At 37.4% G+C, this 144,179-nt stretch overlaps 2 protein-coding genes across 2 annotated transcripts; one reads left to right on the forward strand and one right to left on the reverse strand.

The window, feature by feature from the left end:
• Nucleotides 1–334: 334 nt before the first annotated feature.
• MED13 (mediator complex subunit 13) lies at nucleotides 335–101,385 on the reverse strand. The gene is made up of 30 exons (XM_069482327.1): nucleotides 101,222–101,385; nucleotides 99,128–99,362; nucleotides 91,091–91,259; nucleotides 75,594–75,739; nucleotides 74,583–74,780; nucleotides 72,968–73,162; nucleotides 71,273–71,435; nucleotides 70,984–71,094; nucleotides 60,023–60,709; nucleotides 48,844–49,057; nucleotides 47,479–47,560; nucleotides 43,747–43,868; nucleotides 41,409–41,499; nucleotides 41,059–41,273; nucleotides 40,573–40,769; nucleotides 38,963–39,870; nucleotides 32,666–32,827; nucleotides 28,701–28,924; nucleotides 27,004–27,193; nucleotides 25,296–25,746; nucleotides 23,731–23,950; nucleotides 22,534–22,725; nucleotides 22,129–22,352; nucleotides 20,176–20,318; nucleotides 19,207–19,365; nucleotides 18,906–19,091; nucleotides 16,356–16,504; nucleotides 7,751–7,924; nucleotides 4,651–4,751; nucleotides 335–4,333 (listed from the first exon to the last, which is right to left on the reverse strand). Exons 1-30 carry the CDS (start codon nucleotides 101,285–101,287, stop codon nucleotides 4,201–4,203), a joined length of 6,507 nt encoding a protein of 2,168 aa, XP_069338428.1. The 5' UTR covers nucleotides 101,288–101,385; the 3' UTR covers nucleotides 335–4,200.
• On the forward strand, nucleotides 88,741–89,866 carry LOC138391959 (putative uncharacterized protein encoded by LINC00269; the record flags this gene model as incomplete). The annotated part of the gene is made up of 2 exons (XM_069482136.1): nucleotides 88,741–88,842; nucleotides 89,687–89,866. Coding segments are annotated over 2 exons (282 nt in total), but the record flags the coding sequence as incomplete, so codon positions are not given.
• Nucleotides 101,386–144,179: the final 42,794 nt, after the last annotated feature.

The following is a 144,179-nucleotide window of genomic DNA, read 5'->3' on the forward strand; positions in this document are numbered from 1 at the left end:
TTCAAACACATTTACATGATCAAATAGAAATAGGATAGAGCTAAGCTTTAAATATTTAAAGGTAGCTTGCTTGGACTAAAAAATAAATAAGAAAATGATCAGCCTACAAGGAATTGGTATATATGTAAATATACAATTATCCTGTGCTGTATATACTGTATACTGATACATGATTAAAATTCTTTTTGAAAATAAAATACTTCACAGAAATTAAAAGACCATTAATCAGTTTCTAGGTTGCCCCTTTCCATTATAAATGACACAAAAATAATATTGCTACTATTTTTCACACAAATTTAAGATGAAAATTTTTCAACAGAATGAGACACCACAATGAAGGCTTCATGAATAATTTATTCCATTTGAAGTTTTGTTTTTTGTTTTTTGTTTTTTTAAAAAGTATAAACCTTTTCATTTCCTCAATCACAATTTGTACAACTCAGTGTTATGGCATTCGGCAGCAATAGTGTTTGTTCCTTATTCTTTTTTGTCACCTTAAAAAGAAAAGTAATTGGACCATATTAAATGTCACTGCTAAACAACAACTTTAAAACGCCCCTTCATAAAGTGACCAAGCAATTTTGAGAAGGTTGATGCTGACATGTCCAGTAATGACGTTACAATTTGTAGTTTAAACTCAGTAACTTTAAGGTCCACAAATCCAGTTTACTTCGAAAACTAAAGCTATTTTAAAACTTCATGAATACATCAACCTGAGGAGTATTTTAGGTCCCAAATCCAGTTTTAAAATTTATACTCCACAAAAAAGAAAATACATATAAAAAAAATTTAAACCACAGTTCTGGGCCCATTAAAACACCAAGAAAAACCAAAAGGTTAAGATTTCCAGCTGATTTTTTGGGAGGTGGGACAAAATAAAAATGTATGTTAAAAACGTCTTTCCTTAATTTAAACAAACTAAAATCTTAAGAGGAAACCCAGATCAAAATATCACTCATGCAACATTAAATGTATTAATAGATTGATATGCAATGCCATAGTGGATGAGTAGCAAATTATATGATGCAATAGCATTTAAAAACTTCCTTTTAATCTATTCAATTTGAACATTTTAAATAATGCGACATAGTATTTTGATATTACAGTATTAACATAGTGCTTGATTAAAGATCTGCAAATCTTTGTAGTAACACATTAAGTTAAAAAATTACCTCAGAAGGTAAATATGAAGATGAAAGGAAAATATTTTAATACAGTAATCTGTGCCATACTGACGATTGAGTACGAATACAGCTGAGGATAGTTGACTAAGTAGTAAGAGCTTAATTTTAGTGGTTTAAGAAAAGTTTAGAAATATTTAAAAATTACAGCTACTTTAAAATTTAAGGATTACATATAAGTACACTTGGTGGCCTTCTGGCCAAACAATAAGGTGTACAGAAATTTATTCATACAGTGTTAATTCACAGTCCTGATAACTGAATGGCTTGCATAAGAAAGGTATGGCTAGATGTTTCTCACTGGCTGGAAGCAGACATTATATAATTAATCTTTTTAAATGCCAAAATCCTGAACTTCCACCCTGTTTTATAATGGATAACTGCACAAAAAACAGACATTAGCACTGTAACAAAGAAGTCAAGGTGTTGGTAGTCCACTGCTATAAAGTATAATATTTTGCTTAACTATTTAAATAAAACAAAACTACCTATACTCGTCTGTGACAGTATATTAGTAAGTCAGATCCATCATCCTGCACAAAACGCTTAATTTCTTTTCTGAAATAAGTCTAATGACCTTTTCTAATGGCTATTTAATAACTTTCTATTTGAGTGTTGAACTAATATATGAAGGGAAGAAAAAAAACTCTTATCAGTAAATCCTGTATTTGGGAACTATTCCCTGATTCCCAGAAAAAAGGAATTATATACTGGGTTCCCTCCTTATGGCTCCATATAAAAGAAACTATCAGGGAATGATTTTTTTTAAATCTATTTTCAAACTGAGGTGTGGTTACCATAGGTTAGTGATTTTAAACAACTGAGAATATAGCTTTCATTTTTTTTAAGTCACTATTGAGCTAAGTATATAAAAAAGGATATTTTTATAGAAATTCCAAATAAGAATCTTTTTCCTCAAATCTCAAATAAGTTTTCTTTTTAAGAAAGTACAGGACAAAACATACCAACATAATCTGTGGTGTGTTAGTATAATTTAGAAACAAATGCAGAGATGTGATCTTTAAATTTAATATCAAAATATGCTGACCATTGGGATTGCATTATAATTTTGAAGAAATGATTGAAAACTTTTGTCACCAATTGTGTTTTCTGGATAGAAAAAAACAAAACTTGCTAATGTTTTTATATACATAATTTGAAGAAGTTATATTCATAAGAAAGTGATATTTAACCTAAGTATATAGTATTTACAAAACAAGTTTCAGTTTAAAAAAAAAAAAACCTAATTAGAGTTTTGTAAATACAATTGATTTTGTCCTTGTAGATAATTAGTGAACATACAAATAGGAATTTTGCAAGACTGCTTCCAAGAAATATAGGTAGACTTGGCGACTGTGAATTCAAGTCAGCAATGTGAGTAAGAAGCTAACTTGGGCTCTCTTGTGAGCAGCACTGTAGAAAGTATTTTTCAAAAGGGTAAAGACTGCATAAACGCAGTTATCTTGGCATGTGCAAACAAGAAGGGGGAAAGTTGTATTGAAGGAAGGGGTGAATTAAAGTCCCTAAAATTCAAGTCCCTTCTTTAGGGAGGTGAGAACCTCCTTGGCATATGCCCTACCTTAATCTGAGCTGTGTAATAGAAAAGTACAGACTCTGGTGTTTGGGACTGCCATCTCCAAACCAAGAAAATTAAATAAATAAAAAAGGCAAAGGGAAACAGGTTAAGTTTAAAAAATGGTTCTTTCACTAGTGGAATAGAGTCTGAATACCAGAATTCACTGAGAATCTATTTACACCACAGTTTGATTGCACACACACACCCATACATATGCATTCTCTCACACACATTCCCAATCTTTAATTTAAAAAAAAAAGGTCAAACAATCAAGAGTGATTGTTCTTAAAATAATTTTTAAAATGCCTAGAGCTGGGCTAAATTTCAACCTTATAGGAGATCCTGAAGATAAATTTCATAATTAATAATATTCCCATGCCTAAATGTGCCACTGCTAAAACTGAAAAAAATTTAAGCATGTAACATTAAACACCAAAATTAGTTTAAGCATTCAGTAGCAAATGTCTTTCTTGTAAAACTAAGTTTCTTTCACTGGAAATGGCCTGAAATATTGTCATAGCCCTAAACCATAGTACAAAATATAACTGAAGAATTCTCATTTTATTCTAAGTTAAACCACCTAACAATATCACTTGTATATTGCCATCATGTTATTCTGTAAAGGTGTGATATATAAAATGCTGTAAGATCTGGTACCTTTTCAATTTATAAACACAGTGAACTTCATTACTGTACATGTACTCTGCAACTACAGCTTAGCTGTAAATCCTCCACACACAATGGTATGGACATTATTCCCCCTCTATCCCCATTAAACTGTACATCGAGACAATACAAATTTACTGTCCCACCCACCCCCTTACAAAAAAATAATACTCTAAAAGCAACCCTACTGCAACTTTTTAATTAAGACGATTACATATATTTTAGACCAATTGCTTTAAAGCAAGAAGGCAGTATAAACCTTCTAGGAAAATTTTTATAAAAGAGGTTAAGAAATATAAGACAATTTATACATTTAAAAACTTACAATAAATAAGAGATGCAGGCATGTTTGAATACTAGATACTATAATCCAATACAAGAACATCTTGATGTTCTGAAGCCGTATGTTGAAATTCATTGTTCCTCATGTTTCCTCTCCATGCTTTTAATATTCATTTAATATGACTGGGTACTATGGCTCATTACTTTTCACAAATACTGTGACTGGAAAAAAAAAGGTTAATTTTTGCTACGAAAATGTTATAATACGTTTTGCATGATCAGTCATCATTCTAAAGAGTTCAGTATAGTCAATGAAAAATAGCAGGGTTATAGCCCCTCCCCACAAGTCAAAACAATATTTGTTGAAGTAATAAGAATTAGACCCCATCACAAATGACTTTCACTGAGAAGATAATTGTAACATAATCCTGCAGCGAAATATCCTTTTTTTCCTTTTTTTCATGTCCTTTCTTGCACAGTTCTGTCACATGAAGATCACAGCATATTCATGATAAAGTTATATAACTGATTCAGCACCACAAAATGAATTGGGAGACACGAGCGTCTGTCCTGGATTGCAGGGTCACAGGTTAGCCAGGAGAGTGCATTGTACTGTTCCAAAACAAACCTGAAAAGCAAATAAATTATATGAGTCATGCATTTATTTCCAATGTAGATTATGGAAGCAGTTTTCAATTATGGCATCTAAGATTCAAAATCGCCTTAAAAAAAGAGTGGAAGGTATGGAATAGAGAGTTCTTGGGGAGAAAGATAACTAATTTTCATAAAAATTATTCTCAAAAGTAGATTACTTATGCTGAATGATACAACTTATCTAGAAATCTGATGGTACACAACTGCCAAATATGAGAAAAATATACAAGGATCAACATTACATTCTTTTAAAGTTGCAGTGGCAAACCCTTAATGGTAAAAGAACTATACCTGAGGACATCTGAAGTCTGATTTGAGTCAAGTGGGTGGGAGTGTTTACTGTGAAGCAGCTCGTCAGATTGCACTGAAGGCACGTGGAGGTGCAAAGAGGCCTAAAAAGGAAACAGGTAATCGGTCAGCCAAAAGGAAAAAAGTCTGTTGTTTAGTTTTCCCTTATTCTCCCAATGTATCTTCATTGATGAAACAAATTTTAGTCCTATGTTATGAATGAGTGCCACTAATAAAAATGCCTGTTCTCTTTGCTTAATTCACTCATTACAGAAGTAATTAAGGGCAAAATTTTATTGAATCTTCCTATTTCCTTTTCTATAGCTTTATTGTTTTTGACACCAAAGAATCCTTTCAAAACAGGATAAACTGAGAAACTTGAGTATAATATGTTCCTAGCTTACACAAAACTTAAGACTATGCAGACATACCTAAGCACTGAAAAAGTAACAGGAATAAGCATAAGTAAACATTTTACTTACAACACTATTACTCTTAAAGCTACATTTGACTGAATTGTGAACACTCTAAATAATACAGTGCACAGAGGCTTTCTTTTTGCCCATTCAATTTCATAATAGAAGCTTGGTAACAACTGGCACACCTATTTAGGGAATGGCAATGAATAGTGAGAGAAAGGAATGTGCTACTCTACATGTCAATCAAATAAAATGAACCATTTTGTTTATAAGTCAATATGTATAATAGTGTTAGAAAGCTGTGACAAGACAAGGGTGATGTTCACTACAGAAACTCTTGGTACATTTCATTCTATACACTGTAAAAGGTACTATTTTATATTTAGGTGTTCTCTTACAATTGTAATATATGTATAGAGTCTTGTTTCATACATTCAGGAATATAACCAAAAATATGTATATTTGAGGTATCTATAAATGCTTGATTTATGAGTTATAAACAGAAGCCTCACATTGCAGATCACTACAAATTTAAATACAATATAATTAGTACCAGTTCTCTAATTGCTTTGATAAAAAGATTTTTAACCATCTAGGTTACAATCCACTATTTTTCTAAGCAAAGCAAAACACACAAGTCGTTTATTGCCTATAGAACGGAAATAAAATGGGATATATGAAGAAAAAAAAAAAAGGTGAACGGAATTATGGTAAGTTATGCCTTACCTGGTAATTCAGAACCAGAAGTCCTAATCTTGTTACACTGTATCTGAGGGTGAATGCCCACTTTACACTATCCTCTCTGCAAATAAATATTGAGTAGAAAAGAATCTGGATAGTCCCTTGGACTTTTTGTAAAGTAGTGTTTCCTTAAAAAATGTGCCCTGAAATACTAAGGTAATAAACTATTAATAGGTGTTACACAATCCTTTTCTTGTGTATTAAAATAAGTTTAAGAAATGCTAGGTAAACAATCTTATTTATTGCTGTTTTTCAAGCCGTTAGTGTGCATACATGTATTGTGACTACAAAATGGGACAGATAGTATGTGCTGCACTTCCCAAGGGACCAAAGAACCCTTTGTATTTTTGGAGGTTCCAAGGACTACTATTCTGCAGAAAATCCCTTGAAAATATGTTCTTGTAATGAGATCTGTATAGACCACTGCACATATACTGGAAGGGGAAGAAAAGTTATATGACAAAACTAATTATTACCTTGGCTGACACTCTTTAAATATATTATCTCATTAACAGTCAATTCAGATCGCCAACTGTTGTATTCTTTATGAATGTGCTATAGAAGTCCATTGTTTAACTTCAAATGTCATTAACTCAATGGGATGTGGTCCAAGGATATCAAGATTTAATAGCAACAGGCTTAAAAGATAGCAAGAAACCTATTTATCTTGTACCCACTAAAATATAACCCTAAGAAACTAAAGCATACTATCCAACTTTTACCCTAACAAATAAAAATTGGTTAGCAAACATTTAAATTAGCATGACTTATGGAATAAAAACTTGACTTCTGGTGCGTTTACATAAGAATAAGTGAGTCAGATCTGAATTTGTTACTTTGGAACAGTAATAGCAGCAGCAGCAGCAGCAATAAACTCTGTATAGGGCTTTCACATCTCATTTTATCACTTTATGATATATCTTGACTTCAGTTATATCACTTACTAATGAATTTGTTTTAATAAATCACTATAGATCTAAGAATCTCATTACTGTACTTAAAAACCACTCAATTTTAACACAGCAATTTACACACAGCTAGAAAGCTTTTTTTTTTAAGAAGGTAGTAAATGAAACTAAAAACAAGTACTATTACTAAAATTATCAATCTTTTCTTGAGGCCAGGAGTTCGAGACCAGCCTGAATAACAGAGTGAGATTCCTATGCTACAAAAAATAAGAAACTTAGCCAGGCGTGCTAGTGTATGCCTGTAGTCTCATCTACTCAGGAGGCTGAGGTGGGAAGATTGCTTGAGCCCAGGATTTTGAGGTTACAGTGAGCTACTATGATTGCACCACTGTATTTTGCCCTGGGCAACAGAGCAAAACCCTGTCTCAAAAATAAAAGAATAACTTTTTTTAACCCAAACTTTTAATCTGAAAAATAATGCAGCATAATGGCAGTAGCAGTGCAGTATGATATAATTCAAAAAATAACATAATAATCATTAAAAGATCCAGGTTTTATTCTTGAGTCTACTACCAATTTATGACTTTAGACAGGTGTTTTTCTGAACTTAAATATGCTCACCTAAAAAATGAAAAGATTATACGAGAGGTAATATTTAAGGTTTCTCTCAGCTCTAAACTTTCATATGTGCAGTTGAAAATACAGATTGAGCATTCCAAATTAAAAAAAAATCCAAAATCTGACACACTTTTGGTCCAAGCATTTCAGATAAGAATACTCAACCAACACTAAGAGCAAGGGCCCCAAGAGTTTGACTTAAGAATAATTAAGTGCAACCTTAATAAAATTTAAAAATTACAGTTTTTTTTATAAATAGATAATTCTCTTTGTGATGTTGTCTAGAGTCGCAAGTGTTAACGCATTTAAGAACAAGGAACTTAGACAAGCTGTCAGACTTCAAAAAGCCACATATACTTCTCAGGATTTAAGTCCTCGATTAGGCTTATTTAAGAACTAGCACAGAAGTAGCAATACCTTAAGAAAAAGGGGACACTGATATTGTGCTTGAGGACATGCTGACCAGAACCAGTCAGGTAATGGACCCGCTTTGGCAGTTGATACAAAGTAACCAAGGGCCAATGGTTGCTGAAGAATATTAGTTACTTCATCATGAGATTCTGTTGAAAGTAGTCGATCAGTACCCTGACCCTTAAAAAGACAAAATTAAAAGTATATTAGTTCATTTGGTATAGCTATGCACCTGATATAAATACAGAATGGTTATAGCAAACAGTCTCATTACCTTATGATAGCAATTTAACAAAATACTGACAGATACTGAAAAAAATCAGTTGCTATGTACTTAAGAGTATTATAATTAGTAATAGCATTAAAAGAAAGAGTTTTAAGAGTTGCATGAGGAAATGAATATGCCAGCTGTTTAACAAGTTTGTATTATGCCAAGCCCATAGGGTGTGTGTATGCGTGTGTGTGTTTGTGTAAACCTTTGCAGCTGAGTGAAAAACACAGTATGTTCAATGAAATTTCTAACTTTTTTAATATTCCCTCAACTAATTCCTAAAAACCATACTGCAATCTAAAAGGTGAATTCAATTTAGCTCTGTTCATCTATCACTATCTATTAACATAAAGTTAATAGTGTTTGGAAAGCATTATGGCAACAAAAAGGAACGATTACTAGGCGATGTTCACTTCCTTTGGATTAATGTATTTCTTGGTATTTATTTTAATGAAATAGATAAAATATTTATTACATCATTACCTATAACAAAAAATATTTAAATGTTCAATATTTTGGGAATGATATACCAAATTATGGTATGGCAAAAATGTAACATTAAAATCTGATTATACTTATTGTAAGTTGTAATACAAACATGTGGAAGGAAGGTAATTTGCTAAAACAGTAATGGTTTTATTAGAGAGGTGGGATTATTGGTGCTTTTCCATATGTATATATACACACACACACATATATTTATTTATTTCAATAATCTCATTTGTTTGCAGCACTTAAAAGGGGAAGGAAGAGATGCAAGGTAAGATTGGACAAAGATTCTTTCCTACTAGATTTTTTTTCATTTATATTTTATTTGTATTTTTTCATGGAGTACAAGTAGAATTTTGCTACCTTGATATACTGCATTGTGGTAGTCAGGGCCTTCAGCACATCTTTCACTGCAGCAACACACATTGTACCTACCAAGCAACCTCCCATCATCCCACCCCACCCCACCCCTCCGAGTCGCCACTGTCCATCATTCTAAACTCTGCTTCCAAGTGTACACATTATTTAGCTCTCCCTTGTGAGTGAAAACATGCAATAGTTGTGTCTGAGTTGTTTCACTTAAGATAATGGTCTCTAGTTCCATCAATGTTGCTGTACAAGACATGATTTCATTCTTTTTTTTTTTTTTTTTTTACAGCTGAATAGTATTCCATTGTGTATATATACCACATTTTCTTTATCCAGTCTTCCTTTGATAGACACTTAGGTTAATTCCCTATCTTTGCTACTGTGAATAGTGCTGCAATAAGCATGAGTACAGGTATCTTTTTGATATATATTTCTTTTCCTTTGGGTAGATACCCAGTACTAGGACTGCTGGATTGTACGATAGTTCTATTTTTAGTTCTTTGAGAAATCTCCATACTGTTTTCAATAGAGGTTGCACTAATTTACATTCCCACCAGTGTATAAGAGTTCCCTTTTCTCTGCATCCTCACCAACATGTGTTATTTTTTGTTTTTTTCATAGCCATTGTGATTGGTGTAAGATTATATCTCATTGTGGTTTTAATTTGCATTTCTCTGATGATTAGTGATGTTGAACATGTTTTCAAATGCTTCTTGCTCATTTGTCTTCTTTTGTAAAATGTCTATTCATGCCCTTAGCCCACTTTTTTTTTTTTGACAAGAGAAGAGGAGTTTGTTAATTTGCCGGCAAATAAGGAGGTTGGCAGACTCCCGTCTCAAAGTACCAATGTCTTATTTCTGAGCGGTACAGAGTTTTTAAAAGGTTCTGATTAATCCCATAATTCCATCTTCGGCTAAGACAACCTCATGACCTCCACCCAGACAATCTCCTTGAGCCATCTCCTCTGGGACAAAGAACAAAGGACACGCTCTTGCTCCTCCCAACCACTGACCTGAGGCAGGGATGTAGGTTTTAGTTCTCAAAAAAGGTGAGGGGGTTTTGAAGACAGAAAACATTTTTACCCCTTTTCAGGCCATTCTCTCTGTTACATATTCCCCACTGTCAATTTTACTCTTCCATATCTATGGGAGGAAGGGCAACGTAGTTGTCAAGCTACTTCCTGCTGAGTTGGGGCAATGTTTTAGATGGAAGGTACAGATTATTAGGCTAAAAAGGGCATATGCAATCACTACAACTGTGAAGACTGACAAGGTGAAATGGACTGTTGCCTTGCACACAATGTCCAATACAGGGCTGGGTTAGAAAAGAAACACGGGACCTCTAAGTGCAGAGCTATTATTAATAGTTGCACCCTGTAAGTCATCCAAGAGATCAGCTTCTGCAGATTCAGAAATCACGTACAGAAATACTTGTACCAAAAGGTTTAGGATAACACACCCAGTAGCAAGACAGATCAACAGAAGAGGTGATAGCCCAGGGAAATCCTCACTATGGAGTTTTCTCTCTATCCTATAGACAGAATCAAAAACTATTAGTAAAAATATAAACATTTTCATTTTTTTTTTTCTTTTTCTTAAGCAGATACTTTAGATCACCTAAGGCTAGACCCTCCACTGGGGGCTGTATCTCTTTACTTTGGTATGATGGATCCAAGATTTCATTTCTGACAATTTCAATGAGGTGTGAGTTGTTAGAGGCACTTTGTAGGGTCCCTTACACTTTAGAGGGACCTGAAAGGGGCAAACTCATACACAGTGGTTAGCACCTGACCCACTCATTTGACATATTGCTTTACTCTTATTTTCTTTTACTGATGATTATGTTACCATACTTACCTCGGGGTGCTAGGAAGGGTGTCTCATAAAGTATTTCTGAGGGGCTTAACTTAAGCCTGATTCTAAAGGGCTACCCTTACCCAGTGAAGGGCAAGTGGCAATACCTTATCCCACTTTAGGCAGGTTCCATGTAATTTCCATTCTAGAAATAGGGCTTTGTTTACTTGCTGGGTTGCCTCCACTACAAAGGAGGTTCATTATCGCTCTGTATGGAAGAAAGGAGCCTACGAACATTTTGATGATCTGTGGGATCACTGAGTCTACTGCATCCAGCTTTTTAGGGAAACAGTTCATGAGGTTCCCACTGTGGGTCCACTCAAAGAAGTTTATGGGTGACCATAGGACACTGTGTAGTAGATCAAAGTGTAGACAGTGGGAAGTAAAGATTCCCCCAATGGACACTGCAGTGGAGTAGCCAAACACAGTGATACCTTGAGCTGTCGAGCTGTTTCTGTAGCTGTCTGTCCACAACCTCCATGGCCAGCATGTTATTCTCCATTTGCTTGGCCTCTTTCCCTGGACTGTTGATACCCATCATCCCATCGTCCTCTGAGGCCTGTTCCTGTACACATGCAAAGAACTTGGCGAAGGCCCTGTCTCCTGGTAGGAGCCTATCTTGGAGTCAGTTCTTCCAGAAGGATTCTAGCAACCTCAGATGCTCCTTTCTTACTGCTGGGTAGGACAAGCCTCTTATCCAGCCTGAAAGGTATCTACCAATACAAATGTAGGCATCTGAGTGGAACTGCCAATCATCGAAAGGGTGGACCCCCACATGTTGGGGCTCCTTGTGTAGAGGGTCGCCTTTCTGTCCCTGCACCACCCCGAGCATATAAAATGTTGCAAACGGAGTCCTCTCAAATAAGGTCCCACCATATCCATCAAGGCATCACGCTCGCAATGTGTGTATTCATGCAGATGCCTCATAAGAGGCCGAACCAAAGCTTTGGGTAGGAGATGAGTCTATGAGAATTCTGTCTCCATTTAGCTGTGTCATCCCAAATATCAGAGCCCCGGTCTTCAGTTTTTAAGGGGGTCTAAAGCTAGCCAGGGTATCAAGGCCCCAAAGAATAGATCACCTACAGTGACCTCCTTAACTATTCTGCCAGTGTCCTGATTTCCTCTGGCAATCAGCTCAACTTTCTGGGCTGAAGTCCCAAGTGGCAGTGCCACTGCCATGATCATTGCATATCCAAACAGCCTCCAGAACCTCTAAACAGTCATGCTATAAAGGCTCATTTTCTTTGGCTGGCAAAAAGGGAGACAGGGTTGAGAATAAACATGGTCTTTAATAACTTCTCACAAGTAGCTGTACTGCCCAGAGGCAAAGAGGCCATCCTCTCACAATGTTGTTCAGTGGCTTTGAGAAGTATGTCACTGTCCATGGCATGTCTCACCAGTATCTATACTAAGACTCCAAGGCTCATTCTTCGTTTTTCGTATTATTTAAATTTTTTCTGTGAGTCAGGCAACCCTAAAGCAGGGACAATGATAAGACTGTTTTAGTTTTCCAAAGGCATTTTGACAGTTCATGATCCAGATCAGGGGCTCAACATCTGTCCCTTTAAAGGCCCCATATAAGGGCTTTGCCATCTGTCCGAAGTCTGGGATTCAGATACAACAACATCCTGCCATTCTTAGGGGACCTTAGATAAGTAACCTGTTGTTTGTAAATCTGTCCAACTGCAGGTTTCACAAGTCCCCCACTAAGCTCTCATCAAGCAGGGTAAGACAGTCCTTTTAAAGCCCCTAACACAGTCCAGCAGCACTGCAAGGCCACCCCAGTCCCAGGATCCTGTCACTCAAATGCAACTGAGTACAGTATCTTTAGTGGCATATAGATCCTGCACGTATCTATACTCACTGGTATGGAGAATTTAAATTCTCTCTGTATGTCCTGGGGTCCTGTCAGCCGACATAGCCTTACTCACTTTGGTAGCTTTCTTCTTGCCAATGCTGTAACAATCTGGAGGTCTGCTGAGGCCAGAACTTTAAAATGAGCAGTCTCCTGCATGTTTCACTAGGCCCTAGTATTCATCTAGCAGGAGCTTAGCAGTGCCCTCAGAGATGAGTTGCTGTTGCTTTTGGAACAAACAGCTCATGATGCTCCTGCTGCTTGCCTAGGTCTGCCCCCAGGGGCTGCGACAGGGAGTTCTCAGTTACTGCCTGCCAACAGGTACCTCACCACTACCTGATTTGTAGAGTGCCATGCACAGCTGATGCCAGAGGCTAGGCCACGGCAGAAAAGTGGGAGTCCACTTCTGCCCATGCAGCTTAGCACCAATCAAATCCCCACTATAAATTTACATCTAGGGCTTTCGTGGGGAGGCATGGAGCCCTGGACCCCCTCATTTGTAAAAGTCTGCTAATCAGGTCCCCACTGTCAATTTGCACCCAGGGCTTCTATGGGGATATTTGGGTTGGGGCAAATAGTGAGGCAGGGGGCCCCTAGGCTCCCTCCTCCATCGTCTGAGTCATGGACTTGAAGGAACCATTTGCTTTCCTGAGGTTTCTTGTTACCTAGAGCCCTTTGTAATTTGGGGCAGGGTTCTTTTCAATGTCCTTCCTTTTTCCAAAAGCACACCGATCATACCATGCCCTAGGATGGCCTTTGCTTTCAACTGTCTCAAAGGATCCCTGGCTGGTGTAGCTAGCAGAACGCGCACAGTTTTTAGTTTAAAGGACATATTAACCAGTTGTGAAGGATGTGTGCTATTTGCCTTGCCCCAGCTATGGATGCCCTCTGGCCAAATTGAGCTCCCTGCTGAGTAAAGAGATACTAATTCCAATCCTGAGTTATAACCTAATGGGCATGGGACTGAAGAATTTGTTCAGGAGGTAGCCTCACCAGACCTTCCCATGGTGCCAAGATGGTGGTGGCAGGCGTTTTTTTGCCCTTGCTGCGTGCTGCTCTACGGTGGGCAGAATGCACTGGTCTTCCCTCCCACGAGGTCTGCTCCCGGGCTGTGGCCCGTCCCAGTGCCTTGCCCTGCCAGCTGTGGGGTTCTAGCGAGTACAGGAGGATCTCATTTATCAAAAATCTTACAAACACAGATCATTTTGGATACCATAAGCAATGAGTTTCTTTCTCTTAAGCAGAGAGCTTGAGACTCAACATTTTAACTCTATAGTGGCAGGTCAACCATTTGAACTCTGAATTTTCCTTGATTTAATTTGCCTTTTAGTAAAAACTTGTGCACAAAATTGGCCATCCTAGAAAACCTGGCATGCCTTTGAACCTTCCCATTTATACAAATACTTGTAAGTAGAGGTGCCACAAACCAACTGGGGTGCCTGAAGGAGGTCGTTTTCCTTGTCTTTCTTTATTTTTAAAGGATTTATTTTCCATTCTTCTTTGAAAGCTCATTTATCTACAAATGAGACAGTTTAGTTTCCTCTTTCACAAAAGCACAGAAAGGCCAACTGAGATTAATTTTGGGAGGAAAAGCCAATAGAGGAGACCCTTTAGAATGCACCTCCAAATAAAAATTAGGATCCAAACAACAAATTCCTGGTAAAAGACCCAACAGCTCAGAATAAACCAAGGACCATCAACCACCACTTCCTCACACTCCCTACAAGTGGTATCACAATAATCTTTAGACACAGGTACAAAAACCCACCAAACAAAAGCTCACAATCAAACACAAACAATATAGGGAATTCCCAACACAAAAAATCTAAAATGCCACAGCCTATCAATGAAATGGGAATTTTCATTTAACAGCCACTTCCCCTCATACTCCAGCACATACACTGGATTACAGTAATACCACCCACTTCACACATAGGTTCGTAGCTATATGTTAACCATTCATCCAAAGTTTTTCCCAAGGGACTTTAAGATGGAGCTTCCTTGTGTTGCAACAAAACTCACAAATAACAGACAATACAGAGCATACAAAAATGCCAGGACCTATCAAACAAATGGAAATCCAAAGGGGACAAAGGCCACTCCAAATGGCACCTCAGAGAGTGCTCTTACCCACAAAGACCCATGGCTTTGACCTGGGGATGCTCCCTGCCTTTTTCAGCAGTTGTGGGGTACCATTCCATTGGGGCACCGATGGGCCCACCCAGGGACACCAAATTCTGTTACTGAAAGTTCAACACTTGTCCCTGAGGCCACATCAGAACAACAAGGACAAGTGGTTTTAGAAGGAAAGAGGAGTTTTTTATTAATTTGCCAGCAAATGAGGAGACTGGCAGACTTCTCTCTCAAAGTACCAATGTCCTCTTTAGCCCACTTTTTAATGGGGTTGTTTGGGGGGTTTTTTTGTTCAGCTATTCTGAGTTCCTTGGAAATTCTGGCTATTAGTCCCCTGTGGTTGTAAATATTTTCTCCCATTCCACAGGTTGTCTGTTTACCCTGTTGATTATTTCTTGTGCTGCACAGAAGCTTTGCAGTTTAATTAAGTCCCATTTGTCTATTTTTGTTTTTGTTGCCTGTGCTTTTGAGGTCTTAGTCATGAATTTGTTGCCTACACCAATGTCCAGAATAGTTTTCCCTAGGTTTTTCTTCTAGTCTGTTTATAGCTTGAGGTCCTAATTCAAGTCTTTAACCCATCTTGAGTTGATTTTTGTACATGGTGAGAGATAGGGGTTCCAGTTTGATTCTTCTGCAAATGGCAATTCAATTTTCACAGCATCATGTGTTAAAAAGAGTGTCCTTTCCCCAGTGTATGTTCTTGTACACTTTGTCAAAGATCAGCTAACTGTATGTGGCTTTGTTTCTTTCTTCCCTACTTTAAAAAGGTAAATTCTAAACATATACATACTATATTCATCAAATAATCACTATACATAATTTCACTCAAATAAAAATGTGTTATTCAATGAAACCCAATTAGTTGTGTTTTGTTTGATTGATTGTCTGTTTTTGAGACAGGGTCTTGCTCTGCTGCCCAGGATAGAGTGTAATGTTATCGTCATAGCTCACTGCAACCTCAAACTTCTGGTCTCAAGCAATTCTCCTGCCTCAGCCTCCCCAGAAGCTGGGACTACAGGCGCGTGCCACAACGTCCGGCTAATTTTTCTATTTTTTGTGGAGACAGGGTCTCGCTCTTGCTCAGGCTGGTCTTGAACTCCTGGCCTTAAGCAATCCTCCCACCTTGGCCTCCCAAAGTGCTAGGATTACAGGCATTAGCCACCATGCCCAGCCCCAATTAGTTTTTATTTCAAATAGAAGGACAAGACAGCCTGCTTTCATAACTGCTAAAAATAAAAAGGGGAAGTGGGTAGTCAGTGTTTTATATGTGCTTATGAGAAAATTAATATTTCTATTATGTTCCTTGTCACAGCCCTGATGAGAATGACAGCTCTTAGAGCCATATGATTCTGAAAGATACTATAATCCTTTACCTGAGTAAAAGCTATTGTGAAGTGACACAAAAACGACAAAGGGAGGACTAATGCCAAGTAGTCTAGCAAATGTGGATTTGGGGAAAGCAGAGCCTTACAGACTCTCTTAAGAATATATACTTCAAAATATCTGTGAGGCATAAGTAAGTGCATGAATCTACTATTCCTGCTAATTTCTAAGGAAAAAATATTGTTCTATTTCATATATTAATCCATTACTAAGTTAATGAATGACTTTAGAAAAACTGAACTTTCGTAACAGGGTTACCTTGCCAGCATCACCTCCATGGGGGTAATGAGATCCTGGAGAATGTACAGGAGACCCAGTTGGAGATGCAGGAAGGATATTAATGATATCAGGGTCAAGATCATCTCCTGTGTCTAACAAATCAAAGATAACCATTCCATCTGGTCCATCTAAACCAGGAGAAAGAAAAGAAATTAAATATTCCATTTTCCATACCCTATGGTCATTTATCAAAAAAGGTTAAAATAAACGAATAAATTTAACAAAAATGGGTTAATTTAACCAACATTTACTGAGTGTCTACCATGTGCAAGTATTGTGTTAAAGGCCATATAAATAATCATGCATAAACAAGCATGTGGTAGTCTAAATAATGGCCCCCCCGCAAAGATGTCCACATCCTAATCACAGGAATCTATGAATATGTTACCATAAAGGACTTTGCAGATATGATCAAGCTAAGGATCCTGAGATGGGGAGATTATTCTGGATTATCCAGATGGTTCCAGTGTAATCACAGGGGTCCTAATAAGAGGGAGGCAGTAGGGTTAGTCAATGAAGGAAATGTGACAATACTATAATGCTGGCATTCAAGATGGAGGAAGCAGCCTGAGCCAAAGAATCCAGGTGGCCTCTAAAAGCTGGCAAAGGCAAAAAAACATTTTCCCTTAGAGCCTTCAGAAGGGTTTGTTAACCTTGTTAACACCTTGACTTTATCCCAGGGAGACTGATTTTCGACTTCTGACTTTCAGAACTGTAAGATAATAAATGTATGTTGTTTTAAGCCACTAAATGTGTAATCCTTTGTTACAGCAGCAATAGAAAACTCATACAAAGCAAACATGGTATGAATGAAATGCAAATCTGTTTAAAATGGGACTATAGTAGTTTCCCCTTTATCTACAGGTGATTCCCCCACCCCGTAGATACCTGAAACTGTGGGTAGTACCAAACTGCATAAATACTGTATTTTTTCCTAATCATAAATACCTATAATAAAGTTTAATTTATAAATTATGCAGAGTAACAGATTAAAAACAATAAAAAATAGACAATTATAACAATGTACTGTAATAAAAGTTATGTGGATGTGGTCTCTTTCTCTCTCTCATAATATCTTATTATTCTGAATCATGGGTAATTGAAACCATGGAAAGCAAAATTACAGACAAGGAAGGATTACTGTATTCACAATTAATACCCTATCCTTTATTTATTAAATAAAATACTCAAGTTGTATAACACACCAAAAGAAGAGAGAATAATATCAAGACTCGTAATTTTAGAGGTGTGACATTTTCTAAGGTAGCTCAGAGTAACAAGAGAATATCATTTATTTTTTCTTTTACGAAAGAGAAATCTGTAAGTTCACCCAGAAAAGTTATATCCCTACTCTGGCAGTTTATATAAATTATATTATTTTGGCGAGTCAAGATTTTTTTTAATTTAATTTATTTTATTTTTGGAGACAGGGTCTCACTCTGTCACCCAGGCTTAAGTGTGGTGGTACAATCATAGCTCAATGCAGCCTCAAACTCCTGGGCTCAAGGGATCCTTCTGCCTCAGCCTCCCAAGTAGCTGGGACTACAGGTATGCACCACCACACCCAGTTAATTTTTTCTTTTTTGTAAAGATAGAGTCTTGTTAAGCTATGTTGCCCAGGCTGGTCTCAAACTCCTGGCCTCAAGCAATCTTCCCGCCTTGGCCTCCCACAGTGCTGGGATTAAAAGCTTGAGCCACTGAGCCTGGCTGCAAATCAAGACATAGAGAGATTTAAAATGAGTTTATATACAGGTATCTCAAAAGAAAAGCATAAACCTGTACGAATGTTTTATGGTCAACTATTACCTTTTAAAATGAGTAAAGATTTGGCCTGGCACAGTGGCTCCTGCCTGTTGATCGAGATCCTATCTCAAATAAAAACAAAATAAAATAAAATAAAAAATAATTAAGATTTATGGGATAATTCATAGCAACCAGTTCTATTACCAATAAAGTAGAAGAATGGTTGTATTAGTTTCCAGTTGCTGCTTTAGCAAATTACCATAAACTGTTGGCTTAAAACAACATACATTTATTCTCTTACAGTGCTGGAGGCCAGAAGTCTGAGGTCAGTTTCATTGGGCTGAAGTTAAGGTGTTGGCAAGGCTCTACACCTTAAAGGCTCTAAGGGAATATCTGTTTCCTTGTCCTTTCCAGCATGGAGAACTGTATTCCTTGGCTCATGGCCCCCTCCTCCATCTTCAAAGTCAGCAGCATAGCATCTTCTTCTGACCTGGCTTTCCTCTGATTCCATCACATGGCCTTCTCTTCGTCCTTGTAAAGTCAAACCTCCCTCTGCCTCCCTCCTATAAGGATACATGTTATTGTATTTAGGGGCCATCAGCACAATCCAAAATAATCTCTTCATCTCAAGATCCTTAACTTAATCACATCTGTAAAGTCCACTTTTTGTAATATAAGGTAACATTCACAGGTTTCAGGCATAGGACATGAATATGTTTTGGGGGCCATTAATCAGCCTACCAAAATGGCCAATACTTGAAAACCTTTTAGGAACAATTCACCTACCGTTGTTGGGATTAAAAGCTAAATCCAAATTTTCAGTGGTATAAGTAGCTGAAGCTACTTGCACAGAAGCAGAAGTAGGGAACACAAGTATATGAGTACATGATGTATCCTGTGGGGTATTTAACTGAGATGTCTGCATGTTTAGAGTAGTGCTTCTTCCAAATACAGAACCAGTTGACACAGAATCTGAAGAGAGAATGAAAGGCATTTTCTTTTAACAAATGAAGAATAAAATTTATATAGTACTCAAAAACTTAAGTGCATGAAGAATTAAATCTGATATAAACTAAAGATAGCTAACCTGGCATAATAACAAAAGAGCCTTGAGGTTCCATTGCTACCAAGCAAGCACTCAAAATGCTGGGGGAGTCTGCAGCAGATATACCACACATTCTACACATGTCTTTGAGCCTTTTACTTAGAGACTGTAAATTTCGACGACTCAGCAAACAGCTCCAATCTGTGGATATCAATAGTTAAAAAAACAAACAAACAAAAAACCCATTCAGACTAACAGCATTGTTAATACCCCGTAGAACCAAAGTTAAGATATAAAAGATATAGTACACTTCCCCCCACCAGACAGAGTCTTGCTCTGTCACCTGGGCTAGAGTGCCATGGGATCAGCCGAGCTCACAGCAACCTCAAACTCCTGGGCTCAAGCAATCCTCCCACCTCAGCCTCCCAAGTAGCTGGGACTACAGGTGCGCACACCACGCCTGGCTAAGTTTTTCTGCTTTTAGGAGAGATGGGGTCTTGCTCTTGTTCAGGCTGGTCTCGAACTCCTGACCTCAAGCAATCTTCCTGCCTCAGCATCCCAGAGTGCTAGGATTACAGGTGTGAGTCACCATACCTGGCTAGATTTTTAAATTAATATATTCCTCAAATAGATATCATTATCAAGGCAAAATTTTACTACTGACACTACTCAACATCCTTTATCCCCCTAACTTCAGTGTACACCACATTCAAATTAGTATCTGCTGAACAGAGGATGAGCTGAATAAAATGAAAGTGGAAAAAATGGCAGACAACAAAGAAGAACAGTGGTAGTTAAAACTGACATTAAAATTAAAAAATAGTAAAATGTCCTTTTAAATTTTGAATTAAGCCATTTGTGGCCTAGACATATGTGGTTTCCCTTTAAAAACAAGACAAAATAAAAGTTTTACTGATAACCTTTGCATTTATACCTAGATGTGGCCTGAACAGCATATGAATTAAGATAAAACAGAAATATAAATGCTAAATAATAAATGCACAATTTTACCTTTCAATTCTCCATGACCAATCCTTCCTAGACGACCAATTACAACTCTCCATGGTAATGAACTCATTTGTACAAGTCCTAAGCACCACTCCCAAAGTTTCTGTAGACCAAATCTTCTAGCAGAACCTTTTTTCCGACGAGCCCTATTGTATGGAATAAAGAGATAGTCATAAATATTTCTAAAATTTGTATGACATTTCAAAAGAGTTCAAAATGTGAAAAACTGATCCCTTAACTTTAATGCTTCACACATTCACACAAGTCCTAAGCAAGAATATATATAAAATCATAGGTCTGGTATGCAAGTTTATGTCTTCTCAATACACATTACAATATATACTTTAAAAAATTTAAAGTGTCCATAAACCACCTCAATTCATTAGAAAACACTGTACACTAGCGAACATTTTTTTAAAGAGCTAATATTTTAAGCTTCATAGGCCAACAAGATTCTGTTATAATAATTCAACTCTGCTGCTGCAGCACGAAAGCAGCTATAGAGGATACCTAACAAACAGGAGGGACCAGATTTGGCCCATGCGTTGTAGTAGGCCAATCCCTGCTCTATACTGTAAATTGAAGAATGCCCAACAATATACCACACTTCTCAGACCAAACAACACTGTTGTATGTTTTCTGCATACATGTTCTATATTAGGCAAGTATGTAACATGAGCGCTCTGTGGCTGAGCAACAGTAGCTACCAGGTATGGAGTACTTACTATGTACCAAAGGATTGTGCCCAATCAATTTACATGTAATAACTCATTTCATACTAACAATCCTATGAGGTAAATAAAATTATCCTCCAGATTTCACAGATAAGTAAGCTATAGCTCAGTTGGCTAATGTAATTTTCCCTAGATCACATGGGCAGGGCTGAGATTTGAACCCAGGTCTCTCTGACTCCATCACTGTACCTCTTAACCAATTAACTCACTTCTACTTTATCAAGATAGTTAAATGACAATACTATTTTTTTCTACTCTCTTCCTCATCCTTTACAGATAAGGATACTCTTTTTCAAAAGCTCACTCAGTATAAATATCATACAGAAAAATCAAAATTGTTTCAAGGGAGTAGAGTAGGAAGCACTATTCTAAGATTTATAATATAGTCAATAAATCTTTACAACCAATAATATAAAATTAATGTTTCTATATAGTTTCCCCAGCACCACTAAGACCTAATAATCATTAAATATTTCTGCATATAACCTATTTCTAAACTTAAGTAATAGAACCTTTATATTATAATGAAGAAACTAAAGGACAGAACCCAAATCTTAAAACTGAATAACACTGCATGGATTTGCTTTTCAGGTTCTTTTGAGTAGTGTTCACTAGCCTTGAAACATGTTATTAGTAAGGATTGTTAAATAAAACTCAATATGAGGCTTACCTGTCATGACCTATCCACTCCATCCTTCATAAATAACTGTCTATGATATAACTGCCAAAGAGAATTCTAAGAAGACCATCATTTTCAGAAGCTACCTTAACATTTAAACAGTAAAAATTTCAGTCAACAGTTTTAGTAAAGTAAGTTAACTCATTCAGTTAAGTAGGTGCTATATCTTACACGGTACAGGAGAAAAGTTTAAACGTTCCATAGAAGCTTTACTAGATTGTTTTTTAATTGTAGACGGGCCTTCTAGTTCCATGTTTCAAAAATTTTCAGAATTTTCATCTAAAATCACTGCTTCAACCTTTATAACATAGGACTTAGAGATCTTAATGTTTTTTGGCCGTGTAACAGAGATTAATCAAAATTATTTTTAATTATCCTAATTGTACAATGTACCTATTCACTACAGAAGATACCCACAATCCCAAGTCTTAATATTTTAATGTATATAACCTTCCAAATGGTTTTCTATTCATTAAAAATTAAAATGTGTACAAATATATGAATTTTTAAAGATGAGATAATACATTTAAGGAAAATAAGTACCTATTTGGAACATCGATGTTAATGATACAAGTTTCTAAAAGTTCTCCATATAGATCTGTACAAGATGCAAGAATCCACCTTTGATCATGTGATAAACAGTAGCCCACAAAAAGAACATTATATTTCTGTCCAGCTTCTCCAAACGTTTCTCCTAGCTCTGTCTGTTTGTCCTTCACTGGAGCCAGAATAAAAGGAGGCGTATAAAGTCGAATACACTCTGGTCTCTGTAAAATAGAAAAATTAAGGTATTATACAATTTTAGAAAAATGTTTTACAGAAAATGTGGTATATTATCTACCCAATTATGGAAAATGAGAGCTAAAGAAAGAACTGCACTTAGTTTTGCATAAAAATCATAAAATGTACAGTCATTCAATAAACTTTGGTCATGAAAAACATACTTACATCAGGACTCCTAAGAGCAGTTTCCATGGCTAAACCTGGACCAAAGCCAGTCAATGTTTTCACGTTGGTTGATGTTGGTAGTGGTCTCCGACACTGGGTAAAGGCCGAAAAAGCCAGGGATTTTAAATGCTGGGTATAGATTTGTCTATCTTCGTGCTTCACAGGTTGCAACAAGTACTGACAAGGAATAATCTAAGAAGTACAGGCAAATATTACAAATGTTAACTTTCTAACACAGAATAAAAGCAACTGTGGGTCTAAAACTCTAAAAACTCCTTATTGGAAAAATTAAAACCTAATTTAAATAATAATTTAAAGAACTATGTTTTTTTATCTATTACATAACTTTTTTTTTTTTTTTTTTTTTGAGACAGAGTCTCGCTTTGTTGCCCGGGCTAGAGTGAGTGCCGTGGCATCAGCCTAGCTCACAGCAACCTCAAACTCCTGGGCTTAAGCGATCCTACTGCCTCAGCCTCCCGAGTAGCTGGGACTACAGGCATGCGCCACCATGCCCGGCTAATTTTTTCTATATATATTTTAGTTGGCCATATAATTTCTTTCTATTTTTAGTAAAGACGGGGTCTCACTCTTGCTCAGGCTGGTCTTGAACTCCTGACCTTGAGCGATCCACCCGCCTCGGCCTCCCAGAGTGCTAGGATTACAGGCGTGAGCCACCGCGCTCGGCCTTATTACATAACTTTTTAATAGTCAATTTTAACAATGGCTCATGAAACTAAAGGACTATCTAAAAATCTTTAAAATTTTCTAAACAGCAATTATACTGCCATTAACTAGTCCTGTGATAGTCTATAAAATAAAGAATTCAAAATATCTTCAAACAATTTAATATGGTTAATTTCTTTCTCCTTTTATTTGCAACCTGTCTTATTTAGGTCCATGCTGTATTTTTCTATTCAGGCATATCAATTTAAAAGCTGGCTTATGAAAGTAACACAGGAGAAATGTTTAATGTATTTAATGCAATATTTTTATTCCTCATTATTTCTGGGGTATGACTAACATTTACCTTTAATAGGCTCTCTTAATATTTCTATTAGAATATCACTTAAAGTAAAATCAATATAATATAACCTGGCTTTTAGAAAACCAATCTGAATACAGAAAAATATTATTTGAAACTTCTGACACATCAAACTGTTATATATATATTTAACTCATAACATTTATCACTCTTACCTGTACAGAAACAGTACTCTTGATATGAGGAGGAAGAGTCTGGACCATTTCTAGAAAGCATCGAAGTAGCCCCAAAGTCCACACATTAGAAGAGTTAGTGCTCTCATCTTTATTTTCATATGTAAAAGGATCAATTATATAAACAACAATTGCAGGTGGATAGGTGATTGCATGTGAATCACCATCTGTGGGGATTCCCACTTTATCCCGATCCATCGTGCTAAAATGTGAGGTAGAAATAAGAAAAAAGTTGCACTGTATTGCTTGGGGTAGCATCAAAGCAGGTTCTTGAAACCCCTTTCCCCCTTTTTTGGTGGGAGGTGTCAGAGAGTCTCTCTGAAAATAGAGGACATTTCCTTCTCCCAAAGTGAACCATAAACATTGTACATATAATTCACAGTGTACAAAGATCCTTGCATTAAGAGATCTTGCCTTAAAAAAACAAAATTCTTAAAACCATAGAGTATCAGAAACAAAAGACTGCTTAGCGCTTAAGGATAAAACTGAGACAAAGACAGTTCTCTTGTTTGAGACCTATCCCAACAGCTGCCCAAAATCACAAAACTGGCTAGAAGCAGAGCTAGACTAGAAAGAAATGAAGTTTCCAGACCAGTTAATAGAACATTCTAGACTATACACATTTATTTCATACTTCATAATTTTAATGGTGAATAAGATTCATTCTTTGATGAATGATTTGATTTTTTATTTTTTTAGACTAGTCAAGTGCAGTAGTGAAGAGGGGGGAAAGTAGTAGAATAAGGAGTTCAATATGTAACTGACTATGAACAATCAAGTGAGATAACTCATTACCTTTGGACCACCTGATTTTTTTTTTTTAAGTTCAAATCTATTTTGATGTTCAAGAGGGGTGGATCAATCTGGGTAATAGTTTGTTTTTAGCCACATATATGGGTATAACTTTGGGTACAACTGCATCCTGGGTAGCTGACAGATAATAACTAAGCTCAGGCTAGCCTAACCTATAAATCAAAAGGGAAGCTCATTTAACACCTTCACCATAAAAGGAATGAGAGCTGTTATCATCATTGTTGTCATCATAAATAACTTGGAATCACTGTATAAAGCACTTAATGTACATTATTATCATATTATTCCCATTTTACAGATAAGGAAACATGCTCAGAAAGTTAGAATGTTCCCAAAGTCACAAAGCTGGTAAATGGCAGAGCTGAGATTCAAACCTTGGTAAGACTCCAAGGCCTCTGAATATGTTGGCTCAGTAGTGACTTCTCAGTCACTGGAGTAATTTGCACAGGTCAACTACTTGACAGTTATGTCACAGAACAGACTCAAATATCATATGGATATTGGGACTAAATGGTCTTCATGGTCTTAAATTCCCATCCTGAGATTCTAAGATTCTATGATAAAGATTTTATGAACAGTCTTCATTATACTTTTATACAAAGTAACATTATAAAAACCAAAATTTTAAGAATAAGATAAAAATGCTTTATGTTCATTCATAATGGCTGTCTTATTTAGGGAAAAAAGCATCATAATTTTTACGTTTCTGCAAAGATCAATATTTTTAAAGGTACCTTTCAGACACATCAGAATGTGGCTGAGTGGGAAGCGAAGACTCTCCAGAAATCCCAGCTGTCTGTAGAGCTGATGACTGTTGTCCTCCTAGCTGACCATTCTGAACTGTACTTGCTTGTGTGGACATGGATGCTGCAGCATTACTGCCAAAGGGTGGAAATGAAGGTAGTTTATTTGATGATACTCCACTATTCAAGTTGGAAGCAGATGAAGATGAAGCTGAAGCTGTGGTCAAAGTTGAATTAGCTGTGGCAACTGAAGTAGATATGGCAACACCTGAAGTCACTGTCATAGTGCTGCTCACTGCAGGTGCTAAGGTGGCAGATGGAGTATTAGCATTTCCAGTATTTGTCATCTGAGGTGGAGTAATCAAAGACTGACTCGTAGGGGCAACTAAATTTGGCTGGGAAAGTAGAGAGCTGTCCAATGGCTGGGAAGCAAGATAAGGACCTGAAAAATAAAAACAGGTAGGATATTTAATTATTTCACTGATTGGTTCTTTTTTATTCTATCATATAAATAAAATAATCTAGTTGATGCTTTCTTGGTAATTATCATCACTCAACTGCTTACTAACAATGTAACATATACTAGCTTTCTATTTTCCCCTAGAAACTGAAGAAACAAATTTAAAATGTAATTGAAAAAGCCAGAATTTTCATTCAAAATTAAAGAAATGACTACTATGAAAGTGTGATAAAATTCTATTTCCTAGGCACAACTGATTAAATGTAAAAATAGCATTTGGCCAAATTTTCATCACACCATTCAAGGGCTGCCTAGGCAGGGCGAGGTGGCTCATATCTGTAATCCTAGCACTCTGGGAGGCCGAGGCAAGAGGATCACTTGAGCTCAGAAGTTCAAGACTAGCCTGAGCAAAAGCGAGAGCCTGCCTCTACTAAAAATACAAAAATTAGCCAGGCGTGATAGCACACGCCTGTAGTCCCAGCCACATGGGAGGCTAAGGCAAGAGGATCGCTTGATCTAAGGTATTTGAGTTTGCAGTGAGCTATCATGACGCCACTACACTTTACCCAGGGTGACAGAGCGAGACTCTGTCTCAAAAAAAAAGGGGGGAGAGGGCTGCTTAAATCAAAAGTTGAATAAATATTGACTATATCAAGAGCTAACTAAAATATAAAGTGGTAGAATGTTATCATGGGATTCAAATTATAGGAATATGTAATGAGATTCAATATTTTTGGTTCTGCATCTCTTTGGATTAAGTCTAAAGGAAATCCATTGATATTTAATTCAAGAGTATTACATGAAAGTCTTAAATAGCTGTCATTTTCTTAGCTACAACAAAGAATTATTTCTTGGTATTACACTGAGGTTAACTATAAATTATTTTGTCTCTCAACTATTAACAAATCAAGAATCTTAATGCTAATAAAAGTTAAAACATCAGACCCTAAAGAAGCAACAGAAAATGGTTTATAGCCCACAATTTCCTCCTACCTGATGGGATCCCTTACACCAGGCATCAACAAACTTTTTCTTTAAAGGATCAGATAGTAAATATTTTTGGCTTTGCAGCCACATGGCCTCAGTCACAGCTACTCAGCTCTGTCTTTATAGCACAAAAGCAGCCAGAGATAATATGTAAATAAATGAGGATGGCTGTGTTCCAATAAAATTTTATTTACAAAAACAGCTGGTGGACCAGGCCATACTTTGCTAACACAATAAACATAAATTCAATACCTAGGTCGTATCTGCAGACTTGTGCATAAAGCTTGAGTTTAGAAAATGCTTCATTGTTACCATCAGCTGCCTGAGAAAACCATTCCGCTACCAACTTTTCTGACAGTTTCTTTGATGCAGTAGATCCAACTCTCATGATCCCATCCGTTAAGAGTCGACAAATAGGTCTATGTTGACCTAATCGACAAGACTACAAATATACACACAGAAAGCAGAATTAGTAAATTTACTATAGTATTTAGGTACACATGCTAAAAGAAAGCATTTAAGCTATTTAAAATAAGCTTAATTATTTGTAATTTGTAATTAATCATTTGAGATAAAAATACAAGGGTGAAAAAGAGCCACAGATCTTTTTCACTTTTAAATTAGAAATTCATTAAATTTCTTTCAAAATTAAAACATCTCTAATGAAAAACATCTAAATAATAACAATAACGCTGGAACCATTTGGTCTGAATAATGAAAGCTTACAGAATGCAAAATTAAGTGAGCAGAAAAATACAGTAATTTTAGGTACACATCTACCCCAATTTACACATTATAAATACATATATTCCTAAGTCAAAGCAAAATAAAAATTAGAATATAAATACACTATATATTTCCCAGCTCTCCCTCCAGTTCTGTGGGCCACTGATTTTTGTTAGAAGCAGCCCAGTGTCAAATAAATTTACATTAGATTAAGAAAATGTAGAAGACTTTTTACTGCGAGAATTTCAAAGTCTTTACCTAATATGCACTGTGAGTTTCTAAAGGGTAATACAATACCCAACATTTCTCCAAACCTATTTAACCTATGGAACTTTTTTTCTGGGAGTATTTTCAAATGTTCCAGTAACGCCCATTGGGAAATGTTTATTTATAAAAAACACACTACACATACCTTGTGATTATGTGGAAAATTTACAAGGGAGCTAAACCAGCCAGACTAACAATTCAGATTGTAAAAAAAAATTAAAATGTAGGTCAGGTGTGGTGGCTCACACCTGTAATCCCAGCACTTTGGAAGGAGAAGGTGGGAGGATAGCTTGAGCCCAGGAGTTCAAGGTTGCAGTGAGCACTCACTGCACTCAAGCCCAGGCATTAGAGCAAGACCCTGTCCCCATCCCCAAAAAAAGATGAAAAAAAGAAGAAAAATTCAAAGACTGAATTTCCAAGCATTTGCGGGGAAAAGTAGGTATAATGAAGTAAGACTTTATGTCCCATAGCATTTATAACTTGAAATCATTTCACCTAGTGATTACTACAACATGAAAATTATAAACTAAAAGAACAGTCAGGCATCTCAGAGAGGAAATGGATCTTAAAGATATATAGCATAATTTCACATGTCAGCAAAGTAAGGCCTAGTGTTATTACCTGAGATCCCAGAGAATCAAGACTAGAATTTTTATAATGTAATTTCTTCCCTATTTAACAATGCTTCTCCTTCCTCTTAGAAAAACTTACTTTAAATGAAACAGATATGCCCTCAATGTTTTATCCCCCAGTATGGCAACATCCACTGTGACTCAAGGCACACACATCTAACAGAAAGACCAGGTCAAACTCACAAAGACTGTAACTGGCTAAACATCTATTCTGACATCATCATCACTCTGTCCCAATCAACTGAACTGCCCAGTATAATTTATACATAAACATACAAATCATAAGGTAGTTTTAAAAATGCCACTTCTTTTTAAAATACCTACCTCATATATTGCAGTAAGATCTCTAAAAAAGCTTTTGGCTCCATTTAACAAGGCTTCGTTCTCTGGACATAGTACAACATAGGCTATATCTCTTTGAGATCCATAGGGTTCCAGCATAAGTCTCTCCCAATAAGGAAGAGCAAATGGAGAAAGCACCAGAAAATCATAATCATAACCCAACAAAAACGTGGGGATTGGCAGTGGTTCTGGGGATTCATCAGTTCCTAAATAAGAAAGATGTATTTTAAGAAAACACTTAAAAGCAACAGATCTTTTTATTTAAATGTCAAAAGTTAATGAAGTCATTATTAGTAAAATTATTTGATTAAAGACAAAAATACTTAAAGCCAGTGATTGAGATATTTCAGGAGAGGCGAGGGGGAAAAAAAAAAAATGAGATATTTCAACAGTTGGGAATTCATAAACAGGCTTTATAAAACATATTTGACTACCTTAATTTAATTGTGAAAAAATGTGGATGGAAAAAACCTTAGAAGCATGATAAAAAAAACATAAGAGTTTTATAATTTAAAAAAATTTTTTTAGAGATGGGGGGGTCTCGTGATGTTGCTCAGGCTGGACTTGAACTCCTGGCCTCAAGTGATACTCCCCACTCAGTCTCTGGATTAGCTGGGACCACAGGTGCATGTCATTGCACCCAGCTGGAGAGAGTTTTACTTTATTCTGAATAAATTTGGGCTAAGGAAAGTCTTTCTAATACTAACATAAAATCTATCCATTTAAAAGCTGATTAATCTTGCCAGGGGCCAATGGTTCATGCCTGTAATCCCAGGAGTTTGGGAGGTCAAGGTGGCAGGACTGCTTGAGGCCAATCTGGGCTACAGAGCAAGACCCTGCCTCTACAAAAAAATAAAATTAGCCAGGCATGGTGGCACACAGCTGTAGTCCCAGCTACTCAGAAGGCTAAGGGAGGAGGATCATTTGAGCTCAGGACTTTGAGGCTGCCGTGAGCTGTGATCACACCACTGCACTCCAGCCAGGGTGTCAGGGTAAGACCTCGTATCTTAAAAAAAAAAAAAAAGATTAATCTGACTATATAAATTTAACTTTTTGCCATGAGTAAACACACTATAAACAAAGCCAAATGATTAAAAACAAACTGGAAAAGATACTTGCAATGCATAAAAGGTTAATTTCCTTATCATATAAATGGTACCTATAAATCCACAAGAAAATAGCCAAGAAGATCTGCTGTATAATGTTGTACATGAGTCCACAATACTGTACCGCTAACTTAAAAATTTGTTAAGAGGATATATCTCATGTTAAGTATTCTTTACCACAATATCTTTTTTAACGCATTGACTGCCACATTAAAAAAATTTTTTTTTCCCTTGGGACCACAGTGTTTTATTACAAAAACAGAATAAAAACTTCAAAAACAAAACAATCTTTTCTAATTTAATGAAAAATTTATTATTTTTTGTTGTTTTCTCTGTGCGAGTTATATTGCAACTTGAAAAATAGTTCTCTGGCTCCCAAAGTGAAGAGCCGTGAGATATATAATGCTTCATGAGGCCTCGGGCTTAAAACCAGTGAGTTAAATACAACACACATGGCAGTTAATGTGTTAAAAAAAGAAAATGACCAACAACCTAATAGAAAAATGGGTAAGGAACATGAACAAAGTTTACAAAAACAGAAAGGCCTCTTATACATAAAAAGATGCTCAATCTCAAAAGAAAAAACAATTTAATAGCAAACAATTATGTTTACTATGTGCTAGATATTGTTCAAAGTACTTTGCATTTATTACTTCATTTAATCCCCACAAAAACCATATAAGGCAAGTACATTATTAACCTCATTTTAGAGATGAGAAACAAGAATGAAGAAGTTAAGCAACTTCTCCAGTATCACAGAAGTGATAGAGCAGATGTTTGAACCCAAGAAATCTATTCTCACAGTTTGTACCATTCATTCTCCCATACTACAATGAAATAACCATTTTTCACCCACCTACTCAGCACCTTACTGGCAAGGGTTTGGAGAAATAGGCATTTAACTAGTAGGAGTATAAACTGATATTACAGAGAGTAATTTAGCCAATTAATAAATAAACACACAAGCTTTAAAGCCAGGGATGTGTGCATTACTGAAAAATACTTGTAATGATAATGATAGAAACAATCTGTATGTCCATAAACAGTACACTAGTAAAATACATTTTCATATGTAAAGTAAACAATGGAATATATACGGCCACTTAAAAAAAGAAAGAAGCTTGGGCAACATAGCAAGACCATCTCTACAAAATTTTTTTTAAAAAAACTAGCCAGGCACAGTAGTATGTGCCTATAGTTGAGAAGCTGAGGTGAGAGGATCGCTTAAGACCAGGAATTTGAGGTTACAGTAAGCTGTAAGTATACCACTGCTCTCCAGCCTGGGCAACAGAACAAGACTCTGTATCTAAAAAAGAAAGATAAATAAAAATGTTTAAAAAATAAAAAAAGAAAGATAGCTCTGTACTGATAGAAATGATGTCCAAAATCAGTAAAGTGCATAAATAAATAAATATTTACTATGTTTTTAAAAGAATGTAAAAATTTATACTATGAAACATTATCACTAACCTGAATTTAAATTAGGTTTAATAATGAGATTTAAATTATTTAGCCATTAAAAAAAAGGAAGAAAAGGAAAATATAGGCAAATCCATTCTGAAACCATGTATAAGAAAGTCAAAGATTTCAATGTTAAGAATTGTTATTCCAAATAGATTGTATTTATTTACATGTTTATTTATGAATGAACAAATGAATGAATGAATGATGGGGTCTTGCTCTTTCACCCTGGGTAGAGTACAGTGGCATCATCGTAGCTCACTGCAATCTCTAATTCTTGGGCTCAAGTGATCCTCTTTCCTCAGGCTCCTGAGTCACGGGGACTATAGGCACATGTCATGATATCTGGCTAATTTTTCTATTTTTAGTAGAGATGGGGTCTCACTCTAGCTCAGGTTGGTCTCCAACTCCTGAGCTCAAGCAATCCTCCCATCTCAGCCTCCCAGAGGATTAGAGGTGTTAGCCACCATGCCCAGCCCCAAACATATTTTAAAAGTTCTATTATACCCTATCTTTGAGAGACAATCTCCGACAAATAGTTCAAATATTATAAATGTTCTTTTCCATCACAGCTGACCATAAATCTACTGTATTCCTATTTAGAGTATTCATTTGCTGCTATTGTTGCAACTAGCAAATTTCTTAGTCCTAATTTTTTTTTTTTGAGACAAGAGTCTTGCTCTGTTGCCCGGGCTAGAGTGCTATGGCATCAGCCTAGCTCATAGCAACCTCAAACTCCTGGGCTCAAGTGATCCTTCTGCCTCAGCCTCCCAAGTAGCTGGGACTATAGACATGCGCCACCATGCCGGGCTAATTTTTTTCCTATATATTTTGAGTTGTCCAGCTAATTTCTTTCTATTTTTTTAGTAGAGACGGGGGCCTCGCTCTTGCTCAGGCTGGTCTGGAACTCCCGAGCTCAAACAATCCACCCACCTCGGCCTCCCAGAGTGCTAGGATTGTAGGCATGAGCCACTGCGCCCGGCCCCTAATTTTATTTTTAAATTGGGGCCCTTTTATCACTGGTATTATCCCCTTATCCCCCTCCCCATTTTTAATTCAATTTTATAAAATGATAATTTACAACAAAAGTAGGTTTTAGCCTTTTAAAAAAATCTTAGCAGTATGACCCTTTCTTCACATAAAATCTTACTGCGAAGTCTAATTTGTAAGAACAAATCTAAGTGAAAATGCTCCTTTTGAAGTGAGGGTGGAGAACCCAGTAAATTGAATGCTGAAGGAAAGGCTAGGATTGGACCATGGTGGCCTTATGTTTATGCCACAGAAATATTTAAAGAAGATTAATGTGTTTATTCTAATTGGGCATAGAAATATGAGGACTGATATAAAATCAGTCATTACACATCACTATAAATTACTCACCATAAGAGCCTCGGCCAGCCATTTTATGAAATTGTTGCCAAGTGAGGGGACCTTGAACCCCCCAAGGTCTTACTGTTCTTTTTTTCTGAATGGCATCCTGAAGAACTGGCTGAAGAGAGAGGAGCATTCGAAGTATATCCTGTGAGCACTGCATACTCACATCTACAAGCATTTTAAAAAAGAGTGAGTAAGAATTGCTATTGCCAACACAAAATTTTAAGATAATATGAAATACATCTAGGAAAGTTCAGGTCTCCATCATCAAGAAGATTAAACATATGCTTGTGCAGAGAACTGTATTGAGTTCTATATAAAATGAGCTGTAGAAATGGTTCTTCCAGATACTTATAACCAAGAAGACACATAAATAAAAAGTCCCTAACTTATCTCCATAAAAAGTCATTAATTACCTGATTGATCAACTTATGTCCAAAAGAGGCAAATCTATAGAGACTGAAAGTAGACTAGTGGTTGCCTTGAGCACAGAGGGAGGGTTGGAGGGAAATAGGGAGTGACTGCTAATTGGCATGGCGTTTATTTTTGGAGTAATGAAAATGTTCTGAAATTGACTGCAGTGATTGCTGTACAACTCTGTGAATACTAAAACCAATCAATGGTACATTTTAAATGAGTGAACTGCATGGTATGTTCAAAAAAAGAGTGATCAATACATGGTGTGATGGTGGGGATGAGTAGAAATATGGGCAATTTTTACTTCTACTTTTCTGTATTGTTTAGATTCTTAATTTTTATTCGGTAAGTATGTATTTTTATAATTAGAACAAAGCTTTATCTATCTTGAAAATAAATATTGCCATTAAAATATTGATATACAAACTATACTCTGTAAGCTTTTAAATTCATTCAAATATTTCAATATCTTGATCATCTACTGTATATTAAGTACTGTACTAGATATTTGGAATATAGACGAAAACCTTTGCCCTTACACAGAACTTGCAAAGGGTGTATTTAATGGGGTAAGAAACAACAATTAATCAATAAATGCTATTATATGTTAGAAGGCACTAAGGAAACACTATAGAAAAAAGCAAAAAAAGAAGGATGGAGAACATGCAATGGGGTTTGCAATTTTATTAATATAATACATTGGGAAGATGACATCTGACAAGATTTAAAGGAGACAGAGTTACCCACGTAACCTGGAGGAAGAGTATCCGAGGCAGAGGAAACAATTAGGCCAAAGGCTCCAAAGTAGTAGCGGTTCATGATGAGGCTATAATTTAATCAAACTATTCCAATACTGTGCATTTATGTTTTCTAGCGTTGTCTTTATATTGAAAATTTTTCATTGTAACAAGGGTATTTCTCTTTTTTTATTCTAAATTATTTTATTTGGACAAGTTTTTAAGATAAAATTCATTTTTATGTCTACACAGCTTTCTGGTTTGTTTTGTTTTGAGATAGGGTCTCCCTCTGTTGCCTGGGCTAGAGTGCAGTGGTGTCATCATAGCTCACTGAAACCTCACCTGAGGTCAATCAATCCTCCTGCCTCAGCCTCCCCAGTAGCTGGGACTACAGGCATGTACCACTATGCCTGGTTAATTTTTCTATTTTGTTTTAGGGACAGCGTCTTGCTCTTGCTCAGACTGGTCTTGAACTCCTGGCCTCAAGTGATCCTCCTGCCTTGGGCTCCCAAAGTGTTAGGATTACAGGTGTGAGCCACCAAGCCTAGTAAATACTTTTTAAATCAGTGTTTACTGTTATATAGAAAATGTATACCAGGTAAAGCTCAGTATTTTCTTGGCAAATAAGTTGGTTCTTAAAGACAAATAATAGGCTGGGCATAGTGGCTCATGCCTTGCAGTCCCAGCACTTTGAGAGTCCAAGGTGGAAGGATCACTTGAGCCCAGGAGTTCAAAGCTACAGTGAGCTGTGATCAGACCAGTTATGTTGTGCACTCCAGCCTGAGCAACATAGTGAGACCCTCATCTCTACAAAAAATTAAAAAATCAGCCAGGCATGGTAGCATATGCCTGTAGTCCCAGCTACTTAAGAGGCTGAGGCAGGGGAATGGCTTGAGCCCAAGAGTTTGAAGCTGCAGTGAGCTATGATCGCATCACTGCACTCCAGCCTGGATGACATAGTGATACCCTGTCTCTAAAAAGATAAAATAAAAATAAATAAATAAATAAATAAAAACAAATAATAATAAATAGAATGCCACTAATGCTACGGTTGCTGTTGTCATTACTACTACTAACATTTGAGTTCTTACTATGCACCAAACACTGCTCTCTGTTTTTTATGTATTAACTCATTTGATTCTCGACACCTGGTAAATTATTGACCATATTTTAAGACACTGAGGCATAGAGAGATTAAATAACTTGCCCGAGCTCATGGGTAGTATATAGTGGTGGAGTAACATTTCAAACCCAAGCAGTTTGACTCTACAGCCTATGTTCTTAACTACTATTTATGGCTTAAAATAATCTTGCCCTTTTTTTGAACAACTAAGAAAGTTATATCTTTTCCTGTTTTAATTTGGTCCTTGAGAATAATGAATTGGATGAATCACGATACTATGTCATGTACAAAAAATTAATCATTGGTCCATGCATTGCCGTCTTATTTAATTTCACAAATGTCCTTTAACAATAATAATAAAATGAACAACTGTAATCTCACTGCCTAAGAACTAGAATATTACCAAAAACAATCTTATTAAGGGTTCCTACGTATTCTATACTGTGGTAATTTTTGGACACATACAAAATTTCAACAATTAACCAATATTCTGAAATTTATGTGCATGTAAACAATACATTTAGTTTTGCTTGCTTCCTAATTTTATTAAAGGTAATATTTTAAAAGATACTTGTTTCCTCTTCCTCCCCTCAATATTAATACTAAGATTCATCTACTTGTTATATGTAACTTTATTGATTTTCAGAGCTTATTTACCATTCCATCTATACTATCATAATTACTTATCCATTATCCTGTTGATGGGTTGATTTTTACGTCTTTCAACCCTGCATTATAGTTTTAGTTCTCCTAGTAGTCTGGTAAGCAATTTAAAGGTAGAATATCTTCATAGCTCCCAAAATACCAAGCACATTGTCTTGCACGTGTCCAAAAATAACTGAATTAGCAAATGACACAAGGACCAAATAAAAGTTATTATAGGACATAATACCACCTAAGAACATAGACTTTTTTGTGTGTGTGTGTAAGCCCAGACAAGCAGTTAGAAAAACAGATTCTTACCAATAACCACAATTGAAAGAGGCTAACTTTCTGTATACATTAGTCTATAACCAAAAGTTAGAAAAGTTAATCAATGAAACATAGGTTGGCTATACCTGAAGGAAAAATATCTAATTGATAATTTCAGTAATAGTCACTTATATTCATTATTTAGTATGTGCTAAACACTATGCTTAATACGATTAACTCATTAGAGCTTCACAGCTATATACAAGTCAAATACTAGTTTACTTCATTATTACGGATCAAGAAACCAAGATGTTAAATTAACTTGACCAAGATCATATTTGCTAGTGAGTGGCAGAACCAAATCCCACCCCCAGAGTTTGATCTAGAATGTCTGAGATAGAATGTAAAAACTGGCATTTCTAGCAAGATCTCAGGTGATGTTTGAAGCTGCCAGTTTGGGAAACTAGAAACCACTATTCTATCAATTAACTTTCCCACTGTCCAACAACAGCTCACCTCATCCTTAGCTTTATTTATTTATTTATTTATTTGAGACAGAGTCTCACTCTGTTGCCCGGGCTAGAGTGCCATGGCATCAGCCTAGCTCACAGCAACCTCAAACTCCTGGGCTCAAGTAATCCTCCTGCCTCAGCCTCCCAAGTAGCAAGGGACTACAGGCATGCCCGGCTAATTTTTTCTATATATATTTTTAGTTGTCCATATAATTTCTTTCTATTTTTAGTAGAGACGGGGTCTCACTCTTGCTCAGGCTGGTCTCAAACTCCTGAGCTCAAACGATCCTCCTGCCTCGGCCTCCCAGAGTGCTAGGATTACAGGCATGAGCCACCGCGCCCGGCCTCATCCTCAGCTTTAAAAGCAATCACAGGAAAATGTTCACTTCTCTTCTTGTCCAAAGAAAAGCACTTCCTGTATCTATACCCATAAACTATGCCTTTCCTTCTTCTTACAATGGACATGTTCCTATTTAAGGATCTACTTATCCCTCTACTTGTACACTGAATTCTATTACTTCTCATTTATTCAGTGACTTTGCTCCTACAATTTTATCGTCTCTCCTGCCTGCATTAATATTTCCTCTCCATGGGGGGTGGGGATGGGGATGAGAAAAGGGAAGATGTTGGTCAAAGGGCGCAAAGTTTCAGTTAGCAGGAGTTTTAGATATCTATTGCACAGTATAGTGACCACAGTTAATAATAATGTATTGTGTACTTCAAAATTGCTAAAAGAATAGATTTTAAATGTTTTCACCATAAAAAATAAGTACATGAGGTGATGGATAAACTAATTAGCTTGATTTAATCTTTCTGCAATGTGTGTATATATATCAAAATGTCACACTGTACCCAATAAATATATATAATTACCGTCACTTTAAAAAATTCCCCTCTATAGGATCACTCCCAATGTACCCTAAAAAAAAAAACTCTCTTTTAACCCTATTATCCAATTTCTCTGCTATTGATAGCAAAAGTCCCCAAAGAATTGTCTAAATTTGCTTCTCATCCCATTCCCTCCTGAACACACTCTCATCAAATTGACTGAAATTGCTTGTCAAGGTCACCACCAATCTCCATGTGGTCACATCCAATGGTCCTGTCTCAGTTTTTACCTTGATGTATCACAGTATTTGATATAGATGATCACTCTCTCCATCTCCAAATATTTCCTATACTTGGTTTCTAGGACACCATATTCTCTTGGTTTTCCTCCTATCTCTATCTCAGGTTCCTTTCCTGGATCCTCCTCTTCTTCTCCACGTCTAAATGTCAGCTCCATCCTTGGACTGCTCTTTCTACAGTCACTCTCTAGGTTATTTCTTCAAACTCCATAACTTTTCATACTGATAACTCACATGAACCGATTTTAATCTCCAGACTCAATCACTCTTCTGAATTTAAAACTCATTATCTCTAAATATGTACTTGACCTCCTCTCCCAGTATTTCCTTCCTCTGTAGTATCAGTATTCATCCAGTTGCTCAAGTTATCCTTGATACCTCATCTTTTCTTACATGTATCAGCAAAACTTGTAAGTTATATTTTCCAAATATATCTGGATTCTACAACTTACATCTCCGTTGCTTTCAATATTGTCCAAGCTACTACCATCGTCTTTCACCCTGGATTACTGCAACTGCCTTCCAACTGATCTATCTACTTCTATTCTCACTTTTACCACCTCCAAACCCCAGGCTATTTTCTACACAATAGACAGGGTGACCTTAAACAGAAAAGGGATCATGTTCCTTCCATGCTCAAAACCATCCAATAGCTTCCCATCACACTTAGTATAATCTACAAAGGCCTTACATGGTCTACATGATTTTGGTGCTCAGTCATCTTTTTAGATTTCATCGCCTACTAATTTCCCCATCACCCAATGCATTCCATTAACGTTAGCCTACTTAATGTTTCTCAAACTATATAAAGCACAGCACTCCCTCAGGGTCTGTGTACTGTGTATTGCTTGAAACAATTCTTCCGTCATTTAATCACATAGCTCACATTCCCCCACTTTACGTAAGAGTCTGTCCAAAAGCTCCCCTTCAGTAATATCTTCTCTGACAACAGATTTAAAATAGCATACTTTTATCTTTTTCCACTCCTTTACCCTGCTTTTCTTTCTTGAAAGCACGTCACTATCTATTATATAATTATTTTTTTGTTTACTGTCTGTCTTTTCCATTAAATTACAGGCTCAAAAAGAGCAGGGAATATGTCTAATTTGCTCAACAGTGAACCTGGGACAGTGCTTAGCACATACGAGGTGCTCAATAAATATTTAATGAGTAAAAGAATGAATAAAGCAGATAACTAGCAATTTCTGATAATTAACATGTGCAAAGTGCCTTTTACATTCCTACATAAGTACATAATTAGAGATTTATAATAACCATACTTTTATTGGTAAAATTAAACTGTTAAAAAATTTTTCCTTTAAGAATATCATCCTTAAAAGAGTTTTAAGTCCATGTTTAAGCATCTCTATTAGCTACATAAGAAACTGCCTTTAATACTTTTTCCTAAGGAAAGTAAAGTCATACAACTAAGGGAAACTAAGCAAACACACACAAAAATTTATTAGCATACTTACCATTTCTTTTGGACCAGGGATGTAAGCATGAACTTTTCACAAGTGCTTCATCAACTTTTCCTCCTGACATGTTATCCATGAACTGACGCCCATGTTCTAATGCAAGGTAGCAGTCATTGCAACAGTCCCGCTCTTCAACACGTACCCAATTGCTAATTACACCACTTTTGGGAAAAGGATCTTGGTCTGCTGCTCCAAAGGGTGAAAATAAATTAGTGCACTGATCTTGAAGCAATAATATCAAATCATCAGGCAATTTTTCAGATTCCTTTAGTCCTCCACTAACATGTTCAGCAGAGGTAGCCCTGAGAGCTTCAAAACGTTTTTCTGCTTCTTTGCCACAGTCTGTGTTGCGTCCTATGATATCTAGTTCATCTTCAAGAAATAATCCTGAATTGTTTCCAAATTTTCTGTTCATGACAGCACTGAAGCCGCAGGTACACCTATACTGTGCTTCCTGCGTTGGATCTGGAATGTAAACTCCAACATCGGCACCCTTGATATTCATGTTGCAGACACAGATACAGCAACTATCAAAGTTACAGTCTTTAAACAAATTCATAACTGATTCTGAAAGAATGAGGTTTACATAAAGACTGTGTGCTTCAGGGATGGAAGGGACAGTTGCAGGTTCCACAGAATTAAGGGGTCTGCATGTGGATGGCGTAGAAGCTGGTGAATACAAGTCTGAATTTTCATATTTGACAGAACCTTGAGCACTAGCAGGTCCACCAGCTCCACGAGGAGTCCGAGGAGTCCTTGGAGTTGGAAACCTAGGAGTGGACGGAGAAGGAAGAATTCCGGCTCCGCCATTACTAGGAGGTGCGCTGCTGGGAGGCATCCCAAAAGAAGTATGGGTTTGAGGGGTATAAGCAGAGCCATATTCTTGATCCATATTACTTCCATCACTACTGTCACCAGGATAAAAGAAAATCAAATACATAAACAAAGAAATATATTAGTAATGTGAAACAGAATTAAAAATATCTCAAATGTTTCTCAGTAACATTAAAAATTATGACAGGACAGTGAGTGCAGAAACTACAAGTACAATCATGTCTTATTTCTAGTTAACATATCTACTCTAAGTGATTGTTGTGGGCTAAGGATCAACCAACTAGTTCCAAAATTGTAAATAAAATCTATATACACTTAACCATATCTAGACACACATATTTATGATCTATAAATTTCTTCTACTGGAAATATTCATTTTCCTTGATTTTAAGATTCACTGATTGTAAAAAAAAATTGTTTTAGAGATGTTCCTGTGTAAAAAGGGAAAATGGTAATTTTAAGATGCTACCAATTATAAGACACTCCAAATTCAGAGAGAGTATAATGTAAAAAGTGTGGGAAATAGGGCAAATGTATAAATGAGAGTAATTTAGAATAACAGAGCAAAGGAAAAGTTGCTTCTGAAGACAAAGCATAACGGTCTTAAGTTTTCCAACAGTTTACCCATACCCAACAATTTTCATTATAATTAATTCATCGAAAAACTTTTAGAATTTTCGAAAATGAATATTCTTTTTCCAGCATACAGGCAATTCTATGAAAAAAATTAAAGCTATATAAGCATTTGTATACTATAATAACAGAAATCATACCCATCTTTGATAAACGGCATTGCAGGCCCTGAAGGAAGCAATTCCAATTTTCCAACAGTCCAACTCTGACGGTAAATACACTCTTCTGGCAATTTGATAGGTGGCAGACATTGGCTTGGTAGAGTTTTTAGAGGTGCAAACATGGAACATCCCACTAGAACTTGACAATTTTCAGGCTTATAGACATAAGAAAAATCCTACAATATAAAGACCGTGGGCTTAATATCTTATCTCCCAGGGGAAAAAAACAAAGAAAAAACCCAAACTTACTCTGGACTTATTTTCCTTTCTTTAAACAGAATGAAAGAGAAATATAATTCTATTCTCTTCTTAAATGCATTCTTAATAGTGTTACCACAATTCAGTCTCAAATTTGTCAGCTAAAAACTAAAATCACTATGAAAGGATTTCTGAATATAGCAACAAACTAATTCTATAAGAAAATATAGGAAGCAAATTATCTTTCTAGAAAAAAAAAATACTTACTTTAATTTCAGAAGGTTTTGGGCTACAGAATCCCTCATCAACCTCAATTTTGAACTGTGCTCCTATACTAGAACTATTTCCTTCTAGAACAGTTCCTCCAGGTGTTGTATCCATACTACCATATTCTTTATTATTCATATTCATTGGGGAAAATCCCATAATATGTTGTTCCAATGATGGTGGCGTAGGATACATCTTATGAAGATCTGCAGTGCCTATATTTAATAAAACACATGTTTTAATATAAGACTAAAAAGAGGTGAATCTATGTTTAAAACAAAGGGAGTGGGGAGCTTTGTTGAGATTAAAGGTTTGTGAATTTATCTGGAGCACAGATTTGGGAAGCTTACTTATGCAAGATAACGGGTCCAGATTTCCTGTCTTTGATTCCTTGCAGCTGGCTTTATCATCTGATCCATTTGCTGATTTTTTAGATCCAGGCTATTGAAAAGAAGCACAGATTTATCTGAAATTTTACATCCAATATGATCTCAAAATAGTAATCACTCAGATGTAACTTAAAAGTAAAGCCTATTCATCAAAAGTAATATTTTGAATTTATGACAGAACCAAATACATACTAGATATAGGTTAAAGATATAAAATACATCTTACACAATCACTGACTCCAGATTGATTTATCTGAATATTTATTTGATAAGCCTCCAAATTAAGAGGGAAAAGTTCCTCCAAAGAAAATGACCAACACTTCAAAACACAGAAAAGCAAGATCAACCTAAAACTTAAAATCTATTAAAATAAAAAAATAAAACCTGCTATAAGGATTTGTAATTAACTCAGAATTGCTTCTTTTTTTTTCTGCTCTGAACATTCAGAGGAGACAGAATTGCTTCTTAGTAAAAGATACTCATAAAGTATTTGTCCCCTTAAGTGAAGGATATCAAAGTTTCCTATATAATCAATCTTCCCTCTCAATTCTTTTTTTTTTTTTTTTTGGAGACACAGTCTCACTCTGCTGCCCAGGCTAGAGTGCCATGGCGTCAGCCTAGCTCACAGCAACCTCAAACTCCTGGGCTCAAGCAATTCTCCTGCCTCAGCCTCCCAAGTAGCAAGGGACTACAGGCATGCCCGGCTAATTTTTTCTATATATATTTTTAGTTGTCCATATAATTTCTTTCTATTTTTAGTAGAGACGGGGTCTCACTCTTGCTCAGGCTGGTCTCAAACTCCTGAGCTCAAACAATCCTCCTGCCTCGGCCTCCCAGAGTGCTAGGATTACAGGCATGAGCCACTGCCCTCTCAATTCTGATTTATACTTTTACCTTGTTTAAATAATCTCCTTACCCCTGCAAAAATAGCATAACAAGTAAAACTAAGCACAAACTTCACAAAGATCTCAAGACAAAGCAATAGGATCCCTAAGTAAAACTAAGTTTTAATACATTGAACAAACCAAGTTTCACCATCTCCAATCTATCACCAATGTTTTTAGAGCTGACAATATTCGTTCCATACCTTCTGTTAGACAGTTTATGATAAATATGTAGACTGAACTCTCACAGCCTTTCTACCTCAGGGGAACCACAGCTGATATGTAAATGGTAGCAGAGAGAAAATATAAATGTACTGAAGTATTCAAGGATATACCTTCACCTAGTTAAGCGTGCCCTAAAATATACTACATTATGGGATATAGAGTAAACGTTTATGTATAGCTATATCTACCATATATATGTGTATATATACACACACATATAAATATACATATATTAGATATATATGCTGAGAGATGATTAAAAGCACATATTATATAGGGCAAGAAAGATTGAATGTACCACAGAAGTTTCCAGGCTACCTTTATGCAGATGAAAAAGGAATTCCCTTTTATGATAATGCAGCACCCTATTCATTAATTTACCAGAGACTTGACATTCTAGGAAATCTCATTTTAAGTTTTAACTTCTTTTATCTTCACCTTTTTCTGCAAATGGGTGTTAACGATTAAATATTACTTTTTTCCCCTTTATTATTATGGTATGTATCTGTCTTAAAATAACAGTTGTGGTGCCAAATTAATTCAAAACAAGTGATATTCTTTAATAAATTGATGAACCATACAATTTTAACATTAATTACTTATATATTCTCCAAATAAGTCAATTTTAGGGTCATTTCTCAAACTAGAGAATTAACAAACACGAAAATAATTCTGCTTCCTAAAAACTGCAGAAAAGAACATACGGTGGCTAAAGTTAAGCTTAATCATGTGTCCTTCAAATATACAAACAAAAGGAAAAAACACTCAACAGTTTATGGGTGATATTGTCTAGACTACTCAAATATAAGATTTTTAAAAAACCTGATTAATGAGATTTTATTATAAAACTGGCTGTGCATGGTGGCTCATGCTTACAATCTTAGCACTTTGGGAGGCCAAGGTGGGAAGATAGTTTGAGGTCTGGAGTTCATGGCCAGCATGGGCAACACAGCAAGACTCCATCTCTACAAAAAATTTAAAAATTAGCCAGGCGTGGTAGTGCACTACTCAGGAGGCTGAGGCAAGAGGACTGCTTGAGCCCAGGAGTTTGAGGTTGCAGTGACCTGTGATAATACCACTGCATTCTACCCAGGGGACAGAGCAAGACTCCATCTTTAAAAAAAGAAAAAAAAAAAGCAAGAAAGAATAAAGTAAAAAATTATAATCCTAATCATTAATGAGATACTCACTGTTAGTTCATCTTCATCAGAATTGAAGAGATTATCCAGGTCAGTATAAGATACAGCCAGGTCTGAGTCATAGATCAAACTGGTTGATGGTGGACGGGCATGACTAGTAGGGCGTGGAGCATCTGCATATGTCCAGCAGAAAAATAAAACACTCTACTGCTGACCAAATAAGTATTATTTTATTTATTTAAACTATATATAAAACCTTAAATTTATAAGGGGATTAAGCAACAAGAAATTATAATTTCCTGTGTAAAATCTAGAAACTATTTTCATAGAAATTAATTATAAATGATAGTACCTTTTCCAGGAAGCTCACCAAAAGCCATGTAATCAATAACATAGCTAAGTACTCTAAATGAATAACTCATATATCAAATAAAAATATAAACACTATTAGGACAATAGAGTTAAATACACACATATTTTTATTTTTCTAATCTTCTTGAAATGTAAAGGAAGCATACTACAATGATAGAGTTCTCTGGCTCTTGGGCCAGACAGACTATTAATTTGAATCCCAGCTCCACCACTAATAATATAACCTTTGGCAAATTACTTAACCTCTCTGTGCCTCAGTAATGGCATGTACCAAGAACCAAATACGATAAAATGTTGGTAAAGCACTTTTCCCAGTGCCAGGCACTTAAATACTCAATAAATATTACCTCTTAGTTAAGCTTAGTTTCCACATTAGATTTTTATTTTCCTTTTTATTTCCCAGTTTTGGGTAAAAAATACATGACTGTGTAAGAAAAAATACAAATACCAATGAAAATTAAACTCCCCTATGTCCCAAACAAGAAAAACAATCTGTAATCTGATATATAACCTTCTAAATCATTCTCTGTATATCAACTGACTTGAGATAGCCCTCATTTTCAGAAAGATAAAAGTAACTTTCCCAGGGCCTCTTTCTGTTAGTTCTAAAGATTCACTAGAGCTGTAATTCTGAAATTTCAGAGCACGTAAAAATTATCTAGGGTACTTATTAAAAACCAAGATTCCAAAGCTCCACCTCAGAGATACTGCAGAAGGTAGTATATGATCCACATCTTGAGAAAGCTGCACCACAGGCACAAGAAAGCTACTACACATTTCCTATATCCTAGGGAATATCCTAGGTTAGCTAAATAGGCTTAAAAATCCAAATTGGTTTTTTTTGTTGTTGTTGTTATACATATATTATGAAATGGCTAAATCAAGCTATGTAACACACATACAGGCACTTTGTTTTATGTTGAGAACACTTAATATACTCTCTTAGCAATTTTCAAGTATACAGAATATTGTTAATTGTAGTCACCATAACACACAATAGATCTCTTGAACTTATTCCTCATAACTGAAATTTTGTGTCCTTTGGCCAACATATCCTCGAATCCCTCTAACCCTTAACCTCTGATAACCATCATTTTAGTCTCTCTGTCTATGAGTCCAACTTTTTTACATTCCCCACATGAGTGAGATCATACAGTATTTATTTTTCTGTGCCTGGCTTATTTCACTTAGCAGAAATATTCTCCAGGTTCATCCATGTTGTCACAAATGACAGGATTTCCTTCTTTTTTTAAGGCTGAATAGTATTTCATTAGTATATATACGCCATATTTTCTTTATCCATGCATCCATTGATGGACACTTAGGTTGCTTCTGAATGTTGGCTACTGCGAATAATACTGCAATGAATGTGGGAATACAGATATCAGTATTAACATACAGATTTCATAACCTTCAATATATGCCCAGTGCTGGGATTGCTGGATTATATGGTAGCTCTTATTTCTATTTTTTTAGGAACCTCCATGCTATTGTCCATAATGGCTATACAAATTTACATTCCCACTATCAATGTACAAGAGTTCCCATTTCTCCACATTCTTTCCAACACTTGTTATCTTTCATTTTTTTGATAACAGCCGTTCTACTAGGTACAAGGTAATATCTCATTGTGGTTTTAATTTACATTTACCCAATGATTAGTGATACTGACCATTGTTTCATATACCTGTTGGCTATGTGTGTCTTCTTTTGAGAAATGTCTAATCAGGTCCTTTGTCCAATTTTTAATCAGATTATGTGTTTTCTTGCTAGTGAGTTGAGTTCCGTATATATTTTAAATGTTAATTCCTTATCAGATATATGGTTTGCAAATATATTTTCCCATTCCACACATTGTCTCTTCACTCTGTTGATTGTTTCCTTTGTTATACAAAACTTTTTAGTTTGTTGTAATCTCACCTGTCTATTTTTGCTTTTGTTGCCTGTGCTTTTGGGGTCACATCCAAAAAAATCTTTTTCCAGACCAATGTCATGGAGCTTTTCCCCTGGGTTTTCTTCTAGTAGTTTCACACTTTCGAGTATTAAGTCTTTAATCCATTTTGAGGTGATTTTTGTATACGGTATGAGATGAGGGTCTAATTTCATTCTTTTGCATGTGGATATCCAGTTTTCCCAGCAACACTTAATGAAGGGGATAGTCCCTATTGCGTGTTCTTGGTGTCTTTGTCGAAAATCAGTTGACTGTAAATGCACGATGTATTTCTGGGCTCTCCATTCTGTTCCATTGGTCTATGTGTCTTTTTAACAGCCAGTACCATGCTGTTTTAATTACTATAGCTTTTTAGTATATTTTCAAATCAGATAGTGTGAAGCCACAGGCTTTGTTCTTTTTGCTCAAGATTGCTTTGGCTATTCAGGGTCTTTGGTGGTTCCCCACAAATTTTAAGGTTTTTTTTCTTCAATTACTATGGAAGATGTTATCGGAATTTTGATAGGAATTACATTAAATCTGTAGGTCACTTTGGCAAAGAACCCAAACTAATAACTTGCCAAGCTACTTAAGACTATCTGTCCCTTGTTCAGACAGACTTTTTTCTCATTCTTATTTTTGGTTACCCAGAGACTGACTCTTTCTATTTATTCCAAATGTTAAAACAAAACTTTATCCCCAAAAAACACACACCAAAAAACAACTTCATCAAAAGTTAAATGGATTTTGCTATACATCATGGTGACTAAGTTAATAATAATACATTGTAAACTTAAAAAATGCTCAAAATAGATTTTAAGTGTTCTATGCACAAAAACTATGTGAGGTAATCCATATGTTAAATAGCTTCATTTAGCCATTCCACAATGCATACATATATCAACCAAACATCATATTGTATATCATAAATATATATAATTTTTACTTGTTAATTAAAAAAAGAATAATTGTTTAAAAAGTTAAATGGATCTTGTAAATGAACTATCATACTATGTCTTTCTATTCCATTCACAAGGAGCACAAATCACTTGCAAAGTCGAGTCCTGACCACTGTGTATCCCCAATGCAGGTACTCAATAAACATCTGTTGAATCAATGGCCTCAGAAACAGCTCTTTTAACTTGTGTATGTGGGAAGAAAAAGACAACAAAATTTAATTTTAAAATTGTGTTTTTAGATCCAAGGACTCTTAGGCTATGATCTTATCCAATCTTCTCATTTTATACGTAAGAACTATTTTTACTTGTAAAAAAGGAAAGAAGTTTTGACAATTCAAAACAATTTCTATTACCTGAACTTGTGTCTCTCAATAAAAGATAAATAAATTCATCATCTTAAGGTCCCTTTCTATGAGCCATATGAATTATGCAAAAAGAAATATTAGAAGTTCAACTATATCAGATCAGTTTGTAGTAACAATCCTAGATTACAATATTTGGATTAGGAAATAAAAGTTTTACCTTGCTTGACAGAGGGACTAAATAATGACATAGCATCTTCTTCATGTGACAACACTGTTACACTAGATGTCCCATCTTCTACCTGCAAACAAATATTACATGTTAGGCTGAAATACATATTTTACCAATAACAAACTCTACCAATTATTGAATAGCTACGTGTCAAGCATTCTGCCAAGTGTTCTACATACATTATCACTGATTCTTATAGTAAACAAGTGGGTACTATGTTCATCTTAAAGACTAAAAACAGGGGCCCTAAAGATTATTTGTCCCAGGAAACATGGCTGGTAAGTAGTGGGAGCTGGAATTTTAACCTAAATCTGGCAAATTCTAAAGTCCACGTCCTTTCTATTCTACCTGCAGCTTTCTCAGCTACTATTGTTTTCATATTTACAAAAGGACAAAATTTCAAGTACCTGACACACTGTATAGCTAACTAAAACTTTGTGAAATTAATTCTTTGTATTAAACATATTATTGGATCCTTTTCACAATTTTACAGCTTTCAATTTTCATATTTTGTACTTACGGTAAAATTCTCATCTAACAAAGTTATAGAGTTGTGAGGGTTTTTTGTTTTTGAGACAGGGTCTTGCTCTGTCACCCACACTAGAGCGCAGTGGCATCATCATAGTTCACTGCAACCTCCAATTTCTGAGCTCAACTGATCCTCTTGCCTCAGCCTCCCGAGTAGCTGGGACTACAGGCATACACAACCACACCTGTCTAATTTTTCTATTTTTTGTAGAGATGAGGTCTCGCTATGTTGATCAGGCTGGTCTCAAACTCCTGGCCTCAAGCAATCCTCCTGCCTCAGCCTCCCAAAGTGCTAGGACTACAGGCATGAGCCACCACAACCAGCCCCTAACAGAGTTATCTTATACTTAATAGTTCCTCAAATATTTGATTTTTAATCAAATCACTATTTCTATGTCTCATACTTCATTAAGTTTTTACTTTTAGGGGTACCATAAATTCCTAAATCACATAGTCAAAAATATGTAATTTTTAAACTCGATGTATATTCCATCTTTGAAAACAAGTAATTCACTTACAAGTATATTTTTAACTGTCAAAATAGTCCAAAATGTCCTGATTTCAATTATGACAGAAGTTAATGTACTCTTTATCCAATCCAGAAACTTTTAAAGTAAACAACAAAGATCTTTTCATCATCAGAGATCAGCTATAATGTGTACCATGTGCCTGATTTACCCATTCAAAAAAGTATTTTTCTAAGTAAAATGATTAACCTTTCTATACTAAGACAAAAAAATGAGATAAGTATGGTACTAAGTATGTTACTATATGCAGTGCTACAAAATCATCAGTGACCCTTTGGCATACTGTGATTTCTCTTACCTTGTGTTTTTTCCCAGCTTCTCTCTCACTATTTTGTCTATCTTTTTTATCAGGAAAAAGGAACTCTTCATCTCCTTCGACAAATGCATATGGGTCAATTTTAGGTTCTTGTTCTGTATCAGATGCTATTGCTGAAAGATACTGATTTTTAATTTGATATTGCTGCACTACTTCATCAGAAACTTTTAAAGGTTTCTTGCATTGCACCATTAACCTGAATAAAAAAAAAAATCAGAAAATTAATTACATTTGCTATCCGGAAAAGCATAAAAAATTTCCAAAACGAATTAAGTATCATGAGGTTTTTTAGAATTAAAGATTACCTAACCTACAATCCCTCATTTTACAAATGAACAAACTAAGGCATAGAAAGATTATGTGAGATTTATTGAAGTCTCAAATTTAGCAACTGAGAAATTGAGCTAAAATCCAGGTCTCCTATCTATGTGATCTTTCTATCAAAATATGTTGTCTTTAGGTAACTCACTTTGTTCTCAAGTCTTCAAGCACACTAATTTGTCCAAATCTTTACTGAAAGGGCCTCTTAAATTTAACCTGCTCTATACAGTGAATCTCAAAGTATGAGATTTATCACGAGGCAACATACTTTTATATAATTTATACACTTATACAATAAAAATGATTATCCTTTTCTTACTGCCATGAATAGATATATCTTAAATTTTAAATCTTTGAAGGCCTGATCTGTGTTTCACGAAAATAACATTACAGTACTATTAATTCTGGCAAGATGTTTTACATGGCAAAGTGAAGTTTCAGTGTAAGTACTTCAGTTTTTTCCTAATCACATTGGAACACTAATTTTTACATTATCAGTCTTCTGGTTTAACATGGTGACTTAAAAATTTATGTTTCTCTCTACTCTCCTAAAATAATCAATAAAATGACATGAGATGACAGAACAAGAGAGAAGACAGCAACAGTGAAGTTGGAAACTAGTGGGAACTGACAGATCCAGACAAAGCTGAAATCTAAGGCTAAAAGAGGGAAGCCACAAAGAAGCAAGCCGATTTGTACCACAGAACCCTGGAAAACATCAGGACCTTCATATTTCTGAAGACTAGAGTGCCCAAAGAGTATGAATACAGACTAGTTTCTAGTTTGCATAGGACATTTTTAGACTCTCAAATTCCTATTCTCTTGGGTTTACAAAGCTCAGATCCCAAGCTATCATAACAATGGCAGCCAGGCTTCTAATCAGATCATGTTCAAAATCTTGCAATGACTATTTCACTCTGAGTAAAAACCAAAGTCCTTATAATATCCTACCAAAACCTTCCATAATCTGGTTCTTCTTTTCCTTTCCAACTTTATCTTCTACTATTTCTAAGTAAGTCCTCTCTCACTCACACTGCTTCTAAGGGCTTCCCTGATGTTCCTCAAACAGGCCAGATACACTCCTGGCTGCTCCCTTTGTTTGAAACAGCCTTTCAAAGATCTGCATGGTCAACTCCCTTACTTCTTCAAGTCTTTGTTTAAATGTCACCTTCTCTATAAGACCTTATACTGACTGATTACAATATGCCCACCTGCCTCAGCTCTAATTCCCTTTACCCTGCTATATTCTCCCCCTATAGAGTTTGTTTTTTAACATATTATACAATTTATTATGTTCATAGTTGACTGTCACTCCCACAAGAATATAAAAGCCCCAGAAGGACAGGGATCTTGTCTTTGTTCATTAATTATCTCAAATGCCTAGAGTGCACCTGGCACATAATAAGCATTCAATAAATATTTGCTAATGAATAAATCTTAAAAACCACACAGGATTGAGATGTTTTTGCACCAATAATCCTAAAATACAATATCTTGTTCTTTGAAATAAATCATTTTTTACACATTAGAAAGTACTGTTGCCACTGCTTATCTGTTTTGAGTATTGAGACAAAAATTATAAGATATGTAAGGTTTGGGAGTGACGAAAGTAAACTCTTTGAATGATAGGGAGATCATATCTCAATCTATTTACTAATGCCCAGCACTAGCAGTACTCTATCCCTTACAAACTAAGGACAAAACAGGCCATCAAAACAAAACTTACCATTGTCTAAACATGCTATCAAATGCTGAGATGCATATTATTATTCCCAATATGCTCCAGATTTATCCCCAAAACTAAAATTCCAAGTCTAAAATAACTTTCTCCCATGGGAACATAGTGCTAACACAATGTCAATAGGGATATGTTTTACAATTAATCATCAGAATGGTTCTGTTCTATGAACAGATGAATATTTCTCAAGAGTAGCTTTGTACCTCACTGCATTGGACCCTAAATAACTGCTGGCTGAACTGTCTACCAAATAGTCACTAATGTAAATCTTTTCAAAATAGTCTATCTACTTTGACATGTACTTTCTTATTGAATACCTGAAATGGAGGTTATTCTCTCTGCCTCTGATATGGAAATTATGTAGAAAAAAACATCGTTTGCTAAGTTCACATGGGCAAAGTTAGGTTTGGAAAGATTTTAAGTATTCATAGTTAAATAACTATTCACTGAGAAGAAACTACTACTCTGTGTAAAGGTAAATAAAACAACTCTGTTTTTCACATTAAGTTGTCCTCTAGCAGAAACATAAAAACTGCCACACTGTTTACACAGGTAGTTGCTAAACTCTAGTGTGCAATAACATTATTAAAAGGACCAATACTACTGCATAGGGCTCTGTTGAAATAAAAATGAGAGTAAACCAAATGCATTACCTAAAGACAATTTTTTGTTATTTTATTGAATTTTTCTCACAGACATTGGGATATGCAAAGAATTTAAATGTAGTCAATAATATCAAGAGTTATCAAGTCACAATTAATTTTAAACTATAAATCATTTACATTATACATTCTTCTATATTTAAAGCTGATAAAAATTGAAATAAAAATTGTGATTTTTAGAGATGCCAGATTAAAAATTAAAATCATTTTGTCACTATCCAATTATATAGTACACATATACTTTTGTGAATAGGAACACTTCTCCTTTCCTCAAAAGAACTTTCACATACAGCCAAATAACTGACTACAGAGATAGTTTCAATTAGATATAAAGCTAAGTACAGACAAACTAAAAGAGGATCAGGTACAACCATGAACAGAAAGCATTGCAAAGCTCAAAGCAAATTTAAATAACTTTTATATTACTCATTAATTGTATCTCCTTCCTTTCACTATGACAATAACATACTATCCTGAAATATACTCATATAGAATTTAACATGGCTTATGGTAGCATATGCTTTTATGCCTTTATTCAACAAAAATTCTTCCAGACAAGGTATGACAATACTTTAGGATTGACAATGATAGGAGGTAAGCTATAGAAGGTTATGTCAAGGAACAAATGATGTTAATAAACCTTAACCCCCACCCTTTATTAAATGGTACTTTTTCCAGTACCATCTCTCATATTCAGAATCAATCCTTAAACAGAGTCAAGCTAGCTGTCAAAAGTATAGCTTTATTGCACTAAAATAAAATAGCAAATATAGAAGACTGACTTAAAAGATTTAGAGTACAGTCAAATCAAAACAAGTTTATTTCATCAGACTTCTATGAAACAAAGGCATTCAAAACTACCTTTTTGAGATCAAATAATACATCATAACTATATACATACAACAAAAATCTGGTATATCACTAATACAATATAGGAGCTAGTTCTATCGATGAACATCATGGTTAAGATATCCTGATATATCCTGACTACAGAACAAAACGTGAAGAAATATCCTCAAGTACAGTTCTTTCTTTGCTAAAGGTTTAGAAAGGTTTCCCGCTGAATCAGAATAGCACACTATTTTTAGCAACCACAAATTCTACTAAAACTAAGTGCTAAACTCTTAAAAAAGATATTGAACAACTATAATGTTTCTTGGCAGAAATTTTGCTATCTTTAAAATTTATAAGGTCCTTAGCCTCTATTGTGAAGTAGATACTATCATTAATAAAGAAACTAATTAGAAACAAAAAGATAAAATATATTTGCCACAGATGTAGTATATATCCTATATATGTAATATGCTCCACCCCCAATTCCTCCCTCCCCCAGAAAATTCTAACAAATTGGAAAAGGAATTTTACTTTTAACACAGCTGATGAAAAGTTAGGCATAAACTGCTACACACAGAAGTCTTAGAATAAAAAGGTACTTAAAAATGATAAATTCTATTACTCTGTACTAGTTAGGTAGCTATCACCATCTAAAACTGCTGATTAGAAAAAAATCAAGAGGCAGGTAGGGGAAAAAACAAAAACAAAAATCAAGAGTATTGCTTTCTTTCACTTATCCACTATTATGGAAAGAGAGTGCCTGCCACCTTTCAACAGCAAACATTGGAACACATATACTTACACCAAACAGAAAATGGATTTTCACTTAATATAAATAAAACAAACCTCTAAATTTCTCCTACCTTAATTTTCTATAAAGGTACACATTTGTAAAAGTCAACTGAAAACACTTGTTCTTTATTTCTAGTGATGCATTCTTGTCCTTTGCATTCTGTATCTACTCTAACTGGGTTAGTAATAGTCCCCTCTCTTAAGCTTCAGAAACATGATCCCAACAGTCTCATGGAATTACCCTCTAAGCAGGAATCTTGAACTCAACTCACATTTTTACAATGTACATGTATTACATGCACATAGCTAAAGTCATATATTACAAGACAGATGAAAAGCCTGAGTATCTCAATCCCTCTCCTTCAAGATAATATGCATTAACTGTTTCTATTATCTAATTAGGGTGAAAAAAACCTATGTATATATGATCACATACATATGCATATATCATGCACCTTGTTCCTAAATTTTAAAAATCTATCTGGAGATCTTCCCATATCAGCCTATACAGATTTCCTTCACTTTAAGTGGATATACCATCATTTAACCAGACCTTAATTATTTAGCAAGACCTTACTTTCATAAGGTACGTCAATAGTTATTCCAAGATATTTTTATTTAGAAAAGCTGCTTTTAAAAATCATAAAAACTAAGTTTGGTAAGATTTAGCCTAAAGTGGGTAAAAAGGATGGTAGTAAAGATGCCTCCAAACTGTTCTTCCTCATCTTTCCAGGTCATGAAATAAGTATGTTTTAAACTTTCCTGTTACTCCTCTACTTTACTATTCAACTGGCTGCAAAGTTCTGAAGAGTCTACCCCACAGCATCTATAACATCCATACATTCCTGCATCCCTGGTGTTTCTAATTTCCCAGTGAGGGCCCTATATCACTTTTTGTCTGAGCTGTTCAAGCACATGTCCAAACTGATCTTCTTTCATACATATGTATTTCTTCATTTCAAATAATCTTTCAACATGGTACTTGGTTAATTTTTCCAAAATCCTTATTTTCCAAAACTTTATTTTATCTCACTCAAAAAACTTGCAATAGTTCTCCCATTATCTCAAGGATAATGTATAAACTTATGAACAGTACTTTGCTATTCTGTTCTGTAGCCCTACCCTCTTTTCACATCTCATTTCTCATCATGACACATACTACACTAAGCAACACCCCCTACAATCTAGCCATATCAAACTACATAAAGCTTCTGGGTCTCCATATATGAAATTAAATTATTCCCTGTTCTGTAGCTCTGTGTCCCTACTACATTTTATTTATACCTCTATCAGAGAACGTAATGTTATTTTCCACTAGTCTACAAATTTCATTTAGGGCCAGGACTAAATTTATTTTATACCCCAACAGTGCCTCACAGCATCTTGCATATAAGAGAAACTTCAGTTTTATTCAAAACTAATAAAGAAAATATATCTTTGAAGACTATGAATTTAAAAAGAAAGATAATCTTAAGAAAGAAGAAAGATTATGATCTCTGGAGAGCTAGAAAATTTAAAATGAAAAGAAGAATGAAGAGGACTTGCAATAGCCCTCTAACTTCATTAAAATTAACTGCTACACATTTAAATGTACTTTCAAAACTCAAAACATGGAAAGAGATAATAGATATTTACAATGGCTGGGCAATATAAATTCACAAATTTACTGATATAAACTAGGCTTCTGAATGGGTTACTCTATGACTAGAGAAGTGTTTAATCATACTACATCTTTAAAATGCTTCTAGAAAGAATTTAAGATGATTGTTTAAATGCCATCAAAAGAGCATAATAGTAATTCACAGTATTTATTTTAATGACAGGGCATGTCATCTGACTTTGTCAATTGGTTATGCCACTTTCTTTTTTCTTTCTTTATTAATAATTTTTATCCTCTCCTGAAATAATGCAAGCACGGTTACACCACTTTCTATAAGGAGATGGCTATTCTTCTGATATCTTATCTCAAGCAATATTAATAGCAGATACTAACCAAATCCTTTCCACTATGAGGGAAAAAAAACACCTTTGTTTCAGCATAATGTAAGACCATGCCAAGTATTTTACTGTGCTTTGAAGGGACTAAAATAGCATGTGGGGATATCACTAATGAGGCTAATTAGTAAACATGTTTGGCCTTTCCAATTTAATAATTAGTCTAGAATTCAAATTTCTGCTTAAGGTTATTCATTACATTAAAGCACCTCAACAGTATTACATTTTGGGTAGAATAATTTTTCTTTATAGGAGACTGTCCTGTGCATTGTAGGATATTTAACAGCATCTCTGGCCTCTACCTACCAGGCGCCAGTAGCACAACCCCAGTTATGATAACCAAAAATATCTCTAGGCACTGCCAAATGTCACCTGGGGATCGGGGTGGGGGGGACAGGAAATTGACCAAGTTGAGAACTACTGCCATAGAACAATAATTTCAGGAAATGGACAGAATCATCCACATGATTAAAACATTAAAAAAATAAAAATAAAAACTTCTAACTTGCCAAGTATAGAACAATTATATTCCACAAATGCTTCTTAGTTCACATGTCAGATAATTACCATAGCTATTAATATACTATTACACTACAAAAACAAGGTTTATATCTCACAGTGAATTGTGACACAATACACATTTTAATAACACTAGTATAATCAAAACAATACTCACATGAGACACAGAATTAAAATAAAAACCCTTTTTATTCAATCTTTTTTTTCTTTTCTATAAGGCAGGAAAAAAATGGTGGCTAGGAATAGGCAGAAGTAAAGCACGTTATTTCCTTAACTTATATAATCATGACCCGGCACCACTCTATACCCTGCACGCTACTTTTCTACATTATGCTTCTTCTTTCTCATTCTTATTCAGTAAGAAAAATGTCAAATAATTTTAGAACAGATTCTAAGGTTAAGCTGTATTAGCTTCTAAGACACCTTCATTTCACTTACAGATATTCATGTACACAAGCAGCCAATATACTTATTTAAACTTATGGCTAGAAACTTAGATTTTATGAATACAATGTGCCCATTAAAACTCACTCTTGAAGTTTTAAAAACTGAAAACATTCATGCCACCATATTTTTACATACATTAAATAAGAAAATAGAACCTGGAAAGAAACACAAGTTTTAAAATAGTAAAGTATTCTAGGGCTATATTGTCATTTCATTCATCCAAACATTTGCTGAATTTCTACTACATGCCTAGGATTGTTTGAGGGGGCGGGGGGAGGGGTGTGTGTGTGCGCATGTGTGTTTATGCTAGAGGAATACAGCAGTAAACAAGATAGAATCCTTGCCCTCATAGAGCTTACATTCTAATAGGGAAAAGACAACAAATACATAATATAATTTCAGGTAATGATATATGCTAAGGAGAAATTAAAAGCAGTGTACAGGATAGGCAGTGATCTATGGGAAAGAAGAGAGATAATAGTTTAGATGTAATGGTCAGAAAAATCCTCCCTGAGAAGAAAACTCTTGAGCAGGACTGAACAATAAGAAGGGATGAGCAGTTCCCCTGTCTCTATAATGCATTCTAAAGGCCATGAGGAATGAGCTTGACTCTCTGAAGGAATGGCAAGAAAACTGGTGTGGCTAAATCAGGAAGCAAATAGGATAGTGGTATAGTAGTAGGTAAGAGTGAAGAACTAGGTAGGTAGGAAACTGCATATAGTCTTACAGATCAGGAGAAAGGATTTAGAATTTTATTCTAAGTGTAAAAGGAAACTACTGGAGGAATTTAAGCAAATAAGTAACGTGATATTTAGCTTACAATGACCACCCTGACTTCAGAGTAGAGAATATATATACAAAAGTATAGAAATAAGGAGATAGTTTCAGGCAAGAGTTGAGACTGTCTTAGGCTTTTGTATTAGATTTAGCACTGGTAAGATTAAGGTCTTTCAAGATTTGTTTCCAAGATATTATTTGCTTTCAAGAGACCCACTGACTGACTATTCAATAAGCTAGTTGTCTTCCATGATTCATAAAGGTATCCTGATGTCCCTCAATTTAAAATCCAGATTAATTTTAATTAAAAATAAAATCATACTAAAATACTTTTAGATTCAAAGTGCTAAATGAAACACAAAGGTCTGCTAAAATGGTAGGTAATAAAGGAATTTTAAAAGACGGTAAGTCTCTAACAGTTGGGAAAATGAGAAAGAGGCTATAAATGGATCAGATATCTCACTAAATCCCAGGGAAGCTAAAAGTCAGATGAAACAAAGCAGAGAAAATTCATAGCCTAGAAAATGCAAGAGGGGACTACAGGCAAACTATATAAACAACAGGACAGTCAAAATGCCTAGAAAAATCAGGAAAAAATCTGGATGTATATCTCTAAACAGAAATGAGAAAAAGAGCTTAAAATGGAACAGAAAGAGTTCCTTTTTAAAGAAAATGAATAAGCTACCTGGTGAAAACAGGATCTAGCAACCTCTTCATTCTGGAATTTTAGGGATAATTTCCCTCCAAAAATTCCCTGCCCAGTTATCATAAAGCAAAGTATATACTAAAATATTTATTGAAAGAACAAGGCATGCCAATCAACAAGCTCTGCCTATACAAACACAAAGTTTCTAATCAGCCCATCTATTCTCTCACTCTAAAATATGTGTAGGCAAATAATTATCATAAATATGACAAGAAGCATAGTAAAAAGAAAAAAGCATAACATTAAAGAGAATATTATCTTTTTAAAAACGATCAGAGTTTAGAAATTTTTTTTTAAATGTAAGAAATAAAAATTAAGAATTCAAGAAAGGGTTACACGACAGTTGAGGAATCCCCTTAGGACACAGAGCAAAAAAAAAACAGATGGAAAATGAGAAGAAATACAGAAACTCACCATCTGAATCACAGGAGTTCCAAAAAGAATGGAAAAAATAGATATAATATTATCCAAGAAAAAGGGAATTTCTCAGTGGCAGGACAAAAAAAAGGCTTCAAACTGAACAAATCCTTCAAGTGCCCAGTATATTCTTATGAAATTTCAAAACTCTAAAGCTAAAGAGAAGACTCTAAAAGCCTCATGGAGGTAACAGATCACACATACAAAAAGTGAGCAAGAATGAGACTGGTATTACATAGTTCATCTGAAACACTGGATACTAAAGACAATAAAGCAATGTCTAAGAGCTCCAAGGGAAAATTATTTTCAACTAAGAATCAAATACGTAGCCAAATTATCAATCCAAGCATGAGGGCAAAAATCAAGTCATTTTCAGAAATGCAAGGATGTCAAATTTATCTCCCACTCTCTCTGAGGGAGCCAAAGATGTTCCCCAACAAAATAAGGACAAAACTAAAGAGAAGCTGCTAGTTAGAAGAAATAGTGATATTAACTTAGGAGTCTACTAAAATGAAATCCTAGAAAGAAACTAGAAAACAAGTCTAGAAAAGCAACTGGTCCACATTGTAACAGAACACCTTGATAAGAAAGTAACAAATTCCATACAATACATATAATAGTTACATTAGTAGAAAAAAACATATACACGAATCAATGATGGAAATGTGACATTTTAAGCAAACAAAGTCTAAGACATTATTTAACCTACGAGTAGCATTTAAGCAGTAAGAAAGTAATTCATTGACAACAGACTGATAAGAGAAGGAAATGTAATCTTTGCACAGTACTTGGCCTTGCACTGATAAATAGGTAGCTCTAATGGATATAACAGTGTTTTATTGGTTGATTTTCACCTTTCAGAAAAATTTACAGATAAAAATGCAAAAGCCTTATTGGACAGACTAAAAATGTATTCTGAACAACATAGAAAAGGGACACCTGAAAAAAAGCCTTCTTCTGCCCAAAGTATGCCATAAATAAAGCAAAGAAGGCAAACCACAGATGGAGGAAGGTATCTATTGCACATATTACTAATACAGTATTAATACTCAGAATATGCAAAAAGAAATAAATCAGGAAAAAAAAGAAAAAGAAAAATGGATTAAAAAATATGATGAACGGGTAATTCACAGAAGAGGAAATCTAAATGTCCAACAAACATTTTAAATGATGCTTAATATCATAGGAATCTCGAAAACAACTATGCAGACAATGAGATGACATTTTGCATGCAGATTAGCCAAATTAAGTCTCATAATACCAAGTATTGAGGAAAATATAATACAACAGCCATTCTCATATACTGCTGGATCATGAAGGTATAACCTGTATACCAGCTGTTTGGACACCTACTTGGCAACAACCCTTTATGTTGAAAATGGACATACCTCATGGCCCAGCAATTCCACTTTTTGATGTATTTCCTAGAGAAAGTCTTATACAAGTAAACAAGGAAATGTGTACCAGAAGTTCACTGCTATATCATCTGTTATTATGAAAACTGAAAATAACCAGTATGTCCATCTTCAAGAGAGTTGATAATTACTGTATTTCATAACAAGGAAATATCATAAAGCAATTAAAATGAAGAACTAGAGATACATGTATAAAAAACATGTATAGAATGGTAAGTACCAAAATCAGGACAGTGGAAAAAGGAAGAATGGAGGAAGAAAAGTACATGAGAGTTCTAACTGTATGCAAAATCCTTAAGTTGGTTCATGGACATGTAAGTGTTTATATATTATTTTCTCTACTTTTGGGGGGCTAAAATATTTCATAATAAAGAAGTTCCCTGAGGAAAAAACACCGTAAAGAAATTATGCAAAGTTAATACTTAAAGGATTTATTATTGTAAATCCTACCCTGAATCCAATCCTGGAGTCCTACTATTAAGAACTTACTTCACTTCCACCCTTAAATTATAATAGTGACTATTAAAAAAATACATACTCTGTAACTGATGTTACACTTTCCTGTCCAAAAGGTCCAACTGGATCATCCTTGAATTTATCACTTGGAAGTTGAGGTGGTAAAAACTCTACATCTTTTTTCTTTGGGACCATGTAATACTTCCAGGCTATATTAGCTTCATCTTCTTCCAAGTTTACTGCTGTACCAACATAAACTGTAGGTTCTACAGCATCCTGGAACTGAGGTGGGAAAGACTGGGACAAACTGTCTATCCTATCTTCCATTGGTTTAGAAGGAATCAAGGGATCCGGTGTTGGCATTTGATGATACAAATGTTGACTTTGAGGAGTTGAAGGTGTTTTAGTCACTCCTTCATCAACCACATCACACGGATGAGGACTAAGTGGGGGTGGCTGAGGTGAATTTGCCATTTCGGTGCCATGCATCTGAGGAGTCTTTGCTACATCATTAGTTCGTATGTTTGAAAATCTCACTTGACTGTCTGGAGCAGCGATCACAAGTCTTTGGCTGGCTGAATCTGTGTCCATGCCAACATCATCGCTAATAGATACACGATGGTGAAAAGGAGTCAAGGGGCGTTTCTGTGGCTTTTCACTCTTTTCTTGCTTCTCACTGGTCTTGTGCTTAGGAAGTACCTGTTGTTGCTGGCCTAAAGATGCTGCCTGTCCTTGCTGTCCAGCATTTCTTGTTTTGAGATTTTTGTGCCTGAAGAGTTAAAAGAAAGGTTTAATATTTATAGTATCACTGTTATAGTAAAGTATACAAGTTAACAGTATTACACATTTTAGGTACCATTTGTTTTTCACATATAATCCTAAAAGTAGAATGATTTGAATTTACATGGAAAAAAAACTTTGTTCAGTGACCCAAAATATAAGAACATGCAGAAAGATTCATAAAAGCCAATTTTCTCATGCTCATTTAATAGCTATGTGATCGGATAGCCAAAGATGATTTCCCTCATATAATCAAAATATCTTAGTATCTGAATTAAATACAGAGGTAAGATTATAGTTAAGATAAAAAGGTATACAAAGGTTTGAAATTTATCCATTTCTAAATGTAACTGATATTTTCCAGTTAAAAACTTTATAGTAACTTTACAACTTTCCAGTTATAAATTAATATTATAGCTTGGCTGAACTCAGTCATCACCTACAATCCTGCAGCAACTAGCTAGAAAGCATATTCTACTCTACTGAAGATCAGTCTGGAAGAACCGAAATTGACTCATTAATGGGTTTCACACCCTATCTACCTTCTCCCAAGACTTAGCATTACAGAAAGAAATCACCTGACTAAAAAAGGAAAAGAAAGGAAAATGTCTAAAATAATTTTTCCTCATAATTTGAAGCAATTCGAAACTGAAGAACTTAAAATATATATCTAAAAATCTAATAATTTCATTCAGAGTTCAAGATTTCTTTCAGTGCACCGAGATTTCCAAACTCACTGATATTGATATATATATAAATACATACATTTTTGTACTCTAAGAAACTAATCTAAAAATGTGGTGTGATATAGAGTTTAAATGTTCAGAATTAGGTTTTTCTTTTAAAATTTTTATTGTTGTTGTTAATTCAGTGCTACCCAGAAAGAGTATTAAAAAGCGGTGGCAGGCACTTTTTGAACATGGTGAGACACCTTTGTGTACAGAGCCTGGTATATCTTAGTGCTCTTGGAGGAGGGGGAAAAAAAGCATGAAAGTTATCAAAGAAAACTGGACTTGTGCCAAAGGACATAAGAGAAATCCACCATTATCCTGATACAAAATTCAAAGACATTACAAGAGAACAAAACTATAGACCAATCTCCCTCAAGAACACAGATGTAAATCACTAACTTAAATAATTAACAAGATATTACATAAGCAACTCAATCCAGCAAAATATAAAAGGATAATCATGACCAAATGGAGTTTATTCCAGGAATGTAAGGGTAGCATTCAAAAGAAAAAAAATATTATTCATCATATTAACAGAATAAAAGAGAAAACCATATTCTCTCAATAAATATAGAAAAACATACAAAATTCAACACCTATTCATATGAAAAGACTCAGCAAACAATAGAAGAGAATTTGCTCAATATGACAAAGACATCTATGAAAAACTACAACCATTATCATAATGATGGAAGACAGAATGAATAATTTCTCCCCAGATTAAGAACAAAGCAACAATAATATTAGCTCTCAACATTCCTACTTAATATTTTATTGAAGGTTTTCACCAATACAGTAAGGCAAGAAAAAGAAAGAGATCAGAGATTTCAAAGGAACTAGAAAAACTTTCTTTATTCATAGCCAACATTAGAAACTATACAATGAAAGGGTCAGGTTGATCACCACCTGATCAGTCTTAACATAATTAGACATGGGATGACCAGACATTGTGTCTCTTCTGATGTGACACAATACAAAGCAACACAGCATCATCTATGAAGTATTCTTGCGGAAAAAAAACACCCTGAATTTGAATCTAATCGAGCCTCCAGATCAGCACTGTGCAACAGAACTTTCTACAATGATGGATATGTTCTGTATGTGGCTCTTGAGTACCTGAAATATGGCTAGTGCAACTGAGGAATTGAATTCTTCATTTTATTTAAATAATAATTTTTCATTTTATTTAAATCCACTTACTTTAAATTTAAATAGTCAATAGTGATTACTGCCAGTATTGGACAGCACAGCTCTAGAGCTACCTTCCATTTATAGAAATGCAAAGGATAAAAACATTAAAAGACACTAAAAGAGTAAGTTAAATTATAGGACAAGTGAGAAATCCAAGATGTGGGACATTCTACTAACAATTAACTAGAACACTTAACCTAGTTTTACCAACCAAGTCAGTGTCATAAAAAGCGGGTATGAGCCTAAGGAAAGACTTAGCAGACTTAACTACTACATGCTTATGACTTGTTTGAATTCTAGTCAAATAAACTACCTACAAAAAGACATTTCTGAAACAAATCTGGACAAAGTATCACCATACCAAAGAATTACTGTTTATCCTATTAGGTGTGATCATGAAATTATAGTATGTAAGAAAATGTTCATTTTTTAGAGCTACACACTGAAGTACTGTAGAAGTAAAATGATATTTAAGATTTGCCTTAAGTATCTTCAGCAAAAGTGCAGCATAGGGGACTTGCCAAATCAAGAATCATATACCCATAAAATGGAGCATTATGAACTTGAAGGAAAAAGAGAGTGGATATATAACTGATAACATGGAAAAATACTGAGGTTAACTGTTTATCAAAAAAAAAATAAGTTGCAGAAACATAGCATGATTCCATCTGTTTAAAAGAAAGCAGCAGGGAAGGTAGACATATATATATATATATATATATATATATGGTGGAACTTTTAAATTTTATATTCTTGTGTATTGTTTGAATTTTTTAAATGAGCATTTTTTTTTGATAAAGGAATTTGTCATAGAACAACAACAAAGAGCAGGTCCTGCCCAATGCAGGAATAATCCCTTCTCTGACCAGCAGTCTCTTTCTAAATACTTTCAATTACAAAGACCACATTACCTTATAAGGAAATGCATCCCCATCATCAAATAGTTTCAGCTGTTAGAAGGTAATTTCTTATGTTGAACAAACACTTGCTTTTTCTGTATCTTCCTGCCACTAGTCCTGTTTCTACCTCTATCTCTAAAGCTGTACTGTCCAATAATGGTAGCTACAAGTCACAGGTAGCTATTAGACATGTGACTAGTGCAAATTGAGATGTGCTGTAAGTGTAAAATATATACCAGTTTTCAAAGACATATTATAAAGGAATGCCAAATATCTCATTAATATGTTATTACTGACTTTATGTCAAAACAATTATATTTTAGATAGATCAAGTTCAAAAAAATATACTAAAAATTTTTTAAAAGATCTTCAAGGCCGGGCGCGGTGGCTCACGCCTGTAATCCTAGCACTCTGGGAGGCCGAGGTGGGCGGATCGTTTGAGCTCAGGAGTTCGAGACCAGCCTGAGCAAGAGCGAGACCCCATCTCTACTAAAAATAGAAAGAAATTATATGGACAGCTAAAATATATATATATAAAAAAAAAAATTAGCCGGGCATGGTGGCGCATGCCTGTAGTCCCAGCTACTCGGGAGGCTGAGACAGGAGGATTGCTTGAGCTCAGGAGTTTGAGGTTGCTGTGAGCTAGGCTGATGCCACGGCACTCACTCTAGCCTGGGCAACAGAGTGAGACTCTGTCTCAAAAAAAAAAAAAAAAAAAAAAAAAAAAAAGATCTTCAAGAAGAGAAAAGGCCTAGATGAAGCAACATAGTAAGTGAAGATGGATGGTTGATAAATGGGAATTCATTGACCAATTCTCTTATTGTTGTGTATATTTCAATTTTTTTAACAGGGTGGACTAAAGCACTAAAAAAAATAACACAGCAGATATGAGATGCAAAAATTAAAGTGTTCCAAGGTCCTTGTTTGTTCAATAAAAAGAACATAGACTCTGATTAACTGTAGACTTTAAGGAAAGCAAACACAATAAATGTTTAATTCAATTAACAGAATAAAAATAGCATATGAACTTCTAAGCTAGCAGAAGGGAAAAAAGGAAGATAATCAACCATAACAGCAGGAAAGAACAAGGAATCATTCATTTATCAATTATTCAAATATTTGAGTATTTGAGTGTCTTCTATAGCAGTTCTCAAAAGTATGGCCCATGGACCCTTTCAAAGGTTTTATGGGGTTTAATACTATTTTCATACTAGCACCAAGACATTATTTGTCTTTTTCTCTATGTTGACATTTAGAAAAATGGTGCAAAGCAATGGACAGTAAAACTGCTGGCAAGTAAACATAAATCAAACTGGTGGTACTAACTGTACTAGTAGTCACTGTTTTCTTTACCACCATACACTCAGTTTTGTTTTGTTTTGCAAAGACAGTTTCACTTAAAAATGTCCTTCATAAAGACAGTAAAAATAATTTTTATTAAATCTCGATCCTTACAAACATGGCTTTTTGTATGCTGTGTGAAGAAATAAGAAGTACATACAGGCCGGGCGCGGTGGCTCACGCCTGTAATCCTAGCACTCTGGGAGGCCGAGGTGGGCGGATCGTTTGAGCTCAGGAGTTCGAGACCAGCCTGAGCAAGAGCGAGACCCCATCTCTACTAAAAATAGAAAGAAATGATATGGACAGCTAAAAATATATATAGAAAAAATTAGCCGGGCATGGTGGTGCATGCCTGTAGTCCCAGCTACTCGGGAGGCTGAGACAGGAGGATCGCTTGAGCTCAGGAGTTTGAGGTTGCTGTGAGCTAGGCTGACGCCACGGCACTCACTCTAGCCTGGGCAACAGAGTGAGACTCTGTCTCAAAAAAAAAAAAAAAAGAAGTACATACAAAGCAGTTCTGCTACATAACTGAAGTACAATGGCTACCTTGAGGAAAAGCACTTGTACAATTTTTTTCAGGTACATGCTACTTTTTTCATGAAACACCATTCTTATTTAATAATAACAACAACAAAAAAAAAACACTGGTAGATAAACCATAATTATCCAGATTTGGTCATTTGGTAGACCTGGTTCTTAGGTTCTCAAAAATGAACAGAATCAGTTTGTTAAGGAAGAACAACTGATAAATTTGACCTTTCAAGTAAGATTTAAAATTTTGGAAAATTAATTGTATCTGCCTCAGTAAGCATGACATCTTTCTAATATTTTAATACTTTTCTGATGAGATCATTGGTATTATCAATGAATGAAATTTTTTGATACTACAGCTGGCCATCTGTATCTGCAGATTCCACATCCTAGAATTTAACCAACCACAGGCAGAAATATTCAAAAAATATTAAATAAATAAAACATAGAATTAACAACAAAAAATACAAATTTTAAAAACAATACAGTGTAACAAGCACTTACATAGCATTTACATTGTATTAGGTATTATAAGTAATCTAGAGATGATTTAAAGTATAGGGAAAGACATCCCCAGGTTATATGCAAATACTACCACACTATTTTATATAACGGACTTGAGCATATGCAGACTTTGGTATGTATGGGGGTCCTGGACCCAATTCTCCATGGATACCAAGGAATGACCACATAAAACAAAATGTGCCACCATTCAGAAGATCTGCATTATCCAGTGAACCAATACTTTCTAAATTTGTAACATGATGTTACAAAATCAATCATAAGTAAAAGATTCATTCAGTTACTAATGGAGTACAAAAATTTCATTAATGTGGCTTCAGATTCCACATTGCAACTAACCTTTAAGAAACTACCACATGTCAAAATTTTGGTGCAGTATCAAAAGAATATCCACAATTATCTGAAAAAGTTATTAAAATACTCTCCTCCCTTTTCCAACTGCATAGCTCTGTGAGGCAGGATTTTCTCCATGTACTTCAACCAAGAAAATATCCATCAATTCTGAATGCAGAAGCACATATGAGAATCCAGCTATCTTATTATGTTCAACATAATCTCTTTAATGAGATTTGCAAAACTATACAACAATGCCACTCAACTAATTTTTTGTGTTGTTTTGGAAAATATAGTTGATGTCTATAAAATATTTTATTCGTGCTAATATGCACTGGGCTTGCTGTTAATTTTTAATAAAGTATTGCTTTAAAATTTTTCTAAAATATAAATAGATGTAACCCACATAAATAAAAACACTTTAGAGTCCTCACTAATTTTTACAAGTGAGTTCTGAGACCACAAAGTTTCAGAATTCGTCTACATTATGCAAGGCCGTAAGGAAAGAGAGGATCTCCATTAATCTGAATGAACTATTTGGTTATGTCCCAAGTATATAAGGGATGTGAATAGGCAATAAAAGTAAGAAACTAGTAACTGGGGCTATATACTCAAAGCAGTGGCTCTCTAAATTTTGACATTAAATCACACACAGTCTTTTCTTTTACATAGACCTTTTTCTAAAAGCTAGGCTTCTTTAGAGTGAACAACTGAGTTTTATGCTAAAACTCAAACAAATTGAATCTTTCTACAGGAGTTGTCCTCAACACACTAGCCAAGAGTCTTGGCTAGATTCTTTTTTTTTTTTTTGTATTGACCTCAAGTCCCTAGTACTTCAGTGATAATATCTGAAAGCTAATGTCTTACTTTTTACATAAGTAGCCTGCTTTCTAAGTGCAATTTCCTCATAAACATTTCACTAAAGTTCAGTATCAATAAAAGTGCACTATACAATCTCACTAATGAAAAACGCAACTGAAACAATTTTAGGCTTCTCACTTACTATAATGGTAAAAAAAATAATTTTCAGGACAGTTCTCAAGATTGGTGAAAGCATAAGAAAAGCTAACATTCTTTATATGCATAAAGTGGGAGTAAAATTGGTAGAATCTTTTGTGAAGTCACAAGTATTTAAATACCCCTCTCACCCACAACTCATCACATCACCCACCTGGTTTATTTCCTTCCTAGCACTCATTCTTATATCTAAAAAGGACTTAAAATCTTTCTTAAAAACAAATTATCTGCCTCACTTTCAATAGAGTGCAGGCTTAGTAACAGCAGGAGCCTTAATTCAGTAGTGTATTCTGAGCCTAAGACATCTCCTGTCACAGAGTAAGTGTTCAAAAAAATCTAACAAATAATTGATAGTAACAGAGGTATTGTTTTTTAAAAGTAAACACAAGGAAAAAAACCTCTGGAAACAACCTGTAGGTCCATCAAACCCAGAATGATGAAATAAACTATGGAATTTCCATTCAGTGGAATACCAAGAAGTTTTTTAAAACAATGAGACAGATCTATAAGTAACCAATATGGAAAGATCTAATATACAATCAGTAAAAAAATAACTGCCAAATACACTGAAATGGTATTTGTGTTGGAAAAGACACACAATTACAGAGAAAAATGGTTAATATCTAACTGGCAGGCAGCCACTTCTAGGAAGAGTGAATATGATTTAGGGAGAGATAGAGACCAGTCAAGGGGAACTTTGGCTTTATTTGTATAAACTTTTCAAAATGATATATATTCACATAAATAGCTTGTATAATTTTTTTTTTTCAAAAAATATTTTAAGGGGTGGGGATGGTGGCTCATGTCTGTAATCACAGCACTTTGGGAGGCCGAGGCAGGAAGATTGCTCAAGGTCAGGAGTTCAAGACCAGCCTGAGCAACAGCAAGGCCCCTATCTCTACAAAAAACAGAAAAACTAAAAACAGAAAAACTGAGCGTGGTAGCCCACACCTGTAGTCCCAGCTACTCAGGAGGCTGAGGCAGGAGGATCACTTGAGCTCAAGAATTTAAGACTGCAGTAAGCTATGATGACACCACTGCACTCTAGCTGGGGCAAGAGAGCGAGACCCTGTCTCAAAAAAAAAATTTTTTTTTAAGAGAAGCCTATATTATCAGTCAGGGTCCAGTCCTGTCTTTCACAAAGAAGAAATTTACTATAGAGATTCAGTTACACAAAACAGAGGAAAGTGAAGCAACCCAGAGACTAGTAACAGCAGGCAGCTTCTATGACTTCTAGGACTAAAAGGACAGTAAGATGAAATAGTCTCACTATATCCCAGCAGCTCAGGATGGTGCCAGAACCATAACAGGAACTGTTCAGTAGTATCTGGGACCATGGAGAAAGGGGACACAGGGAAGCTGGAGTTGGCTCCAAAGAGGGGTGTAAATTGGAGCATAACTAGCACAATCAGTTATCAATGTGTGCCTTACCTTCTCTATTCCCTGGCAGAAGACGACAGACGTATGTAGTGACTAAAAGTCTGTCTTACCCTCGTTTAAAAATTAAATAAGACATCAGATTTGGGGTGGGGAGAGAACTTGAAGCACAAAATTGCAATAGTAAATTTTTTTAAAAAGTAAATGATTTAGAAACACTGTATCTTTAGTAGAGGGGCAAACTGACCAAAGCAAGTTGCATGTATAGATTATACAAAATTTTAGCTGACCAAATTTCTATATGCCTGGGAGAAACTTCTCAAAATATGAAAGAAAACAATTTTTTAAAAATAAAAGTTCAGCTTAAAGACCAAGAATTTATTTATTTTTAAGAGATGAGGTCTCACTGTCACCCAGGCAGGAATGCAGGGGTGTGATCATAGCTCACTGCAGCCTCGAACTCCTGAGCTCAAGCAATCCTGCCTCAGCTTTCTGAGTAGCTGGGACTATAGGCACGCCCCACATGCTACCGTGCTCAGCTAATTTTTCTTTTTCTTTTTAGAGACAGGTTCTCTCTATGTTGCACAGGCTGGTCTCGAACTCTTGGCCTGCAGCAATCCTGTCGCCTCAGCCTTCCTGGGATTACAGGCATGAGCCACTGCACGCAGCAAGACCAAGAATTTAAACTTATGTTACCAACATGCATTTTTGAGTACCATCCTCTAAAACTATTTTAGACAAAATACTTAAAATCCACATCTTTCAAAAAAAATGAAGCAAAAGTCTAGGTTAGGAACTAAAAAAGAAGAGCTGCTTGATAAAAATGCTAATAGAGGGAAAGAAAAGCCTAATTTCATTTAAGCATTAAATTGGTCTTAGACCAGGGATTGGCAGATATTTCTGTAAGGGACCAGACAGTAAATATTTCAGGCCATACAATCTGTGCTGCAACTACTCAACTCAGTCATTGTGGGGCAAGAAGCAGTCACAGACAACATGTAAATACATGGATGTGGCTGTGTTCTAATAAATCCTTATTTATGGATACTAAAAAAATTTCAATTTCACAATTTTCATGTGTCACAAAACATTCTTTATTTTTTTTCAACTTTCTGAAAATGTAGAAATAATTTTCAGCTCGCAGGCCATAAACAGGTAGTGGGCCAAATTTGCCCTATTGATCAGTTTGCAGACCTGTGGGCTTGCACAAATTATGTTCAAGACTAGGTGTGGTTTTTATTTTAAACTGTTAAACAGGAGCTAATCTGTGCATATTTTTTAATCTCTATCAACAAAAGGCAAGTTTTCAACAAAACTGCCGGACTTAAAAATTAAACATTCTTTAATCCAAAATGTCTGCATAAGAATATTCGATCTATGCAAAAACATACCAGAACACGTGAGAGTCTGTCATTGTACTCAAACAAAATAGAGCTAATGTAAGAAAAACTTTGGCCTTAACCTGCAGGTACTCCATTCCTTTGGCTCACTTCCATGGGAAAGAGGGGTGACCATCTATTTGATCACAAGTCCTAGTTAGGAATGTCAAGGCCATTACTGCTTACTTGACTGCCAAAGCATATGATCTACCTTTACTCTGCAGAATAAAATAATAAACTCTAGACAATATAATCTTAAAGGCTCTGATAACCAGATCTCAACAAAAGTCCCCAATATATAAAATAAATAAACTGTCTAAAGAATTCCAAGTTCATCCATTCTTCAACCAATCCTTCGATCAATATAGTCTATTTGAAAGCTTGTATTTTGACATCAGAGCTTTGGTTCCTTGTAGAATTATATTTTCTGAATCTTATTTCAGCATTTCACCTATAACTCCCCAAAGAATGTTGTAAGAAATTACTCCACAAAACCTAACACTGTATTTACCATATTAAAAAAAAAATTGCAGATTTTTTTATCTAGTGTATCATCTCTTTTATAAGGGCCCTTGGGAGAAATTTCTCAGGCAGTGACATCAAGGAATGCTTTTCTCAAGAGACTTACGTGCCTTTTACCTTATAGATGGTATACATACTATAACACAACATAAAATTCTCTTTTATTTGGGAGTTAGGAAACAAAGCTTTTGGAGTCCACCTCTGATAACAGTGAAAGAACTTATGGCATGCATTTGTACGTACTTCTATATTCTATAATCAGCTTCAAATGACCGAATTTTTTTTTCTTGATTTTCTTTTTTAAAAAATTCTAACATATTGTGTTTATGTAAGCTACCTCAAAAAGTGGGGCATAACTATTCAGTAGCATAAAAAACTATCACATATCACACACAGGCAATCAATTGGGAAAAAATCTACCTTAAACAACTGCAATTTGTTCTTTGTGTGGCTTCAACAAAATCCCAGGATGCCACTTTATCAGCTATCTCTTCTTCACACAGACCACTTGATGAAGCGGAATACTTCCTCCTAAGATTCAAAGTTACAAGATTCTTTAGAATTCATAAAAATTTTTTATTAAACATGAACTTAGCATTATAATTAATTTTTAAAATCAATTTTTGAATTAAAGTCATACAAATGACTGTATACTTTATCTTCTAATTACCAACATGCAATTTTTGAACTTGAAAATGAAAATACGTACTTGTTCTGTGCTCTGTTCATATTGCATTCTTGCCAAACTCTATCCACTACATGATTTGCTAATTTTCTGGGTATTTTCCCTCCATGGTGGCTAGTATTATCAGAGTTGAAACCATCAGATACTGAAGACAATTTGACCCACTTCTGGGCAGACTGAGGATCAACTAAAAACAAGAAAGAACAGGCTGTAGGAGAATAAAGGTATGTTTAAAGGAAGGTTTAACGACTTGGGTCGGCCAGGTGTGGCTCACACCTGACATCTTAGCACTCTGGGAGACTGAGGTGGGAGGATTGCTTGAGCTCAGGAGTTCAAGACCAGCCTGTGCAAGAGCAAGACCCCATCTCTATTAAAAATAGAAACATTAACCAGGCATCATGGCACGTGCCTGTAGTCCCAGTTACTTGGGAGGCTGAGGCAACAGGATCACTTGAGCCCAGGAATTGGAGGTTGCAGTGAGCTATGATGACACCACTGCACTCTAGCCGGGGTGACAGAGTGAGACCATGTCTCAAAAAAGAAAAAAAAAAAAAGACTTCGGTCTTTTTTTTTTTTTTTTTTTTTGAGACAGAGTCTCACTCTGTTGCCCAGGCTAGAGTGAGTGCCGTGGCGTCAGCCTAGCTCACAGCAACCTCAAACTCCTGGGCTCAAGCGATCCTCCTGTCTCAGCCTCCCGAGTAGCTGGGACTACAGGCATGCACCACCATGCCCGGCTAATTTTTTGTATATGTATATTTTTAGCTGTCCATATAATTTCTTTCTATTTTTAGTAGAGATGGGGTCTCGCTCTTGCTCAGGCTGGTCTCGAACTCCTGAGCTCAAACAATCCGCCCACCTCGGCCTCCCAGAGAGCTAGGATTACAGGCGTGAGCCACCGCGCCCGGCCAAGACTTCGGTCTTTTTGATCTCTGATACAACTTGCTCCAGCTACCTGATAGGGCTATTTATATTTTGAGGCAAAAAGCATATTACTTTATTTATTTATTTAAGAAATGGAGTTCTACTCTGTTACCCAGGCTAGAGTGCAGTGGCATGATCATAGCTCCCTGAAGCTTTGAACTCCTGGACTCAAAGGATTCTCCCACTTCAGTCTCCCAGGTAACTGGAACTACAGGCAGGAGCCACTGTACTTGGCTAATTTTTAAAAAAAAAAATTATTTTTTAAGATATGGGGTCTCACTATGCTGCCTAGGCTGGTTTCAAACTCCTGGTCTCAAGTGATCTTCCCACCTCAGCCTCCTGAGTAGCTGGAATTACAGGCACAAGCCACCACATCCCCGTAAAAGTACATCATTTTAAATAGAGAAAACAAAAAATCTAAAACAAGGGATGCAAACTGGATGGCAGTGTATCAGTGCTGACTGCCTAACTTGGAGGATCAAATAATGGTTGTACAGGGTAGTATCCTTAGTTTTGGGAAATACACTGAGTATGCAGGAGTGACAGGGCATCATCATGTCTGCAGTTTGTTTTCAAATGGTTCAGAAAAAGACCAGTGATAATGAATGCACACATACAGATAGGATGATAGAGCACACATTAACAGTTTGGAAATCTGGATGAGGGAATCCTTTGAACTATACTTGCAACTTTTCAAGAAGTTTGAAACTATTTTAAAATAAATTATTTTTCAAGTGCTTGCCGTACTCAAAATAACAGGTTTATCACCAGAGCTGATGAAACAAATTAGGACAATACCTGTTTGGACTTCCTCAGGAGATGTAGGTGGTGTGAGAGTAACCGAAGACATAGCAGGATCTCTTGTGGAAGCAGGCACTTGGTGGACCCCCAAGCAAGAAGTTGAACAGTGAGAGGATCCCACAGAGCTAGGAGTAGGAATGTCTGACTGAGGGACTAGAACAAAGCATGCTGGGTAGATCATTCTGACACCAGCTAAAAAAACAATGGAGAGGAAAATCAATTACTATTGTGACCATAGTGGAATTAGTTTCACTCAAAAGTACTATAATGGAAAAGCAGATATGATATCACATTTGTGTAAACAAAAAATACATTTTCATAAATATATGTTCTTCTGTCATGAGGTTTTTTTTTTTAGTAAGAAACCACAATAAGCTGCTAGAAGTAGTTACCTTTGGTGAGAGAGACTTAGAAGAAAGTAGCTTTCTCTTTTCATTTTTAGATTTTTCTATGAATGCATTTTTTTAAAATCTTTATTTGCACATTTGACCAATTATAATGCACATTATTTTTCAAATTTTATTTTATAAGTTTAACAAAGGTAATCTGGGTACTAGAATTATGGACCATTTCCTATTTTATTCTATAATATATATGTCTCTATTTCAAAGTCTAATAAATATGTTTTGTTTCCATTTTTTGTCATAACTGCTCTGGTAGTGATATGTTTATTGAAATTAAACACTGGTAATCTTTTTATTTTTTAAAAAAGAGGCAATCTTCATATATTAACATTACCATTAGATTCCATTAAACACAGTATTATAAATTCTAACTATCTGTTGAATTGTACATTCTCCATGCCTTCCATGTCTGTCTAAGTGTATGTCTTGGCTATGTGACTTGCTCCAGAATGCAAGTGCATGTGATATATGCCACATCCTAACAGGAGCTTTAAATGTGCTTGCAGGGTCAGAGCAGCCTCTCTCACTTCTGTCCTCTGCTATGAGATTAGCACGTACCAGATATGAGTTACTTTGTTAACCTGGGTCCCTGAATGAGAAGACATATAGAATATAGCCAATCTGAAAAAGGCTGACCTAAGCAGATCATATCAAAGACATAGTCTTTAGGTACATTTTTCTGCCTTTAAGTTAGTAGAGGTGACAGTTTTACCAAATATTAAAACACTGCAAACAAAGGTTGTCAACTTTCCAGCCTCCAAATATTAATTCATTCACATTTATTTCCATTAGACCCTTAGCATGCTTCCTTCTAGACGGAATATATTTCTGTGACTTTGGCTTGGCCATGGTAACCAGTTTTGTCTAATGTAATGTGAGCAGATATAACATACACCGTATCCCGACATAAGTTTTAAATAACACTTAACATGTTTAGGCTCAGACCCTACTTTCTTCTGTTATCGTAAGAACAGCATGTCCTACATACATTACTAGGTACTCATTTAACCTAGGTTACAGAATGAGAAGATATATGGAGCCAAACCACAGCCAAGCTGTAGCCCTTACATAATGTGAGTAAGAAATAAGAAATAAATGTTTGGTGTTGAAAACCACTGAGGTATTAGAGTTGTTTCTTACTCAGGGAAATCTAAATAATATATGTAGTCATGTATTTTCCCCTTAAGATTAATACTCAGAATCCATACCAACAAGAACTTCTACTGCAGCTAAAGAATCATCTTCCCAATCCATATCTTCCTGTTTTTCTTCAGACATCTCCTTCAAGCAACATGAGATAGGATAGAACTGTTTCCATTCACCAATCAATTTTTTTGTAGCTGAATCAGACATCTTGAATGCCTGTCCTGTGAGAGTGCCATTTAGTCCAAATGGGCTTAAGATAACTAGAAACCCAAAGCAGACATCAATTAAGCAACTAAGGACTGTTACACCAAATAAAATTACACTGAATAGTGTGGCAAGTAATTATGCAATTTTAAAAAAGAAAAAAACTCATAATGATCATTCCAGAAAAATCAATTTATTATACTTCATTATTATGAAGATAAAGTACCACACTAAGTTTATTATAAAAACTGTTAAAACTTTGTCCACCCTAAACTCTCAAATAGATAACTGGGGATATTTATGTGCCTATCCTTCAACTTACTTGACTCCCACTAAGGAAAAGCAATTTGAGGAAAAAACAATGGAATATATAAATCTAAGTACTTACAATGTACTGCTACATAAATTTTAAAAAGCAAACACTAGGTTTAAAATTAAGAACACAATGCCAGTCCTTAAAAACAAACCAGGAATCTCATAAAATACTTTCTCTAGAATTCAGCCATTTTCATGATATAAATAGTATCAAAAGTCCCTGTGCACCTATGTTAAATCTGGCCTGTATGACCTGATACACAAGATGATCTTGAAAACTTCAACACATAACTGCAACATGCTATGTAAGAGAACACTTTAAACTATGTTACCATTCATGTTTAAGGATTTTTTTAATAATACTTGTATTAGAAAACTTATTTTGTTGACTTAATACTGTAATGGGCAGACAAAAGTAAACTATATCAAAATCATTAAGCTGGAGAGCAGAGCAAAATCCTGACAATCTCAAAAGGTAAAATTACCAACTTCAATAAGGATCTCCTTGAAACCATAATAAAAGATTGAATACCTAAGACAATAAAATATTCTACCTTGAAATGGGCTATTAGACTGTTGAGCAAGGGTGATATGCTCTTCACTGAGAAGATACACAGGTTGATGTTGGTTAATTTCCACACTGGTACAAACATTGCTGTCTCCATGCAAGAAAAAGGTGAAAGAGCAGGACAAGTGTTCACTAATAAAGAAGAAAAAGTTATATTTTAGTGATGGTCAAAGGCCAAAAGATAAGTTAAGCTGCTTTTCTTTATTAAGAAGTTACACCACAAAAATGCATACTGTTTAGCCCAGAAATTCTACTTCATCATCTGAAGGAAAAAATCATGAATATAAGCAAAGATTTAGCTATAAGAAATGTTCTTCACAGAACTGTTTATAATAGAAAAGGCTGCAAATATAGGAACTAGTTAAACAAGTTAAGTACACCCACACATACAATTATTATAAAGCCACGAATATAAGTTAAGGTGGAAGAGTGGGTTTAATGGAAAAGGATAGACTACCAAAATAGCATGGTCTCCATTTTTTTCTTTTTCTTTTTTTTAAGAGATAGGTTTCTTTGGTCAGGTACTGTGGCTCACGCCTATAATTCCAGCACTCTGAGAGACCAAGGCAAGAGGATGGCTTGAGCTTAGGAGTTTGAGACCAGCCTAAGCAAGAGCGAGACCCTGTCTCTACTAAAAATAAAACAACTAGCCAGGCATCATGGAACACCCCTATAGTCCCAGCTACCCTGAAGGCTGAGGCAGGAGGATCACTTGAGCCCAGGAGTTTGAAGTTGCAGTGAGCTATGATAACTCCACTGCACTCTATCCAAAGCAACAGAGCAAGACTCTGTCTCAAAACAAAAGAGAGATGTGGTCTCATTATGTTGCCCATGCTGGCCTCTAACTTCTGGGCTCAAGGGATCATCTCACCTCAGCCTCCCAAGTAGCTGGAACTAACTGCAGGCACATGCCACCGTATCTGGCTCCCAATTTTTTTTTTAAGAGGAAAAAAGTTTCCTGTGATTAAAAAAGTCTAGGTGGGCAACAGAGTTGAAGGTGACTGAATTTTTATTTTTGCATATTTTCCCTCTCTATAAGAAAATATAAATATATTTTTTCATTTTATTACATCTATAATTGGGCTGTATCTAATCAATCACTTAATGTAGTCCCCTGCAAACCAATGAAGTTATTTTAAAGCAAAAATGGATCTTACAGTTGAAGGCATCCTAGAATCAAGGATACATGCAAAATAGTACATCTTATGAAATTTAGGTATAGCTAGGTATACAGGTTGCAAAATAAAAGTTTCTAAAGACAGCAGATGTATCCTGAAGATAAAACTTAGAAACATCAAGTATCTGAGAAGGGAATGAGATTGTACACTGAAAAGAATCCACTTTTATTCCTTTTCCACACATTTAACTTAAAAATTCATCTTGAAGAACCAGTTCTTTAAATTATGACCATTAATCAACTCAAAACCTGATGAATACACGTATAAGCCCTCTTAAATTTTTTCTGGACAAGGCAAGGCATAATGAATTTAAATCAAGTTATAGTAAAAGTAATGCTAGAGCTAACAGAAGTAGGAAAATAGATGGTAGAAAAGAGGTGAACAGCAACACAGATCTGAGAATTTCTTCATTTTATATATATTATGGAGTCAACAGATAATGTCTAAAGTTGACAGAATAAGAAAATTGAATTTAAGCATATTATTCAAGTTATAAAAGTAACTGACAGACACTGGTCCAGAGATAATGCGCTATCTCAATTGATTTTTCAGTATCAGTTCAAAGTCTTTGTTCTATTCTTTCATCTCTTTTCACTACTGTACTTGACCAGCCTAAAAAAAAAAATTTAAATAGAAATAAAATTTTAAAATTAAAGTGACAGAAAAGCTAAAAATAATATAACTAATAAAATAAATCTTACCTTTCATCATAAGGAAACAGTAGATATTTTTCAAAGTGGAAAAATCAAGGCCCAGAGGTAGTATAAGTATCTCTGGAATTATGGCAGTAACCACCAGAAGAACAAAAAAATTAAAAAAACAAAACCACCTGGTTACTTCTCGAAATGGGATTGGGGTATTTAAGCAGGAATCCTTAATTTTTTCTAAATTTATGATACCATTCTGTTCTGCTTAAGTTATATTAAAATTTTAATTGTTAAAAAAATTATGGATTCTATACATTTCCCAGTGATTACTATGTATCTTTCCTCACTCCAATAGTTTTTATTTTTATTTAATAAACTTTTTATTTATGAGTAATTTTAAATTTACAGAAATGTTGCAAAGACAGCATACGGAATTCCCATATACTCTTCACCCAGTTCCCTCTAGTGTTTTTTTGGTTGCTGTTTTTTGGTTTTTGTTTTTTTTTTTGAGATAGGATCTCCATATGTTGCCTACGCTAGTCTTGAACTGCTGCCCTCAAGTAATCCTCCCACCCTGAGTTCCCCAGTAGCTGGGATTACAAGCATGAGCCACTGCACTTGGCTAGTTTCCCCTAACATTTACAAACATCTTAGAACCTGCTATATTTGTCAGACATATAATTAACGTTGATAGATTACTATTAGCTAAACTCCAATCTTTAATTGGATTTTCCACTGGTGCTCTTTTTCTGTGCCAGGATCCAAACCAAGATACCACACTGCATTTAACCAATAGTTTTTAATACAAAAGAGAAAAATTAAATTAAGCTTGTTGCTCCTCTGAATAAAATGTTAATTTGATTGGAATAGCTATGGGTTGAGGAATTACCAAGACTTATACACATTTGCTTTGGTAAAAAGGGTATAAACCTAAAATAATCATCAAGATGAGTAAAGAAACTATTAACTAAGCAACTTTGAAAACTGTCCACGCAGAAGCAGACCATTGCTACTGCTCATTTAAAGAAGCTCAACTGTACTACTGCTATCCAGCAGTTATTTTCCAGCAATGGTAAGGTACCTGTACTGCAAAACACACAAAAAACCTGCCAATAGAAACATAACTCCAAATGCTCAAAACACAAATCAAAAAAACCACACACACACACACACACACACACTCTTGAAAGAACTCTGCATTAAACTTAGCATTATATACAGATCTATATGTACTATATACTAAGCCACCAAGTAAAAGCCAAGTGTTATTCTTTTATTCAACAAATATTTTTAAGTTAAGCCCATGGCATGTGCTAGGCACACAATTGATTACCACTATGGTAAGTGCTATAACAAAAAATCAAGCACAGGATGCTATCAGAATGTCTTAAAAAGGTGATCTAAATATTTGAACTTTTTTTTTTTTTTTTTTTTTTTTTTTTTGAGACAAGGTCTCACTCTGTTGCCCAGGCTAGAGTGCAGTGGCTCATCATAGCTCACTGCAACCTCACACTCCTGGGTTCAAGCAATTCTCCTGCCTCAGTCACCTGGGTAGCTAGGACTACATGTGCACTCTACCATGCCTGGCTAATTTTTCTATTTTTTTGTAGAGACGGGGTCTTCCTCTTGCTCGGGCTGGTCTCAAACTCCTGGCCTTAAGAAATCCTCCCGCCTCAGCCTCCAACAGTGCTAGGATTATAGACGTGAGCCACCACACCCAGCCTCTATAACTGTTAAGGCTGAGTTATAGAGCATATAAATACGTAACAATTTCTAAACAGTATTTTTATTTTAGCAAGCCACTAATATTTAATTTCTGAGAACTATATGCCCATCATGCTCATTGTATGTATTGACATTCAACAGGCAGAAACCAATTTTCAAAGCATTTTTCACTCTTAACTATAATAAAGGATATGAGAGTCTAAAACCAAGATAAAATGCTCAACACTTAAAGAATAAATAAAATCAATATTCAACGAGCTAGAATGACTGTTTTTCAATATTACAAGCTTCTTACAAGTTTTTCAGCCAACTATAAAAGATTTACATATGTCTTGGTAGAAGGGCAAATTTTTAAAAAGAGTTTAAAGGGGAATTATTAACTAAAAATACTATGTCAAGGAAAACATGTATTATCAAAGAGTTGGGTGCAGCGGCACATGCCTGAAGTCCCAGCTACTCAGGAGGCTGAGACGGGAAGATCCTTGAGGCCAGGAGTTTGAGGCTGCACCATGCTATGATCATGCCTGTGAATAGCCACTGCACTATACCCTAGGCAAAAGGACAAGACTCCCATTTCTTAAAAAAGAAGGAAGGAAGGAAAGGAAGGAAAGGAAGCGAAGGAAGGAGGAAAGGAAGGAACGAGGAAAAGAAGGAAGGTAGGTAGGTACGTAGGTAGGTAGGTGCGGGGAGAAAAAAAGGAAGAGACACAAGCAAGACTAACCTATCATGTAGAGAAATTTTAATTTGATTAACTTTAGGGATCAAGTAAGTATGTTATAGAAGTGATTATGAAAGTTGCCTGCTTACTTAGTAAATGAATAGCAAATTTTAAAATCTAAATTGCAAATTACAAGAATATCTGCAAATAAAAGCAATAACCTACGACAGTCTCATGTTCTTTATCTTTAAAAGACAAAAAGGATAGATCTGAATTTTATATCCTCGTATTTACTACTCCTTTTATCAGTGCAGTATAGTTCTTAAAAATATAGCTTTCAACTCTACTTCTTTTCATACAAGAATAAAGAAGAGAATAAAAAGATATTCAAAATAAATCTTTCTCATGACAAAAAAAATACTGTGCTAAAAATCTCTTTTTCTGAAGATTAAGTACATTAATTCAACTTCTCTTAAATACTATTTAGGAAGAATTTAATCTAGTATGTTCAAAAATCATAAAGGCTATTTTTCAATTTCCCGAACAGCCTTTCCAGTGAGCACTTTTAACTTTCACCCCTCCAAGGGGTCTTTGTAAAAACCCAATATTCCAAATTGCAAAACCAAGTGACTACTGGGTGCAGTGGCTCATGCCGGTAATCCCTGTACTTGGGAGGCCAAGGCAGGAGGATCACTTGAGTCCAGGAGTTTGAGACTAGCACCTAGGCAACATAGCCTAGAGTCTGTCTCTATGAAAAATAAAAAAAGTTAGCTGGGTATAGTGGTATACACATGTAGTCCCAGCTACTTGGAAGGCTGAGGCAGGAGGATTGCTTGAGCCCAGGAGTTTGAGGTTGCAGTGAGCTATGATGAGGTCACTGCACTTCCGATTGGGTGACAGATTAAGACCAAGTCTCTAAAAAAAATAAAATACAAAACACCAAATGACTAATGCTCTCCACTCCCACTGTTTATCTACACTGCCCTATTTACCAGCAACTCAATCCCAGTGGTCTATGATCAAAGAAAAAACATCACCTCCTATACTGCTAGCATATTATCCCAATATAAAGTAGTCTGATCTTATTATAATATAAAATCACTTAAAATAAATTGAGTTTGTACATGATATTGAAGAGCAACTATTCTAAATATGGGATAAAATTGCTGAGATTCTTTTACCAAAAAAAAAAAAAATGAAAGACAGGGTCTCACTATGTTACCCAGGCTGCAATGCAGTTGCTGCTCACAGGCACACAATCGTAGTGTTATACTGCCTCGAACTCTTCTGCTTAAGTGATCCTCCTACCTCAGCCTCCCAAGTCAGAGAATATTATAAGACAAAGAGAATGTTAAGAAATGTGGGCATACTAAATTCAGAATGGCTTTTCTTTCAAGGAGAAATGTTATCATTAATAACATCATCTTAAATAATTTTGGTAATTAGCACTTAGAAAAGTAGAATTAAAACAAATACATGTAACTACAATGACAGCCCAAGGTACTATTAAGTACTATTAAGAATTGTAGAGAATACCAATGCTTTCCAGGAGTTCACAGTGTAATATCCAAAACAAAAGGTATGGGGCAGAATTTTACAAATGAAACATGAACAATCTTCTGTTGCAGAAAGAAATGTTCCTCAATTAAATACCCAAATTAAACAAAAGATTGTTTATTTCTAAGACAGAAAAGGAAGACATGCTTAAAGATTAAAGTGAGTTGTTCTAATAGCAACACTTCAATATGTATACTGCATTAGGCAGTGCCGTATCTAATCTATTTTTAGCATTTGTATTAGGAAGCTACAGAAAAATGATATCCCATTTTGCTGGTGGAAAATTTGAGGCACAAAGAGGTCAAATGGCCTATCTTAAAATCATAAAACTAGTTAAACGGAATGCTGACTTAAAATCCTAGTCATCCTAACAACCAATGGGCAAAGAACCTGAACAGACATTTTTCCAAAAATGATATACAAATAGCCAATAAGCACATAAGACGCTCAATATCACTAATTATTAGGGAAATGCAAATCAAGAACATAATAAGATACCACTTCACACCCACAAAAATGGCCATTATTTTTTAAAAAACAGGAAACAAGTGTTGGTGAGGATGTGGAGAAATTGGAATTCTCCTGCATTGCCATTGGGAATGAAAAATAGTGCAGCCACTGTGGAAAACACTATGGAGAGTCCTCAAAAATTTAAACTTAGAATTACCATATAATACAATAATTCCACTACCGGGTATATACCCAAAAAAACTGAAAGCAGAGATCTGAAGAGAGATTTGTATACCAATGTTTATAGCAGCATTATTCACAATAGCCAAAAGGTGGCAACAACCCACATGTCCATCGATGAATGAATAAACAAAATGTGGTATATCATAGGTGGAGTATTACTTAGCCTTAAGAAGAAGTGAAATCCTGTCACATGCTACAACATGAATGAACCCTGAAGACATTATGCTAAGTGACATAAGCCAGACACAAAAGGACAAATATTGTATGATCCCACTTATGTGACAAATTCATAGAGGAAGAAGGTAGAATAGTGGTTACCAGGGGCTTGGGAAGACAGAAATGAGGAATTATTGTTTCATGGGTAGATTTTCAGTTTGGGATAATGAAAAAGTTCTGCAGATACACAGTGGTGATGGATGCAAACAACATGAACGTACTTAGTGCCACTGAACAACACACTGAAAAATTGTAAATTTTATGTTATATATATTTTACAACAATAAACAAATCCTACTCATCTTAATTCCTAGATTATTTTTATTCCACAAATTCAACAGTTTCCAAACTTGTCTTACATTAGGATCTTTTAAAAATTCCAGGCCAGGCGCGGTGGCTCATGCCTATAATCCTAGCAATCTGGGAGGCCGAGGCTAAAGAATTGCTTGAGGTCAGGAGCTTGAGACCAGCCTGAGCAAGAGCGAGTTTCTACTAAAAATAGAAAAAAATACCCAAGCAACTAAAAATAGAAAAAAATTAGCCAAGCGTGGTGGCACATGCCTGCAGTCCCAGCTACTTGGGAGGCTGAGGCAGGAGGATCACTGGAGCCCAGGAGTTTGAGGTTGTTGTGAGCCAGGCTGACATCACAGCACTCTAGCCCAGGCAACAGAGCAAGACTCTGTGTCAAAAAAAAAAAAAAAAAATCCCAAAGCCCAGGCCACAGCCCCAGGTTAAGATATAAGCATCAATAATTTTTTTTCAAGCTCTCTAGGTTATTCCCACATGCAGAAAAGTTCAGGAACCACTGCATTAATCCATATGTCTGCAGTCTTCAAAGTAATTTTTTTAAATTCTTTAATTTATATTATCAATATCAGGTATTCTTATATCTCCATGAATGAAAGAACTATATTAAAATCCAGAAGATTACACCTTACCAATGAATTCTATATATATTTGTGCTCACTTAGTGAACACATTACTTACATTATACAGCAAAGAACACTTAGAAAGCAACAACATTATTATTCTGGTTTACAACCTCATGTGCTCTGAAAGTGTTCCTTTTTACTGTTTTTCAGTATTCTGTTTTTATTATTTCCTATCATTTTAAAAAGACATGGGTGCAAGAGATATACTGGTCTACAGGGTCCACAGTCTGTCTGTCTCATATTTTTCATGCCCTATCAGCTCAAACACTTGGTAGCTGGTGTGACCTTGGACAAATCTGTATGAGTCTACAGTAAGAAACATAGTAAGAAATCATGGTTAAAAAAAATCTCAATAGGGAGAAAGAAGACCTTCTTAGCACTTAATTTTTCTCAGAAATGTTCTTGGAAAGCCTGATAATATGGAAGACTGACCATGCAAATCCTAATGACTCGAGCACCATAGAGAAATGCCATGGGCCGTAAGTACTATTATATTATCACTTAAGATTTCAGAAATGATAAACAGTAATCTTGATGACAGACTTTAAGAAAAAAACAGCATAGATAGGCTATAAGGGGAAAAAAATATAAAGATATGTCAAGGCTGCTGAAGTGCCCAACTTAGCGGATAGTGGGTACACTGACGTAAGTTATGGGGCTCTGCCTGCCTTTGAGATTCTAGAGCACACTGACAATTTAGCATAAAATTCAAAGAGGGTTCACCAATCACTAATAGAAGAAATTTTTACCAATAAGCACTATCAAGTTCAGTTGGGCTTACAGTCCTAGAACTGTGTTATTAATACAATACCCAATATATACATGTATGTACGTATGTATGTATGTATAAAGAGACAGGAACTCACTCTGTCACCCAGGCTGGAGTACAGTGGCATGATCATAGCTCACCGTAGCCTCAAACTCCTGGGCTCAAATGATTCTCCTGCCTTAGTTTCCTGAGTAGCTAGGACTACAGGTGCTCACCACCATGCCTGGCTAATTTTTGAATTTTTTGTAAAGACTGGGTCTCTCACCATGTTGCCCAGGCTAGTCTCCTGGGCTCAAGCAATCCTCATGCCTCAGTCTCCCAAAGTGCTACAATTATAGGCACCAGCCACAACACCCAGACTTAGAAAACTTTAAATTACACATGTGGCTTACATTATATTTCCACTGGAAAGTGCTAAACTACAAGATCGGAAGAGAGGAAATGAATACTTAAAAAACATAATAGCAATCACTTGAGGCCAGGACTTTGAGACCAGCCTGGGTAACATAGCGAGACCTCATCTGTACAAAATGAATTTAAAAAAAAAAAAAAAAAGCTGGGCTTGGTGGCCAGCTGCTGTACTACCAGCTACTCAAGAGGCTGAGGCAGGGGGATCACTTGAGTTCAGGAATTTAAGGTTGCAATGAACTATGTGCCTGGGCCCTAGAGCAAGACCCGGTCTCAAAATATATATGTGTGTATACATGTGTGTGTATATATAAAAAAATCGGGATGGATAACTATCTTACATAGAGCAAAGATATCAAAAAGATTTATCAATTCAGCAATGTATTTTTTTCTATAGAAATTAATTATATGGCTATGTCTGCAGTTAAGGGAATGGGGTAAGATTAAAGGATATACTAAAATCAAACATGCTCCCTATTAACATATTTCCTTCCTATACAATCTCATCTGCCACTTAGCAAAACAGTTGTCAATACATCCTGTAAGATATTGGACTAGCTATCTAAAAAAAGAATTTCTTACTCGTGTCCTTCTATCCTAGAAGAATTTAAAACTCTCGCTACATAAATAAACTTAACTGCCCACTCAGCTAAATGGTGATAATAGATTCAATATGACAAAAAGTTTAACCAAACACAAACTTAAGAGAGTTCTTATTGAAGATAATTTTACTCAGATGCACTCTCAAACATCGCAAGTTTGGAAAGTCTTTTACTGAGAGACTAAAACCTACAGTAAGGCATTGGCACTTATTATAGCCCATTTACCTGTCTGTGTTCTCACTAGAAAACTCAGCGACTGTCATCTGACCAGTTGCCTGCAATGTAGGAAATACCTAACGTAGTCAAGACAAAACACTGGTCACTCTTTTAACCGATTATCCGAAGACTGGTTTGTTCTAGTGAGTAATTGTCCTTATAGTTGAAGGGTTCTTTATAGGTAACCAGGCTGTATCACCAGAATTTGATTCCACTTCTACTCTTTCAGTTCCTAAAGACTGTTAGAGTTAAACAGATAATTAACTACATGTAATACAAGGAATATTATAGTTTGTCCCTTATTCAGGTCAAACAGTTTTGCAGCAAAAATCTTCTTCCTTGACAACTGTCATTGTTTTTCAGAATGCTTATACCAGTTTAACCAAAAGTGAATTTAGCAGTAAACAAAAATAGTATATGTGATACATCTGCTTCATAACGGTCCAGAAACACATTAATTTATAATCAATCTTTACCTGCCCTCCCTATATCATTCCACTGAATTCAACAGAAAGGAAATCCCAAGTCATAACTAAAAGACTTAGCTGCTTGATTTTTCCCTACTTGGTTTTCTAAAGGCAGAGGGGAGGGTAAGGAAGTTCCTATAAAAAAAAGATTTGAGGACCAGCATTTACCTCCCTGGATAAAGTCACTTTTTGTACCACAACTATGCTTCAAGAGTATATCAGAAGAGCATACACTATTTCTGGTAACACCTTGCTAATAAAACACAATCTGAATTTAGCTCCCCTCCTAAATGGGTCAGCCCATGGAAAAATACTAGTGCTCAATTACATGGTTAAAGAACAAGTAAAATCTGTTGGATTCATGGAAATCTCCAATTAAAAGTTGTATATTTGATTATTAACAGCCCATTAAAAGAGCTTTTCATAAAAAAAAAAAAAAAAGATATTTCCAGTACCCTGCATAGCTTATTGAACATATTCATGTATCTCTACTTCCTCATGAAAACCTCTCCATATAGATAGTAAAGGGCAGGAGGAAAAGGAAGAGAATGATAAAGTGACAGCAAAAGAAAAGAGACAGGCCGGGTGCGGTGGCTCACGCCTGTAATCCTAGCACCTTTGGAAAGCCAAGGCAGGAGGATCACTTGAGGCCAGGAGTTCGAGACCAACCTGTCTCTATGAAAAAAATCGAAAAATTAGCCGGGAGTGGCATGGCAGCACAAGCCTATAGTGCTAGCTACTTAGGAGGCTGAAGCAAAAGGACTGCTTAAGCCCAGGAGTTTGAAGTTGCAATGAGCTATAATGACACCACTGCACTCCGGCCCAGGCAACTGAATGAGATCCTGGGGAAAACAAAGAAAGGAGAGAAAGAAAGGAAGAAAGGAGGGAAGGAAGGAAAGAAGGAAGGAAACGAAATGAAACGAAACGAAACGGCCATAAAATCTGAAGAGCTTTCAAGCAAAGGCAAAAATTATAAGGGACTTAAAGGCAAAGAGGAAGGAGCCAAGATGCAAATTGAGTCAAACCACAGAATCCCAAAAAGTCTCCGAAGTTGAAGATATTGATATTATCTCTGAAAGTAGATATATAGGTGTAACTGAAAACAGAAGGAAGTAAGTTTACGTACAAAAGTTAGACTTTTGGATTCACTCTACATTACTATGGTCTCTTCACTTTCTTCCAGATCCGTGAAAAACCTAGAGGTTCACTCTTTGAATTGGTTGAAACAGAGGGACACAGAACACTTAGATATAGCTGAGGTGAAGTATTTAAATGAAATTGATTAAGTGAATCTAAACACTATGTAAGTGACTCCCCCAACCTCCCTTCCCCAGCAGGCTCCCTAAATACTGGCACTCAAGCTTATTTATACCCGCTAGTCAAGAAACTGAAAGATTCCTCTGGGAAAACTGACTAACTTGAGTCGGGTATGGGGGACCAGAGCAGGGGGACATACAGCTGGCGAGAGCTGGATGACAGGCACCCAATAAAAATGGCCAGGTCCCCCAACCTTGCACCCTAGTAAAGCTCACAACTTCATAAGCTGTTCACACACACAGAACTTCCAATCAGCATTTTAATGCCCAAAAGTCTAAGAGAAAATGATTGCTAATCCTAGATTCTATACACAGTCAAAATTATTGATCAACTATAAGGGTAGAAAAGAAGGTAATTCAGATATTCAATCTCCAAAGTATTACTTCTCATGTACTTTCAGGAAACTACTGGTAGATGAGCACCACCAAAATAGTAAATAAGAACAAAAAAAGGAGAAATGAGATCTAGGAAATGAGGGATCCAACATGGATAGAAAAGCAAAGGGAATTCCCAATACGGATACTGTGAAACAGGACTAGAAAACAACTAGTCCAAATTGGAAAAGAAGAATGAAAGGTTCCAACAGGGATATTAATTAACAAGAGGGGAAAAAAAAAGAAACAAACATATTACACAAAGTCCTTGAAGAGAGGGAGGGGAGATTTATACTTCTGGTAGATAGTCTAGGGATACATTACCAATAGGTACATAGATCAGGAGTTAGCAAACTTTTTTCTATGAACAGCAAGATATTAAGTATCTCAGGCTAAGTATTTTTGGCTTTGCAAGCCATGTGTCTCCGTCACAATTATTTAACTCTGCTTTAGTGTGAAAGCAGCCGTAAAACAATCCATCAAAGAATGAGCATGGCTGTGTTAAAATAAAACTTTATTTATAAAATCAGGTGGCAAACTATATTTGCCCTGTAGAGTGGTAGCTGACCAAACTCTGACACAGATAATTAAGTGAAAAAGAGACAACCATTAACACCTGGGAAAACAAAAAGATGTACAAGAAATGTAATGTATTCCTAATACACTATACGGTTCAGTTACAAATAATATTTATAAAATCATACTAGTATAAATAAATATTGTTTTTATCAAAACTCATATACTGGCAAAATAAGGAAAGGGAGAGGGGAAGGGGGAAGAGTGTGTGCAAGAGTGCCAATGTCAGCGAGCACAGTGATGCGTGCCTACAGTCCTACCTGCTCAGGAGGCTGAGGCAAGAGATGGCTTAAGCCCAAGAGTTGAAGACCAGCTTGGGCAATATAACAAGATTCCACTTCAAAAAAAAAAGTGTCATCAATGTCCAAGTGTTTGGGGCAGGGGGAAGCAAGATAGCTAAACCCTCAATAGAAAGGCAGAATTTCAATGTTAGGCTGTCATGACCAAAAAAAAAGAAAAAAAGAAGTCCATAGATTAATCCTGAATAACTGAAATAACTAAAAACTCAACAATAAGCATGTTAATTGCTCCAAAATTTTAAAATAGGTAAATTAGAAGAAGCAGTTAAAAGAATTAAAAGGGGGTTGCCTCTGAGGAGCAAATTTATTAGCTGAGGCTCAGGATTGCAGCTTTTCATTTTAAACCTTGACAATCTGCTTGACTTCTTAAAACCATATAAATGTATATGCCAGATATTGCTAATTGCCTACCCAATATCCATTTCCACTTTTTTTTTTTTTGAGAGAGAGTCTCGCTCTGTCGCCCTGGCTATAGTGGAGTGGCATCATCACAGCCCACTGCAACCTCGAACTCCTGGGCTCAAGCAATCCTCCTGGCTCAGCCTCACAAGCAGCTGGGACTACAGGTTCATGCCACCACACCAGGCTAGTTTTTAAAATGTTTCTATAGAGACAGGGTCTCAATATGTTGCTCAGGCTGGTCTCAAACTCCTGGCCTCAACCGATCCTCCCACGTCAGCCTCCCAAAGTACTTGGATTACAGGCATGAGCCACCTCCCCCAGCATTTTCTACTTCTAACTATCTAATATCTATTACCCCTTTCTTCTTGCTAACAAAAGCCTTATTTTGTTCAGAGTGGCTTATTTCCAAATTAAAGATATTTGTTTCTCTTAATATGGCCAATGTCAGTTAAAGTTTCCAGAAAAGAATCTACTTACTGACCCAGGTGCCACTTGTTCTTACTTCTTCCCTTCCTTCCTCTTCCTGCCTGTCTCAAGGTCCAACATCCACTGGGACCATAAGGATAAAAGCTAAACACGAAAGATGGCAGAGCAGAAAACTACAGGGAACCTTGAGTCCTTGAGGACATTATTGAACAGATACACCAATACTAAACTATCTAGCTCCAGACTCCTTGCTATTGAAAAAAATCAACCCCTACCAGGTAGTTAGATTTTTCTGTTGTTGCAGCTGAATGCATTCCTAACTTATATAATTCTTTTGTTAACAATAAAGGTCAGTGCCAATTTTCTTTTTCTTTTTTTTTTTGAGACAGAGTCTCACTCTGTTGCCCGGGCTAGAGTGAGTGCCATGGCATCAGCCTAGCTCACAGCAACCTCAAACTCCTGGGCTCAAGCAATCCTTCTGCCTCAACCTCCTGAGTAGCTGGGACTACAGGCATGTGCCACCATGCCTGGCTAACTTTTTCTATATACATTTTTTAGTTGGCCAGATAATTTCTTTCTATTTTTAGTAGAGACGGGGTCTCGCTCTTGCTCAGGCTGGTCTTGAACTCTTGACCTTGAGCGATCCACCCACCTTGGCTTCCCAGAGTGCTAGGATTACAGGCATGAGCCACTGCGCCCAGCCAATGTCAATTTTCAAAGAGAAAAAAATGAAAGAAACTTTATTTCTCCAAGCTTATCTACTGACCCGTCTATTAAAGCTAAAAATGAAAGTTTGAAGAGGAAAAAAACCAAAACAAAACTCCAGGTGCATATGAAAAAAAAGTACATATAATGACATGAAAGATGGACCTCAACAATGACTACAATCTCAACCAAATGTTTACTTTATATTCTCTCACATCTTTCAGGAAAAACTAATAAGTTCCCTTTAATTTTCTTTCCCCCCCATCCCATCTTACTTGCCACTGGTACATCCACTGGTTCATCTCTCTTGAATCCTCACTAATTCAACAACTGCTTGGGACTTATCTTCTAACAGACTATGCCTTACATTATCTAAATCATAGAGAAGAGAAGTAATCTGAAGCTTTTAATTGCACAGGAAAAGAAGGTATCTATCTTAAGTCTCCTGTGCCTCCACCTGCTAATTAGTGCCATAAATTTGCTTAATTCAATGTTTAAAAAATTATAAACTCTCCAAGAGTCTTATATAGAAAAACACAAATTTAAATGACTTTGATTAAAGCAAACTGAGAGACTAGGAATGAGAAGGGTTAACTCAATCCAAAACATAACCACAGATCACCATTTTAATAGGTGCTAATATCACTTAATTTTAACATCAGAGTACTGTGCATATATTTCCACTTGTACTAAAAAAAGGATACTTCCATGCATAAGCCTCTGCTTTCATCCCACATGTTCTCTATCACCCCCAAATCAAAATTTAGGACACTGTATTAAAACATAGCCTATTCCCGCTGCAAGAAAAAAGAAGGGTTTTTTTTTGGTTTGTTTTAAGACAGGGTCTCACTCTGCTGCCCAGGCCAGAGTGCAGTAGTATCATCACAGTTCATTGCTACCTCAAACTACTGGGCTCAGGCAATCCTCCTGCTTCGGACTCCTGAGTAGCTCAGATTACAGCCATGTGCCACCACACCCAGCTAATTTTTCTATTTTTTGTAGAGGTTGTATCTCCCTATGTTGCTCAGGCTGGTCCCAAACTCCTGGGCTCAAGTGATCCTCCTGCCTCAGCTTCTGCAGTAGGCAGGATTACAGGTGCAACCCACTGCGCCCAGCTGCAAGAAAATGCTTAGAATGTGTAAAAGGAGTAAAAAGTGGTCAAAGAAAACTGAATACTTACAGTACTTTGCAAAAGTTAACCTCCTGAATATGTCTGTACTGATATTTAGCTTGTTTTATTCCACAATTTCTATAAAGCCATAAGAATTAACAAACCTAAAGAAATATCAAGTAAGAATTCAAATAAAATAGCTTACCTTTTATTTATAGGTTTTTCATCTTTTTCATAAGGCTTTACAAACCACTTGCCAATACGTACAAAGTTCCGGTTCATTAAACACCGTTCCAACAGATTGTGAACTGCTTTGAAAAGGAGAGTACGGCATTCATAGGAAAGTCCATTCTCCCACACTCCATCTTCCTCTTCTAAATGAGAAATAAAGGAAACAAAAAGTAGTGGCACTATATCTATTCAGAACCAAGGAAAAAATGGTACAGTTTAAACTCTATATTCACAAACCCTATTTCACCTCAGAATATTAAGCAATAATGACTTCGGTATATCTCTAAACATTAAAATATCAGGTTTCAAAGTGACTCCCCAAGGAATAAAAGATCTAACTGCCATGCATTCTATTAAATGATATGAAAATTATTTTTCCACCTAATAAAAGGGCAATGTATCATGAACACACTGACTTGGTTTCTGTATCAATGAAAAGAACACTTGTTTATATAATCTGGAAAATATTAAACATACTATACATCTGTATCTATGATGCTAATTTCTAAGGGGGCTCACTTGTTACTTTATCCTAATTGCTCCAGTAATTCAACCTGCCAAAAAATATTAGCCAGTTAATAATTAAATTCAAAACATTTCATGTCCATCAGCATTTTAATTCATGGCTCCACTTTATAGTTTTATAACTTAGTTTACAACTAAGTGATGAATAAAAAGGAGGCTACTGGCACAGAGTCTAACAAGCAGTGCCACCTCATCTCAACCAAATGATTCTCATGATTACTATTCAGTATAGAATCCTCTACTTGGGGGAGAAATTTAAAGACTTAAATTTTAAATGGCACTTCTATCATATAAAGTTAATAGCTACCTTCACTAAATATATAGCCTCAATTTTTCCAGCAAATCTATTTTTTGTTTGTTTGTTTTTGGAGACAGTGTCTCACTCTGTCACCCCAGCTAGAGTGCAGTGGTGTCATCATAGCTCACTGCAACCTCCAACCCCTGGGCTTAAGCGATCCTCCTGCCTCAACCTCCCAAACAGCTGGGACTACAAGCTCACACCATTACGCCAGCTAATTTTTCTATTTTTAGTAGAGATGGGGTCTCACTCTTGCTCAGGCTGGTCTCCAACTCCGGAGCTCAAGCAATCCTCCTGCCTCGACCTTCCAGAGTGCTAGGATTACAGGCATGAGCCATCGTACCCGGCTACATGTTCTTAATTCCAATAGAATAATGTTGGGAATATCTTCCAATTCTTTACCTCTTTATAATCTATTTAGTATCCTTTACTTTTATTATCTTTCACCTCAAAAATCCCCTACATAAGTAGCCCTTCCCAAAATCTTTTTCCTAACTACTTGTCAATTTTAAAGCAAAGACCTGAGACACACAGTTACCATTTACACATATCAAAGTTGTACAGTTGCTATAAACTTCAAATAAATTATTCATTTAAAACTTAAGAATGGAGGCTGGGTGCAGTGGCTCACGCCTATAATCCTAGCATGCTGGGAGGCTGAGGCAGAAGGATCACTTGAGGTCAGGAGTTTGACACCAGCTCTGAGCAAAAGCAAGACCCCGTCTTGACCAAAATCAGAAAAAATTAGCCAGGCATGGTGGCACATGCCTGTAGTCCCCAATACTCAGGAGGCTGACGTAGGACAATCGCTTGAGCCCAGGAGTCTGAGGTTGCAGTGACCTGTGATGACACCACTGCACTCTACTCGCTCACAAAAAAACAAAAACAAAAACAAACTTAAGAATGAATTTGCCTTCTTCCCCAAAACAGTAAATAAAAAATCTTTGTAGTAAAAGCTATAGTACAATAATTTACAAATTTTCACATAAAATTCTGAAAATTTTATGGTTTTATTATAAAAATCTGTATCAGTTAAACCTGCAATTAAATGACTTAGCAATACTGAATGTGATTTAAAAATTCTCCCTCATTACTCTAAATTTTATCTAGAGAAACTCAGGCAAACTTCATGCTTTCAAAGGGGGGTGTGTGTCTCATGTCCCCAAATGCACGCAATTCTCATTAAGATTAAATGGAAGTTATGTATAAAACAAAGAAGTACAGACCACCTGTTGGGGTTTCCTAAAACCCACAAATCACCTACATGGCAAATAACTAAGCAACCATTACATTAAAGTAATATAATTTCATTTTTCATTGCTGAAGAAATAAGTCCTAATAATAATGAAAAGTCTGAAGGCTTTGGTTTGATGGGTTCACTTAGAAACAAGAAGTCTACTGAGCTAAGCTTCTAATATCTTGATGTTATAATAACCATAATAAAAGTACTTTCTGGCCAGGCATGGTTGCTCAGATCTCAGCACTCTGGGAGGCTGAGGCAGAAGAACCGAAATCAGCCTGACTAACACAGTGAGACCCTGTTTTTGAAAAAAAATGGAAAAGTTAGCCAGGCATAGTGGCATGTTCCTGTAGTCCCAGCTACTCCAGAGGCTGAGGCAGGAGGATTGCTCGAGCCAGAGTTCAAGGCTGCAGTGAGCTAACCTGGGCGACAGAGGGAGACCCTGTCTCTAAAAAAGTACAACCAACCCACCCAAGACAGTAATATGCACCTCTTACATTAATTAAAACAAGTCCTTGAATCTCAACACCAGCATTATTTTATAACAGCTAGGAGAGGGAGAAAGGAATACGTGGCAAATCTTTACTTAGCTCTTTTGAATTTAATCAACAATAGCCTAATGAAAAAAGTCTGCTTAATGCATTTAAATAAATATTTTCCTCTTATATCTGTATGTCCAGAGAAAGAGTTTCAATTCTTCATTTTTAGTACTTTTCTGTTACTATTAGCATTAGAACTCTTAATCATCGTTACTTGAAAATTTTTATAAAGTGTTTATTTGAAAAAAATATAAAGTTTAAATGCTAAATTTGATTGCCACATTTTTTGAGGATATAGATTATAGTGATGCCAAAGTATGTGACAGGTCAAAATAATTCTCTATCAATGAAAAAAAATCAAAACCAAAAAAACTGATACACCTAGTACTCAAAATTTTTCTCAAAACTGACATCTCTAAATATCTCCACAGTGAACAATTGGTAAAAAAGGAATTTTTTTTTTTTGTCCAAAAAAAGATTCCTATATAATTTTGCTAAACTATCAAAAAAATGTCATATATGCTGATGAACACTGACTGGTCAAAAATTAACATGGTAGATAATACCATATATTTTCTGAAAGAATAAAGAGAAATGTTTAAATGCTAAATTAGTGTTTGTCCTGAATAATTAATAAGCCATTCATTCAACAAATATTACTGAGAACCTTAAGTTGGCAACATCATTCTCATCTATTCACCTATAATCCTGAAAAACTTTGAATTAAAAACAACATGTTGACTTTTATCTTCGACTTGAAAATTTGAAAGATACACTCGGGTGAAAAAGGACAGCACATAGAAGAATTACAGTACATGAAGTTGTCACCTGAAAGATTAGCCAATATAAAGAGTTAGGCCACAAGTAAATTCTACAATAGAAGATAGAAATGAATTAACTCTCTTTAGACTACTTGGGACACAAAACAATTTTTTAGTTTGGCTTGCACAGGATTGCTCTGATTGGCTGCTGCGTATCTATTTGTCGATCCTGTTAACAGCTGTCATTTAAGGTTAAAATCCACTATAATTAATATCCTTCAATAAAAGCACCCAAAATTAAATTTGGAACAAGAGCCCACTTAGTTTGAGCAGTACTCATTATGAAGAAATTTGGACACGTTTTCTAAAATCCAGTATATAAACCTCAGGAGCCAGGAAAAACAACAAATATTTTTAGCCCTGACTGAGTCTGTTTTTTTAGTTCTCAAGGTATCAGTTTTCTGAGAGTCTTATCACAATCTAACTTAACTATGTTTTGATTTTAAGATGATGAACTTGGGAGAGAGAGCAGTTTTTGTTTTTATTTTTAAGGTTAAGAATAAAAGCCAATAATGACAATAGCAGTGAAATTCCAAAAAGGTTAGGATGCAGAATAAGAATACACCGAGAACTCTTCTCCTTCAAGGACACACTAATTAAAATGAAACAATCTTGCTCTGAAGCAAACTAACAGAACACTTAAAAGAACCAATCAGTCCCACGCACTAAAGAGACTTTTGACCAGAGGTACTGAGCTGAGATTTTCCTATCACCCACATCTCTGCCACCCATTATCACACCACCACTAAACAAAGTCTGCCACAAATTTTAACTTAAAAAAAAAAAAAAAATGGCCAGGCAGTGTGGCTGTAATCCTAGCACTCTGGGAGGCCAAGGAGAGAGGATCGCTTGAGGTCTGGAGTTTGCGACCAGCCTGAGCAAGAGCAAGAGCAAAAGCAAGACCCCAGTCTCTACTAAAAATAAACAAATCAGGCTGAGGCAGGAAGATCATTTGAGCCAGGAGTTTGAGGTTACCATGAGCTACGATGACATTACTGTACTCTACCCAGGGCGAAAGAGCAAGAGCCTGTCTCAAAAAAAAAAAAAAGCTGTAACCTGAAAGAAGTTTTGTTCCATAATCCTTTTTATATCAAAACATGGATATCAACTCAACTACTATTCTACTAGAGAGAAGAGCAAAAAGTAAAAAAAAAAAAAATCATATGTTTGGCTTTGGGGTTCAAGAGATTTTTTTGAACAAGTGTCTTTCTGGAATATTATTGTGAGGCTAATACTAGTTAGCACAAATTCTGACACAAAAATCATCAGGACTTTGCAAATGACTTTGCTAAACAGTATTGACTACTGCTACAAAATGAATAACTGAGAGTTTAAAATATGTATTACATCAGATTTGGTTTGCTATAACTGATCTTTGCCAGTTGGCAATAAAATGAGTTTACATTTCATTTCCACACATCAGCTAAACTTGAAAGTAACCTTAAGTGATATAAGAGAAAAGCCGAAATTTAAAATGCACAATAAAACCTGACCAAACTATTCAGAACTGTCAAAATTATCAAAACCAAGGAAAGTCTGAGAACTGTCACAGTCTAGAACAACTTAATGAGAAATGACAACTAAAGGCAATGTGACATCCTGAATGACGGATACCAGGAAAGAAAAATAAAGGAAATCCAAATAAAGTGTATACCTTAGTTAGTAACACAGTATCAATATTGGTTCATTAGTTGTAAAAATGTACCATTCTAATATAATATGTTAACAATAAAGGAAACTGAAGGTTATAGAGAAACTCTTTATACTAACTTTGCAACTTTTATATAAATCTATAACTATCCTAAAATAATAAACAAGTTTATTCTTAAAAATAAACTATAGATGACACAAAAGAGATAAGGGATTAAGCAAAGGCAATTCTGTACTTTTGTTATTGAATGCTTCAGTTAAATAAGAAAAACTGAGAATTCTAATCTTTTAAAAAAGGAATGCCTTCCCTCCTCCTCCCACCTAGAAAAAGGAGGGCAATATTATCACCATAATCAAAAACATTTCAGTAACAAGATGTGGGGTGCTGGACCAAACAGAAGGACACTGCCTGTGAAAAGGAAGCTCAAGCTAAATTAACCAGCTTTTTAGTTACCACCTGGGTCCTTCCGGTTCCCCTGTCCCCAGTGCTACACCTCCACTTGGAACTCAGGATTGCCTCCAGCAGCTGATGCCACCCCTACTGTCCAGCTGCTCTCTTCTCAGGGGAGCTTAAAAGAAGGAAATAGAGTGCCACAGATGGGAAGAAATGAAAAAGGGGTTAGCTAGAGAGACAGAGGCAGTCTAATTACCCCAAAAGGGAGGCAGACGGTGTCCCTGGAGCAAAGAAAAGGGCAAGACAAATATAGTCCATCTGAAAAGACCTTATTATTCTTTAAGATATGTCTGATTTAAGTAACAACATTCTAAAGTAAATGACAGGTTAAAAAAAGCTAAAACACTGTATAAATACCACTGACTGTGCAAACTAAAACAGCACAGGACAGGCTTTTGGAACAGTAAATATGATCACATACTACTCCTAATTGTATTTCAGTTTACTATTTCAATCACTTCCACAATGATAAAATTTTTAAAGTTATTTATTATTCAATAGCATTCAGCAAAATCTGACAATTAAAACCTAATCTCCTGAAATCGCTTGCATTCACATTCAATTATCAGTATCTATTTTTAAGCACAGGTACTACCATTTTTGAAGATTATGCTAAAAACCAAAGTTAAACTAAAGAAATTTTTAAAACTGTGACCCAGTTTCAGTAGAGAAAACATATCTGATTGATAACATGAAACCTAGAAGAAAAAAAATCCACGTAGTACTTTAATAATATACACCAAAACAGCTCACTTCTAACCTTAACGGGCTTTTAACTTTCAAAATATTAATTTACTATGGTAAAACTAAATATTATATGTTAAAATTATATTTGATTCCACAAAATGTACTACATGGAATCTTAAAAAAAAAAAGTCTGTTCAGATGCTCTGCCTACCTTTGTTAAAACCAAAACCCCTAAGTCAGCCTCATAGCTTTATCAACAATTATGTTTTATCAATGAATACAGCTTATCAATAGTTTATAGATAGTTAATCAACATTAATACAGTCTGCAAACATCTTAGTAAGGTGGATTTTATGACCACTTACAGATTAAAATAACTGCAGTACTATATTCAAGTCAATGAAAGAAAAAGGAAGTTGGCAGGCTTAGTTTTTGGCATGACAATTAGAAAGCATCTTGCTAAAATCACTAAGAAATTTTATATCCTGATAGATATACATATATCATATATATATATATACACATATACACAAACCCATCATTTTACATATTTAGAACTACATTACATACTTAGAGCTAAGAACTAGACTCTCCAGCAGGCATCTTAGTAGGAAAGCTATAAAAGCTGGAGAGCTTTACCATAAAAGAATTGCATCACTCTCAAAAATAACACTGAAGAGTGTGTTCATTTGAAGGTAAAAAGCAAATTATCAAAAAACCAAATGTAACATACATTCCTACACAAACATTGGTGTTACTAAGTATACTAGTTTAAGATACAGAAACCTGGATTACATTTCATCCAAAAATCAAATAGATCCTATAGGTCAAATGGACAATAGACATTTCATAGTATTCAATTTCAAATAAGAACACTTTTTTAAAAAATCACCTAGAAATCCAAAATTTATCTGTCAAGAATCATTACCTAACTATCTTGCTGAATGAAGTCTTCGGTACCTGGCAGCACACAACTTATCATTGACATTCCTATCATCAAAGATTCAGTTAACACTGTCTCTTACAGTCTAAAGTAAACACAGGCTTCAATAATTACATAAAGAGCTACAGTTTCTCTTTCTAAAGTAACATTTGGTCATAAAAGTTAAGAAAATAAGTAATCATATTGATTTGATCACAAAATTATCTCTGTGTAACCTTTTAGATTATGACTCCATGTCCTATAAAAGCTAAACAGGCTGGCAGCTTGTCTCCTATTAATATAGTCTTTGATAGAACAGTATCTAAAAGAGTTACTTTTGAAAAATAACACAATTAACATATGCCTTCATATGGTAATAACACAAATAACAAACTAACTATATGCCTTATAAAATTCACAAGATAAAGTTACATTTCTAGGTACTTCTTACAATCCTCTCCACATTCATGCAAAAGAGAGCAATGGCAGAATTGACTCAAAAGTGAGTTACACTTGGCTTCAATAGTATTTTATGACTGTCAGGAACTTTATGCTGCCTGATCCTATTTTTCTTAGATTAATGTACCATGCCTTCCATGGGCCCTAACCGCCTTTGAGATTATTAAGAAGGAAGTTGGGTGGTGAAAGGAGAAAGTCAAGGCTTAAAAAGCCAGCCATAACACACATGGATAATTTAAATAAAATAAAATATCATACTGAAATAAAACATGAAGCTGAATTTTTATGTGACTTCAAACCTAACAGTGTTCCACAAAGGGGAAAATAAAACAACTTAATTTGTAATACAAATGATATTTTGGGACAAGTATACAATGTTGCTATATTATTAGTTAGAAATGATAAGTTGCTTTCACCTGATAAGTCATGGTGAATAAGATCAGCAAAATTGGGGTCTTCACCCCACCAAAATATCCACAATTCTCTTCTTCCAGGTCTTTGATCTCGCCGCCAAACACCAAGTACATCTGCCTTAAGGCAGCGACTAAAACTGCTCAAAATGGGGTCTTCTTCTGTCACAGGAAACAGAATAGGGGCAGAAGTTGGGCCCTGCCATACATATCTTTTCCATTTAATTCCCGTCAAGTCAGCCTGAAGGAAAGAAAGCACGATTTTTTATTATTACACATTCAAAGTCAAAAGTATTCAATATAAAGTCCCTTATTTCATTAAGACATTACAATTTTTCAATATATGCTTAAAATGTTGAAAATAAATTAAGACCCAAAAAAAAGCTTTATAAAGTTCTGATAATTCAACAACCAAGAGTTTAAGGAAAAGAACAAAAATAGTTAAAAATTAACACTGACATGTTACTGAACAACAAACCAATAATGTGTCCCAAGTAGAAATAAAAGAAACTTGAAGTTAAATATAAACATATACTTTAATACTGCACACTGAATATACATTTTTTTCCCTCTGTCCTTAGTTTGTTCTATTCTAACTGGTCACATTTGTTCCTTGCTGCCAAACTTTTAACTGAAAATTAATTCTTAAAGACCCCATATCATGGGTCTTTATTCCTTGTTTACAGAAGTCATGGCTCTAATGAAGAGACATCTGAACAATTTCTGAAAAAAGCCCATGTGAATTCATCACACACTCTCTTTAAGAAAAGTCAAATAGCTGCTCACAAAGAACTGTCAATTCATGCTAGTCTATCTTCAAAGAAGCTGATCCTAAAAGTACCAAAAATAGATTGAGTTGGAGAAGACAGAAATGTAAAACCCGCTGTACGTCTTATTACATCTGAAGAGATACTGATTAATGGACACTGTAAAGAAAACCGACATACTTTACAAGGGGGAAGTGCATTAAAGATCTTCATTTAGCATCATGAAAGAAATTCGACAAAAGGAACTCAATAATTCTTTAATCTAACTTAAAGGTGCAAAGCATAAGGTGCCAAAACTGAAACTGCTGATACATGACTGGCAGTTTACACTTGCCAACTAGTTGTGCTCCGCCCACTTAATTCACTTACCTATCACATACTCTTAATATTTCTCATAGCACAGGGGGAAAAATGAAAAAATAAAGTCACCCAAACTTAAAGTCATTGATGAAACTAAGATATTGTCCAATTAAGGACTAGATATTTGCAACAGTTGGTACTTTTTAAAGTCTTAATATTACCAGGCCTGGGCCAACCTACACAATTGTCATCCCTACATACAGCTTCCCCAGACTTTCCGTGTCTATAAAACAAGGAGCAGCCTGCTCAAAACAGTCTAAAAAAGCAAGCAAAACAGACATAGAAATATTTAGTGTCAAACCACAGCAGCACCTCCATCAGTCCCCTCCACTCTCACAAAAAAATAATGTTCTAATACAGATGGCTAGAAATTGAAAAAAATGGCAAACTGTTTCAAAGTTTAAAAAGAAAACATGAAATGGCATCTGCTGGTTTTCACAGAAAGATCTGAAGTCACCCAAGGAAGTAACTAACCTTGTGTGTTTCACTCATACAAAAAAACGTGAAACGAAGAACATAATGCATAAGTTCTGGGGTAATGTTTATTAGGGGAACCAAATTACTGGGGTGAGGCATAAAGGCACTAGGAGTAGGGGCAATAATGGAAAGTGTGAAGAAAGGATACGCGGTCAATAAGGAGAAAAGCAACAGTTAAGCAAGACACAGAGGGAAATGTTAGTGTCCTGCCGGATAAGGAGCCCAAGTTGAAGACAAGACTACGGTGAGAAACAGAGTTCGAAGCAAGACGAGAAAAATGCCAACACTCCTAAAACAGAGACCAGGACGGTGGGTGAGCGAACGCCGTCTCCCGAGACTGGCTGCGGAGCTTCGCCCGGCGCCGGCGCCAGCTCCGGCAGGGCCTAGCCCCGGGACTCGGGCATCTGGATCAGACCCGGCCCCCTCCCCCACGGCCCAAGGGCGCACCTCGCGGCCCCCTCCCTCCCCGCCCGCTAGCCACGGCCCCGGCACTCACCAGGCAGAAGAGGTTACAGTGACAATCTTCCAGGCTGGCCCCGTTCGGCACGAAGGAGGAACTCATCGTCCCTCACAGCAGCCGCCGCCGGCGCCACAACCCACCATCCGCCATTACCGCCGCCTCCGACCAGAGAGAGAAACACAGACACCGGGGAGGGCGGGGGGGTGGTGGTGGTTGGGGGGGCAGTGGAAGAGGAGGCCGCCGGGCCGCCCGCCCTCCCCACCCACCCCCCCGCCGCTGCCGCCGCGAGCAGCCCCCGCCGCCCGGCCGGCACCCAGCCGCCCGGGGCCGAGGGCCGGAGGCGGGAGGGCTGCGCCGCGCTCGCCCGGCGGGCCGGACTGCGGAGTCCGCGGACGCTCGTCGCTCTCTCGGGGACACAGGCGATGTGTGCCCCTTCCACAAGAAAAATAATAAATTACACAATAAATAATCAAAATCGAGTCCGAGACGGGAGAGCCCAAGCCCTGGAAGGTTCTCCTGAGCGAGGAGGCGCCCGCAGAGGGGCGGGAAGGGCGAGAACCGAGTGGGAAGCCCAGGCCCCCGGCCCGGCAGCGGCGATGTCCTTAAGCCCAGAGTCTCCTCAGTGGCGGAGGTGGTGGCGGCGGCTGCGGGCTCAGACCATTCTCTGGCTGTGTCTTCGTGTCGTCCCTGGGGCAAGCCGGCCTAATGTCTGCCCTCCTGCGGCCTCACCGCCTGGACGCCGTAGTCTCCCCCATTTTGTTGGCCCAGCGGGCGGTGTTTTTCCCCCTTTAATCCGAATTCACGGGTTTTCCCTTCGCTTTAATGGCGGCCACAGGGACCAGCTCGCCCTCTCCGCTCGCCCATTGGCCGCCTTAAGGTCACGTGGGCCCGGGCTCCGTGGGGAGGGGGAGAGAGCAGGGAGTGAGGGAGGGCCGGGAAACCTTCAGCCGAGGCGGTGAGCCCAGGGGACCGGGCGGCCAGCTGGTGGCTACTAAGATAGCGCCATCTACTGGGTGCCCCAGCCAGTGTAAAATGACCCAGGGCCTTAGCCTTGTCTTTCTCCTTGGCGGGGGAATTTACAGTACAGGAGGGTTCACTTCACGAATCTGTGAGAATTACAGGGAAATCAAATTGAATTCTTTGGAAGAGAAACTGTCGACAAAAATTCGAAGGCATTCTCATTTATTCCACGAGGCCGCCGGGGTGTAGCGCAAACTTCTGGACTTGGAAGTCAAACCATCTGGATGGAGGCAAGACGCATTCGGCCACCTAAAAGTTGTGATAGGAAGAAACATAAACGAAACAATCTAGTCTGTAGCTAATAGCCTGGGAATTAGAGCCACACTGCCTGAGTTCCAAGCTTGAGCAAGTCAGTCACTTACCACTTTGTGTCTCAGTTTCCTCATCTGTAAAATGGGGAAAACATACCCCTTACCTCATAGCTTTGTTGTGATGAGTTAATAAAAACTAAGCAGGCAGCCCAGTGTCTGGTACAGATAAGCATTGTTAAGAGTTAACTATTGTGGCCGGCGCGGTGGCTCACGCCTGTAATCCTAGCACTCTGGGAGGTCGAGACGGGTGGATCTCTCGAGGTCAGGAGTTGGAGACCAGCCTGAGCAAGAGCGATACCCCGTCTCTACTAAAAATAGAAAGAAGTTATATGGACAACTAAAAATATATATATACAAAAAATTAGCCGGGCATGGTGGCACATGCCTGTAGTCCTAGCTACTCGGGAGGCTGAGGCAGGAGGATCACTTGAGTCCAGGAGTTTGAGGTTGCTGTGAGCTAGGCTGACGCCAGGGCACTCACTCTAGCACGGGCAACAGAGTGAGACTCTGTCTCAAAAAAAAAAAAGAGTTAACTATTGTTGTCATCATTACCTCACATGGCTATTGTGAGGAGCAAGTGAAGTAGTGTATGTAAAGGTTTCCTAGAGTATAATCTCCATGAGAACCAGGACTGTTTTTTTTTTTTCTTCTGTCTAGTGCCTAAAAAGTTCTAGCGCACCATAGGTGCTTGATATTTGTAAATTTAAAAATGCATGAATGGTAAGAAGAACCAAATAAAAGGTTAGTTCTCTTCCCCATAAAACACACAGTTCTTGGCTGGATTACACTTCAGTGTAAGAGTCCAAAACATTTTCCTTGAGAGTTTTAGAGAGGATTACAAGAAAGAAAGAAGAAAAAGATGATTCAGCTCTTTGGTCTCAGCCACGAAAGTGAGATGACAAGATGAGGAAGGGAACGTCGTGCAAGGGAACGTTGCACTTTACACTTCGTTTGTAAAGTGTCGTAATAAGACACACGTTGTGCGGCCGCTGTGGCTTTAAGGCCTACCACCTTAAAAAGTCGACCTGTCCTGGCAAATGCAGCTACCCTGCCAAGCGCGAGAGAACGTGTCACTGGAGTGCTAAGGCTAGAAGACGAACCACCACCAGGACTGATGGGATGAAGCACCTAAAAATTGTATACTGCAGGTTCAGGCATGGATTCCGTGAAGGAACAACACCTAAACCCAAGAAAGCGACTGTTGCAGCATCCAGTTCATCAACAGTTAGTCATGCAATTAATGTTTTAGTTTTAAAAAATCTGAAAGAAAAGAAGGAAATGATTCGGAAGTTAGAAACATACCGTCCTCAAGGTAAAGGGGTTAAATTAAAAAAAAAAAAAAAGGAAACATCAGTGAACTAGAACTTATCAGTTTTAAATCCTAATTGTCTCTGTAAAACAAATAGTGGACTCTTCCATATTGCTTCAGCCATGGAATGAGAAGAATTCTTCATTCATCCATTTGTTCATCTGTGGTGGTTGAGAGCCCAGATCTGAAGCCAAAAGCCTGTAGAAAAAGTTCTGCCACTTACTAGTTGACCTTAGATCAAATGTGACCTTAGATCAAATCAATTTTCTTACTATCAGTTATTGTAAAATAGGGATAATAAAAGTAGTTTTCTCCTAAAGTGTCTGGTGAATGAAACAGTGGAGGTATAGTGCTTGCCACAGTACTCATTTAATGTTACCTATTAATATAATTTTTAAAATCATTATTGAGCACCTGCTGGCTCAACTGAGTGTGTTCCTGGTCTGTGCTAGGCCTAGGATACAAATATGAATAAGATACCTGCCTGTCCCTCAAGATTCCTGAAAAGAGGCAATAAAGGGAGCATTTTCCATAGAATGAGATAAAATACAATGGGGTAATTGCTTGAATACGGTATGTATCAACCACGGCACTATAGGAGCACTAGAGGAAGAGCATCAAAGCCAGAGAAGGCGTCATAAAGTAGGTAGCATTTGAAATCAGATTTGAAGGATAAAATGAATTCTTATAAAGCCCTTTGAAGCAGTTAAATCTTATTAAACCCAATTTAGATCCAAAGGCCACATATCAAAGTCAATTATACAACCAGGACTAATTCAATCCAGGAGCTCAAATCAACTGAGGTCGGCATCCTTTATAACTGAGTGCCAGCACCGGAAGACAGCAATCCCCAGATCCAGTGAGGTTAGAGCTCCTCTGCTCGTCTCTCTTTCCTCAGAGATTCCTCAGATCTTTGTTCTGCTGCTTTCCTCAGTCTGAAATATCCTCCCCCACATCTTGTCTAAGAGGTATCCATCCTCCTTAGAAGTCTTGTCCCCCATTGCCCCCACTGCTTAACTTGAGCACTTTCCTCAGGACTGCAGCAGCAAGCAGAATCTGCCTGAAACCTACCAAGTAGGATGTAACGTTTGATTGACCTTTCATTTGAATGTCAATCTTCTCAAAAAGAAGGAAGCAATAGAAGACAAGAAGGGAGGAAGATCCAGAGGAAAAAGTCTGAGAGAGGATGACTGAAAGGAAAGAGAGAGGAAGGAGAAGAGGGAAAAGGGGAGGGGGATGAGGAGAATGCAGGAAGAGGGAGGGAGACTGAGAGAGAAAAGCAGAAGAAAGAGATGGGGGGAGGGAGAGGGAGGGAAATAGAGAAAAGCAGAAGACTGAGAGAATGGAGAAGCAAAGTAGAGGAGGGGGACCCCAACTATAAAGGGAATAGAAATATCATGGGGAGGTGGGAAAAAGAAGAGAGCAATGGCAGCCCTCAAAGAACATTTCAGTAACCGCTTACATTCTGTTAAAATAACATTTTGTGTGATTTAAAGAGTAAGGGAAATATGGACTTTGGGTGATAATAATGTTTCAGTGTAGGTTCATCAATTATAACAAATGTACCAATGTGGTAGGGGATATTGATAATGGGGGAAGGCTATGCATGTGTGGAGGCAGGGGTTATATGGGATTTAAAAATAAGAGTAATGGTAATAGATAAAAACAGTATACATATATTGTCAAAATTTGGAAGATACAGAAAAGTATAAAGATGAATATTTTAAAATGTACATCACCCTCAAAAATGCCCATAACATCACTATTCGTAATTAACCATCTTATAACATTTTGGTGTATTTTCTTGCAGACTTTTCCCTGTATATATTTTCCCTATATCTGTGGTCCCCAACCCCAGGCCACAAAGTTTCATCTGTATTTACAGCTGCTCCCCATTGCTGGCACCACTGCATAAGCTCCACCTTCTGTCAGATCAGCGGGGGCATTAGATTCTCATAGGAGTGCAAACCCTACTGTAAACTATGCATGCAAGGGATCTAGGTTGTGCACTCCTTATGAGAATCTAACGTGTGATAATCTGAGGTGGAGCTGAGGCAGTGATGCTAGCACTGGAGAGCAGCTGCAAATACAGATTACCATTAGCAGAGAGGTTTGACTGCACAATAAATGTAATGTGCTTCAATCATCCCAAAACCATCCCCACCCCTGTCCATGGAAAAATTGTCTTCCATGAAACTGGTCCTTGGTGCCAAAAAGGTTGGGGGACCACTGCCCTACATGGTTGAGATCATACTGCATATACAGTTAACCACACACAATTATTGACCATCTAGTATGTGTCATGTCATGTATCAACAAGACAGAGGATATACAAGGAGCTCATAATCTTGCTAGATACGGCATTTGGACAGTTAGACCAACTCGAGTCAAAACTCCATGACTGCTAACTCCCTAGCCATGTGTAAAATGTATATGTAATGATGGCACCTAAATGTGAGAATTGTTGTGACAATTAAAAGAGATAATCCAAGTAAAATAGGAGAACCAATCAGAAGCTTGAAGGTAAATTGTAGAGGTCACCTTGGGTCAATAATCACCCATTGTCTTCCACTCTGAAATGTGGATTGGCCCAGTGATCTGTATTTAAAACTGTTCTGTAACTCCTTTAGCCTTTTAGGGGCTCTATTCTAAAAGGGATGGTGGAGGCAGCAGTTTACAAACTACCACCTGGCCCCCAGGAAGGTGACAGAGTTACATCACCTGAGACAAACAAGTCCAGGAAAAGATACCTGATGCTCCCCACCTGATTCTGAAAAATCACAAGGTCTAGAGCAGTGCTGTCCAATAGAAATGTAATGAGAGGTAAATAAGTAATTTGAAATTTTTCAGTAGCCATATTAAAAATGTAAAAATAGGCCAGGTGTGGTGGCTCACCTCAGTAATCCCAGCATTTTTGGAGGCCGAGGCAGGAGGATCCCTTGATGCCAGGAGTTCAAGACTAACCTGGGCAACATAGCAAGATAGCAAGACTATCTCTGCAAAAAGTTTTAAAAATTAGCTGAGCATGGTGGCATATGTCTGTAGTCCTAACTACTCGGGAGGCTGAGGTAAGAGGATCACTTGAGCCCAGGAGTTTGAGGCTTCAGTGAGCTATGCACGCCAGCCTGGGTGACAGAGAAAGACCCTGTCTCTAAAAAAAAAAAAAAAGTAAAAATAGATAGGTGAAATTAATATTAATTCTCTATTTTTATTATCTAAATATATCAGAATTATCATTTCACATGTAGTTGATATAAAAAATTATTCAGATCATTTGCATTCCTATTTTTAAAGCCAAACCTTCAAAATCCATGTATATTTTCACTTATAGCACATTTCAGTTTGGACTAGCCACATTTCAAATGACCAATAGCCATGTTGGACTAGTGGCTACTGTGTTGGATAGTACAAGTCTAGAATCAAAAGCTGAAAGATAAGGACCAATTAAGCTGTACAGTGAGTGGTCTTGAGCCTAGGGACAATATTGATTTTTCTTAAGGTCATGTCAGTGGTTTAATGTTGTACTTAATTCAATAGAAAAAAAGGCTAAGAAGTTACAAACCATTCTATTTAGCAAACGCACAGAGGCTACTTCATTGAGTATAGACATAAGCAGACCTAAAAGTAAATCAGCAAGTTGAGACAATTAAGGAAACATTTCAGTTCTAAGCATCAAATTGTCTCAAATGTTGTCTTGACATGCCATTTTTCTTAGTACTGTAGCATCCACTCTCAACCTCAAGTTTTATGTCTCAACAAGTATTTCATTTTATTAATAATATTAAATTTGAGGTCAATTTCCCCTAATGTCCTTACTTTGAAATTAGGTTTGTAAACCTTCATAAACAAATCAGACACTCCCCTGCCCCATCTTTAAAAAAAATTTTATTTATTTAATTTTTTTTTTTTTTCATTTCTTCTTGGATGCTACTTTGGAGCATCAGCACCCATCTTTATTTTACTTGAGCCAGTCATCTGAACTCTCTGCATCTATTTTCTCAAACATGATAAAGAGATTGTATTAAATAATTGCTATGATTTAACACCTAATATGTGACACTTAATATTTGTCAGGCACAGGGTTAAGTATCTTTGTCACAGCTTCTGATTTAAGTACTACTATATTATCCCAGTTTTTCTAGCTTGTGATAGTGAGGTTTAGGGAGCAACTTTCCTAAGGCCAGGAGGTCTGTAAGGAAAGCTAAAAGGAGCCTTATGTATCCTGAGGGGCTCAAGAGAAACTTCCTGGGGAAACAGTTGAAACTAAATCTTGAAGGATGAGTTGGGGTGAGCCAGGAAAAGACTGAGGGGGGAGGGGAAGGAGAGGCACTGAAGGAAGACAGGAGGGCTGGATAGCTTGGCATTGGTGGGAAAAGTCTTGGCTGGAGAAGTAACCCCAGAGCCAAATTCTGAAGAGTTTGGATTTTATCCAGAAGAGAATGAGTAACCATTGAAAGACTCTGAACAGGAGAGTGAGGAGCTAAGGTTTGTTTTTAGAAACCAATATACCAGGAGACTTGAGGACATTGTGGTAATCCAGGCAGGAAGTGAAGAAGCCTGAACTAATTAAGAGGAGCTTGTCTAAAAGCATCTTTTCTGTTTTGCATTTATTCCCTCAGTCAAGGCATCAACAAGGAAAGTAGGGAAGTAGAGAAAATCACTTTTGCAAATGCTGACTATTTGAGTATTCCTTTCTTACTGAGCAGATGATTTTTCTCAGAGTGGCCAAAGCAGAGAGAAGAGAGACAAGTGCAGTTCTTTTATTTTCCTAACAGATGGGTCTCACACTGTCCCCCAGGCTGGAGTGCAGGGGCACAATCGTAGCTCATTGCAGCTTCGAACTCAACTCCTGGGCTCAAGTGATCCTCCTGCCTCAGCCTCCCAAGTAGCTGGGACTACAAGCATGCACACCACCATGCCTGAAAGTGTGGTTCTTTAAACCTGCTCCTCCTGCTAAAAAGTTCCAGGCAGAACTTTGGTTTCACAGGCTAATTATTCCTGCCCATATACAAACTGATTTGCAAATTGTAAAACCTTTTTTCCCCCAGGAAAGGCTCAAAGGAGTTCAAAAGATGTGACCAGCCAAGAAAATACGAAGATTATTCTAGAATCTCTTGATTCTACCAAGAGTTTATAAGGGATTTAATAGTAATATAAACAAAGGTACTAAAGCTTTATACCATTTCTACTGCTAGTTTTGATATTCATTCACTCATTTATTCACTTAACACATATTGATATTTACTACGTGCAAGGTTCTATGCTAGATACTGTGATGATTGAGCAATAAGCAACAGTGCATCAGAAATAGATCTGACCCTTAAGAAGGTCTTTAATTCTCAGATGATAAGACATAAAATAAATAACTATAAATTGTGTTTCAAAAAATGCCTAAAATGGGTTTAGACCAAATGCCGTAGAATTGAAAGAAGAAGGGGCTACCCCAAGTCACAAGGAAGAAAAGGTTAGTGGATAAAAACTTTGCATTTAAAGTGGATAGTAATTGATGAATAAGATTTTAACTTGCAGGCTCACATCTGTAATCCCAGCACTTTGGGAGGCCGAGATGGGAGGATCACTTGAGGCCAGGAATTCAAGACCAATCTGGACAACATAGTGAGATCACATATCTATGAAAAATTTAAAAATTAGTTGGGCATAGTGGTGCATGCCTGTAGTCCCAGCTACTGGGGAGGCCGAGGAGAGAGGATAAAATTTTGAGCCCAGGAATTTGAGGTTGCAGTGAGCTGTGATCATGCCACTGCACTGCAGCCTGAGCAACAGAGTAAGACCCTATCTCTAAAAATAAATAAATAAATAAATAAATAAAAAGGATTTGAACCTGCAGAGATTTGGAAAAGAGCAATTGAGGCCAGTGCTTCCCAAACTGGAGTTTGAGTTATTGGAAATTCCATGGAAAAAAGTTTCTTGGTTGTGCTGGTAATTTGCCTGTTTGTTCTCAGATTCATTTCCTTCTCTCTCTCTCTCTACTAAGTTGTGCATTGCAAGAGGCTGCTCCTTGCAAATGACATTTCTCAGGCTCCCTTACCAAATTCCTTGTGGCTTGGTTTGGCCAATGGAGGCAAGGGTGGCACGTGAGGGGTCGTGAGGAGGCTGGTCTTGCTCTCCCTCTCCCTGTGCCTCAGGCAGTGTCCCCAGTACTGGCTGTATCTGTGTCCCTCCAGCTGCAGATGGACAGCCCCTCTTTTCATGGTCCCAGCTTCTGCTGGGCAGTCCTGGCTCCTGGGCTCTGGTGTGCTTGTTATCTATTATTATATAGTAAATTACTTCAAAACTTCACAGCTTTAAACAACAAACATTTTACTATCTCATACAGTTCCTGAGGTTTTGTAATCTGTGAGTGACTTAGCCAGGTGGTTCTGGCTCAGGGTTTCTCATGAGGTTGCAGGCTGGGGTTGCAGTCATCTGAAGGCTAAAGTAGGGCTGAAAATTCACTTCCAATCTCACTCACATGGTTGTTGGCAAGACACAGTTTCTAGCTGGCTGTTGGCCAGAGGCCTCAGCTTTCTGCCAGGCGGGCTTCTCCTTAGAACTGCACATAACATGGCAGCTTGCTTTTCCAACAGGAAAAGAGAGAGAGAGAGACAGAGAGACAGAGAAGGGGGAGATGTGAGGGGGGGAAGAGAGAGGGGAAGAGAGAGAGACCAAGATGGAGCTGCAGTCCTTTTGTAACTTAATCTCAGAAATAATATACCATCACTTCTACCACATGCTATTGGTCACACAGACCACCTGTGATACTGTGTCGGAGGGGACTACACTAGGGTGTGAATACCAGGAGGCAGGATAATTAAGGACTATCTCAGAGGCCAGCTACTGCAGTCCACCCTCTGTCCGCAATGGTTCATATCCCTCCCACATGCAAAATACACTTACTTCCTCTTCAAGTCACCAAAAATCTCATCTTATTACAGCATCAGCTTGAAGTCCAGAATCTCATCATCTAAATCAAGTCCAGCTGCAGTTGAAGCTCCTTGGGTATAATTCTTTCAGCATAGCTCCTTGACTACAGTTCCTCTCTGCCTGTGCAACTAAAGAGACCATTTATCTTGCTCTCCATATACCCAACATACAATAATGAGACAGGTGTAACGGGATAATGACTATAGATATTCCTGTTCATAAAGGGGGAAATGGCAGATGCCAAAGAGTCACTGGTCCATTTTTATTCTGAAATCCTTCTGAGAAAATGTTGAAAGTTCCTTAAGTCTCAAGGCCTGGGAATAATTCTTCCTGGCTCTCAGCTCCATGTTGTGGGGTTTTGGTCCTGCCCTCTGAATCATTCTCTCTTTTTCATGATAGAAAAAGAGAGATAAAAGACACATCTTTAATCTTTTTAGAGGACCTTTTGTCTGATTGAATAATACTCTGAGGCACAACCTTAACTCTCTGAGATTTTAACTTTAGACCATGTTTTACTGGCAGTTCCTAGATTTGATCTTTGCTCAGAAGCTATATCTTTTTTTAATTTTTTTTTTAGAAAGGGTCTTGCTCTGTCACCCCAGCTAGAGTGTAGTGGCATCATCATAGCTCACTGCAACCTCAAACTCCTGGGCTTAAGCAATCCTCCTTCCTCAGCCTCCTAAGTAGCTGGGACTACAGGTGCATGTCACCACGCCTGGCTAATTTTTCTATTTTTTGTAGAGATGGGGTCTTGCTCTTGCTCAGGCTTATATCTTAATTTTAGCATTGTTTACCATTTAGAGAGGCTGAGAATTTTCAAACCCAGCAAATTCTGTCTCCTTTTTGTTTAACAGTTCTTTCTTTACCTCTCTCCTCTGACATTTTACTACCGGCAGTAAAAAGAACTCTTTGCTTGGAAATCTCCTTAGCTTGATAACCCAGTTCATTAGACACATTTTCTTTTTCATTTTTTAAAAATTTTTAAAATTTTTTTAAATTAATAAAATTTTATTGAGACAGGGTCTCACCCTGTTGCCTGCGCTAGAGAGTGCAGTGGCATCATCATAGCTCACTGCAACCTCAAACTCCTGGGCTCAAGCAGCCCTCCTGCCTCAGCCTCCCAAGTAGCTGGGACTACAGGCATGCACTACCACAACCAGCTAATTTTTCCATTTTTTGTAGAGACGGGGTCTTGCTCTTGCTCAGGCTGGTCTCAAACTCCTGGACTCAAGCAATCCTATGGCTTTGGCCTTCCAAAGTGCTAGAATTACCGGTGTGACCCACCCCCCCCAACCCCCGCCCCGTGCCTAGCCCTGCTTTTTCTTATAATAATGACTTTCAAGACAAAGGAGACACTGAAACACCATAAAATGATCATTAGATTGTCATTCTGGGTATAATTTTCTCAAAGAATTTGGAAAATAAAATGTCATAAATCTTGAGACATTTTAGGAAGAATAAAATGAACTTCAGAGGTATTCACCTTTGTAAGACTTTCTACTTTCCAGATGGAAGGGGGAGAGGAATAATACTTTCCAAAGCCTTTTTTGTATATTCAAATGCAGAGTAGCCATGATTAAAGAGACGAATTACAAAGAATAATCAGGAATCTAAATATGTACATATTTTGTATCAGTAGTAAGTGGGTTTGACTTCAATACAAAACCATTCCATAAATCGTATATATTTATACCTTGATCCTTTTTATATACTTACAAAACTTACAGAACACTTAGAAAACATACAAAATGATCAGATTCACTTTTAGAAAAGAAAATATAAGTAAACTGTATGCCCTTGCTACCCTGAACATGCCTGACCTTGTCTGCTCTCGAAAATACAAGTAAACCAAATTAAGAATATATAATTTTTGCATATTGTATAAAGTAACAGCAGACATTCTTATTATTTTATTATTAAAGACAGTCAGAACATTAGAGTTGGCTTGTTTTCTCTCTTTGTACAACTAAAGGTTCATAAAGGATTGAAGCTTTTATTGATATGATAGAATGCCGTGTAGCTACCAAAAATGACAAGAACGAGGCTTAGTATGTCCATACATGGAACTATTACAGAGAGTAATGTAAACAGAAGAGGCTACAAAAGGGCATATATGCTGTGATTAAATTATGTAAAAATGTGTGTAGGTACAACAGCGCAGTGGAAAGGACAGTGGGAAGCAGAAGAGCTGAGTTCTAGTCAAGGCAGGGCTGTCACTTGGCTGGGTTTCCATATCTGAGCAATTTATCTGCTTGCTCTCAGTTCCTCATCCATGAAATGAAGGAGTTGACCTAGACTGATTCCAAAGCATTCTCAGTGCTAAAGTTTAGTGATTCCATCATTCAAATATTTGGAGTGGCTTATAAAGTTTACTGTTTATTATCTGCTTTCCCATAAAGTTGTTTAGGTTAATAATAATATTAAAGGTCACTACATGTCTTCAGTAAGGCAATGGGCTTTAAAAAATAAAGGAGAGAAATAATATTAATCAATAAATAAGAAGCAGTGCCAGGTAAGTATACTATTTTCTTTAAACCTCGCTTTAAAAAAGGCCATAGGAAGTCACTGAAGGTTTTGGAGTAGAAAAGTGACATGATTAAAGTAGCATTTAATATCAAACATCACGCCTGAAAGGAGGAGAGAATGAAGACAAAATGATCTGTTAAAGGACAATTGACAATAAACTAGGCATAAGGTTGTGAAGACTTAAACTCGGTGGGGACAGTCATTTTATTCATTTATTTATTTGGTATTTCTGGAGACCCTCACTGTGCTGGGTGCAGTGAGAACAAAGACGCTGTGACTACACAATCCCTCTCTATCCTCTTTCCCAGCTTTATTTTCTTCATACACTTTATCATTACCTACAATTTTACTTATTTATTTATTCCTTTATTATCTGTCCCACCCTCCAGAATATAATAAATTCCACGAGAGTAGACAGTATCTTGTACACAATAAGTAGTTAATAAATATTGTATGAAACAGTAAGTGAAAATTATATTGAATCTTATATGTAGAGTCAAACAACTTTTCTGGTACATTTCTATGCCTTTGTAGCTCCACACTAATTTAGCTTCAAAAGACCTTACAGACACTCCTTGCTGTGTTTATGATAAAATGAATGTAAGAAATTATTCCTAGGCTGGGTGCAGTGGTTCACACCTGCAATCCTAGCACTTTGGGAGGCCAATGCAGGAGGATTGCTTGAGCCCAGGAGTTTCAGGCTGCAGTGAGCTATGATGATGCCACTGCACTCTATCCAGGGTGACAGAGCGAGACCCTGTCTTAAAAAAAAAAAAAAAAAAAAAAAAAGCATTAAATATTTGTAGATAACTTAAAAGATTATAAAATGCTTTCACCCCCTAATGTTATTTAAATATTATTTAAACTCTTTGTCCTCAAACAGATTACTACTTTTTTTTTTTCTCTAGGAGAATGAAGGGGAAAACTAGAGTAATAGATGTGGGAAAAGGAAGTTGTACAGATAGTGAGCTATAGTCTGACTAAATGCTAACATTTAGTTTTGATTGGTTCAAGTATTTCACTCTGGATATAACTGATGTATTATCTTCCAAAGGCTGTCTCTTTCCTTTAGAAAAGTATATCCATAATTAATTGTGTCGGAAGGCTGATGCTACTCCAAAAGGAATGTAGGTCCCACCTGTCTCTGAGTCTAGTCGATACCTGGCTCTCTCTTTCATGCAAGCCAGAAACTGGCAGCTCCTCATCTCATGCCTCCCTTTCCAGGTAATCTTTCTCTTAGATTGGCTCCAACATCTGTTGGGGCCTGCTCCTGACTAGGAAATAAATGATTCTTCCTTTTGTTCTGATATCTCTTTCCTATATTCTTTTTTCTATTCGCTTCACCTTAGACTGTTTTCATTTTTTTTCTTCTTGTTGTCATTGTTTTGATACTTCCTGCAACCTCACTCATTAATTCTCTTTTAATCTTATGTGCGGGCAGCTGATACCCTCTTCTGTCCCCACTATCTCAGGTTGACAATTTCACCCACTTTCTTGGGTAATTATCACTCAGATGCCCTGGGGAACTGTGACTTCTCAAAGATCTCTCATTACATTTTTACCATGGCCAACACAATACATTGGGGACTCTGGTAATATTAATAGTAACATAATAATAATTACCATTATTGACTATTTACTGTCCTATATTGCTAAGCAATTTACATAGATGATTTTATTTAATCCTCTTCACAACCATATGAGGTCAAATTTGAGCAGGTAGGTCAACAGAGACTTTATTTGCATGATTACAAATTAAACCATATACAAAAGATAGTAACTGGATACGTTAAGGTATATAGCTAGCCCTATACACTAATACCCTCAAGCTCTCAGAAAATACTTTATGGAGATTGTACCTTATGTAGAAAAACTTACCCTGAGCTGGGAGAGAGGTAAACTCTGGCATATATTTACTAAATTTAGGAACCACAGATAAAACTGATGCTAACGTTTCTTGTGGAAGTCGATTACAATCAACCTCTCCTCCTGGCACTTTTACCCTTATGTAGTCTCCTCCCCTTGAATCAGGGCTGGGCCTATGACTTGTTTTAAGGAACAGCATATGGCAGAAATGACGCTGTGCCTGTTCCAGGCCTAAGCCTTAAGAAGGCCTGGCAGCTTCCACTTTTATGTTTTTAGGAGCCCTGAGCCACCGTTTGAGAAATTCGGGTGGAGAGGGAGATACCCTGGGAATATATGGTGAGAGAGTCTAGCCTCACCAACATTCAGCTGAGTTTAGCCTTCCAGACTTCCCTGATAAGGTGTCAGACACGTGAACGAAGCCCTCCTGGAGATTCCAGCCCTCACTGCCATCTGACTACAGCCATGTGAGACACCCAGATGAGACCAGCAGAACTGACTGGCAGAGAACCCACCAGCCAACCCACACAATCATGAGAAATTTAAAATAAAAGAAGATTACTGTTTTAAGCCACTAGATTTTGGAGTTGTTTTGGTTAAGCAGCAATAGATAACCACAACAACTGCTAATATTTAATAATGTTAAATGTTATGGTTAGTTTGGAGTCCTATTAGATAATATTAGGTCAAGAGGCCCAAGAATACCAAAATCCTAACCTAAACCACAGCCATTACCTTCCTCCCTCCTCCTCACCAAGGTCTAGAGGGAGAAATAAACACAAGAGACAGTAGCAAAAGAAACTAAGTAACACTTAACACCACTAGGACAGCCAGGACTCTGCCTAGTCAAAACAGACACCACCTGAAGCAGGCTGCACCTTTCACAGTGTGACTTCTCACCTGGCTGTTCCCTCTCTCTAAGCCTGAGAACAGGCCTGGGTTGAAGCCCCAGAAGAGCCATACCCATATGCATGATTGAGGCACATCATGCATGACCCTGACCACTGGGAAAAACAGGCTGGTCAATGTCTTGGAATCTGACCAATCAGCTTAGCTACGTCTGTCACAGAGGGGAGAAGGGAACAAGAAGACAGTAAGGAAGAAGCAGTGAAAGTGGCCCCTTTGCTAGACCCTGTATGTCTTATTTAATCTTCACAATAACTCTCAAAGGTAGATATTTTTCGTCCCATATTACCTATGAGAAAATTAACTATTAAAGAGGTTGAGCAACTTGTTCAAGGTCACAGGGGTGGGGAGTAGTTACCTGCCAAAAATGAGAAGAGATAAGTTTTAAGGATGGCATATTGTAAAGTCACTCACATTGTCACCTCAGTTGTTTTTTGTTCAAGTGAAAAACAAAGTCAAATGAAAGTGCCATACCGTTAGAGGCACCCAAGGAAATAGGGCCCAAAGTTACTCTTTTTTGTGGCTTGATTATAGAACAGGTGGGAGGAAAGTATCGCTCCCTACTTCAGCAGAGGAGTGGCTGCACACCAGCTGTGGTTGGTGATATGAGTCAGTGAATAGCCACCCAGAAGTGCATGTGAGACTTCCCCTCCCCCATACATCCTTAAGAGACACACAGAAGGGACCTGGGTTCCAGTGCTGACCTGTGAGGACTGCTACTGCCCATTTTATCCAATTGCACTGCCAAACTAGAGTGGCCTGGAGAGATGTGTGTTACACAAACATTACATCTCTAACAGAAAATTATATTTGTTCCACCCCCCACATTCTCCATTCAAGTTCCCAGAAGTTTGCAATTATCCTCAAAAGAAGTTTCCAGACAAGGTTTACTCAGCTTTGGTTTTCAGTGGGATGAGACTATTTTGTTTTGTTTTGTTTTTATTTCTTTAAACTTGGCTGACCATTGTCATCCCACCCCTGGCTGGTACATAAAAGCCAGTCATGAACCACAAACCTGTTTCCATGTACTCTTCACTTGCTGGTTTTTTCTCTCCTCTCTCTGGATTTGTGGCCCTATATGCCAACTTGATATCTTCACCTCCCTCTTTGCTTTTGTCAACCCCACTCTATTCCCTACTGGCCTCCCCATCAGGCCTCTTGGACTTTGACCTCTTGCCCGGTTTTTCAGATATACTAACTCCACTGGCTTGGTAGCCCATATTGACTTAGCTGAGGCTCTTCATACTAAGTTCTAGTATTGCAGAATTCTACCAGCCAACTGGCCCTGGGTGTCATGTATTATCTAAGCCTTATGCATTGGGAAAGAAACTTTATCTGGAAAAAAAAAAAATGACAGGAGGGAAGAATTGCTTTTAAACTGTGCTTGCTGGCACTAGCAGCCAAATTTCTACCTGCCTGCCTCTGCACCCCTTTCATTCTGACTCCAGGAGATTTGGAAGTATAAAAAAATCTCCTTGGTTACAACAACTTTGGAAAACTGTTTGGCAGTAACTACTAAAACTGAACATATGCATATACTTTTACCCAACAATTCTACTCCCAGATACATACCCAACAGAAATGCATACATATGTTCATCAAAAGACATGCACGAGAATGTTCATAGCAGGACTATTCATAACAGCTAAAAACTGGAAACAATCCAAATGTCCAACAGCAGAATGGATTTTAAAAATAGTATATTCATACAATAGACTATACAGCAATGAAAAAGAATGAACTGTTATATACAACATGGATGAATCTTACAAACACAATATTGAACAAAAAAAGCCACACAAAAAAGAATATATAATATATGCACCATTTATATGGAATTCTAAAACAGGCAAAATGAATCAATGTTGTTAGAAGTCAGAATAGTGGTTATCCTATGGGGAGCAGTAACCAGGTGGGGACATGAGAGGATCGGGTGCTGGTAATGTTCTGTTTCTTGATCTGGGTACTAATCAGTATGTTCACTTTGCAAAAATTCATCCAGCTGTATACTTGTGATTCATGTACTTTCCTATATATGGTATACATGAATAAAGTGAATGACAGAAAGAAACATTTTCTCGCTTTCTCCCGAAAATGTAGTTATAAAGGACATTCAAGTTTAGTGACTGGGTAAATTAATTTTCTTTTGCTCCTACTTGTCATTTGGGGAAACCTAGCAATGTGTGATTCTTCTGCTATAATGGATATTTGTCCATTCTCCAAGTGGACATCGTGGTATTTGGCAGGACATAACCAGTGGTGTGGTTCACAGCCAACACTATACAGGTCTCCACCTCTTGGTTATCAGGTGGGATGGAATGAACATCACTGTGGGCCTAGCTCTGAGAAGGATTTGAGGGGTGTCCTGGGATGAGCTGACCAGGTTGGCTGGCTGAGACAGCTTGCGGGCTGCAAAGCATGGGGCCACAGCAAATCTGAAGAATGCTGTCAAGGGCTGAAGCTGGAATAGAAGACCAAGGAGAATACATTAAGTGAATTACACAGCCAAAGAGGTTAGGCAGAGCAGCAAAAGCTAGGTACATAACAGCAGGATGGAAATGAAGACCATCAGGGTAGAGCAAGTGGTTTTGGTGGAAAACAGAGTACAGGAATGAGCCACCACAGGCTTTTTATAGGGCTTTTTATCCTCTGTGGAATGGGAAAGAACTATGAAAGGACTGAGCTGCTTTAGACAAAAATCCTTTACTCTTTCTACTACTCTACTTTCTGGGCTCTTTGTTTTGGTGATATCCCCGACTCACATTCTAATCTCCAGACTCTCCTTCTAGCTTCTAGGATTTTGATTCCTTGGGAGCATTTTTCAGCTCTACTGGAGTCTATGATTTGGACATCTCCCATTGTCTTGGGCAAGAAATCCTACACTTTAACCAACCCCAACCCTTGACTCTCTCAACCCCTTACATGTCAACTATACTCCTCTCCTTCAGTCCCCATCACCCCCCAGGGTGGGGATCCTGGGTAAAAAGAATAAGAGCAGCTGGAACCAAGGAAGCCTATCACTTCAGCGTCAGGGTCATTTCTTCGCTGCTGAAGCCTCCATACACCTTCTCTGATACTCTGTCCTGTTCTGGTCTGTTCTCTTTTAGACTGTGTCATTGCTCTTAGCAAACTCATACAAGTTGGCTTGGGGATCTTATGAAGAGGTCCCCTTGTATCTGTCTTCCACACTGGGAATTCTTCTGAGCTATTACAGTCACTTCTTTCCCCTTGGCTTCTTTTTTTTTTTTTTTTTTTTTTTTTGAGACAGGGTCTCGCTCTGTTGCCCAGGCTGGAGTGCAATGGCATCACCATAGCTCACTGCAACCTCAAACTCCTGGGCTCAAGCAATCCTCCTGCCTCAGCCTCCCAAGTAGCTGGGACTACAGGCATGCATGCCATTACACCAGGCTAATTTTGGTATTTTTGTAGAGATGGGATCTTGCTGTGTTGTTCAGGCTGGTCTAAAACTCTTGGGCTCAAGCAATCCTCCTGTCCTGCCTCCCAAAGTGCTAGGATTACAGGCATGGGCCAAGCAAATTTGTATTCTTGAGTTGCATCCTTCTGTACCTCAGAATGTGCTTCTTTGCAGAGTTTGTTATTATGCTTCTCTTGGCTGACACTCAAAGAGGGATTCATTTGTGTACTTCTCAGCAATGCATTTACTTTTTTAGATTAGCTGGACTCCTTAACAACCATTCAGTAACTGAGAAGGTAGATAATGACTGTTTTTATAACAAAGCATTTAACAATAACAGCCAGCATTTACTAAATAGCTCATGTGAGCCAGGTGTTATCCTCACATAATGTTACAGAATTTTCCCAGCAACCCTCCAAGACTTGACCCCTATTTTACAGAGGAGGAAACTGAGGCTTAGAAAGGTTGAGCAACTTTTGTGATTTCCTAGCTTACAGATGCTAGATAGATCCAGGATTTCAACCCCATTTTATCAGTTTCCAAAATGCAGACTTCTGCTTTCCTTTTTTTCCTGCTGTTGTATCAGATCTTAGTTTGCAACATTTTAGAAAGAGACTATCAAATAGCCAGGTAAATAGTAAGAAAGACCACAGAAACAAAGGGAATTTTGATTACCCTTTCCTGACAGTATAAAATGGGATAATGATGACCAAGTAGGGTAGCATCCTAGATGGACCAGGATGCTACCTATAATCCTAGCACTTTGGGAGGCCAAGGCAAGAGGATCCCTTGAGGCCAGGTGTTCAAGACCAGCCTGAGCAAGAGTGAGACTTCATCTCTAAAGAAACAGAAAAATTAGCCAGGCATGGTGTGTGCACCTGTAATACCAGCTACTTGAGAGGCTCAGGCAGGAAGATTCCTTGAGCCCAGGAGTTTGAGGTTGCAGTGAACTCTGATGACACCAGTGTACTCTAGCCCAAGCGACAAAACAAGACCCTGCTCTCCCCACCGCCCCCCCCACCGCCGCCCACTGACACCCTCCAAAAAAGAAAAAGAATACAAATTAAACATAAAAATCACACTGCATAATAAAAGGCACAAGTATTAAGAAATTGAAAGACTCAAGAAAACATCACAGCCCTGGGGTACTGCTCATCTCAGTAAATGGTTTTTGATCGTAGTAGGTCCTAAGGGAAGCTGGTTCCAAAATACTATATGTGGGATCTGCCTATACAGAATTCCAGAAAGATATGGTAGTTACGTTGAATGTGGCAGCAGGCTGAGGTATGAGAGAACAAGGCCACACTTATTGTTGCCAGGGTTTGGGCAGCAATAAGACAAGGGCCAATTAATCAACAGAAATCAAGAGTAAATAAATATCAGAGGGCAGAACAAGATAGGATGACCAAAGTACATGTAAACAGTCTGCAGGGAGGAGAGCAGTTGATTAGTCAAACAGTTAGCCTCAGAGAGGGTCACAGTAAATGTAGGAGGGGAGGCAGAGTTGGAGGGAGAACAGACAGGCACCCAGAGCCAGCAGAGGAGGAGGGAGAGGAGGGCTCACCATACAGAAGCAACGTGCTCTCTTAGCTCCCACAGCCAGTATAGTTCTGTCGCCCTGGTGAGAACGCATCCTTAGTGAGCCTGGTCTATGATCTCACTGGTGGGAGTAACTGGGTGGATAGGAGTAAGGCTGAGACTTGACAAGTTTCTCTGGAAAAATATTTCAGGGCTGTCTTCACTGTTATTTATTGTTTCTAGCAGTATTTATGGTTATATACCACAACAGGGAAAAAGAGGTAACATTTTGTCCTGGGATCATGTTTTCCTTTTAGATGTTCAATGCCAAGTTATATCTTCAAAGAGTCCAAAAGACTCAATCTTAAAGCCCCTGAGGGAATCTTCTGGGGTTCCCCCCCCCCCTTAGAGATGGGGTCTCACTCTGTCACCCTGGCTAGAATGCAGTGGTGCAATCATAGCTCACTGCAGCTACAAACTCCTGGGCTCAAGCGACCCTTCTGCCTCAGATTCCTTGGTAGCTGGGACTACAGGCGTGCTCCACCACGCCTGGCCCCCTAAAGGAATCTTTTGTCTGGCAGCGTATTGAGTTTTATATAGATGAGCTAAATTCCACAGAAAATCTGGGAGGCCATGTGACATAGTGGAAAGTGCATAAGTTTTAGTGTCTGACAAATTTAGTTGGAATTTCAGCTTTACCACTTATCAACTATGTGTCTTTGTACAAATTATTTAACCTGTCTGAGTCTCAGTTTCCTCATTATAAAATAGAAATAGTATCTATTGGAAAGAGTTGTTGTGAAGGTTAAATGAGGTAAATCTCACCATGCCTGACACACTGAAGCTAATGGCACTCAATAAATGGTTCATTCTCTCTTCCCTTCCCTTTCTGCAGATCTTTGATGGAAAATGCCATACCTTATTTCTTTTCTTTCTTTTTTTTTTTTTTGAGACAGAATGTCACTCTATTGCCCTGGGTAGAGTGCAGTAGCATCATTGTAGCTCACTGCACCTCAAACTTGTGAGCTAAAGGGATCCTCCTGCCTCAGCCTCCCGAGTAGCTGGGACTACAGGTGTGTACCACTAAGCCCAGCTAATTTTTTAATTTTTTGTAGAAATGGGGTCACTCTTGCTCAGGCTGGTCTTGAACTCCTGACCTCAAGCAATCCTCCCACCTCAGCCTCCAAGAGTGTTAGGATTACAGGCGTGAGCCACTGGGCCCAACCCATACCTTATGTCTTTTTTTTTTTGAGACAGAGTCTCACTCTGTTGCCCAGGCTAGAGTGCCATGGCATCAGCCTAGCTCACAGCAACCTCAAACTCCTGTGCTCAAGCAATCCTCCTGCCTCAGCCTCCCAAGTAGCTGGGACTACAGGCATGTGCCACCATGCCTGGCTAATTTTTTCTATATATTTTTAGTTGTCCAGATAATTTCTATTTTTAGTAGAGACGGGGCCTCGCTCTTGCTTGGGCTGAGCTCGAACTCCTGAGCTTAAAACGATCCACCCGCCTCGGCCTCCCAGAGTGCCATACCTTATTTCTTATTGTGAGGTTCCCTCCACCTAGCAACTTATTTGGACATTTTAGACATAATTGACTGCCATCTTGATCCAAGGTGTTCTTATAAGAACATAGAGAAGTTTGTAATTACAGTATGGTAGGCAGAATAATTGCCTGTGCAAAACATCCAGGTCCTAATCTCTATAACCTGTGAATATATTACCTTATTGGCAAAGAGATTTTGCAGTTGTGATTAAGATTAAGGACCTTGACATGGGGAGATTATTCTGGATTTTCTGGGTGGGCCCAACCTAATCACATGAGTCCTTAAAAGCACTGAACCTTTCCCAGCTAGGGTCAGTCAGAGGGAGATGTGACTATGGAGGAAGGTCACAGAAATGTGATTTGAAAAGGACACCATTGCTGGCTTTGAAAATGGAAGAAGTGAACCATGAACCAAGGAATGTGGGTATCCTACAGAAGATGCAAAAGGCGAGGAAACAGACTCTTCCCTAGAGCTTCCAGAAAAGAATGAAACTCTGCTGGTACCTTGATTTTAGCCCAGTGACGTCTATGTTGGACTTCCACAGTACTGTAAGATAACAAATTTGTGTGAGACCACTAAGTGCATTTGTTACAGCAGCAATAGCAAACTGATCTATGCAGGCATGGAAAAGGGCTCAAGACCATGGGGGTAACTGACAGTACAGCTGTCCAATTAAACCAACTGATGATTCATAAAAATCAAGCAATTAAGTGTGGATGATGCTATGGTGGACATGATCTATCTTCCTAATTTTTTTCTTCTAATCTCCAATTTAAAAACTCAGATGTGGCGAAGCAAATTTGTTTGCCCTTACTCAAGAATAATAAGAGAATTTTCTTAACATGTGTGATAACAAAATAAGGTATAGGCCGGGCGCGGTGGCTCACGCCTGTAATCCTAGCACTCTGGGAGGCCGAGGTGGGCGGATCGCTCAAGGTCAGGAGTTCGAGACCAGCCTGAGCAAGAGCGAGACCCTGTCTCTACTAAAAATAGAAAAAAAATTATATGGACAACTAAAAATATATATATAGAAAAATTAGCCGGGCATAGTGGCGCATGCCTGTAGTCCCAGCTACTCGGGAGGCTGAGGCAGGAGGATCGCTTGAGCCCAGGAGTTTGAGGTTGCTGTGAGCTAGGCTGACGCCACGGCACTCACTCTAGCCTGGGCAACAAAGTGAGACTCTGTCTCCAAAAAAAAAAAAAAAAAAATAAGGTATATATGGCAGGGGTTCTAGACTGAGCCTAAACTGTGTCCCTACTCTAAATTCAAACATGTCAGGACATCTCCACATGGATGGCTACCATTGTAGTCACAGAAAGGGGGAATGTGCTTCATGACATATGTAATAATTGGATTCCTCAGGGCTTCTATGCTGTCCCTAAGGCTCCCCAAAGCTGAGGCTCCCAAGAAGTGGCAATTCATTCAAGTTCCCTTTAGCAATAAATGGTTTATCGTAAAGATACATGTTCCTGGAAACCCAGGGAAGGATGAGCAATCAGGGTCAGGAAGAACAGGATTAAAAGGGTGGCTGTGGATTCAAAGCAGTTCCAAGGTCTCAGCCACAGGATTTTGTGCATCTTCACTCTAATGTGACTCAGCCACTCCCTTTGTGTCTGCCACACTCTCTACTCACTACTGCCTGGCGTTGATACCATCTACTCTGTGTGTCTTTTCTGCATCATAGGTTCTGCTTACTCATAACTTGGCTCACTCATAACTTGACTTAAACCTTTGATTCATTCAAGTCCTCGCCTGACTTCTTTCTCCCACTTCTCTTGACCCCACAGCCTTTCAGCTTTATGCACGCATTTATTCATTATTTGAAAAATACCTATTGAGCACCTACAATGTGCCCCATGCAGTTTATTATCTAGATATCAATCAAATAATTCCAAAAGTGCCCCAGGCGCATTCTGATCTACTCAGCTCATTAGGATCGGTTGCTGGACACCCCATGAACTGGCTGCCTCGAGGAGTAGCAGCAACAGGCCATCCTGTTTAATACCACATGACCCTGCCCTTCCCCCCAAATCCAGACAGAGCTGATTAAACTAAGGATTGGCATTTGACCAAGGGCAATTAATACATTGGCTGGCCAGCAACCTGCAGTTAAGTCAAATTAATAAGCTTCCCTTGGAAGGAAGAAATTACAGTGTAGCAGACATTATATAGAATTGACATGTTTACCACAGGGGGATAGACTTTATACTCCAGAGCAATAATCTAAATGTAGAAGGACTTCATCCATAGGGAACTTTCTCTTTTGTAAAAGAGAAAGTTAGAAGGCACTCGTTCAGTTTGGGAACTCAAAGGGGTCAGAGAGCAGGCGTGGTTTTGAACATAGCATAGGGCTGTGTTTAGCACTTAAATGACAGCCAGAGTGAGGCTTGGGGAAACCGTGCCAAGTTCCTTGCAGGAAAGTATCATAGCCCTAGATAGGGATAAATCAGAGATAGTTTCTGTAAGGTTTGGTGCTCATGGATTCTCTGGGACAGTCCTTGGTCTGGACCCAAGTGCATAGATTTCAACACAGCACTGGCTCTTATGCCAGACTCCAGATCATCATGTTTAGCTTAGGCAGTTCTCAGTGAAGCATTTTAGAGAAGACATGGCATTTTAGACAAGCCCTAAAACAGCATCATGGCACAATTATAGCACATGACCTTGAGTTCCCCTGCTGGAACCCACAGATAAGCGCTTCTGTGGAGGAGGTCAGACTGAAGGGCAGCCCCTTTCACTGTTAACTGTGGGTTGGCAACAAAGTTGGCATGGCTCAGTTACCTATAGGTTCTGTGTTGTGCTACTGGTGTGGCTGGAAAGGAGCTGAATCCCCAGGGCTGTTGAACAGCAACAGCATTCTCTAGGAGGCAGATTGACTAGAGGGCTGGTAGTTCCTGGGAGTCTGTGTATTCTGGTTTTTGGAACAGGATGTTGGCACATTTGTTCTTTTGTCTGAAGATAGACTTTATTTTGAAATAAAAACACACAGAGAACGAAGCTTCCTCTGGGACAGCTGGTAGTGTGCCCCAAACTGACTTGGAAAGAAGTATTTGGTGTTGGTCCAGGGTTACTTGGGGTTACTGTGGTTTATGCAGACCCTAGTCACAGTCTTGGAACACAGAAGCAGGAATCCAGGAACTACAGATCTGCCAGGGAACAGGAGAACACTGGCCAGCAATTTGGATGTATTAGCATTCACTGTGTTGGGGAGGGACAAGCATGAAGGATATTTCAGTATGTGGAAGACCTCTAGCTGCTAGAGACCACTGGCATCCTCCAGCCCCACTTTGTATTATTCCTTAGGACCATTTGGTTCAGCGTTCTCATGTTACTGGTATAAATGCCAAGGCCCAGAGAAGCCAACTAACCTTGTCTACTTCAATTAATGGTTGAAGCAAGACTAGGACTCACAGGGTGACCTCCCTTTTAAATGAGGTCTGGCAGGAAATGATCATGGTCAGAGCCGAAAAGCAGGCAATGAGATTCCTTTCGAGGGAACATCACATTTACACGCATGCTGAAAATATGTGTGTTCAACAGTTTCTCAGTGTGTAGTGATGGTGTTGATAAAATTGTCCTAGATACTCAGGAATGACTGGTGAATGACATCATTTCATCATGGGCGGGCCAGAAACCTCAATGGCCCTTCATCCCTGACCCATATCCAGTCCCTCACCAAGTCTGGGCCACACCACCTTCTATTCACTTCTTTTTCTCTACAGCTGCACCTTGGGCTGAGCTACCTGCTTCTCTTGCCTGGACTTCTGACATAGTTTTCCCATGCTTTGTCCACATTTCCTCTGCCTCCAGTCTACTTTGCTTACAGCAGCCAGTGGTCTCCCTCTCACAGCCTTATATTTTTTTAATTATTAATTTAATAGACTATTTTTTAGAGCAGTTTTACAAGTTTACAGGAAATTGAGCCCATAGTACAGACAGTTCCCTTATACCCACTTTCTACTCCACTCACTTTCCCCTATTATGTTTTATTATTTATTTATTTGTCTTTGCTCTGATGTCCCTATTATTAACATCTTGCATTTGTTACAACTGACATTGATTCTTCATTATTGCCTAAAGTCCATGTTTACATTACAGTTAACTCTTGTATAATTCTGTGAATTTTGACAAATGCATAATGTCATGTATCCACCAGTACAGTATCACACAGAATAGTTTCACCACCCCCAAAATCCCCTGTTCTATCTAGTCATTCCTTGCCAGTGGTCTTTTTAAAATGCAGATCTTCTCCTTTCTCCCCGCTCACTCAGTCTCACCTTGTTCCACTCTCTAGCTTTCTGTCTCCAACCATACAGGTCTTTCTGTTTCACTTCCTCACGCCACACTCCATTCTGCCTTCAAGTTTTGGTCCTGCTGTTTCCTCTGCCTGAAACGCCCCCTTCTACCTCCTGGCCCCACCCTCAGGTCTTATTGCAGTTTGTAATTGTGTTTATGTGTGTGATTATTGGATTTGCCTCCTTTCTAGATTGTGAGCTCCTCCCTGGCAAAGCGGTATGTGTATCCATGGTCACTGGCACGCAGGGGATGTGCAATAAATATTTGTTGAACAATATTAATAATTAAATTAATAAATGGACAGAGCAACAGAACAGAGTTTCACCTGACTGTGTGGAGCTCGGGAAGAGTACTAAATGTTTGCAGTGATCGCTAGGGGATGAAAGGGAAGGGAAAATTGATGTGAAACAAGTAAAAAGGTTTATTCAATAGGCTGAGAACACAGCTGAAAATTTGAAATTCACGGAGGCCTGAACCCATCAGATCGTGTAGGAAGATGGCTGGATGGGTAGTTACAATGATGGAGAGTTTAAGATTTCCAGGGTGGAACTGGTCCGATAGTAACAAAGCACAGGGTGTGGCCATGGGAGTCCACTGAAGAGAACTGGAAGTGAAGAGGCTGAGTTTGAAAGGTCAAGGAACTAAGAAACTGGGCCATTGAGGGTGGTCCAGAGAGTCAGTAAAATCTCCACCACCCCTCCCCACCCCCACGAAGAAGAAATGAGCCATGTATTTAATAAATGTGAGGGTATAACCAGGTTGGTAGATGACACAGATGAAAAGAGAGAAGGTGACCAGTTGAATGGAATGGACCTCAATGGAGCAGAGGTTTTTCATAGAGAAGAAATTGCTTAGAAGGGTCTTGGGGAACTAGAAGAATGTTGCTGGTGCCTCCCTGTGTTTGGGGCATAGGAGAATAAATAGCTTCCACTCCAAAGGACTGTAGGGGAAGTGGTAACCTCGGGGGAAAGCCAGGTTTCAGTTCAGGCTAGCAGGTGAGGGTGATTAACTAGGCCTCTGGTTGCATGTAACAGAAACCAACTGTAGCTATCTGTGGCCAGTAGGAAGTGGAGGATTGGGGGAGTTAGGTATTTTGGACACGTTGAACAAAGTGGTAGCCACAGGCCCACCATTATGGGTGAGAGAGTGCTATGAAGGTCTTTGTGAGCTAGGAAGACACTCCAAAAAGGTGTCCACTATAGACAGTTCTGTGAAGAAGCTGAGGAAGCAGGGGAATTTGTTCACTGACAGGGTTCCATAGGATACAAATAGAATGTCTAGTGCAGCAGAAAGAAACAGAAGCACAGAGAAGTATGGGTGTCAGAGTGACCTGTGGGTTCCAGATGGTGGTGTCTACAATGGTAGCTGTAGGGGCCTACAAGCACATGGTGACATTTGTCCCATCTGTCCTGAACCTCTGTTCCATTCCAGATACCCATCTGCTCCCTCATTCATCTTTGTCCATTGGATTTGAATTCCTGATCTCCTTCTCCTCAACCCCTTTGTTTGCCCCAGGACATCTCTTAGATCTTCACAGAGCCATCAAGACTTCTGCTACCTCCCTAAGACGTTGCAACCTAGATTATTTACTAAACTAACACCCACCGTGTGGATCTGATGTTGATACAGGCTGCCCCACTGAGCCCTGTCAAACCCCCTCCATGTTCTAACTGGCCACATTATATTGTAATTATTTTTATGTGTCTCTCTTGTCTTCTAATCTATGAGTTTCTTCCTAGCATTTCTTGTTCTTATTGATAGTCTTCCCCTCTAATGCTTAGCACATTGCTTGTGACCTAGACAAGGGTTAATTTGCTGAATGACTGAATGACTGAGTGAGTGAATGGACTTCATTCCCTTATTACCCTGTTCCCACAGCCTAGAAATGTTGGACTTCAGGAGGTGGCCTCTCCGGCGAGACTTTCCCATTCTTTCCCACCCTTCTCTGTGATTACTGACTCCCTGGCCTTGATTCCACGCTTCCAGACATAGACCATCTGCCAGGCTAGACAAACCCAGCTCGAGAGACACCCTGTCTGGATTCTTCCTGGCCTGCCTTCCTAGCATCCTCCCAGGATATGGGCCTGACACATACTGAGTGTTTTCTCCGTTTCCTAAAATGACATCTCTACCACGTGGGTTGAATCCCTAACCCTGAAAACTTAGATTAGGGCCAGGATCACGTGGTCCATATTCCCTAGACTAATTCTTTTCCCACCTCCGACGTCTCTGCCATTCCAGCAGAAGGGAAGCCCAGGGTAAGTGGATGGAATGGCCGAGAACTTACATGGTCATGTTCATCCCTGATTTCAGGAAAGTGATTACTTCCGGAAGAGAAGGGAAATGGGATGAGACCAGGGATAGGCAATGGGAGTTTCAACTGTACAGGTGATATTTTATTTCTGAAGATGGATACATAAGCATCCATTATTCCTTAAATCTTTTTGTAATTCTGAAACATTTCAATGAAAAAGTTTAGAATGCGAGGTACTCAACTTTTACCTTAGTGGAGTGCCTGCAGTTGGACTTGGAGATAGAGACAGCACTGGCTGAAGGACTCCAGAGGCTTAGGGGAATTAAATCAAAGTGTGTGGCAGAGAGAGGACAGACGGACAACGGAAGGCTTCTGGGCTCAGAGCTGACATCTTAGACCATAAGGCTGTAAGCTCAGTTTGACCACAAAAGCCTGTGAATCTATTGTGCTTACTGGTGAAAAGCCTCAAAATAGGCAATTCCCAGCTTGTTAGTTTATTTGTTGGGCTGTTGTCTGGAACTGGGAATAAGTTTTTCTACAGAAACAATGTTACAAAAGGTGACTCTGCCCCAAGGCCAGCCCACAAAAGCTTACCGAATCTTAATGTACCTGAAATATTGTACTAATAATCCTAAAGATCCCGACCACTAATTATAACAGTGTTTCTGTGGGAAAGTGCATTTAGAGTTTTAATGCCAGTAACACCTATTCCTCAGCACGGTGAGTCCTCTGGACTCTTGACCTTATTCCCACAGTGCTGATTCTTATCAGAACGGCTCCAGACGCGGTCGAGGGCAGAGGGGTTGCTTTCTGGTGCTGCAGGACTCAAGCTGAAGTTGCGAGCAATTCATCTTCACTGAGCTGACCCCAACCCCCACCACGTAGCCCCGCCTGTGATCTGAGTTTCGCCTTTCAAGCACAACACAGACCCTCTTATACACACATGCCCTGCTCTCCCTATCACAAGCCAACGCATAAACTCTGTCACATTAGTGATCTCATTTGTATGTTGCTGGGATGTCAGGGAAGATGACCAGAAGTACTCATTTCATGAGAGCAATGATGTGGGAGATGTTGAGACTAGTATGGTCCCTGAGACACTGGGAAGGGACAAGCCTTGAATAGGGGACAGCATGGTTAGGAAGAGAATTCACCCCAATGTTGGTCGCAATGGGATTAAAAATGTGCCTCAGGTGAAGACCCGGGCGGCTTTGGCAAGGACAAGTATCCCTGAGCGTGATACAGATACTCAAACCCTCGCACTTGGAGAGTTCACTTGGAGAACTGAAAACTGTAAGATCCATATGGCATTTGGGGGGGGCCTAAAAACAGAATTATCATTTCTTCATAGACAAAATATCTTTCCTGTTGGCTATGAAAGTTGTAATTGTGGGAAACTTTCTCATTACCTCCAAAGTCCCAGCCTCGGTGGTGGAGGACATGGGTGGTTCTGGTGGCCAGGAGGAGTGGTAACGATTCAAGATGTGACCCTGGAAGAGATGCAGAAGCCATTGAAGGAGAGTGTGAGTCTCTGGGACATTAACGATTAGAGCAACTTTGGCCAGCTGGAGCTTAGAGCCCTAGAACATACAGGGCTTGTTTCGGTAAAGCACTCTGACTGGGAGAGTACCTTCCCTCTCCTGTGTGCAGCCCTGATGGGACTGCAAGCCAAACTCCTGAGCCAAGGAGCCAGGCAAACAGACTCTCTCCTGGGACTTGAATCTTGAATGGTGTGACCCAGACACTGAAAATATGATTGGCACCTATTGTCCCAGCACTGTGCCCTCAAACTGCCAAGGATTTCCTGCCACCTAAACTTCTAGAGTTGTCCTGCCTCCTGTCTTTCTCCAAATAGGTTCTTCAGCTTTCCCATTAGTTCCATCAGCTACCTATTATCTTCCTAAAACACTTATTTTTTACTCATGTTATCCAGAGTTTATTTCTGTTGTGTATGATTGAGGAACTCTATTAATAATACAGAATCTGATGGCAAAAGGTTGACAGATCAGGGCAAATCTGTCACAACAACTTGTAAAGCAACTCAAAGCACGAATCTGCAGAAGGTATTGTTAGAGCATGTCATCTCCACATGTGAAAATGACAAGTCCCAGCTACTTGGGAGGACGAGGCAGGAGAATTCCTGGAGGGCAGGATTTTGAGACCAACTGGGACGATAGAGTGAAACCCCTGTCTCTAAAAACAAACAAACAAAAATGACAGTTCATATCATTGAGATGTGATGAGCTCAACTTTTACCTGCGAAGGCAAAGGTGGGTGGGTAGAGGGAAGGTTAATAGGAACATTCCCTTAAGAATAGGTTACCAATTCCTAGGCCTGTACTGTGTTATTTAGTCTGATGACAAAAAAATATGATGGTTGTAATCAATGGTAACCATGGTTTTGTCTCATTTATTTTGGGATATAAATATATTCATTTATATTAATGGAAAGATTTTTTAGGAAAACAGGCAGATTGCAGTGCCATTCCTTTATCATCATTTAAAAGAACTAAATGAAGATTCAATGCCAGTTTAAAAGTAATAACTGAGACAAATGTGTCTGGAAATGGCCAAACAGTTGGCCAAATAAAATGAGGTATGTTTCAACTTAACCAGTTGGCATTTTCTATTTGCTTTAAATAGAAAATGATTAGCAAACGGGGTGGCCAAGCTTGTCTGAGAAAGGGCAGGCTACTTTATTCATCGATGCCCATCCAAAGAGGTGCCATCCACTGCACCAGACGGCCTGCTGGGCCTAATCCTATATGGGATAGCCTGAGCCTCAGCCCATGGTGTAGCCTGGCCCTAGGCACAGGAAGAGATGTTTCACATCCCAGTGGAGCTCAAGTTTGTGGATTCCAGTCTTTAGATTGAAACAATGGTGGACTCCTGGGGTTTAGGCAGCCTTTTCTCTAGTCAGGCTGGTCTCTCTCCCACCTGACATGAGGCCACGGCAGCACGGATAGAAACTGGAGACATTCAATGTGCATGCTGCCTCTTGATTTCTGGCTCTGACTGGAGGCCCGTGACCCAACCATGTCCTGGAAAACCCACTCACTCTCCCCATTGCCATATTTCTGCCATGATTATAGCCTGTGCTTCCCGTTACCCCAACTCCCAACCAAACCCTATCTCACCTATGATCCCTGTTTCCAGAGTTCTGGCTGAGCACGAGATGGAGAGGGAAGTGCTTTTAGGCACAGAATGTGAAGGAGCTTCCCTGTTACATAAGTGGGACTATTCCCTAGATCTGGTGCCATGTCACAACCTTCCTGCATATTCCCTTCAGAGTCAGAGGCAGAGACCATCAGCAGATGTAACTGACCCCCTCCTTTTTGTGGCAGTTTTTTTTTTTTTTTCCTGGCTCAGCTGCCTGAATCAGAATTGTGACAGTTTTTATCAGCCTCTCCACCTCCTTCATCGCAGTCCCAGGGCCCTTTGTAATAAAGAATAGGGAATTCTGCCTCTGTAGAATTACCACTTCTATGAGTCCTCCATCTGAGATCACTATGCTGTGACTGATCCCTGACTTCTGCCACAGGTCCTTACAAAACAAAAACTTCAAGGAGCCTACAACTTTACCCAGATCTGGAAGGAAAATAAAAGAAAAACTGCCTTACACATTAGTAAGTCTAAATCATGGCAGTGCCTTTTTGCCTATGTAGTGTCTCAGTCATTTTATGATCAGCATCTTGTATGACTTTTGGGAGGTCATACTCTACCTGCGCAATCTCCTAAGATACTTCCCCAATGCGACATAAGCCCACAAACCAGGTTCCTTGACCACCAGCCATAGCAACACTCCAGGCCAACTCCAAGAATTGTGTTTGAGATCTCTGTGGTTATCTACAGGATGGCCTTATACTATGTACCCAGCCAAGTTCACTGAAGGTATTGACTTATTCCTGGGATTCTCACAGCCTTTTGCTTTTCCTGAACCAAAATTTATCTTCTCCAAAGCAAGAAAAATTTCCCTCAGATATAAAGTTAGATAAAGCATTCTAGTAGTTGCAAACTTGCTTGTCTCTTTCCCAGCTTTGACTTATCTGGACACAAACAGCCCTACACCTTGGCAACCAACACCTTCAACAGCGCAGTGGTCCATGTTGCCCCAAGGTAAGTGTGCTGTGGCTCTGGTAACAATCAGTCCCCGGAAGGAAGGTAGCCTGGTTCATATCAACTACCTGATTTAAGAATAGGAATCATTTCCATGACCACTTTAGAGGTTCAGAAACATCATCTCCAGGTATCCAGTATCCTGGTTTTTGTTTGTTGTATGTTTTCATACTAAGTTCTTATTCTTTATTTTGAAATTTGTTACATTCTGGGTTTTTTCCTGATTTAATAGCACCCAGTGAACCAGCCTCCTGTAGTCATGTGCTTGGACCACTAAAGCCTACAGCAGCTGAGACAGACCTACATAAGCCCCTTTCTCTGAGTGTTTTGATTTTACTAACTCATAAACTTGGCAGTGAAATGGCCAGGAGGTGAGTTCCCTATTTCAGAGTACCAGGGAGTAGAGGAAATATCTCTATTCTTGGAAATCCTCTTGTGGCTACAACTAACAAAAGCAATCCAATGTCTGATGTTCATGGTGCCTAGCATAGGCACCAAGCATAGAGCTAGAGTCACACAGGAGTAAGTCAAGGAGACCCCAAACATCATGAAGCCCCTTTACCAGGACTGGTGGTTGTATTTCCATAAGAAGGGAGCCCTGTCACAAGTACTTTGCTTTTGTATACTAATTCTCACGTCATATCATACCTCAAAAGGAAATCCTGCTACTTTATACATATAAGAAGATAAAATCTAAAAGTACCAGAAGAAAATGTGACAAATATTCATCTTGTCTCTTAGATAACGGAAAACCTTGACATCATTATATCAACAGACAAAATGCCAAAATAAATAAGTTCAATGAAATAAAAGAAATATATTCCCTATCAAAAGATATAATAAAAATAAATGCCAATAATCAACAAGAAAAGGTTAAGATACTTTAAAGTGTTATGTTGCATTTAAATAAATTCATAAGAAAAACACTGTCATCCAAGTTTAGAAAAAGTTTAGAACACAAAATTCACCATGGATGAAATACAAATGGCCAAAAAATGTGAAAAGTATTATATATTATACATTGTAAAATCTAAAAAAAGTATAATTTTACTATTATTATCATAGATGTTACCATTGTGTTGAATAAATAATATCCACTGCTGGTGAGAATGTAGAGTGGAATGTAGATTTGACCAAATTTTCTGTAAAACAATTTGACCTTATGTATCAAGAGTCTTAGAATGCTCAGGCTTTTTGAACCAATAATTTCATTTTCAGAAATAGTTTCTAAGAAAATAATCAGAAATGTGAACACAGTTTTATGCACAAAAGTATTTATCCTAGCATAACTTATCATTGAAAACAACCTAAATATTCAACAATAGTGAAAGTGTTGAAGTAATTTATGGTATTAATATATCCAGATGAAATTCATGGCTCCCATATGCACACATTAAAAATAATTTTGTTACAGAGAGATACTTGTGAGATGATAGGTGTAAAAGAATAGCACTCATAAACTGTATTAAAAAATAAGATTAAAAGACCAGTTAAAATTGATGAGAGTAGGAATAATTTTTTGTTTTATTCTTTATACTTTTCTATATTTTCCATATTTTTGTATCCCAATAAATGTTTTTGAAATTGCCTGGACTTCTCACTAATAGTGGTTTTTTTTTTTTCCTACAACTTCACACCATAATGAATTTTCTGAGAGTGAACAAAGAACTGCAGTTTACATTATAATCGACAAGTACTTTTTATATATTAGATAATTGCATATTAAATAACTTTGTGTTTTAATATCTATTATCTTGGAGCATGATTGAATTAATCAGTAGAGTTTCCTTTGAACCAAAATAATAATTTTACAGTGTAGTCTGAACTGCTTCGACACTTTTAGCAGTCCCCTCCCAGATGACAGCCTGCAGACAGATGCTCTGTCAAAGGCTCCTGTCTTCTGCTGCTTTTGCCTTGGGTCATATCTTTGGGCTCCATCCTTTATCTTGCTCTCTTGGCCATATCTGACTTCCCTATAGGTTCTTCAACTCAAATCTGGTCTTTAATCTCCCTCAACACTCTTGTCTTGATGTTTTAACATTTTCCTGCTTCTTTAACCTGATCTCTTAGAGACATGATAGTTTGAGACATCAACCCAGACCAAGCCCATGCAGGGATTTCATGAGGTTCTGGGTTTGCCTGGAGTCTTGTCTCTGGTCTCCAGAGCTCCCACCTGGCATGGCACACCCAATAAGCCATCTCTCTCATTCTTCAAGAACAGTCTACCAGGCCAGGTGAAAATTCGCCTGGGCCAGCTCCCCATCCTGATCATCTGGCACCCTCCGGTGGCCATGGATGGGTGTGTCTTGGCCAGCAGTAAGTCTCAGTGCTAGGCCCTGCTGCAGTGTCCCCAGACCTATTAGCGCCCTCCGGTGACAGTTTAAAGAAGCTGCTATCAGAGATCTGTTACCAGATCCTGGCAAGCCTTAGTTTTGCTGGCTCCCTTGCAATTTACCTCCTGCAACTTGCTGATGTATCAAGACAGGCTGAGATCTACATTCTTAAAGGGGAAGCCTTTTCTGGTTTTGCATTTGGCAGGGAAGTAATAAGTACTAAATTGAGTGCCAGATGCTGAGCTAAATGCTTTACATACATTATCACATAAAATCTTGACAACAACCCTGGAAGGTAGGCACCTATTTTTAATCTCCATTTTATGGAGGAGGAAACAGTGGCTTATAGGACTTATGTGGAAATCAAGGTTAAGCTTAAAGGTCAAGAGCTCCTTGCTGGTTGATAGCTAAGTTTGGATTTAAAACTAGTCCACCTTACTCAGGGTCCATGCTTCACTAAGCTGTGCAGTCTGTAGAAAATTGGGATGCTCTCAGAGACCATGTTTTCTATCATATAGAGCAAGTGTTAGTTTGTAGCAAGAAGAAAGAATTTTTAAAAGTATGTAGAGAGAAGCTGAGACAAGAGCTAGAGCTAGAGTCCTACCGGGGCATGAGTCCTCGGTTCCAGTTGTTCCTGAGGCCCAGGGGCATCCTTGTCCTTCTCCAGACTCAGTTGTTTCATCAGACAATCCAATCCTTCCAATAAGCTCCCTGTGCAGATCTGTTTGATGTGGCTTTCTGCCACTTGCAATGCAGGAGCCCTGCTGAAACAAGAAACAAGCAGGGTAGTTTCGAATATAGTCTAAGGATTAACACCCAGAGCAGCATTACGCAAGATATGGATGAATTGTCTGATCCACACTGTTATTTTGGTTGCAAGGAACAGACTCAGTTAAGATACCAAAGACAAGTTACTCATTATTCAGAGATAAGTCAAAAGGAGAGTTCATAGAAAAACATGTATGTACTAAAACCTAAGTCAACCGAACCACAAAGCCTCAGAAGAATTGGAACTGCAGCAGTAGCTCTAGGGAACAGCCATGGCTTCATCTCTCTGGGCTTTTTGACCTGTCAGTGAATCGGTACCACTCTCTCTCTGGACCAGCCTTCTCAGCTTACTCCTCTTGCACCTGGCTGCAAAAAATGGCCACTCTAGCTCCTGTACCTCTATGGCTTTCTAGTTTCAGCTCTTACAAAAAGCAAAGCTTCCCTTTGTGACACTTATTGTAGGTTCCCAACTGAGAAGATTTGACTTCTGCTTATGTTTTTAAACCAAAGCACAAGAGGCATAGGTCACTGGATAGAGTTTATGGCCACCGCCTTAAACCAGGTGTCCAATTAGCTGTGGTTATGGTCATGTGACGCACTGCCCACTAAGGTGTGGGTAGGGATTTTACTAGAAAGGAATGTGGGCGGGGCCAGTAGTAATCAGCATCTCTAATCAAGCACACTTAAGTGTAATTTGAACTCTTGCCAATCAGAACAATTAAACATGTTGTAAACATGGGCAACCCATTCCCCAAAGACCCTCTGTAATTATCTAGTTGGCAAGAGAGTTCACCTTCTGGTGCTTGTAGGCATGTGCGCTATCCTCCACCTCAAAATGCACCTTCTTTGAGTCCCCAAGTCCCGCCTGCACCTGCCTTAAACACTCTGCAGTGAGCTAGACTACTCCACTCACTTGGGAGTCTATTAATTTTTTTCTCCCCTTAACTACACTAAAGACTTTGCTTAGTAAAGCATTTTGAAGATTTAGAAAGTGACTGCTCAGTCTGCTTAGGATTTATATCCCAAACAGATGTGCCAAGAAGTCATAGGAATCAAACTGCTATTCTGTGAGTAGAATAATATATTAACTTGCCTTTTAGTAGTTTCGATTACGCAGCTGTACAAATTGCAACGAAGTCTTCACAGCTAAAGTTGCTTTTAGCAAAAGCACATCATTTCTTCAGGGGGGAGGTTTTAGTATAGCAGGCACCATGGGGGACATGCATGCATCCCTGTAAAATACCTCTCATTACGTGGGAGAAAATCATCCAGGTAATTGAAATATGGTAGTACTTAACTCACTCTGAGGAATCCTCTGCCCTTCATCGCAATAACTGAACTGGATATTATTTCATAATCAAAATAAGGAGCTCCTAAGTAATGGTAGCATCATCTTACACTTTGAGTCTCTCTGAGCCTCAGTTTTCTCAGCTGTCAAATCAGGATATTAGTACCCATCTTCTGAGGTTGTTGTAAGGAGCCAATAAGACAATGTTTGTAAAGAGCTTAGCAAACTGTCAAACACAATAAGTACTCAATAAATGTTAGCTACTATAATTATCATTAAACTTTGCTTCTTACCTTACTATTTTTCAAGGTATTTTTTTAAGCATAGTTTCTCACTTTAGCCTTACAACAACCTGTGGGTAGGCATGGTGGTAATCATATCCCCATTTTATATATAGTACAATGAGCAGAAACAGGAAGTTTAATTAATTTGTCAAGGATGAGTGATTTTTTCGAAGGCAACATAGGCAATAATCCATACATCTGACATCCAATTGATTGTTCCTTCTGCAGAGAACTTAAATTCTGTGACAGGGACTTCAGTGAAAGGAGAAGCTTAATATTATACTAAAGGAAGAATCCACTACAACCTTCAGCCAAGAATTGTTACTTGGCTAGAAATACTGTGTGGACATCTATTTTTGGCAGCCTGGAAAGCTGGATAAAAGAACTGTTAGCTATGATACAATTAAATCTTGATTTGAATTACGACTAACATGCATTTTAAAGTTTTTCTGGAGTCTCATGAAAGGGGTCAAAAAGAAAAACAAAGTGAGTTCAAGAACGGGGAGCAATAAGCAAACAGAAAAGTCAGAGTTGTAATGGGAAAATGCCAGTACCAGTCCTAGAACAGGCAAACTAAGCTTGGAGGCAGGCTGAAAAGTGTGGGAATTACCCCTGAGATTCACAGAGATCTCTGATCAATTGCACCCCAGATCTCCCTACAAAATCAAATACAAGTACTCTCTGGAGGAAAGCAATTCTCAACATGGGTCCTTGGGATTTCCACAAATTAAGTTAAATAAAATATGAGCTCACAATAAAAAATCACCAGCACATAAGCCACCCTGAGTTAGGATCAATAGAAAGAATAAACAATAAATTATATCTGTAAGAACTGAAGAAATGGAACTGGATTGTCATATACAGATTATTAAATAACCTTTTATGACCCATTTAAAGAAGTTAAATATGGAGTGAAATAGAGTATGAAACAAGCAACTATTAAAATGACCAGAAAGAGAAGTAAAAGAACCAATTAGAACTTTAGGTCTAATAGATACAGATACAGAAATAAATATAGATATAGCTTCTAAATTAACAAGTCAGTGAAGGTGTTGAAAACAGAACAAAAATACCCAAAGATAGAATTAGTGACCTCAAGTTATATCTGAGGAAATTACTTGAAATGTAGCACAAAGAGCACAAGAAATGGAAAATATGAAAGACAGGTTAAAAGACATGGAGGGCAGAACAAGGTTTAACATATGTCTAATCAGAGTTCCAGAAACAAAGAATAGAAAGAATGGGAGAAAGGCAATATTGAAAAATATAATGGCCAAGAATTTTCCTGAACTGATTAAAGATGAATCCACAGATAGAGAAAGCAAGGCATATATCAAGCATGATAAGGAGAAATCCACATCTAGACATACGTTGATGAAGCTGCACCAACACCAAAAATAAAGACCTTTAAAGTCCCGGAAAAGAGCCAGGTGCAGTAGCTCACACCTGTAATCCTAGCACTTTGGGAGGCCAAGGCAGGCGGATCGCTTGAAGTCAGGAGTTTGAGATCAGCCTAAGCAAGAGCCAGACCCCTGTCTCTACAAAAAACAGAAAAAATTAGCCAGGCATGGTAGTGCATGCCTCTAGTAGTCCCAGCTATCTGGGAGGCTGAGGCAGAAGGATCGCTTGAGCCCATGAGTTTGAGGTTGCTGTGAGCTATGATGATGCCACTGCACTCTAGCCCTGGTGCTAGAGTGAAACCCTGTCTGGAAAAAAAAAAAAAAAAGCCAGGGTACCAACAAAGAACAAACAATAAGCTACCAAAAGACTTTTTTAAAAAGGAAATATAACAATAGTTATTAGTGCTCACAACAACCCTATGCTGTAGTTACTATTATTATTTCTATTTTAAGGTAAGGAAACTCTGGCTTGAGAGAGACAGCCCAAAATCCTACAGATACACAGCAACGGGGATGTAGCTTAGAAACAGCATGTCGAATAGAAAAAGCAGGTCATAAAACACTGCTTCAGCCATATGCAAGAACACGGATGAATCTTAGAAACAACACTGAGTGAAAAAAGCAGGCGGCAGGAAACCATATAGAATATCATTTTATAAAGCTCACAAACAAAACTAAATAATACATTGCTTAGAAATACAGACATACATGATTAAATTACTTTTAGAAAGCAAGAGGGGCTGGGCACGGTGGCTCATTCCTGTAATCCCAGCACTTTGGGAGGTGGGAGAATCACTTGAAGCCAGGAGTTTGAGATCAGCCTGGGCAATAGAGTGAGACTCCATTTCTACAAAAAAAAAAAAAAAAAAAGTTTTAAAAATTAGCTGGATGTGGTGGCTCATGCCTGTAGTCACAGCTACTCAGGAGGCTGAGGCAGGAGGATCATTTGAGCCCAGGAGTTTGAGATTGCAATGATGCCACTGCGCTCTAGCCCAGGTGACAGAATGACAGAGCGAGACCCATCTCAAAAAAAAAAAAAAGCAACAGAGTCATATACACAAAATTCAGGATAGTAGTTACCACTTGGAAGGGGAGACAGAAGAATGGAACAGGGAGAAGCACACTGCCAAGGCAAAGACAATGTTCTAGTTCTTAGATTTGGTGGCAGGGAACAGGCACTCATTATCATGTTTCAAATTTGTACATCACCTGTATTCTTTTGTATGTATCAAATGTCATGTAAAAAATAAAATAAGTTGCCAAATGACTGATTTTAACTGGATTTTTACAACATTTATTTGTAAATCACTTGTTAATCCTTCTGACTGATGGTTGAAGAGTATAATCAAACTCTAGAATTGAACTGCCAAATTTTTGTAGTGAATCTCACAAAAGCTTTCTACATAATTAGAGGAAGGCAATGATGGAAGTTATTCCTCGCTGGGATGTTAAATTTCTGGTCTTCTATGTTCTCTCCATATGGAACAGTCTATTCACACAGCTTTAATTATTAAATAAGAGGTGTGCTATTCACATCATTTGAATGGGTATCTTCAACTTTGTATTCCAGATGGAAAAAAAATCTACATAGGAAAAATATGTTTATATGATAACTATATTAGAAAAAACTAGTTTTATTTTGTATTTAATGTCACATAATTAAAGTTGGTAACAAAAGAAAAAATTGGTATTAAATTTTTTCATTTGGCGGTAGGACTTAAAATACATTTACTTTCTCATATCAAAAATTTTATGGCCGGGTGCGGTGGATCATGCCTGTAATCCTAGCACTCTGGGAGGGCGAGGCGGGTTGATTGCTCGAGGTCAGGAGTTCGAGACCAGCCTGAGCAAGAGCGAGACCCCCCCGTCTCTACCAAAAATAGAAAGAAATTATCTGGCCAACCAAAAATATACATAGAAACAATTAGCCGGGCATGGTGGCACATGCCTGTAGTCCTAGCTACTTGGGAGGCTGAGGCAGTAGGATAGCTTAAGCCCAGGAGTTTGAGGTTGCTGTGAGCTAGGCTGATGCCACGGCACTCACTCTAGCCTGGGCAACAAAGCAAGACTCTGTCCCAAAAAAATAAAAATAAAATAAAAAAATAAAAAATTTTATGAACCAATTAGCTCAATTTTAAAATAAATAAATATTAATACATCTGGGTTGCTATTACAGTAAGATATTTACTCAATAAGTTCTACACAGATGTATTTGTACTGGACTAAGTTTACATATTAATCAAGTTATAATTGCTTTTTAAAGTTAATTTTATGCAAATATATTTACTACTATTTAAACATTTATCAGGATGTTTGGAAAGTACCCAAACCAAAATCACAATTAGAAAGCAAAATCAAATTGTTAGATATTTTCATATTATATCTTAAGAGAAAGAACTCTTTGAAATGATACCATTTTATTTTTAATCCTTATAATGAATTCAGAATTACTAGATCAATTTAAGAAGATTTCTCCTATTCTCTATATTTCCCTCATGCTTTAATGGTTTGTAATTATCATTAAGACATGTTTGAGTTAAACGAGTTACCTAGCACCAACATTGAGTTTTAATTGTTTTGTGTGTGTGCGCACATGTGTATGTTTACTGCAATAACAGAAGTCTATACTATCTTTCCCTAGCCAAAGTCTCTAAACTTGATCTTCCCTCAAGAATTTCATCAAAAAAAAAAATCAGCATCTCATATTTTCTCAGTATGAGAAAGTGTTTACTAGACATAATATGTTCAATTTTCCCTTCATGAAAAATGAAGATTAATTTGTTTTCATAGGGGTAAACCAGCTTAGTGGTTTATTAGGTTTAATGCATTATGAATTGGAAGACATTATTTAAAAAATTTCTATGTAATTTTGCATTCCTTTGATTAGTAATACAATTTGAAATTAATGCTATAATTTCCTAAAAAGTAGAAAGGATTTTCCTAAGGATGATTAAGATAAGCTGTTAATGTATCCCTCTTGAATCTGTATTTACTAATATGCCAGGTCTCCTATGTGCCTCCTATGAAACTTGTACAGTTGTTTTTCATTTTTGAAAGTGGCATTCATTAGTTTAAATATGTTATGAATGTATAGGAGACTTTGACATTGGCAAGGCATCTGTCCAGAAGCCTTTATGATTCCCCAAATTTAAAACAAACAGAACAGCAACAACAAAAATAAAACTCTGTAGCATGAAACTTGGTCTATAGAGAGAAGAATCAACTTGTGCAGAGAGAAGCAGAATACAAGAGAGACAAAAGCTTGACAGTTTGCCTGTACCCAGGGCCACTTGCTTCCTGAAGCCTGGCTGCCACCCTGCCTGAGATACCCACATAATAAATTCCCTCTTTAGCCTTCAGCTACTTCAAGTTGGTTTCATTACTTGCTTCCAGAATCCTAATATACATGTTTATGCCAAACTACCTGGCAATAAATATAATAAATCATTCCATTGCATGGGCCCAGCCATTCTGAGTTAATCTTTGTGATATCTTACTGATATCATGGCATTAAGAATCCTTTTGTTAAAGAACGATATCTAAACCAACCTGATCTCACTTTTGCAAACAAGATTTCATGGCTCAATGAGCACACCAAATAAAGAGCATCGCTTATATTGTAGAACATTACCCCTTCTTAATTTGGGTGGTCTATAGGGTACACCATGCAACTAGGTTTAGGAGATAAATGAAAAGAGCAAAAGGATTTCAATGGACCAGTTCTCCACAATATAGGTAGTATCTCTATCTTTGAAGCCTAATACTGAAACCAGATGCTTAGCTTTATGACTTCTTTTTCTCAAACGACAAGGTAAGAAAAACATATATAAGTCATGCAGTGTTATCGGGAAGTAATTATTAGTTTTACTGAAAACATAATGCCTTTGAGGCTTTGACTGAAAGTACTAATTTAAACCATTCCTAAAATGAATAAATATTCAAAAAGAGTAGTACATAAACTTTGCTTGCCTAAGGCTAACGTAAGTATTTATGACTCTATCATGTGTGTTCTTCTTTGAAATTTTTCTCTTTCATCTGAAAAGTTATTTTTTCACCTTTTGGAATCAAAATTTAGATACAAAGCAATGAAAGCTTGGATTTTGCCCTATGTATAATAAATCAATTGATGCAACTCCTTTCCATTAAGAACAGCCCACTAGGGAGTGTATGTTCAGGGTAATTTGAATATATGCTTCCGGGGGAGAGAAAAAAAGTCTGCTGATAGCCAAGTGCGCGTGCTTTAAATTAACCTTACATACAAGAGCCTGTTAAATTTTAAATCTATGGATTAACACCATATCTAAATCTATGTTTTGTAAGTGTTCCTTAAAGTGTATACATTTTATAAGTAACATTTAGCAACATCAGGATTGAAATTACATATAGTGTCTCAAAATAGTCTGTAAGCTCCTTAGACAAGGACTATGTCTTTCATATCTTTTTATCCCCAGCACCTGCATGCTGGGGTGAATTGGAGACTTGTTTAGTAGTGTGTGGAGTTAGATTAACAACAATAATGGGAGACTTGGGCCAGAAGAGAAGAGATGAACCAGTATCGCAGGCATGTAGTATGAGACACAGCAAACGGACAGAGGCCGGGGGTTAGGAAAAAGTGGGAAAGACGTGAAGGCAAGTGTGAAATCTAATTTTGTTTATCCTGAAATAAAGTTACACCTAGGATATGGACACTGGCAAATTTCCTGAGCCCCACCCACTCTTTTGGGGCCATGTGGATTGTAGGATCATATCAGCTCTTCTCAATGAATCAGGATGGCAGTGAGAGGAGATGGAGGAATAGGCATTGCTATTAGATAACGATCCACAGTGCAGCTGCCTGTGCTCACATCCTATTGGTAAAGTAGGTATGTATATACCTCAGCCACAAATTCAGGTGTGCAGGAAATGCACATTTATTTT

The sequence above is a fragment of the Eulemur rufifrons genome, chromosome 9, assembly GCF_041146395.1.
Source record: "Eulemur rufifrons isolate Redbay chromosome 9, OSU_ERuf_1, whole genome shotgun sequence".
Lineage (NCBI taxonomy): Eukaryota > Metazoa > Chordata > Mammalia > Primates > Lemuridae > Eulemur > Eulemur rufifrons.

Excerpts from the sequence above, each read along its gene's own strand:
- MED13 (XM_069482327.1), bottom strand. The coding sequence starts at position 101,287 with ATGAGTTCCTCCTTCGTGCCGAACGGGGCCAGCCTGGAAGATTGTCAC. Across the intron at positions 71,436-72,967 it reads TCCTGAGGAAGTCCAAACAG|TTGATCCTCAGTCTGCCCAG; the intron begins GTATTGTCCTAA and ends TCTTGTTTTTAG. Across the intron at positions 41,500-43,746 it reads CTGATGAAGATGAACTAACA|CCTGGATCTAAAAAATCAGC; the intron begins GTGAGTATCTCA and ends TCTTTTCAATAG.